Source organism: Microtus pennsylvanicus, chromosome 3, assembly GCF_037038515.1.
Source record: "Microtus pennsylvanicus isolate mMicPen1 chromosome 3, mMicPen1.hap1, whole genome shotgun sequence".
Taxonomy (NCBI): domain Eukaryota; kingdom Metazoa; phylum Chordata; class Mammalia; order Rodentia; family Cricetidae; genus Microtus; species Microtus pennsylvanicus.
In genome coordinates this window covers 62,861,857-62,983,626 of record NC_134581.1, presented here as the reverse complement: position 1 = coordinate 62,983,626, position 121,770 = coordinate 62,861,857, and the positions used below count along the sequence as shown (strand labels likewise).

The 121,770-nt window shown below is 44.8% G+C and overlaps 2 protein-coding genes across 4 annotated transcripts in view; one reads left to right on the top strand and one right to left on the bottom strand.

Moving 5' to 3' along the window:
* Positions 1-20,524: 20,524 nt before the first annotated feature.
* On the bottom strand, positions 20,525-69,267 carry Arid3b (AT-rich interaction domain 3B). Its single transcript, XM_075965798.1, has 9 exons — positions 69,160-69,267; positions 66,022-66,622; positions 42,235-42,306; positions 41,972-42,044; positions 28,823-29,006; positions 27,062-27,378; positions 26,681-26,935; positions 25,424-25,522; positions 20,525-22,838 (listed from the first exon to the last, which is right to left on the bottom strand). Exons 2-9 carry the CDS (start codon positions 66,550-66,552, stop codon positions 22,672-22,674), a joined length of 1,698 nt encoding a protein of 565 aa, XP_075821913.1. The 5' UTR covers positions 66,553-66,622; positions 69,160-69,267; the 3' UTR covers positions 20,525-22,671.
* Positions 69,268-120,118: 50,851 nt separating this feature from the next.
* Positions 120,119-121,770, top strand: part of Ubl7 (ubiquitin like 7) — a 15,938-nt gene continuing 14,286 nt past the window's right edge. Inside the window, exons 1-2 of one of the 3 annotated variants that reach the window (XM_075965747.1) lie at positions 120,119-120,191; positions 121,634-121,770. The exon at positions 121,634-121,770 is cut by the window's right edge and continues 76 nt beyond it. In XM_075965747.1, the coding sequence (XP_075821862.1) occupies positions 120,152-120,191; positions 121,634-121,770 (177 nt within the window). In that variant the 5' untranslated portion in view covers positions 120,119-120,151. Of the gene's footprint in view, positions 120,244-121,015; positions 121,036-121,633 lie in introns of those variants that run through there. The other 2 variants (XM_075965748.1, XM_075965749.1) reach the window with 2 other exon arrangements.

Here is a 121,770-nt window from a genome sequence, read left to right as displayed (position 1 = left end):
AATTAGTCCTGAAGTAAAGTTGGGTTGACTCGCTCCTCCCTGTGTAAATAAACCCACAGGTCATCTCTCCAGGCCACCCCCAAAGGAGGCTGGCTGCTCATCTGCTGGGCAGGCACCACACTTTGCCCAGCCCGTGCCCTTTGCCCATCAAGCCTTTTCCGTGTCCCTGGTCTGCAGCATTACTCTAGGGCACCAAGGAGATGTCCCTGTTCTGCTTTTACTCAACCCCCACAGCTCCTCTTGTTTCTTGATACCTTTTTCCGCTCCCTAGGCTCTTGGGCCCCTGTTCTCTCTCCTCTGACTGCCCTTGCATTCTCCTCTGCCACATCCAGTTTCGTCCTGCCTTTGATGAAAGGATGCACTTTTGAGCCTCATCCCCGAGGTCACCTCCCTCAAAAGCATCCTGAGGGAGGTCAGATTCCCCTTCTCTGTGCTGTGATGTCACCCTCCCTTGGTCCCTCACACCCAGCAGTCTGGCTTGGAAAACCATGAGCCTCTTAAAACCAGTTCAGCAAACCCTACTTCTCAAAGAGGATGATTGGCAGCCTTGCAGGAAGACTAGTCCCCCTCGGGGCCAATTTGAATGGAGTTGTGGGTGCTGTGCCAGGGCATGGGGTCAGAAATCATGGTCTGTCTTAGAGTGGCCTTGGGTGGTACTGGTGTAGGAAGCCAACCAAGAAGGGCTGTGGGAATGGGCCTGGAGTGGAGGGAGTCAACCTGCTGAGTGGGGGAGGGCCCTGCTGGAGGGTGCTACCAACCTGAGAGGGACAAAGTTCTAGGAGTATAAGGTGTGTTGAAGCCAGAGCCATGAAAGGTGAGGTAGGAGAGGGGCATGGACACCATCTGCTCAAATGGAAATATCTCGGCCCTTCCTAAAGCTGGAGTGGCAGACCTGGAGCCAGGGAATGGGAGGGCCACAGAGTCCTCCTCCATCCTATGAGTGGATGAAATCTCAGGAGCACTTGGTCCATCCCTTGTAGGTGAAGAAGCCAGTGGTGAGAAACGTTGGTACCACTGAGCTAGTCCACGAGTCCCCTCACCAAAGTGGTGGGTATGGAAGGCAGGAGCTGAAGTCAGAGAGCCACCAGAGCAGGGGTGAAGGTTTCTGGCTCCTTACATCATAAACTAATAGCTTGGGAATGTCCACCTGAGCTCTACAGTTTCCAGAGTCTACACTTGGAGGAAGACCACTGGGCAGCGGCAGAGTTGGGGGAAGTGGGCTACTGAGTCAGACAGAACTGAGAGCAAATTCCAGGCTTCCCAGGACTGCCAGCATGATCTGCGACATCCATCATCCTGTTTTCAGCTTCAGTTCCCCTCCAAACTGGCTCTTATAAGGATCAAACAGGTCTTGTTGGTTGAGGAAGGTTACCCAAAGTCAGCACCCATAGCTCAGAGAAGCCTAGACTTGAGAAACTAGATGGATTGAGGCTGATGTATATGTGAAATGTCAATCAAATCATTGAGGGACCCTGGGCCAGGGGTAAGGGATGGGATGGACCCCAGTTCTGCATGGTGTCTGTGAAGCGATACCCAGCCTTGCCAGATGCCCCTGGGACTTCTGTCACTGTGTCCTCTATTCTGTGTCCACTGACTGAGTCCCACTAAAGGACTCGGGTAAGCACCAGCCTCCTGGGATCCAAGGCACAGCATGGTTCCTCTCTTCCTGGCAGGTGCTCGAAGTCCCAGAGTGGGACAGGAGGCAGTCAAAGGAGCTTCAGGTCGGGCCACCAGAGAATGGGCGGCTGTAAACCGAGCTGGCCAATCACCTCTGAGCAGTCCAGAGGCCCATTGGACCAAGTCCAAATTCAGCAGAAGTGTGAGCACAAGCCAGGAAGCCAGGCCTGCTGTGAGCCAATGTTCAAACAGAAAATGGGTCTCCCATCTTCTTCTCCAGGTCCTCCTCACCCACCTGCAGCCCTAAGGAATCTTTTAAGCTGACAGGGTTCCCGTACCAGGATGAAAGCTCCGGAGTGCTCAGAGCTTCTGCCCATACCTGGGTTCATGTTCTAAGAGTCAGAGAGTCTGGGGAAGAAAGGGGAATGGGAGAGCCAGCAGCGAAGCCCTGTTGACAGCACTCTCTCATGGCTGTCCTGGAACTGTGCTTATATTTGGGAAGCAGGTGCTGGATGAGGCCAGGTACTCTCACTGACTGGGGACAGAAGGGCCTGGATTCCTGTGCACACAGCACACACAAGAGCTTCCTTATATAACCTCATAAACTGGCCATCACTATCACAGATGGGGAGGTGACTTTGTAGGCTGAGGCCCCCTGGTCAGGTCACACTACCCCTGCTCTAAGCAAGGGTACAAGTAGAGCCACTTGGATTGCCAAGATGCCCGAGTATTTAATGACTCAATGTCTCAGTCTATTGATGACCCTCATGAGTCCACTGCTCTCCACCCGGGTTGGGTGACCCTCAGGACCCAGGTGACAACCCATTTCTTTAGCCTCCCTGCTCTCTAGCATTCCACAGCAGAGTCCCTAGTCCTCATACTGCTATCCTGAGCTCTGGAGCCATCTTCAGCTCCAATGGAGAGGTGGTGTGTGTGTGTGTGTGTGTGTGTGTGTGTGTGTGTGTGTGTGTGATTAGCTGGGGGTGCAGAGTGCATGCCTGGAGCTCTGCACTAAGAGATAACTGCTGAGCAGCCCCCCTTGCTCCCCCACCCTGAGCTATGAAGCACACTCCCTCATTTATAAGTCATCAGCTGGGCCCCTGGCTAGGAATCTGCTTTATCAGAGGCTGCAGCCTCTATCCTGCCTTGTGGGTTGAAAGGATGAGCCAGCACTCCCCAGCTGCTCCGCGGATCTGCTGCTGTCAGCATTCTTCCCAGAGGGTGGAATGCTTTCTGACCCACCAGGAGCAGGAGAGGCACCTGCTGCAGGGACCCCGGGGACAACAGGAGTGGAAGAGACAAGGCCAGAGAGCGAGTGAGGCTGGGGACTGCGAGGGATGGGAGTAGCAGAGGATAGGCAGACATCCCCTTTGTCTTCCTACTGCAGACAGGGACAGGGAAGACACGGCAGCATCTGGACCAGATGTGCTGGCAGCACCTTACCTAGAGTCTAGCCTAGAGACTACTGGGGTAGGGATGACACCAGAGCCCCTCCCAAGCGGAAGTATGGCAAAGCTCTGCCCCCAGCTCTGTTACAGTTTCAACTCTGCCCTGTACTATATTCTCTGGTCTTCCTTCTTGAAGCAGGAACCAAGGAAGGAGTGCAGTAAGCAGGCTGTTACCCAACAGAGGGACCCTCTTTTCAACCTTTCACCATTCAGTCCAATTGCCCTTGGTCAAATAGAGAAATTGAGACCAGACTATAGGCAGAGCTTACATAGGTGCACAGTTCAAGTTGTGGGGAACTCCCAGCCATGACATACTCCCTTATATGAGGAGGCCTCAGGAGCCTGCCCTGCAGATGCTGAGGCCTGACTGAAGATCCAGGAGCAGAGCTGTGATGATGACAAGGCCCAGATACCTGGGGGGTCCAGGCAGAGTCTCCCTGGGGGGAGCTGAGACCTCTGCCTTGGCTCTGGAGTGGCCTTTGTACAGAAGCACCATCTGGTGCTTGCCCAGGTGGGTTAAAACCCCTGGCAGGACAGCACTTGGGAGGCAGAGGCAGGCGGATCTCTGTGAGTTCGAGACCAGCCTGGTCTACAAGAGCTAGTTCCAGTAGTTCCAGGACAGGCTCCAAAACCAGAGAAACCCTGTCTCGAAAAACCGAAAAAAAAAAAACAAAAAAAAAACCCTGGCAGGAGAAATGAGAGTACAGAGCAGGGCCCCAGCTCACATATGCCTGGGGAACAGAGAGAGAGGAGGGCCTGGCTTTATTCCTGGGGGCTTCTGAGGCTGGGTAAGGGCTACTAAGAACCGGTGGAAAAGAGAGTGACTAGGAGAGACTGACAAGGACAGGCCTTCACCCAGTGTGACTTGAGGAGGTTCATCTACATGGCAGTTCCCACAACTAGCCCACTCTGCTAGCAGGTAACCCAGTGCAGGTCTAGAGTGGATGTTGGTTCACGGAAATGTCCCTACAGCTGGAATGTGGGAATGTCCCACACCACCTGGAAAGTTTGGTGTGGTGGTTTGAGTAAGAATGGCTCCCAAAGGCTAGTCTATTTGAATGCTTAGTCATGAGTCACCAGGGAGTGAGTGATATGATTTGAAAGAATTAGAAGGATTAGGAGGTGTAAACTTTGTTGGAGTAGGTGTGGCCTTGTTAGAGGAAGTGTATCGCTGGGGGTGGGCTTTGTGGTTGCAAAAGCTCAAATCAGTCCTAAACTACGCCTTCATTCATTCATTCATTCTTTCTCTCTCTCTCTCTCTCTCTCTCTCTCTCTCTCTCTCTCTCTCTCAAAAGCTCAAATCAGTCCTAAACTATGCCTTCATTTTCTCTCTCTCCCTCTCAAAAGTTCAAATCAGGCCTAAACTATGCCTTCATTCTCCTCCTCCTCTTCCTCTTTCTCCTCCTCCTCCTTCTTCTCTCTCTCTCTCTCTTTCTCTCTCTCTCTCTCTCTCTCTCTCTCTCTCTCTCTCTCTCTCTCTCTCTCTCCAGATTAGGATGTAGCTCAGCTATTTCTACAGCACCATGCCTGCCTGCCATCATGTTCTCTGCCACCATGATAATGGACTAAGCCTCTAAAACTGTAACCAGACCCCAATTAATTCTGTCTTTCATAAGAATTGCCTTGGTCATGATGTCTCTTTCAGCAATAGAACAGTGACTACAAAAGTGTTCCCAAGAAAGAGTGGCTCAGGGGTTCAGGGAGGAGGGGACTGCATGGGTAACCCCTTCAGGGCTAGCATGGGCCTCACAATCCAGCAGAGGCTGAGTCTCTTACTCTGGATTCTTTTTCAGTAAACAAGAGACTCAGAAGAGCTGGGCCAGAGCCACACGAGGCCTCTTGGAGCATCTGCAGCAGCTGCAGAGAGCTGCAGTGTTAGAGGACCATGCTCTGGCACTGAAGGCAGAGTGTACCCAGCTGCTGGGAGAAGTCAGTGCTGCTGGCCGCTCTAGTGGTGATCTGTGACCAGGAGGCCTGCTAAATGGCTGCTTGGGCACACTCCTAGAATGTGCGAGTTAGACTGGGCGGGGCTCCCTGTTTTCACAGAGTGAGATGGCTCCATTGGCAAGAGCTTGGCCAGCCTCTGTCACTGGTTGGTAAGAATGGTCAGAACCCTGAGTCACATGGCCGGAGTCCAACTCCTGTCTTGTGCATCTGTATTCCTGTTGGTCAGGTTCTGGAGCTTTGTTGTTGTTTTCATTTTCTGAGACAAGGTTTCTGTGGAGCTTTGGAGCCTGTCCTGGAACTCACTCTGTAGACCAGACTGACCTCAAAGTCACAGAGATCCGCCTGCCTCTGCCTCCAAGTTCTGGGATTAAAGGTGGGCGCCACCACTGCCCAGCTTAGTACACTTATTTTTGAGAGAATAAAGGGATGGGGTAGAGTGACCTAAGGCCCACACTGAGTCCAGAGTACCTCATTTCTATTGGCACACCCCAGTTGTGTCTCTCAGGAGGGAGCTAGAGAAGCAGGAATCATCTCCTAGGCTGCATCATGAGGAGGGGGCTGACCATTGGAGGGTATGCTGGCAACAGGTGGCCGTTGCTCTGATTACACACACACACCCACACAGAGAGAGAGAGAGAGAGAGAGAGAGAGAGAGAGAGAGAGAGAGAGAGAGAGAGAGAGAGATCTACTTCAGAGAGTCCAGAGGAGAGCGGGCTCTTTCCCAGGTAGGAACCTCCTCTACCTCTTTTCTTCTCTCCATTCTCTTCCCAACTGCAAGCCAACCGAGCTCTTTCCCCTAGCTTTATCCTGTGTCCTCTTCCCTCTCTCTGCCTCTCCTCCATGGAGCTCCCAGACATTCAGCATGCATTTGGTGAGCATCTACTACGTACCTGGGTCTCTCCTATGTGTAGAACCCATGTTAGAGTTAGAGCAGCCAGCTCCTTGTCCCCAAAAGCATATGGTTTGAAGGCATATAGGTCAAGAAAGAAGTGATTACAATTCCGTGTGCCAGTGAGGAGAGATCAACCAGGAGAAGGGCAATAGATAGCAAGGGCCTCTCCAGAGAAGAGGATTCTGAACTTCTGGCCCCTCCCTGAGAGTTGAGTGGGCATTTTCCAGGAGGAAAGCTGAAATGCAGGGCGCTTCAGGAAGAGCAGGCAGCGCATACAGAGGCCCAGAGAAGAGGAGATGGGGTGGGAGATTGATTGTAAATGTTCCCCGACCCGGGCTGGGTTGTGAAACAGTCCCTGGAGATGCATGAACAAACATCTGCTTGCTCAAGAGAGAGAACTGAGGACAGAGTAAGGACACTACCTGTACTGGCCGGTTTTGTGTGTCAGCTTGACACGGCTAGAGAGGCAGACATCAGAGAGGAAGGAGCCTCACTGAGAAAAATGCTTCCCATGAGATCCAGCTGTAAGGCATTTTCTCAATTAGTGATCAGTGAGCCCAGCCCATGATGGGTGGTGCCATCCCTGGGCTGGTGAACCTAGGTTCTATAAGAAAGCAGACCGAGCAAGCCATGGGAAGCAAGCCAGTAAGCAGCATCCTCCACGGTCTCTGCACCAGCTCCTGCCTCCAGGATCCTGCCCAGTTTGAGTTCCTGTCCTGACTTCCTAAGGGATGTAGAGTGATGTGGGAGTATAAGCCAAATAAGCCCTTTCCTCTTCAACTTGCTTTTGGGTCGTGGTGTTTCGTCAAAGCAATAGAAGCCTTAACTAAGACACCACCCAAGTCCAATTTAGGGAAAGCGGCAAGTTTACTGGGGTTCCTTTCAGGTATGTGAGTGAGGGGAGAGTCTCAAGAGCAGAAATAGCTCAAAGGCAGCTGTCACCGGAAACCCACCGCAGTGCTGGTGATGGCTGCTGACCGCTGGAAATCTGGATCTCGTTGCACAGCTCACAGGTTGCTCAACCGACAGTTTAGGAAATGTCTCTTCCAAGGGGTGCTGCCAGTCTGCGAGTGTCCTCCTGGAGTCCTTGCTGCAGAGATGAGCTTGGGGAGGGAGCCCTAGCACACTTGTTGCAGGGACTTCCTGAAGCTTTTTGAGTTGCTTGCTTCCTGAGTCTTAATAACCCCCTTTAGAACTTGCTGAGTCTTGAGATGGAATGTTTTATCTCCTGGGAACAGCTACACAGCAGCTGGGGAGATGGCTCAGGAGGGTGTAGCACAAATAATAAAGCCCAGAGACAGATATTAGGTTTGAACCCAAGATCAGAAAAGCAAAACAGCCAAGCCATGATGTGGGATTCCCCTGTGTATGCTAGGAATGGATGCTTTGTTACCATTGGTTGATAAAGAAGCTGCTTCGGCCTGTGGCAGGGCAGAATATAGCCAGGCTGGAAGAATAGAGAGAGCAGGTAGAGTCAAAAAGACGACTGAAGGAGAAGGACACTCAGAACCTTACTGGTAAGCCACAGCCTCGTGGCAATACACAAATGAATAGAAATGGGTTAATTAAAATGTAAGAGTTAGTTAATAAGAAGCCTAAGCTAGTAGGCCAAGCAGTGTTGTGATTAATGTAGTTTCTGTGGGATTATCCAGGTCTGGATGGCCACGAATGAACAAGCAGTCTCCATTTACAAAGCCCCTAGAGAGCTCTTACCTCTATGAAATCTTCATACTGAAAGAGTAAGCTCCTGTCTCATCCCACCTTACATTCCCCTCTAGTGCTGATATTAAAGGCGTGCACCAACACCACCCATGGCTAACTAATGTGGCTGCTGGGATTAAAGTTGTGTGCCACCACTGCCTGGCCTGTATGGCTGACTAGTGTGGCAGTTTTTGCATTCTGATCTTCGGGCAAGCTTTATTTATTAAAATACAAATGAAATATCACTACAGGAGTGAAGAGCACTTGGACAAGCCTGGCCACTTGAGTTCCATCCCTGGAGCCCACGTAAAGGTGGGAAGAGAAAACTGACTTCATAAAGTTGTCCTCTGGCTCCCACATGCACACACAAATAGAAAATAATACCTGTCCCAGACGGCAAGCAGAGGTGGCGAGGTGGTTACCGTGGGGTGTAGGACGGGAACAAGATCAAGGACTCAGGTGCCGTAGGCCCTGATGTCTCCTCCCCACCTCCAACTCCAGTTCCAACCCAATTGCTCTTTCCCCTGGCAGCCTTTTCCTTTCCATCTCTTGGGGGCAAATGCAGGCTTGCGCAGACTCACACTGAGGTGTGCATGCACAGTCCCATGGACACACCACACGTGAACTTTCTTCCAGCAGTGTGCACATGGAGCAGGACACAGACACCAACAAAGGGAGGCCAGGTGACACAGTGCTGTAAGAGGGGGATGGGGTCTAAGAGCCACAGGCCTCTGCCTAGGCTGACCTGCTGATGTAACTGGAAGGGATGGGAGAGGCGGCTGGCTAAGGACCACCTGTGAACTGTCCCAGCTCTGAGCCTGTCAAAAGGGCAGGGCATAGAATGTGGACAGCAGCTCATAGAACCCTGTGACATATGGCTTACAGACCACAGACCAAGCTTACCACAGTATTCTTCTGCCAGGCAAAGGCTTGGCCAGGTGGAATAGCAGTTGGCCAGGGGCTGGCTGCAGCCCATGCTATTCTATCTGATTGGCAAAGGTCTAGCCCTTAGGGCTCCAAATCTTCTAACAAGTTTTGCCTTCCAATTTCATTGTCCTTAATCCCAGGAGTCAGTGCTCCTTACTGTGGTTAAGACAGAGATAAGGCTCATGGATGCTGGTCTGAAATCCTGGCTCCATAGTGCCTGTGTGACCTTGGGCAAGTCACTTGTACTTCTCTGGTCCTCAGCTGTAAAACTGGACAACTTTCTTCCTCCTCGTCATGTGATCACATGTGTAGCTAATTATTACATGCTTCCCGGGGTCGCAAGAGTGGCCACACAAGAAGAGGAAGTTCCCTTTGAAATCAAGTCATCTGGAGTCCAGAAAGCTGCCACGCGGGGGTCCAATCCTTGCACCCCCACAGCCTAGCACCCCAGCCTCAGACTGAAATAGCTCTGCAGGCTGGAATTTCAGTGGGAGACCCTGCTGCCAACGGTCGATGCTGTGGCTCCTAGCTGTGGGCTCTGCTGGATCCTGCGGCCTTTGCCATTCTTGTCACCGAGCTCCCTGCCCTCGCATCCATGTGCTCCCAGGCCGTACCTGCATCCGAACTTCCCTTCTGCCTTCTGTAAAGATCACAGTCACATGGGATTAGGAGCTAGTTCAGGAGGCTCCTTTTAACCTGGTTAGCATCTCCAAATATGGTCATATTTTGAGGTGCAGGAAACTGCAAGAATTCTTTTTTAGGGGACACAGCTCAGCCCACAACACCCCCACCTCGCTTCCCGCTACTTTCTCGTTGGGTGGGTGGGTGGGTGGGACTTAGGATCTCGGGAACCAGCTATTCTGTTCCGCTTGTCTCCTTACATGACCCCAGGAAGTTCGCAGCTGCAAAAGGCCCAGTGTTCCGAGGAGGATGGTGGTGGGCTCTGCTCAGGGTGTCTAACTCCTCCAGGCTGAGCAACGAGGGCAGGCAATGCGAGGCTGCAGAGTGGGGCTGTCTTCAGTGGGGCACTGCCCAACCTCAAGGGGGATATGGTGGACCCGAGATGGGGTGCAGTTTGCCCCTCATAGGCTTCCCCTGCCCAGCAGCAGGATCTAGGGAAAGAAAACAATCAAATGGCTGCAGACATTTAAAGGACCTAGGAGCATCAGGTAGATGATCCCACGTGACATCAGGACCCTCAACGAACCATTCCTGAGGATCCCAGAGCTCTTGAAAAACAGGGGGGAGTATGAGCACTGCCAGTCACTAGAACCCTTTTCCTAACAGGGCCTCAGCTGTTCTTTCTGTATAATGGGTCCCAAGCTCCCCAGTCAGGCTCCTGTAGTTTTTGGGCATTTAGACTCAAGAGTATAGAGCTTCAGGGACTGCAGCAGCTATTCTATTCCAAAAGTCCAAACATGGGCAGCAGTATGGTAAGTGTGTATGTGAGGGCAGGGCCAGGGGCTGGCTACTGCAGGGACCAGAACCTAGTGTCAGCTGCTAAGATTGAGAACTGGTCCTCTGGTCAGTGCAACCTGAGCCCACACCCAATGACAGGGACATGAGAACCTGAACAATTCGGCCAACTAGAAGGGAAGACAGTGTCCACAGCAGCAATCCAGGTGCTCCAGCCACCTTAGCACCTACCCTTCCCAGTAGACTCTGCAAAGGCCCCAGATCAGTCCCTGGAGGCCAGCACAAGGTGGGCCCCAGTTTGGCTTCTCTTTGGGGATCGCATAGGTGTTTTTCTCATGCAGGCACTAGGTGTACCCCACTCTCTCAGCCTGTGGTAACCACTGTGGACTCCTCCTTGGGTCCATCAAACAGCAGGGATTCCATGGACTTCTGGTCCCAGCTCTACTACCGGCCGGGCCCCATGTTGTCTCCAAGGCTCAGATACCCACTGGGAACAGTGTTCAGAGGACTTTAAAGAGCTGGGGCATTCAGAGACCCAGCGGTCTCCTTGACTCAATAGAGTGGGCCACTGGCTGTGCTTAGACCGAGTGATGGTCAGAATAGAGTGCAGACAAGGGGACAGGCCACACCCCAGTAGCTGCTCTGTGTCCCAAGACCCAGAGACTACAGGAGCTAAGGTCTGTAGAGAAGCAAGAGTCTGCATGCTAGGTTCGATGGGCAGAGCTCACGGCAGGGAGGCTCCAGTGAGGCCATGGGCAGAGGTCAGGGGAGAGAGCAGGCTCCAGCAGAGGCCACGGGCAGAGGTCAGGGGAGAGGGCAGGCTCTAGCAGAGGCTATGAGCAGAAGTCGGGGTGGGGGGCAGGCTCCAGCAGAGGTCATAGATGGAGGTCAGGGGAGAGAAGGTTCCAGCAGAGGCCATGGGCAGAGGTTATGGGGGGCAGGTCCCAACAGAAGTCATGGACAGAGGACAGGGGGCAGACCCCAGCAGAGGTCATGGGCAGAGGTCAGGGGAGAGCAGGTTCCAGTAGAGGTCATGGGCAGAGGTCAGGGGAGAGCAGGTTCCAGTAGAGGTCATGGGCAGAGGTCAGGGAGGTGGGTTAGGGTGGGCTGGGGTAGGTTGCCACAATTACCTTCACAGAAAAAGTTGGCCCAAGGTAGTCTGAACATACTTTCCCAAACACCAGGCTGGGGAAGGGCCTAGGGGCTGGACCGCCCATGTACAGGACACAGCTTTAGTCTCTCTCTGTACTGTGGATGGAGTCCTTAAGGCCACATTGGGCCCTAGTTTCTAGGAACTGGAGGAGCTGAGCCTGACAACAGAAGTAGAGGTAGGGTCCAGGCTGCAGGCAGCGCACAGAGCAGGCTGGCAAGATGTACAAAGTGAATGGGGATAGTGGAATCCCACTGGCCACACTCTTTCCAGACCCAGAGGCAGGCTGCTCTGCCCTTGTATCTCTTTGGGAGCCCTGGGAGGGTCAGGCAATTTACAGCTTGGCAAGGATGATCCCACATGAAGCAGGGGGACCAGAGGCTGAAACGGTGCGGGTGCTGGAGGGAGCCTGCGGGGGCGCCTGTGGGGCGGAGAGCCTGAGAGACAGGGAGCCTGCGGGGCGGAGGGGGGGGGGGGCGCCTACAGGCGCCTGTTGGGGAGAGCCTGCCGGGGGAGACTGAAGGACCTGGGCATTCAGAACAGTACTATCCTGGACTGACGTCAGGGATCCCTGGCAGCATTAAGCATGCATTGGTGTTATCCGGGGACTTCAGTAAAAGGGAAGCTGTGAGTGAAGCATGGAGCGTTGGGAGGAATGTTCCAGGTTTTCAATTGTGTGCAGTGTGGTGGGAAGAACGAGCCATTTCACTCTCTTCCCTTGTACTTGCCATCAACCCTGAGTCCAGTGCCAGTGAGGCCTCTTTTCTGGGTGCATCCATAGACACAGGAGGACCCCATAAGAGTGGGGCCCTGTGACGGTGGGACCCCTGTGAAGATGGGTCTTCATGAGGGTGGGTCCCCAGTGAGGGTGGGTCCTTGTGAGGGTGGACCCCTGTGAAAGTGGACCCCTGTCGCTGGGCGGTGGTGGCCTATGCCTTCTACCCCAGCATTTGGGAGGCAGAGGCAGCTGAATCTCTATGAGTTTGAGGCCAGCCTGGTCTACAGAGTGAGTTCCAGGACAGGCTCCAAAACTACACAAAGAAACCCTGTCTTGAAAAACCAAAAAGAAAGAGAAAGGGAGGGAGGAAGGGAGGGAGGGACAGAGGGAGGGAAGAAGGAAGGAAGGGAGGAAGAAAGGAAGAGAGGGAGGAAGGAAGGGAGGAATGAAGGAAGGCCACATCTACTCCCAAAAAACCACACCTCCTAATAGTGCCACTCCCTTTTGGGGGCTGTTTTCTTTCGAACCACACCAGGCATTCTGGAAGCTAGGAGAACTTTGTCCTACGGGAGTGGGTGGGATGGATGCTGTTCTCAACACTAAGGGCTTCAGGGTCTCACTGGAGGCAGGACCTCTGGAGACCCACGAAAGGGGTGAGAGGAGTGACTGCCACCCTGAACAGCCTGAGGGCAGATCTGCTCTGGGCCCTGGTCTTTCACTACGAACTGGAGGGAAAGAGAGAAAAGGTTCAAGGGGGAATTCCAGTTGGGGCCATTGCTGGATCTCTGTGGGGCCATGAGCCTCCTCTTTCTGTCCCTGTGCCTATGTACTTGTGTGTCTCTTGATCTCTCTTGGTGTCAGCCTCTGCTGGAGGCCAGGAGAGCACCTGAGACCACTGAGAGCTAGGGGACAAGCCCAGGCACTGTGAAACTTGCCCCGAGCACAGGGACCGTCACAGCTGTGCTCTCACAGCTCCAGAGACCCAGGGCAGCCCAGCCCACTTCTGGGGGTAGGTGAACTGCATAGGGAGGAGCAAGGACTCCTGGAGGAACAAGCTCTATGGTGTGGTAAGTAGCCACAGTCAGAGGTCTCTGGTAAAACCTGGTCCTTGACCTGTCCGACATGGGACCTAACATACCTGCATTGATTTAACTGCTAGGTTCCTGATTCTTGGTGGATCGGGTCATGTGGTAGCTGGGAGCCTGTAAGTCAAGCTAAGTGCACTGTGAAGGACAGAACCAGAGAAGTGAGCCAAGCCCTTTGGAGGAACCCAGAAGATAGGGAGTAGATCCCAGACGTTAGACACTGAGTCATTTACACAGTTGGGGCGTGGTTTTACTTTGGTCTGATTGTGATTGTGCCCTGGTTCTTCCCTCTTGAAGTAAGAAATATTTATTTACTTTATAGGAGCCACAGTTGAGAGACTGGATTTTAGTGGTATATTTATTTTTATTTTATGTGCATTGGTGTTTTGTCTGTACATGTCTGTGTGAATGTGTCAGACCCTGGAACTGGAGTTATAGACAGCTATAAACTACTATGTGGGTGCTGGGAATTGGACCTGGATTCTCTGGAAGAACAGCCAGTGCTTTTAACCACTGACCCATCTCTCCAGCCCCAAGGCAGATTAAATTTCTAAAGAAATTTTAAGATTTGGGCAGTGGGTTCGAGACAAGGTTTCTCTTTGTAGCCCTGGCTGTCCTGGAATTTGCTGTGTGGTACAGGCTGCCTTGAAACTCACAGAGACCCACCTGCCTCTTCCTCCAGTGTGCTGGGATTAAAGGTGTGTGCTACCACTGCCCAGCAAGACTGTAGCTTTTTAAAAGAGACTTTGGATTTTTAAGAAGACTGAATTTTAAAGTGTTTGAATCTGTAAGGGCTGTGGGACTTGTAAGACTGCGAACATTTTATACCGTGATGTTCATATTAACGTGTTCTTGAGGATGAACAAGAAGGGAAAAGCCGTGCCTTAGCAGTGATGAGTGTGTGTGTCAATCTGACAAAGAACCAGTTGTCCTGGCTAGTTTATGTCAGCTTGACCCAGGTAGAGCCATGAGAGAGGAGGGGCCTCAGTTGAGAAGGTGTCTCCAGAAGATTGGGCTGTAGGCTAGCCTGTAGGGCATTTTCTTAATTGGCGATTGTTGGGGAGGGCCCAGCGCATTGTGGGTGGTGCCACCCCCACCCTCAGGCTGGTGTTTCCAGGTTTGATAAGAAAGCAGGCAGGCTGGCACACTGTGAAGAGCAGCACTGACTGGCCTCTGTATCAGTTCCTGGCTCCAGGTCCCTGCCCTGTGTGAATTCCTGCCCTGACTTCCTTTGATGATGAACTATGATATGGAAGTGTAAGACAAATAAACCCTTTCCTCCCCAACTAGCTTTCGGTCATGGTGTTTCATCACAGCAATAGTAACCTTTAGACGCTGGCCATTCTTTTCCTGGACACCTCTCCCCACCCTGCCAGTGTGATCGCCCCCTCTGGATTCCCCACTCCCATCTGTTAGCCAGGATTCATGTACAGAGTTGGCCATGACACCTACCTTGCATCACTGCTGAGCTTTCTGAGACTCTAGCCCAGGTCTTAGAATTGCTCCAGGAGCTCCTCCACACAGAGTCTCCCTGCATCTGTGGACCCTTCCTGAACTGCTGATGTGCAGGAAGAATGAAAATTGGGAATCTGTCAATTGCACTGCTTCACTGTGTGGAGAGAGCAGATAGCTTCTCAGGAAGTGGATTTGATAGCAAGAGAGATTTCAGTTTGGTGAAGGGGATCTCACACATGGAGAAAACATCAAGTTGTTCCTTTGGGGATGATCTTTTTTTTTTTTTTTTGTTTTTCGAGACAGGGTTTCTCTGTGGTTTTGGAGCCTGTCCTGGAACTAGCTCTGTAGACCAGGCTGGTCTCGAACTCACAGAGATCCGCCTGCCTCTGCCTCCCGAGTGCTGGGATTAAAGGCGTGCGCCACCATTGCCCGGCTTTGGGGATGATCTTTAACAGGAGAGGGGTACCATTCATAGACAAAATAGCTCAGGTTCTGGCTCTTCTACAGGCCAATTTGGGCCAGCTAGGTCCAGGCTTCTCCATATACTTGAGAGGCCCAGAATAAACCCCTCTCCTCTTTGCTATTCTGGCCTGTGCTGCATCCAACCCAGTCACTCACCTGCTCCTTGAGTCTCTTGCTTTCTCATAGCCTCAACTGTTTGTCTCAGTGGTGTTGAAATAGGAGCAGCGGGCTGTGTCTCGCCACCTTGCCGGCCACCCGGCTAGCTTTACACCCGAAATAATTACACGGAAACTGTATTCATTTAAACACTGCTTGGCCCATTTCTATCTAGCCTCTTCTAGGCTAATTCTCATATCCCGATCAACCCATCTCTAATAATCTGTGAGTACCGATCTTACTGGGAAAGATTCAGCATGTCTGACCTGGCGGCTTGCTTCATCGCGTGCGTCTGCCCGGGAGAGGGGAGGATGGCATCTCTGAGCTCACTTCCTCTTCCTCCCAGAATTCTGTTCTGTTTACTCCTCCTACCTATGTTTTAACCTATCAGGGCCAAGCAGTTTATTGCTTAACCAATGAAATCAACAGATTGATATATGACACTCCCACATCACAGTGGCTCCAGTGTGGGGAGACCACTAGCTTGTTGAAACTGTCCCCCTAAGCATCTTGGCCTTCTGGTCTTTTTAGATGGGTTTTGTTTTGTAGCCTGGGCTGGTCTCAAATTCCTAGGCTTAAATGATGCTCCTGCACCAGCCCTTCAACTGCTGACAGTAGAGATGTATGCCACCATGCCTGGCTCCCCTTGTCCTGCATCTATCTTAGCCACTTCAGTGTCCCCAAGCTCAGCAACTACACTCCACCCTTTCTGTTCTGACCATTCTTTACCAGTACCTTCTCTCCAGCTGTGACCTCAAACCCTGGCCAAGCCCCTCAGCCTCCACTTCCTCTTTCCTTCTAATGGTGGCCTCCACTCCTTCACAGAGAGCAATGGATCTCTTCCAGAGGTGGGATACAGTCTGGGATCTTTGACTCAGACAGCCACAGACAGCAGCAAAGGCTTTCCTTCATGATGCTAGGGTCACCAGTTAGTACCAGGATGGGTACAGCAGGGTATAACAGAGACCTGTTGACAAATACCCCTGAATCCTTTGCCTCCCTCCACTCAGATCCCTTTCCCTTTTAAGAAGGGAAGCACTTTAGCTCTTGGGCTCCTCAAGCACATATCTACTCAGGATTTTCAGGTGTACAACAAGCAGCAAGTGCCTCACAGTCTGCACAACAGAGCAATGTGCACAGCGTGCTTGGCACGGTGGCTATGGGTGATTCAGGCCCTGCTCACAGTGTGCTCTAGTTGTTCAACTTCTCTATTTCTTCATCTGTAAAATGGGTAACAAATTCTTAGTTTTACCTCATGCATAGGGAGAGATCTATTGCTAGAGAGAGATCCCATGCCCAAGGTAACTTACATTATTGGGGCTCATGGGTCCAGAGGGTTAGAGTCTATGCTCCTCATAGTGGGGAGCACGGCAGCAAGCAGGCAGGCATGGTGCTGGAGCAGTAGCTGAGGGCTTACAGCTGATGCACCAGGAGGAGTTTGAGCTAATTGGGATGGTGTGGGCTCTTCAAAACCTCAAAGCCCACCCCCAGTGTCACACCTCCTCCAACAAGGCCACATCCCCTAATCCTTCCCAAACATTTTCACCAACTAGGGATTGTATTCAAAATAATGAGCTTATGGGGGCCGTTCTCATTCACACCACCACAGAAACAAAAGAAGCCAATCCGCGGACAAGCCTGAGAAGGAACCACAGCCCACACCAGGTTCAATGTCATCGGCGCTCCTCTCCATGGCACACACCCACAAGGGAGTTTTCACAGCCCCAGGACTACTTACTGCATGTTCCATTTACTCAGCAACTGGTTTCCAAATCCGTCAGCCCGTGTCCTCCCCAGCAGGGACCTCTGTGCAACCTCAGAGCTGTGCAGTGGTGTGCCCTGTCTTAGTGAGGCTGGGCTGTATTTTGCCTTCTGAACTACTCTATCTCTGCAGTGTTGGGGACAAACTAAACCCTGGTGCTTGTGCATGCCAGGCGTAAGTTCCACCACTGAGCTACACTTCCAGTTCTATCTTCTGAAACACACTTGTTTGGGGCTCCTACTTACTTTTTCTTGAGACTCAGTCCCATGTACCCCAGGGAGCCTCCTTACGTAGTCAGTGCTGTCCTTGAACTTCTTGATAGTGATAGTTCTGCCTCCTCCAACTCCCAAGTGCTGGGGAGCCTGAGTCTCTACACCCAGCTTCCCTGCCCTCCTCCTCCTGCCCCTCCCCTTCCTCCTTTATTTTTTCTTTTTTGAGACAGGGTTTCTCTGTAGCTTTGGAGCCTGTCTTAGAACTAGTTCTTGTAGACTAGGCTAGCCTTGAACTCACAGAGATCTGCCTGCCTTTGCCTCCTGAGTGCTGGGATTAAAGGTTTGTGCCACCACCGCCCAGTTTTTTCCTGCCCTTCTTTTGTCTTTTGTCTTAGTGATGAATAAGCATTCACTAGTCCATCTCACTACTATTCCTTTGCAAGTAGCTTTCTCCAGTTTGTTCTTTTCTCATGTAGCTTGGCTGGCCTGGCTGCTATACAGACCAGGCTGGACTCTATTTCACAGACATCTGCCTGCTTTCTGAGTACTGGGATTAAAGGTATGTGTCATCATGCCTGACTTTAAGATTTGTTTTCTTTTCTTTCTTTCTTTCTTTTTTTTTTGTGTGTGTATGAGTATTTTGCCTGCATATATGCACATGTGCCACATGCGTGCCTGGTGCTCCTGGAGGCCAGAAGAGGGCACTGGATCACCTAGAACTGGAATTACAGCTACCCTGCAAGGGTTAGGAATCAAATGCAGGTCCTCTGAGAGAGCAGAAAGTGTTCCTAATAGCTGAGCCATCTCTCCTCCTGTTCGTCTTTTGATTTTAAAGTTTGAAGAACATTGTGTGTGTTTGTGTGTGTGTGTCAATGGGTGGTGTTAAGTTTGAAATTTTCTGAAGGCTTCTATTTCCTCGTTCTCTCTGGCATTCTGAAACAGAAGGAACTGCAGTGGTTTGGTGCGGTCCTCAGACACCCCCCCCCCTCCGTGAAAAGGCATCTCCACTCATCTATCTCCAGCTCTGTGGTGGTTTGATTGAGAATGCTCCCCCAGACTTATTATGTATGAAGGATTGGGAGGTGTGGTCTTATGAAATAGGTATCGCCCACACCAGGCTCAGTCTCTTCCTCTCTCTGCCTGCTGCCTGTGGATCAGGATGTAAAGCTCTCAGCTACTGCTCCAGCACCATGCCTGTCTGTTCCCCACCATCATAATAGAAACCCTCTGAAACTGTAAGCAACACCAGAATTAAATGCTTCCTCTTATTGGTTGCCTGGGTTATGGTGTCTCTTCACAGCAATGGAATGGTAATGAAGACAGTCTCCAACACCCCGGCCCAGTGTCACACCTTACCTCTCAGCCCCCCCAGCCAGAGGCTGATTCTTCATGTGTCACACATGACTGGTGGCCAGTGATTAAAGTGATGGTCTTTTTTTTTTCTCTTTAAACAGGGTTTCAGGTAGCCCAGCAAGGCCTGGGACTCCCTAGGTAGTTCTGATGGTTACTCTTAGCTCTCAACTTGACCACATCTGGAATTAACTAAAACCCAAACAGCTGGTCACACCTGTGAGGAATTTTTCTTGGTTGAATTATTTTTTTATGAAGCTATATTTGTTTTTTAAATATTTATTATGTATACAATATTCTGTCTGTGTGTATGCCTGAAGGCCAGAAGAGGGCACCAGACTTCATTACAGATGGTTGTGAGCCACCATGTGGTTGCTGGGCATTGAACTCAGGACTTTTGGAAGAGCAGGCAATGCTCTTAAGCGCTGAGCCATCTCTCCAGCCCTTGGTTGAATTATTTTATTTGAGGTGGAAAACCTAAACCAACCCAGACCACCCTACATCTGGGCCACACCTCCTGGAGGCAGCCCACATAAACGGACATGGAAGAAGAAAGATTCACTTTTTGCTTGCTTGTCCTCACTCTCACTGGCAAGATCATCTATCCTGTTCCTGAGCCATTCCTTTGCTGGCGCTGGAACCTATTTCCTCGGGATTCCAATATGGACTGAAAATAGACAGCTGTCTAGGACGTCCCTGAGACTCTAACACTGATGTCTCATGGACTGAACAACAGTGGATCCTTGGCCACTGTTGGACTACTCCAGTGGTTCTAATCTTTCTCAATGCAGTTCTATACAGTTCTATACCCTTCTATACAGTTCCTCATGTTGTGGTGACCCCAACCATGAAAGTAATTTTGTTGTTACTTCCTAACTGTAATTTTGCTGTTATGAATCATATTGTAAACATCTGTGTTTTTTGATGGTCTTAGGCAACCCCTGTGAAAGGGTCTTTTGACCCTCAAAAGGGTCTTAACCCACAGGTTGAGAACCATTTAACTACTCAGATCACAGCCCATGCCACTCTAATAACTTCCATATACATATGTACATATATTCATTCCATCAATTTTGCTCCCTTAGAGAACCCAATACAGTAGCCAAGGACTCTGATCCACTGTGTCTGTTATTGTTGCTGTTCTCATACATGGCCTTACCATACAGCCCTAACAAGCCTGGAAGTCACTATGTCTGAGCCAGACTGGCCCCTGCTTCTTAAATGCTGGGATTAAAGGTGTGCCACTATGGCCAGACTGATCCATCCTCTTTAAAAAAATATTTTAAATAAATATGCAATTTTCAGATGGTGTTTGTGTGCACATGTGCCATAGCGTGTGTACAAAGGACAACTTTGGGAGGTGTGCTTTCCTGCCAGATCAAAGTAGGTGTCAGCTGTGGGGCAGGAGCTCTTACCTGCGGAGTCGTCCAGGCGCTGGAGTTACAGGTGCATACCATTACACCAGGCCCTCACCCCTTTTTTGTGTGGAGGTCAGACAGCAAGCTGAAAGAGTCAGTTTCCCCCTCTACCACATGGGGTTCAGAGATCTAACCCAGGTCCTCAGGCTGGGCAGCAAGCCCCTTACCTGCTGAGCCACCTTGCTGGTCGTTTTATCAGGGGACAGAATCTGGCTATTTCTAATGATGGCTTGAAACCCAAGACCGTTGCGCACAGTGTGATGGTATAAAGGTGTGCTGTCACACTGGCCAGTGAAAAGCATGACTCAGCTAAGGTTCTAGTACCTTCGAGTGTCAGTGAAAGGGGATATGCAGTCACATGAGCTGCTTGTGGTCCTGGCCTTGCCTCTGCACATCTCCTCCTACTGTGCCGTAAGACTGCTCAGCTTAGCAGAAAAGACCTCCACCCAGCCTGACATCTGGTTCTAGGTCACCCTTCTAAGTTCATGCCCTGGTTAGAACACATTCTCTAAAATGCAGAGGATGATGACACACGCAAATCTCTTAGCCGGAGGCCCTTCCAGTGCTCAGACCCAGTGAGAGCTCAGCAAGGGTCTCTGCTAAACCATGGAGGTGGTCCCCTGCCTGTCAGACACAACACACTACTGCTGTCAGCTTTGGTCACTGGTAATGCCAGGAGATTCTGACGGCACAGCAGAGAAATAGAGGTCGAGCCTTTGGGAAAGTAGATCAGGAGGAGCTGGGGACCTGCTTTCCCTCTGAAGGACCTTGTCAAGTGCAAGAAACCAAGCGAAAGAAGCCCAGACCTACTCATGTGAAGAGGTAGAGCTTTATTGAAATATAAACATTCAAGAACATGTAAGACAGAAAATAACCACAACATATACGGACACTTGCTGTGAGAGGACGTCTGAGGTATTTATTCACGGCCTAGGCTACCATGTGCTATCACATTTTTTTTTCTGGTTAGAATACATACAAGACATGAAAAGGGGGATGCTGTCCTGCCACGTGACTTTCAGGACTATGCCTGCAGGGGAAGCTCCACTTGGGCCAGAGCCCTAATGCTGGGCACACATGGGCACCCAACTCTTGCATTTTCTGGCTAGGAGCCTGCTGCTGGCTTGAGGGAAGTGAGGGGCATGGAGAGGGACAGGTGGACAGCTGCCTGGGGAAAGAGAAAGGAGATCTGATGACCAGAAAGACCTGCATTGTCCCCGTTTCCCCTGAATAGGAAGGGTCTATCCTTCATGACTAAATCCTGAGACACACTGGCCAAATAGCCTTCTCACAGCACCAGAACCCAGACGTCCTCTACCCAACCCTGCATGTGCCTGGTGGGTAAGGCTTCTGAGGCCAGAAGAGGGTCAGATCCCAGTATAAGAGCTATGTGTGTGAGTTACTGAGCATGTGTGTCCTGGGGCAGGGACAGGAGCCAGAAGTCAGCAGAGTGGCGCTTGCCAGGTTGAGGTATATCTGTGCACGAACTTTTGCTTTCCCTTTCTTGTCCTAGTCAGGACTGCTGGGCCATGGGGTGGTTTCACTGCCACGACCCGAGTAGTCCCAGCAGGTGATGCCTTATGTAGAGCACACTGGGATGAGAGTGGAGCCCTGGTAAGGACCACCCTTTCTCTGCCACAGTGGCCTGTTCCAGTTACATGCTAAGAGGAGACAGAGCTCTCAGTTCTGGGGCTCAGCCTTAAGCAGGGCCCACAGCCATTTCCTATGTCCCAAGGCGAGGGCTCCAAGGGCAGAAAGAAACCCTGCCCTACTCTGTCAGCTGGGGTAAGGGCAGAGAGAACCAGTGTGGTTTCAGGATCCACCAGCAAGCATGGGTCCCTCCACCCCATCCTCCTGCTGTGGCGATCCCTGAGTCACCCCACCTGCTCCACCTCCTGGCCAGAGCATGGGCAGGTTGGAGGGAGGCTGGCTGCACCGCACCCGGCTGGGGTGATCTGCTTTCATTTCTTTGGTGCTACAACAGCAACAACAATAAAAATTAAAAAAATTAAAGTCAGCAAAACATATATAAAAAAGATTACAGAGATGCAAATACTTCCTGAAGAATCAAATATCAACAATTACAAATCTGAGGTATTTCTGTGAGCCTGACATCAGCATGTCTGGGGCTGGTAGGGCTGAAATGGCCCCAAGAGACGACAGAAGGGGCCAGAGACAAGTGGTATCTTGGGAGAACTGGCCAACATGGGCAGGCAGGGAGCTGAGGTTTAGGGATTAAATGGAGTCTTGCCAGGTAGGTCCCAGGGCCTTCCTCCTTTTCATGTGCAGAGGCCCTGAACCTGAAGCTTGCCCTCACAGTTTTTTTTTTCTTAGAACAACAAAGGGAATATTCCAGGGCCCTGAGGACTGAAGTTAAGACTTGGATTGAGAGACTCAAGCCCAAAGAATCAAGCAGTAAGCAAGGAGGACTGGGAAGGCCCACCCCATCCCATGCTCAAAAGATTAGAGCAAGGAAGACAAGCTTCTGCTCCTAAAGCCCCAAATGGGACTTAAATACTGGGGGACTGGGCAGACTAAGAGATTGGTGATCCTGGGGTGAAGGCAGAAGGCAGCAGAAGGGAAATAAATTAAGGGGAAGGGAAATGAAAAGCCTCCAGCCCCATGTCGCCTTACAGATTGTCGATACACTGCTCTGGGATGGGGAGTGGTTGGGAACCCTGGGGAAGCTGGATGCTCAGATACCCCACCCACTTCTCCAGGACAATCCCTGATTGGACAACGCTGCTCTGTCCTGCCCCTGCCCCCCTTCCCAAGTCTCTCCTTGTCCCCAGAGTACAGCAGAACCTGAATGGAGCCTGAACAGACGAACACTTCCAAATTCAACATCTGGCCAGATGGTATCTGATGTGGGCTCCATGAGATGAGGTAAATTCTGTGCATCAATCTCCCTTATTCTCTGCAGGAGAGTAGGGAATGGGTGCTGGGTGCTGCTCATCAGAGGGACCAGCTGGTGGAGGGCTCTGCACTGGGGGTGCCCCGGGATGAGGTAGGACTTGGTGAGCAGTGAGAGCTGGTGCTGGTGCTGCTGGTGCCGCTGCCAATGCTCTGGGGAGCAGAGCCTGCAATGAGGTGGACCACTGGTTTCTGGGCAAATAGCACACCTGGGGTGGGAGGAGAAGCAGTATGGGCTCAGTTCAATTAAACAAGGCATGACTGTTGACCTAACCTTGTGTGCTCCATTCTCCTACCATGCTCCAGCTGTCAGTGGAAGCCCAGACAATTGTCCTGCCATCAAAAGGTCATACGCTGCTGAAGGATAGGCATGTAACCAGTGTCTTTGCTAGAATGACATAAATGTTCTGAGCCTGATGTAGCTCTGCTGTTGGGGACATCATAAGGGTTTTAGAGAAAGGAACACAAGTACAGCCCAGAAAAGGTTTTGGTGGAAAGTATGTGTCTAGATTCCTTGAAAGAGAAAAAGCAGCAAACTGAAGAGATGGTGACCAGGGAACCTGAGACAAAGCAACATGAGAGGTTATGCCACTGGGGCTAGTGGTTTAGGCAGCAGTAGAGTAAGGGGCTAAAGAGGTGGGTGGGGCCTTGAATAGCTATAGGAACCCATTTGGAGGCCCTGAAGTTTTTTTAAAATATTTATTTATTTATTATGTATACAGCATTCCTTCCATGTATACTTGCAGGCCAGAAGAGGGCACCAGACCCTATTACAAATGGTTGCTGGGAATTGAACTCAGGACCTCTGGAAGAGCAGGCAATGCTCTTAACCTCTGAGCCATCTCTCCAGCCCCCGGCCCTGAAAGTTTTAAGCAGGAGAAGGACACCAAGACATTTGGAACTCAGAATGCTCCCTGGAAGGTCAGAGAATGAGGATGCTCAAGTCCTAGGAACCCTGCAGAGGAGTTGGCTTAGCAGTGGCAGCAAACACAGGCGTGAGAAGCAGCATGCAGAAGGGAGTTAATGGAGGATGGTAGCCTTGAGTCTCAGAACCACCTGAGGTTCCTGGACACCACATCCCCACTGAGAAAGCTTGGGGCAGACAGGGTCAAGACAGGTGAGAGGCGCATTTTGTCAGAGTGTTGGGAGCCTCAACTCCTGACTTTTTCTGAGAGCAAAGGAGAAAGTTACCCACTTCTTCGTCCTAGGAAAATGACAATAGGATATTGAGATCTAGCCATAACTCCCAGTTCCTGTTTTCTTCAGGACTCAAACTAGGCCCAGATGTCCCAAGCCATATCATGAATGGGCACAGGGTACCAGGACAACACAAGAGACTGGCAAGCCACAGTGGCATGGCTGTTTCTAGGAATTTATCCTTTCCTGGCTGCATTCTGATGCTGTGGCAGGTGGCCAGGGGCTATTCCTAGGGAAACACACTGGTTAGAATGCAAGGTTTTACTGGTCTGCACATGGATGTTCTCACCAGGCAGCCAACATACCCTATACCCTGGTAAAAACAGGCAGATGTCACCCAGCCTGAGCTTGCACCCAAGTCTGTATCTTAAACAAATGGAATAGCCAGGGATTCAGGGTTGGGTCTGTTGCCTATGTGAACTCTATGTTGACTTTGAAAGATACAGATGCAAACCCAACCACCTACAAAAATACTACAGGCAGCCGGGCGGTGGTGGCGGACACCTTTAATCCCAGCACTCGGGAGGCAGAGCAGGTGTATCTCTGTGAGTTTGAGGCCAGCCTGGTCTACATGAACTAGTTCCAGGATAGGTTTCCAAAGCAACACAGAAAAACCCTGTCTCAAAAAAAAAAAAAAAAAAAAAAAAAAAAAAAGATATAATTGAAAAACAGCAAGGCCCCCCAGGGTCAAGGCTGCTTCTGCAACACTCAGATTCACTGCTGGTATATATTTAGTTTTGACAGGGTCTCATTCTGTAGTAGTCTGGCCTTGAACTCATGATGTGACTGTCTTAGTCATCTGAGTGCTGGAGCTGCATATATACGCTACTATACCTAGCTACATGAGTATCATAGTCCTTAGTTTATTTAAGACAGGGGATGGGGTTGGAGTGATAGATCAGCAATTAAGAGCAGTGGCTGCTCTCCCTGAGGACTTGGGTTAGATTCCCAGCATCCACATAGTGTACAGACATACATGCAGATAATAAAGTACTTTTTAAAAGAAGATATGGATCTGGGCATGGTGGTGCAAGCCTTTAATCCTAGCACTCAGGATCTGAGTTTAAGGTCAGCCTCATCTATAGAATAAGTTCCAGGGATAGCCAGAGCTACACAGAGAAACCCTGTCTCACTACTCCCCTACCTCAAAACACATACAAACAAAACAAAACAAAACAAACAAACAAACAAAGACCATTAATGAGTCAGGGAAAGGAGTCTTGCTCTCTGGAAGACTATGCATGGTAAATGGTGACCTAGCTCATAATATTCTGAAAAGTGTATATAGGATTGTTGATAAATAAACCCTCATGCTAAATGACATCTTCAACAAGCCAGCCACTGACTGGAAGGGTTCCTATCACTGTTGAAGAAGACTGGCCATCTTATCAATCTATGCACCTATAGTCCAGGACCTCTGTATCTTAGGAATCTTGATTCAATGAAAAAGGACAACTCCATTCCTAACACGCACGCACACACGCACACACCCCATAGCACGTGCCCCAAGGTATCTGAGAGAGCAAGACAGGGCAAGCTGGGAAGCTGCACTGTGACTGGCAGCTAGCATGGGTCTCCCCGCAGCTCCAGGGCCTACCTGCATAGGTGGTGCCATCAATATCCACAGACATATTGATGCTTCCAATGCTGCTTGTAGTCAGGTTCAGTGCTGCAGCAGAAGTCTCTGCTCTGTCTTCTGTGGAATCAGAGACAGTAGACCTGGTCAAGCTTCCTGCTGTCCTTGGGTGCTGCTTAGTCAAGTTGGTCTGTGGTCTAACACTCACTAGTAGCTGTCTCAACTACCTCTCATCATAGGTCTGGCAGCAGAACCAGGCTCACCAGCTGCTGCCAAGTTATTCCTGGACTCTCAGAGTGAAGGAAGAGCAGGCCAACCCCAACTGGGTTCCCACTGTACATCAGCTCCGGAAATGAGCCCTGGCTTCCTCCTGCCCCTGATCCATCTGAACTGTAAGGATCTCTGGAGAAGGATCTTTTGCCTCTAGCACCTTGCCTTCCCTGCCCTCTGGGGCAGCTGGCACACAGGATGTCTGCCTGGCTCTGACCTTTGCCTTCCCTCTACAGAGTCAAGCATTCTTCCACGTGAGTTGCCTTCTTCCACTGGTCTCTAAATGGTCCCCTCTTCCAATCATAGAGGAGGGCTGCCTGGGAATCTCAATGGCTTCTTTCACAGCTGCCTCTCTTCCCAGCACACAACTGCCCATGTTTGCTGACAGAGAGCCACAGCAACAAGGGCATAGAAAGAGGGCTTGAATGGGAGAGCCGGGAGAAGAATGAGGGAAATGGAATGTGTATTTTAGGAAAAAAAGGTGGAAAATTAGAAAAATGAAGAGGGGAAAAGGGAAAATGTCAAACGTACTGCTAAACTTATATTGCCTACTTCTTTTCTTATTTCTGAGGTCACTGGTGTCTCTGCTATTTCTCAGGAAGGACAGACCTGACCGCAGCCTGCATCAGGTAAAGTGGATGGGATGGATGCAAACCCTGTAATTTAGACAGAGCAAGAGGCTAGGAAGGGTGGGGGGAGCACAGCATCTGTCTCCTCTGTGAATAACCACTTTCCTTTTTGTTAGAGTACAAGGACTTCACTGCTGGAAGCAACTTCTGACCTAGAAAACATCAGGATGGTGAGATCTTGGTGGGCACAGAACCTCCAGTGGTTCTCTTCTGGCCACTAAAGTCTTCTAGGGCAGTGAAGGCAATGGAAGGATGATTGGAGAGGATGTTTCCTAGGCCAGGAGGTCAGGACATATTACAGCCACCCAGCCTCAGGGCCTTGAGTGGAGCTGGGGTGTGGCAGGCACTATGAAAGATGGAGTTACACACTGATGCTTACCCCTGCCGTTGATCCTGATCTTCATGGGGAGCTGCCGTGCCATGCTGAAGAGGTTGCGCTGGAAGGCCTGCTGCACCAGGCGCTGCTCCTCCTCCGACAACCTTGATGTCTTCTTCTCAGGGGGCTCCCCTGATTCTAGACGCTCCCGTAGCTGCTCCAGTGTGCCTGTCCGGTTGCCAGCCTGCTGGCCTGCCAAAGTCCCAGGCACAGCCAGGCGATTTGGCACAGGCACTGTTGTCACTGGGACTCCATCACCTGAGAAGGAAACAGAGCTAGACTGAATCCACAGTGACTTACCCCTCCACCTCAATGCCCCTCCTGGACAAAGGGAAACTGGGCTTCCTTTCTCCATCCCTTCCCTCCTCCAAAGGCCCTGCTCACCTTTCCTGAGAGTAGATGCTGGGGATATCCGAGGGCTACTGGCATTGGTACCACTGCTGGAGCCAAGTCCAAGGATAGAGAATCGGATCTTGGGAGGCGATAGAAGGGCAGGGGCCCCAGCAGTGGCAGCACTAGCAGCAGCAGCAGCGGCGGCAGCAGCAGCAGCAGCAGCAGTGGTAGGAGAATAGCCAAAGAGGGAGGAGCTATAGCTGGGCCTCCGACCTTCCCGACGATTGCCATCAATGGCAGCCTGTAGTTCAGCTGGGGAGCTCAAGGCTTTCTTCTCACACTCATAGGCATATAGATACTTCATGTACCTACAGAGGGAGGAAGAATAATATATAAAACACAGTACCAGAGACTATCTAGTTTAAGCTGATGTGTCTTTGGAAGCAGCCTTGATCAGGCAAGAGCTAGAGTGTGGCCTGTACAGCAGAAATAAAAAGAAAGTCTGGGCTCACTGGACACATTCCTTCAGGCTTCTCTAGTGCTACTCAGATATACACACTGCTTGAATCTGAAGCATCAGTCATAAAAGGAACCTTAAGGCTTTAGCTAAAATCTTTCCCACTGGCCTCTATACCTTTGGAATGCCTTTAAGAAGCAAATCTTCCCACTGGATGGGACCCAGGAGGGCTGCCCTTCTTTTTATGTTTCATCTGTCCCAAGGATCCATTCTTTCCCCCATACACTAACATTCTAATTACAGCTATTTCTGCTAGAATAGTCCTGATGGATAAAGCCTTTCTTTCTTTTTACATTTACTTATTTTGTGTGCATGTGTGTGCACACATTATGGGCATGAGCGCATGCATGCCTTGGTGCTGGTATGGAGGCCAGAGAACAACTTGCAGGAGTCCTCTTCTTCTACAATGAGGATTGGGCTCTAGGTACTCAACACAGGTAGGCAGGTATGGCAGCAAGCAGCTACCTGCTGAGCTTTCTTTCTGGCCCCCAAAACTTATAATCTTCCCTCCCTCCCTCCCTCCCTCCCTCCCTCCCTCCCTCCCTCCCTCCCTCCCTCCCTCCCTCTCTCTCTCTTGAGACAGGGTTTCTCTGTGTAACAGCCCTAGCTTTCTTGGAATCTACTCTGTACACCAGACTGGCCTTAAACTCAGAGATCCATCTGCCTCTGCCCCCTGAGTGCTGGGATTAAAGCTGTGTGTCATCACTGCTGCCTGGCCCTTACCATCTTTCAATAAAGGCCAGGGCATGATACCTGACAGATATGTCAACTGTTCTTTCACAGAGAAGCTAGAACATTCCAGAAGAATATTTTCCACTTTGGCTTTCATTCTAAATGGCTACTCTTGGATTTACTGTTTCTGTCAACCCTTCTAACTAGTCAATCAGTAACAAAACAGGTCAGCGACCAAATGAGGGTGGACTGACCCGAGGCTGAATATAGGGTAAGAGGGGCTACTGGACAAAGTGTAGAATGTAGGGACAGAAGCCCAAGTCTGAATTTCAGGTCTACTGGCCCAGTATGGCATTGGCTAAATTGATTAGCACAGGGTTGTTTTTATAATCTACAAAATGGGAATGGATCTATTTGCCAGGGCTGATTATGAGGTTTAAATCACACAGAATAATAAAATATTGACATACAATAATCATGGTGAGGACATCTCTTCAGGTCTGAGGGATTCACCTCAAAGGCTCCTCACTGTTTCAGGAATCTAAGTCCTTTCTTCCCTTCCTCAACTTGGGCCTAAACAACCTAATATGTGCTCAGTTTCCTTTTCAGCTGCGGCTACTCACTGGGTCCTGAGAGTGAAGGCAGCACTGGTGATGGACGTGGGCAGGTTCAGGCCTTTGGTGATCTCCCTCCAGATTTTCTTGTTGATTATCTCCACCAAGCCCCCCTTCTCTGTGACCAGTTTATATAGCATATACAGGTCCAGGATCTGCTTGGCCATTATGGGAATCCGGTTGATAGGAGTGCCTGTGATTGTCCAACAAGACAGAGGCTGTGTTAGTCATGCTGAGCAAGAAGGCATCAAATCTGTACACACCATTAGTAGGCTGTACACAAAGCTTGTGACTCTCAGAAGTGTGCTCTGACTCTAACGCCCTAGACATGACACAATTAGACTCAATGCCAGTTCTGTCCAAAATAAGTAGGACAGGCCCAACTTGGGGGTTGGTGTGTGTGTGTGGTCTGAAGCAAGTTCCTTAGCCTTTCTGATCTAGATGAATTTAGAGGGTGTTTTGTTTGTTGTCAGAAATACAATCTCAGATGATTTCTAATAGTTTGGCAACTTACATTCCTGGAGCCTTTGGAGTCAATTTCTGCTCAGGCCCTGCCGACCATCCACCTGCTTACATTTTTGTTAGTACTAAGAACAGTTAAGAAAACATGCTCCTAGGCAGACTGCCTGCCTTCTCTCCTGAGACAGGATGAAGAAACATGTTTTCTTTTTCTCTTATGACTAGACAAGTCAAAGTAGATACTGGACATAAAGGTCTCTCAGGGAATAAAAAGCCACTCAACAATTCTTTTCCCACTCAGTAATCACTCCACCTCCTCCCTGGCCTCTGAAAGAGGGAGGGTCAGAGCAGCTTCCGCCCACTGGCCCAGAGGGGAAGTGAGAGGGAGCCGGGGACTTGATTAGGAAACCTGGCACTGGGCAGGAAGGGCTACTAATGAGCACCAGGGGACAGGAGTGAGGGAGGGGCCCAGGTCCTTTCACAGAAGGCTGGGATGCTCGTCAGGAGGCGTGATGGATGACTGTCATTTGGCAGCCTCGGGATTAATGATCTGGAGGTCAGAGGGGAGAATTCCACAGGGAAGGGTCAGCATCCGGGGCAGCGAATGAGACTTGTTGCCTTTTGATGGCAAACTCCTCTTACTGTACATGGACTGCTGCTCCTGCCCCACCCCTTCCCTGCCCCCATCTTATTGAGTTGCCTTATAGTGGCAAAGCAGCATGAACAGAGGCTGTTCTTTTCCAGTGCTGATACTTTACCCTTCAGCTGAACATCAGTCTCACCAGGAATAACATTTTTGGGAGCAGGGTCTAGCAAAGTTGACCAGGCTGGCTTCAATGTAAAACCCTCCTACCTCAGTCTCCCAAGTGCTGGCCTTCTGAGACAGGACAACATGGCCCACTCATCAGCTGTTTCAGATAATCCAAACAGGAGAATGGAATAAAGGGCTTCCTGCCCCACCCTAAAAAATATTTTATGTGGGAGCTGAAAAGGTGGCTCAGCAGTTAAGAGCATTGGCTGTTCTTCCAGAGGCCCTGGGTTGGATTCCCAACATCTACATGGAGGCTCACAACCATCTATAATTCTAGTCCCAGAGGATCTGATGCCCTCTTTTGGCCTCTGTTAGAATTGCATGCACATGATACACAGACACATACAGCAAAATACCTACACACATAAAATAATAAAATATATGGGCATGGTGGCACAGGTCTATAATCTTAGCACCTACGAGGGAAAAGGGGGTGGATCTCTGTGATCTGTGAGTTCAAGGCCAGCATGGTCTGCAAAGAGAGTTCCAGTCCATTCAGGGTTACATGGTAAGACTGTCTCAAAATAAATAAAAATTAAAAAAAATTATCTGTATTTGTCTATGTGGAGGCCAAAGAATATTTTGTGTATCATCTCAGGAATGCCTCTACCAGGTCCCCATTTCTGAAGAGAAACCAGTGTGAACACAGCTATGGGGATTACCCTGGTAGGACCAGACCTCTTTTGTGTGAATGGGGAGGCCATTGGACTTTCAAGACCTTTGTCTTGACCAGAGAGCTGTTTTCTGACCCGTTTGGGAAAGGTCATGAAGTTATGTTTAAAAATGTGTAGGTAAGGGCTGGAGAGATGGTTAAGCTGTTGAGAGCCAGGCTCACAACCAAGAATGCATAGGTAACCCAAGGAAAGTGATATATGCCTTTAACTACAAGTACTGAGAAGCCTGTGATAAGAGAATCTCAAGTTCACGGCTAGTCTCTGCTACAAAGACTACCGATCACTGTCTTTAAATATATAAATAAAAAGACAAAGGAAACCCAAACAAATTAATACAGAAAACATCATATTCCTGACCTACCCCCCAAATTCTCACAGCTCCAGGTGGAGCACTGTGCTGCTCTCAACAGCAAATCCATTCCTGCCACAAAGACAAAATGCCTGAGATGGTAGAGTTGTGCAGGTCAGGGTTGGTACTGTCTTCTCTTGGAGGCCTATCCTCCAGAAACTTCAAGGTATCTTCATGTGAACGACTTGTCACTTCAAAGTAAGAGACGTGCACACTGACCTCACCTTCACCTCCTTAACCTGGCTCCCTTGTCCCCTCTCTGCCCTTTCCTTCCAAGCACCTCTGCAGTCCTTACAAGTTAGACAGGGACTTCCACATCAGTCCCGGCTGTGCTCATCACCCACTTTCAGGTTGTTTGGAGATCCCACTGCCTCTTTCTTCGAGGTACCTCTCACAAGTATCTTTCCTTTTTGGCCTGGGCCACCAATCTGGGCCAGGTCATTGGCTCGCTCACAGCAGCCTGGATCCACACCTATGATCTGCACGCTGTAGCCAGATCACCTCTACTCTTATTAGCTATTTTACTTGCTTATTTTTAAAAATAATCTATTTATTCTTATTTTATGTACACTGGTATCTTGCCTGCATGTGAGGGTATCAGATGCCCTGGAACTGGAACTACTGATAATTGTGAGCTGCCATGTGGGTGCTGGGAACTGAACCCAGGTTCTCTGGAAGAGTAGCCAGTGCTCTTAACTGCTGAACCATCTCTCTGGCCCCTCACTTGCTCATTTAAAAGCCTACAAAGTCTCATGGCTTATCCACCTCACACCACTAGGTCATATGATCCACATTCACCAATACTCCACAAAAAATTGTCTATTTTCAGCAAATCCCAGTCACTGCTCTCACTCCAGTCACCTGAGCCTTCTCAACATCACCCTCAAGTCAAGCCCACTTTTGCCTCTACTACCCCTCCTCCTGTCTGACATGACTTATCTCAGCTCAAGTTTCCATGCTGTCCGTTCTTCAGCATCCACTGCACCAAGCGAGAACTTTCTCTTGAGATTTTAAAAAATGATTTATTTTTATGTGCGTTATTTGCTTGTGTGTATTTCTGTGTGAGGGAATCTTACTCACTGAAACTGAAGTTACAGACAGCTGTGAGCTGCCTTGTGGGTGCTGGGAATTGAACCAGAATCCTCTGGAAGGACAGTTAGTGCCATCTCTCCAGCGCTGGGAGAACTTTCTAACTCCTCCAGGTCTCATAGATTCTTTCCCTCTCCTGATTTCTGTGATACCCTTCCAAATTCAGCAACTGCTCTCATTGTTTCATCTACTCAAATGGTTTCTCAGGACTATTAAATCTGTAAAAGCAGGAACTATTTTTCCTTCATGCTCTAATATTATTGTAGCAAAATCAGCATATTAGGCAGACTAAACAATAGTGTTTCTTTCTGGGAGTAATGGAGTACATGGCTGTAATTCCAGCACTTGGGAGGTAGAAGCAGGAGGATCCAGAGTTCATTTTCTACTACGTAAGCCATCCTGGGACAACATGAGACCCACTCAATGAGATTCATCACTAGACCCATTTGGATGTCTAACAGTAAGAGGCCTGAAGAGGCTGTCCCCCTCTCAGGTCCTGCCCTGGGTCATTTGGATCGCAGTCATTACTCAAGAGCCTGGGGAATAGAAGCTCAGAATGAGCAGGGCCTTTGCTCTGGCTCCCGGTTATGAAGACTAGCAGGAGAAGATGCATGCAGAGGTAGGGCGCTGGCAAGTCCATCAGTGGGAGGAGTGGGGAGGGAAAGTGCCGAGAGAAGATGGCTGGGTATGGAATACATGGGTCATCTGTAGCTGAGCACTTAACCAGCATAGCAGGGTTTACCATCTAGAGATGCACTGTTCTTCAGAAGGTCAGTGAAGAGCTAAATACATTTCAGATCACCGTATCTGAACAACACTATTTTCTTCTGGATCATTTTAACATTAATACAACTTCCAAAGAAATGGTCATCATTCATCTAGAGACAAGCCAGGTGTGCAAGATGAAGGTGCCAGGCTATTTATCCTGTTCTCTCTTTCTCTCCCCTTTCCTCCCTCTCTTTGTTGTTGTTGGTTTGAGACAGGGTTTCTCTGTGTATCTCTGGTTGTCCTGGAACTCGCTCTGTAAACCAGGTTGGCCTCGAACTCAAAGAGATCCACCTGCTTCTGCTGGGATTAAAGGTGTGTGTAACCACCTCCTGGTTTATCTTGTTTTCTGACTGAAGTGAGTGTAGATACTAGCCATGACAGACTCTATTGTATTCATAATATCTGCAAGCAGTTTTTCAGGAAGGATTTTCATGTTCATGTGAAATAGTCACTAGGCAAGGCACTGGCCACTGGAGGTCTATGAAGGGCAATACTATTGCAGAATGATTAGGTATTGCTGGGAACTGCTTAGGGAAGAAAACAGACCTGAGAAGGTAAGAAGGCCAGAGCAGTATTTGAAGTCAAAGCTATACCTTCACTAGGAACTTCACCCAGCTCCCCTGCAGGGGAAGCAGACACCCCTGGTAAACATCTCACACCAGAGACTGCAGCTATGTGCAGAGAAAGCCACGGTTCTGCTTTCCTTCACTCCATCAGCTCCTATTCCAGGGGAGGCTGCTGGTAGAGTCCACAAGAGGACTGGTACTGTTTGTCTGGTTTGAGGCTAAGCCTCTGTTAGAGTGTTAACATGGCTCCCAGAGCAGGATGGCTCCTGAGCACTCTCAGAAACAGTGTGCTTTCCTTACATTATCCAGATAAACCAGACACAAAAACCTGCCTAGCCTTGGATTTTTCCTGGCAAACAAGAGAACCAATTGGAGTCCTCAGGCTGGTTTCTTAGCAGTTTGCTTTGCACTAAGTGGATCTGGAAGCCGGTTTTTTTTTTCCTTTGTCCAAAAGGAGATGCTACTATGAAAACAGAGGGAGGTCTGTTAAGGGACTGGGTCAAAATCAGGTGTGTGTGTGTGTACACAGGAGATAGCAGATGCAGGCCACAATTTCATCTGTAAAGTTGTCTTGGTTAAGGTTTCTATTGCTGTGATGAACACCATGACCAAAAGCAACTTGGAGAGGAAAAGGTTTATTTGGCTTACATAATCCTAAACCACAGTCCACTGAGGAAAGCCAAGGCAGGAACTCAACACTGGCAGGAACCTGGAGATGGAACCTGACCAGGGGCGGGAGAAGAGCTGCTTACTGTCTTGCTCAGTCTACTTTCTTATAGAATCCAGGACCACCAGCCCAGGAGTGTCCTCACCCACAGCGGGCTGGGCTCTCTTCCATTACTCACTGATGAGAAAATGCCCTACAGGTTTGCTTATAGCCCGATCTTATGGAGGTATTTTCTCAATTAAGGCTCTCTCCTCTCTGGAGACTCTAGTTTGTGTCAAGCTAACATTAACTTGCAGGACAGAAATGAAGAATGTCGTTTAGACGACGTTCAGTTTTAAAGGCTTAAGAATGCATGAGTCAGGCTGGGTGGTGGTGGCGCACGCCTTTAATCCCAGCACTCGGGAGGCAGAGGCAGGCGGATCTCTGTGAGTTCGAGACCAACCTGGTCTACAAGAGCTAGTTCCAGGACAGGCTCCAAAACCACAGAGAAACCCTGTCTCAAAAAACCAAAAAAAAAAAAAAAAAAAAAAGAATGCATGAGTCAAAAATTAAAATAAAAATTGGTACTTGTGAGTATTACTTAAAGTGGAGGCTTGGTTTTAGAAGCCTGCCTGAGTTAGGGACTAATGCTGCCAAATGACCTTGAAATGGTTAATCAGGACTCCTTTCTTTTGAAAGACGACTGTGAGACTTAAGATCTGGTCTAGGAAGTTCATGTCCACAAGCAATGGCTGCTTCCCCAGAGTTCTGGAGAAGGGGAAAGGGTCTCTGGCTGCTCTCTAGGCTGTTAGATCCTTCTCTATACCAACAAAGTCTGATGAGAGGGGCATGCAAAGAGCTGCAGAGCTTCTGCAAGGAGACAAACACCCATGGAAAAGAAGTCTGTGGGTGGCTGTATTAGCCCTGCAGGAGACCATCCCTACTCTAGTGGGGGAGGGGGTGTCTGGGGGGGCACTTGACAAGGAAGCCTGCAGACTGTCAGTCACTGCTATCAAAGCATGAGCTAGGATTGAGGGTAATTAATCATGCTCACTCTGACAGGAATCCAGGGCCTTATCTGTACCCCAAGAAATGCCACTGGTCTCTAGTTCCCTCCTCAATAAAGGAGACTGACAGTTGCAACAAAGAGGGCCCTTATCAGATTTCAGCCAGGGAGCCTAAGGCAGCCCCAGGGACGGATGTAAAAGGCTTTTATGAGGGCTAGGGACCCAAGCAAAGCCTTTGAGACTCCTGGGGCTTTAACCCTTGTTGGTGGGAATGCTGCTGGACACAAGTACTAATAGGCTAGAGCTGTCAGCAGGGGCTTCTAGTGTAGAAATGGCTGGGCAGAAGCGCTCTCTGGCCTGGCACCCTCTCTATCATTTAGGTTGTACAGACATACTAGAGTAGGAAAAGGCAATAGAGACAGCTGCCTCTGGTTCTAGACACAAAGATGGGAGTCTAGGAGAATGCTGAGGGGAAGCCCCTTTCTTCCATCACAGAGAATGGCCTGTTCCAAGGAAGACCAGCAACAATATGGGCAAAGAGACTCAAAGGGTGCTTTCCTGCCTAGTGGTCAGGGGTGAGGGCCCAGGACCCAGGGTGTGGCCCTGCCAGCAATCCTTGTCTGCTTTTTCCTGGCTTCGAAAAGGTCATTAATCACGCCCATAGCCTGACTGTCAAGACAGCCAACCAGCGTGTATAGAGGAGTTAAAATCCATGTAAGACCGGGAATGTGTACAGGCAGGCATGCATGCATGCAGGAAGGCAAGCTGGCATCCCCGCCATTCCTCTGTATATTAATCCTTGGCCTGCCCCTCAGGAACAAGGGAAATAACTGGTGATTTCTTCCTCTGACCAGTTTATGACGCCCATATCTCCCAATAGGAGCTTGGGTAGCAATGCCTAGCAGTCTGCAGCAGTCTGTGCCATGTTGTTCCACAAGGAAAGGCAAAAGGAAGGACGTGCCAATATCCATTATTAGAATGACCAATATACTTCAGCCCTCTGCCTCCAAATGCACACAGCAATGATCTGTAACTTACACATGGTGTAGAACGCTAATCTGAGTAGACAAAGGATTTTCCACAAGCACCCATGGAATTAACCCTCAGGTCAGAACATGAAACATTTCCACTTTCTCTCAAAACCCTTTCTTCCTAATAATATCTATTCGCCCTCCCACCAGTGCTGGCGGGGTCCATCATTCTGATGTGCATTTTCTTGAACTTTATATAAATGGATCATACATAGCAAAACGCTTGTGTCTGGCTTTTGTTCCACATTAAGTCTGTTAGAATCACCCTGGGTGTGCCAGCAGTATTCATTCTTACGGTTGTGTGGTACTACACTGTCTGACCCAGACAAGACTTATTACTCACATTTACACTTCCTTCAGAAAGGAGCAAGATTCTGGCTGCTCCACAACCTGGGAAGCTAATTGCTTTAGGTGACACTATATTCTGCTGTGGTTAATAATAAAGTCACAGTTATAACCCATACAGCAGAGTGCGAGCTCAGCATTCACAAATCCCTGAGGTCAAAGGTTAACAAAGAGTTTGAAGGAGGTAGGCTGTAGTCCTCCTATTTGTTTGTTAGTGGATCACATCTTGCCAAAGTTCAGAGGAGAAGGATAGTAGCCAGGCTAGGACATATACCGCTATCTGCTTCTTCTGCCATCACAGATCCTCACCTTGTCCTAATGGTTTAAGTGGGCCAAAACCTCAGCTCAGGCTTTCCTTAGGCCAACCTCTAAAACGCTGACTTATACTACAACAGAGGGCACAGAGTACTCTAAATAACTGAATTTTGCCATGCGCTAATTCACCAAGGCAAGATTCTGAAGGGGAAAGAAGGTGAATTTAATAAAGTGAGGAATTCAAATTAATTGTACTATTGAAAAACCAAACTCCTTTTCCCATTATTATGGATGGCTGAGGAAGTAGATGGTATTAAATGACAATTAGAGATGGGAGGAAGAAAAACAGTGCACTTAGCAACAGCAGCTAGATCACCTGGGGGAGAGAAAAGGCTCGAATTCAAAGACTAACCCTGAGAGTATCACAGACTTGCATTTCAGGCTCTCACTTGTGGGTAAACTTTGAAGACAAAGCTTCTAAACCCACTGCATCTGACAGACAACATCTTAGTCTATTAGAAAGGGTGTCCAGGGCACAGAGCACTGACAGCAAGACACCAGAGCACAGAGAAACCACCCCCACCAAAAGGCAAAGCAATATAAGTCAGGAACATTTCCTTGCCTGATGGATGATAAGCACACAACAGAAGGAAAAACACTCAAATTGCACTTTGAGGCAGACCAAGCTCTTTTCCCACAGTAAATTCTTTGTATATGCACATCAAAAACAGATCTAACAATCCACTGGGGAAAAACCAAGGCCAGTTTGTAGCTGTGACAGAACTGGCGTGAGGGCAGATCTCTGAGTGAGGTCTTGACAAAAGATGTCTTCCTTGTGACCATGCAGTTGCTTATCCTAACATGTCAGGAGTGGGAGTAGGGACGTGGAGACAGATAGGATAACTAGCTAGAGGGGATTCTGGGAGTTTCTTCTGAGTCCACTCCCTCATCCTGCCTCAGCAAACAGCAGACTGCTGAGCTGTCACACTTGTCCTTCCAAGAGACAAGACTGACCTGGGCATGAGACTTCCCCTTGCACACAACATTCTATTCTGTGTTAAGCAAATCCTCTACTAGACAGTGGCCAGTGAAGTGGTGGGTACCCTCTGCTACAGGAGGCACAAGGTTTGCCTGAGTCCCTACAAGTAAGTCATGGGGCTGCTGGTGTTAGGGACGAGTCTCTCAAGCACTGGCCTAGGACTTAGGAGACCAAATGCTAAGTCCGCTCTCCAGATTTGGGTAAGTCACAATTTAACTTCTGTTCTTTCTATCCCATAGAGCTGAAGCTCTTGGTGGCAAAGTATCACATACTAGATTGAAAATGTTCTGCAAAGTGTACAGGATAATATTAAAAATAACTGTAAAATTACTCCACCACTACCACCACTGCCACCAGAGCTCACACTTTTGTTTTTCCTCTCAGGAAAGAGTTTTTCTTTCTCACTGAAGTGAAAATGCAACTACCTATACATGCCCTTTGCTCATCACACTTACAAATTACCCCTCCCCTTGGGCAGTGGGAAACTAAATGTGCATTGTATAAGAGAATGAGAGCTCAAGCTATCCACAGTGAGTTAAATTGGCAGGCAATTTTATTTACTGTTTGGCTTTATTTTTGGCAACACACACACACACACACACACCTTGGCATATATATGCAGAAGAAAAGGACACTGGAGCTCTGAAATCTAATCATTCTGAGAACAATGTTCTGCTTGGAAAAGAGACTCTTAATGCAACAAAATGTGTGTAATTCAACTTAGCTTCAGTCCACAAAAGGGAAGAAAGAGTTGGTCTTAGAGAACCCTGGGGTCTCTTCATAGCATTACTTTACTAGAGAACTGCTGCAGAGCTTCTCCTCTTCTTTCTCCCTAAGGGAGCTTAGCAGAGCGATCTTGGAAGTAGAACACAAGCTTCCATACTGACTAAGTGAACATTTGACATCTTACAGATAAGGAAAGTGCCGCCAAAGAGAAGACTTTGCTTAAGATCCTGGAGAAGGGTGGATGTTTGCCTGGCTTTTGCACAATCCACAGCCTTTTCCGTCTCCAAGGGCCTCATTTCCTTAGGCCAGCAGGAGCTCAGCCCACTGTGATTTTAGGCTCCTCTCCTGACAGACTGACCTATTGGGAGGGGAGGGGCCACCAGGGTGCAAGTAACTGAGCTGGGTCTAGAAACTAAAGGCCAAAGGCTGAAAGGCCCATCTGTTGCAGTCAATTCACCCAAATGTGTTAACAGGCGGGAGACAGCACAAAGCAGCAGTTACAACCTGTGCCCCTTCCCACATGATGGCTGTTTTTATCACCTGCAGCTGCAGTCATTTGGGGCAGCCTGCTGTGTGCTGCCTCCCTCAGAGCCCTGTCTACTTCCTCTGAGGTGCTTGCTATAAGGAAGCTGCCCAGCCCAGCTCCTAGCCCAGGGGAGCATGACCAGGACTTTAAAATTCAGTTTATACAATAGGTCTGGTGGAATCAATTGCTGCTGAGATCCCAGCTCAGGAGACCTACACTTTGAACACCCTACATATTCCACTCTGAAGAGTGATAAGTAAGAACAGACAACACGCCTCTCACCAGTAAAGGTGTAACTTGCTTCCCAGCTCATGGGAACCCCACTCATAGTAGACTAGCAGCTAACAGTGTTCCAGGAAGGAGGTCCTGGATCAGTCTCAGAGACTGTCTCTGTGCTCCAGTGTGGTCTCATGGGAACCCCACTCAACCGAGACTAGCAGCTAACAGTGTTCCAGAAAGGAGGAACTGGGTTGGTCTCAGAGACTGTCTCTGTGCTCCAGTGCGGTGTGGACTCCTGGAGCTCTCTTCATACTCTCAAGCAGGAGGTGAGTGGGGAGCTTGAGACACACTGCCTGACAAAAGCTGACCCTAAAATGAGGAAAGATGATTTTCATGGCGTTTTTCCTCCTGTGGAGAAAACTTTCTATTTACTCTTTCCAATCATATGGCAGTAGCTCTTTCTAGAGAGCAATTTCCCCCCAAAGGCCGATTACAATATCTAGAGGCATTTCTTGTAGCCCAGAATGGCTTCCAATAAACCATGTAGCTGAGGCTGGCCTCGACTACTTCCACCCCTGCAAGTGGAGCAATTATAGGTATATGCCCCACATCTGGCTTATAGAGACATTACAATATCACGACTGAGCTTTAATATTGAAATTTACTAGGAAGAGGCCAAGGATACTGCTAATATTCTTCAGTGTACAACAAGTGTACTTCCACAAAAAATGATAATCCAGTCCCTCAAGTCAATAGCTGCTAAGGCAAAGAAAATCTGCCTAGAGTTACCAACAAGCAGAAGACTGAGTTATCTTTACTCTTTTGGTGATACCAGCAAATGGTGAAATATCTAGCAAAAGTGCTGAAGACAAGCCCAAAGAGCTATAGACCAACATCATCCACAGCTGCCATCACGCAAAAACATGCTAGATGACTAGCTGGCGGCCCCTGGACAGCAAGGCCATGAAGACTGCATCCTTCTACTAACCTAAACTACAACACTGCTACCGAAATGAAGCAGAGCTACACCAAGCTCCAGGCAGCTCAGTCACCTGCAGGGCAGGCTGAGTCAGGAGAACCAACAAGATGCTCAGACAGCAAACATCCTAAGCACCACCCGCCTGGTTCCAGAGATAGAGGTATGACAAGTGACTGTCCCCCAGGAGCCGCAAGTCTAAAGGAAACTTGAAGGAGTAAACAATTAGCAATCTTACCCATGACTAGGCTGATCTAGCTTATACTTTCTTTTTTTTTTTTTTAAACCCTTCTGGGAAGAGAGAAAGACAATGAAGTAGAAACTAAGGCAGTAGAGCTCCACTGCTGATTCAAATCTATATTGCTATGGCAGCCCCTCTGAGACAGGATCAGCTCCTGCCTTTGCACCAGCTGGGCTTGTGGAGCTTGTAAATAATTAAAAGGTAATTGGAAGGCGAGGCCAAAGTATTAAGTGGATTTCTCTCTCTTAGGGCACTGGGAGTTTCCCTGCTGCCAGTCACATCATCATTCAGGGCTATATTTTTGTTTTCTACTCACACATACCAACCAGCTCCAGATAATTGTTGGAGGGGTAAACTAATTAGGGCTACGAATACTGCTCTGATAGGCTTGGAGACAGAGGAACAAAGCCTCTAACCTTCCTACCGCCTTTTAAAGCAAATCAGTAGTGAGTGCTCACTACACTGAAGGCATAGGCTTAGAAAAAGGAGTAAAAAGGGAGAAGCAGGGGAGAGAGGTGAGGGAGAGAGGGGGAAGAGAAGTAAGGAAAAGAAGTGGGGAGAGGGAGAGAAAATGAGCTGTGTATTCAATAATATTTAGCTGCCATCAAAGCGCAACCTAGAACAAAGAAAAATAGTCATTCCCAGATCTTAATAAAGTTGCTAACATATCTCAAGGAATGTGTGATCAGATTTAGAAGGTTTCTAGTGAAGGGGATGATGGTGGCTATATCTTGAGGGTGATGAACATGGAGCTACATAAATTGTTAAGGGTCCAGAGTGGCTGAAGTCCTGGCCATGCTTCCTGAGGCCTGACCTAGCTGGTGAACCCATTGCTGTGACAGGATATAAAGCCAGGAAGTTGAGTCATTGGGCTCAAGAGTCAGTCACAACCTGGTCCAGAGTGGAGCCAGCTATAGGGGGTAGTGTGGAGGGAGGAGGACAAAGAACTGAGAAGTGGATTATAACTGGATGTCTACATACTCAGCAGTTAATTTGCAGGATTATCCCAACTATGTCAAAGAGATCCAATAGGTAATGTTGGCCCTTCCTTTTCATAGAACATTTCACACCCTCCAAAACAAGCAGAGGGGTCTCTATGCTTTTACTTACCTTTTCTCAGTCTACGTGGGACTAACTACGCCAACAGTACATGCCACATGCTTACCTAAATGAAACCTGAGGCAGCTATAAGGCTACAATAAAAACATATTTAAATTTGATATGTCTCCAGAGACTAGTTAATTGGAAGAGAGACAAAAATAAGGCAGGGCCAAATCTATCTTTTGCTAAGGTCCTCTCTGCTCCCTTCAATCTGGCTGTCAATTATTTAAATAACCCTTGGACAAGGCGGAGTGAAGGAGGACAGGCAGCAGTAGCACAGCAGCCACTCTGCAAGTACTTAGTCGGGACAATGTGAGGCAACACACTTACCCCTCTTCTGCATAAAGACAAAGAGGTCATCCAGAAATTCTTTCCTTTCAGGGTCACCGTCCAGTTCATACAGCTGCAGGCCAGACCCCAAGAGAAAACCACAATGAAACATCCCATCTCACTGTAGGTGTTACCCCAGAGCTCCTACAGACATCTGAGTAACTACAGATGTGACTCATTTGCCACTCACATCTCTGTGTTTAGGGGAAAGGCACATCCCACTGCAGAACTGCTTCTATCTTTATCAAAAAGACATTACAGACCTTGGCAAAATCTCGAGAGATCTCTCTTCCCCGGCCTCCATCAGTATCATCGCTCCAGGCCAAAGCACCATTCTGAAGGGGACAAAACACAAAATTGAGAGGGGAATGGGAATCATGAGTGAAAGAGCCAGACCATCATTCAGGCAAAGATGACCACCCTCAGCATCCCTGCCCTCCTGCTCACTAGAAAAGCCTATTCAGGACCCTCTACTATCTTTTCATGAATTTCCTGTTTTGCTTTTGAAGATGACTTCAAAATATGGCTGGTTGGTGGGTGGGTTTCAAAGAACCATTCTCCCTTCAAACTTTAGTCTTTCAACCCAGCCTACCACCAGAAAAAATGCCCAGTGACTGGAGGCCACCACAGCCTGAGACTATGCCTGAGGTGCAGACTAGGCACAAAAGGCAATTTTCATTAGGAAATTAAAAAACAAAACAAACAAAACCCAAGCTTTGGTTAGATCAAAGCAATGTTATTCAGTGGAGTGGGAGGGAAGGGGAAGGAGCCTGTGTTTATGTTCTTCATTCAGCAGGCGCCTCTTTACCTCTTCTATAGGAAACCCACCCTTCACCCGGTTGCATTAAGAACCCCAGAAACTGTCTCTGTCTGCTGCTAGTTCAGAATTTCAGTCTTTCGAAATTATGTCATCTCCATCAGAAGGAACATTCCTTGATAGAAAATCAATCTTACTATTTTCTTTGTACCTCAGCACAATACCACACAGTCTGGAAGTGATCAATTTGTTCTTTGAACTAAAAATCTCTTCCAAATACACAAACATGCATACCATAGAGATAGTGCAAGCACCTCTGTGCAGTGGCAAGTATGAAATCTCCCAGTGTAGTTTTCTGTTCACTCTGTCCTAGTGGATGCAACCAGATACCTTGAGCTATGACACACCCGCTCCTCCCCTCTCCTGGACCACAGGCACACACAGGTGCACCACCCTGCTAGCAGGGTGTGGAAGTGCTGGAGAAGCCAAGGGGGCTAGGAGAAGAGATTTCTTGGAAGAACACTTTTCAACTGCACAGGAATCTTGTTCTAAAACCATGAAATGATAGCCTGGGCGACTTCTACTCTGCACCCATATGCACACCCTACACCCCTGTGCCTGAAAGCAAGAGGCCATTATTGAGCTCTAGTTTAAGGCCATACTTTGCTTTTGTTACTAGAAGCTGGCTCTAAGATGGAGACCCACTTCCTCCTCACAGCAGCAACAGCACGGTAAGTCTGACAGAGAAGTAACACCTTGTCAGTTGAAATGAAACAGATTATGACAAATTGTTTTCCCACTTATCTAGTGAAAGATGTGTGTAAAAAGGTGCTTGGTCAGGAACTGGACAGTGCACAATCAGATCCAGAGGCAGACACTGTTACTAGTGTCCTTTCAAGTCAATAACCAAGTAGAAAAAAATAGTTTTTTCTTTTTCTTTTTTTTTTCTTTTCTGTTGTTCAACCCCACATTGTAATTATAGTCACCAGAAATCTAGTATCATCTGGTGGCAACTAGCACAATGAATAATCAAGATGAATATGCCTGTTAGGTCAGCAAAACCAGACAGTTACATTTGAACCCCTTTCAAAGGGTGCAGTAGGTTGCCCTAATGCCCAATGATTTTGTTTGAGCCAGTAATTCCTGCTGGAAAGTCAATTATCCTGGGAGCTCCTATTGGTTGAAAGACATTTAATGGGGGATCATTGTGCTTCTGTTATGTCAGCTGTTTACTGTGGCAGCTCAATTTCCAACTCTGCAGCTAAAGATCTGAGGCCAATGCTCACAGGAGGATTCTTTATCAGTCACCAAGACGAAAACACTGAGTATTTGCTAATTACAGTAACTTGCAGGCATCCCAAGGCTCAGAAGCTGTGTCACTCTCAGTTGGAGGGAGAGAACCTAATCCACAACCTTGAATTAGTGGGGCTTTCAGCAGTGGGGGAGGGGTGTGAGAACAAGCATGCCAGTGTGGCCACCTTAGGGCTATGTGTGAAAATAAACACCCAAGTGACAGCAGAGTTCTACAGACAGAAAAGAGAAGAATGCTGGGGTGAAGAGGGGGTTGGGAAAGAGGTTGGTATCCACTATATCTCCTCTACTTTCTCCAGCTCTGCCCCAACTGCAAGGGATTCTAAACATTGGCTATTGCCATAAAGTAAGAAACAGCTTATAATGTGCCTGGTCCAGAAAGGAGTTAGCACTAGAGGGTGGAGTGGAGAGAGCGGAGAAGAACAATAATTGAGAACTACATTCTAAAGTGGATACCAACGTACCCTACAGTGACAGGATTGTAGCCAGAAACATCTCTAACCCAATAACCACAGAGGAGGACACTGGCCACAGGACAGAAATGAGACACTGAACTTTTTTTTTTAAGAATGTAATGAAAAAGAAGTTGCCTGAGATTGTGTGTCTTCCTTCTTCTGTTTCAAGGCAAAGAAGGACAGTCCATTCCTTCTCTTTTCTTTTTGGCTTTTTGTGACAGGGTTTTCTGTGTAGCTCTGGCTGTCCTGGAACCTGCTCTGTAGACCAGGCTGGCCTCAAACTCAGAAATCTGCCTGCCTCTGCCTCTCAAGTGCTGAGATTAAAGGAGTGCACCACACTGCCCAGTGATAGTCCATTTCTTAGCTTAAAATACTTGGTTGGGACCTATGCAAAAATCTCTCACTATTTTGTCTTGAGGCAGTTATTAAATTTACTCTGCTTTGCAGGTTCTTCTGGGCTAAAGTGAAACTAACCCTGTAGCCAGCCTGTCTGTCACAGTCCAGTGGGATGCCAGTTTCTTCATGAAGCCTCCCGGCCTCCCTTCTAAGCTGTGTAGCCTCATATTCTGGTTACCTGAGTCCTTTTATCTCTAATCTTAAGCATTTTGAGGGTATCCCCAGCCCTCAGCACAGGGACAGCACTGATACCTGCTGAGAGACATGGTTAGTGCCCCTGGGACTCACTGCCTCCTGCCTCCCTCCTGCCTGTACTAATAGGGCTGGCTACAGCTCTTTTCTGTTTACAGCTCTAATAGAATGGTATAAATGGTTCACTTATACAATATAAGCTTCCTTCATCTATCATCAGGTGTGGACATGAGTAACTAAAAAGTTATCAGCCCCAAAATAATTGTTCTTAGACATTAAGTGTGGCTGACAGAATGCAGTAGTGGAAAAAACAGGGAAAAGGAGAGGCAAACGAGAACGGGGAAAATGCATGCCCAGAGACAGCTCAACCTTCTGGGGATGAAGAGGGGTTTCATAAATTGAAGAGTCACTGCAGATAGGTTTACCCTTCCAGGAAAAGGCTTTGAACCCACTTGCACAGGCAGCAGTCCCAGAACTGGGGTTAAAGGGGAAATAAGAGTAGATGTCAACAGTAGCCAGTGGTTACTTATTGTCATTTACAGCCTCCTCTTACTTCAGAAATCCCCTTTAACATCTTTGATCTCACCAGGAGCTCACAGGAAACTGACAGTTTGTCTCCAAATACCCACCCAAGACTAGTTTTAGCTGCCATACCCACATTCAACTGTCTTCCCCAGGGAAACCAGACTATTTTGCCTTTAAATTCCTTCAAAAAGGTAGTGAAAGAAGACTGGGGTGGGCGCGGGGGGGGGGGGGAGGACTTAAACAAGGTCTCACAGTTCCGAACTGGCAGCACCAGTGTGCTGGGTTTGCCTGGCTTGCTTGGTGACGTCAGCACAGAGAAAGTCTGTCTAGAGAAAGGCTAAATCATGGCCCGAGTGGCTCATTAATGGGAGGGTCTTTTTTTTTTTTTAATGGGAGGGTCTTTTATTCTTGATTCTCTCACTGGGTTTATTTCAGCCAAACAAAAATCACCTTCACTTGCCCTGGAAAAGTATCTGGGGACATCTTTCCCCAAAAGGGAAGACCTTTACCTTATCTTTACCTCCAAAATAGACCAGCTACTCTAGGATGGCCCTCTTTCCCCCAGGGGGACAGGGACCAGAAAGAAGGGAAGTGGAGGAAGAGAAAGGAGATTACATTTTAGAGACCAGAGGAATGTGGCACCTAGCATGTATATATAAAGGTTTCAAAATAAAACAAGTCAAAGTCTTAAGCTACCTGACTGCTACTCAAATTAAAACACTGGCCCTCCAACTTCTCAATCCTAGAAGATTAGAAAAGCAGAGGGAAAATAAACAGATTCATTCTTTGAAAATCTAAAAAGCTGCCTATGGAAGAGGAGCCAGCCTCAGTCCCAGCAGGCAAAAGTAAGGCAGCTGGGAAGAACTGCCCAGGAAGCTCTCAGGTCTACAGATGAAGGTCTTTATCTATCAGAACTACCTGGCAATGGAGAAAGACTTCTTAGGAAGTGAGCAGCAGCTTGGTTCTGGATGACTATCTGGGATCTCAGGATTTGGGATCTCACATGAAGCAGGGTTGGACCATGTGGTCTTTTTCTTCTTTTGTAGAACAAAGATCCGATGATGAATTTATTCAGTCCAGATTTCACTGAGAACACACCCCAGGTAGAGCAAGCTGCTGAGAAGAATAGCTCCCCTGCTTTCCAAAACAAAAGTGGTCGCCAGCACTGAGAGAGTTACCAAGGAGTTGGAAAAACAAGTTGAATATACACTTAGTAAAGCTACAAATACCAAACCACAAAATGCTTGGGAAGCAGAAGGTTGAGGCTCAGATCTGGAGGTTAACGTGGCCTTGAGGAATATGGACTGAGGGGAGATTTATAGCTCAAATGAGCACTGGGGTAGAGAATAAACAAGGCATGTTTTGGCAGGAGGATGTAAGTACATCAAATCTAATAGTTAACGTGGAAACAGTCTGTGAAATGCCTTGAATACCAGGGGAAAATTTAAACTCTGAACTGAGAACAGTAGGGAAGGTTTCTAAACTGAGAAAAAGTAAGATAAAATCAATATTCTGGATAGTTTTAATGAACTATTTTTTGTTGGAAAAATATAACCTATCCATATGGATGTACAGACATGTAATGGAGCTGGGGGTGTGGGTGTCCTTCACTTTTTGGTTTTTTCTGTTCTATTCATTCATATATAAACTTCTGCTCTCCTAGGATATGCTAGAGTCTTATGTAGAGAGATGGAAATTAAACAAACAGTCTATGCTGAGGATGTGCTTAGTGGTAATGCTCAATGCTCATGCTAGTTTCAGGCTTCAATTCCCAACACCGTGGGGAGACATGAAACAAACCCCATTTATGTCTAGAAGGTTTGTTTTGAATTTGAGTTCTTTTTAAATTTATGAGTTTTTAAAAAGTTTCTTTTTAAAAATGTGTAAGGGTGCCGGGCGGTGGTGGCGCACGCCTTTAATCCCAGCACTCGGGAGGCAGAGGCAGGTGGATCTCTGTGAGTTCGAGACCAGCCTGGTCTACAAGAGCTAGTTCCAGGACAGGCTCCAAAAAACCACAAAAGAAACCCTGTCTTGAAAAACCAAAAAAAAAAAAAAAAAAAAAAAAAAAAAATGTGTAAGGGTATTTTGCCTACATGTGTCTAGTATCCTGAAGGTCAGAAACCTGGTAACTGGAGTTACAGATGTTTGTCAGAAACCATGTGGGTGCCGGGAATTGAACCCTGGTCTAAGGAGGACTAGCCAAGCCGGGCGGTGGTGGCACATGCCTTTAATCCCAGCACTTGGGAGGCAGAGGCAGGCGGATCTCTGTGAGTTCGAGACCAGCCTGGTCTACAAGAGCTAGTTCCAGGACAGGCTCCAAAACCACAGAGAAACCCTGTCTCAAAAAACCAAAAAAAAAAAAAAAAAAAAAAAAAAAAGGAGGACTAGCCAGTGTTATTAACTGTCAAGCCATTGACATATTATTGACATATTATTACCATATTATTACCTTTTTTTTTCTGAAACGGAGTTTCAGGCTGGCCTTGAACTCATAGAGATCTGTCTGTCTCTGCCTCCCAAGTGCTGGGATTCAAGGCATGTGCCACCACGCCTAGCCCTTCATTAACTTTTTAAAAGTATTTATTTTATGTGTATATGTGTGCTTATATGTATACCATATGCATGGAGGAGCCCTTGGAAGTCAGAAGTAGGCAGCAGATCCCTTGGAACTGGAGTTTGCAGGTGGCTCTAAGTCAGGTCCTCTGCAAGAACAGTCAGTGCTCTAAATCACTGAGCCATCTATCTCTCTAGTCCCCACATTAACTTTTAATTCATGTGTCAAGACCTCCTGTATGCTCTCTGTCACGCAACCCAGTAGTGAAGACTAGTGCTTAGGATCACACTGAGAGGACAGAATAACCACAGAAACAACTCCTTCACACAGTTAGTCTTTCAGCTTTTGCCTGAATTCTCTTCATTTATAAAATATCTTTTTAGTGTCCCCTCCCAGTGGTGATTTATAATGCCAATATATTGTTTCTATAAATAATGATGAGTGGGTGGTTTTACCAACTCTGAGAACCTGGGTTAGGGAGGGGAGCAGCAGCAGAACCAGGGGAAATGACTTTCCTAAGAAGCAGGCAACTCAGAGAATCAGTTTGAATGGGCTGCGGGGATAAAAGAGAGGATGACTGAACTCTTAAGGGAGAGAAATATGGTCCTGTGCAAACAGAGAAGCCAGGCAGGGGATCAAGCAGGAAGCCTTTGAGCACTAATGAAAACAGACCACTGTCTAGGGGATGGGGTGACAATACCAATCCCACAGCTAGGAAGAAAGCCAGGTTACAGAAGCAGAAGCCAAAGGCTTATTACTGCCAAGTGTGGAAAAAAGGTGAAATATTAGTAAATGCCTCCAGACCCAAAAAGGCTTGGCTTTTGTTTTCACTTGGATTGGGGGTTGGGGGAAGTAACCCCACCAGACCACGCCTCTAAGACCTCAGGAGCCAGCACTGCATTCCTCAGAGCCCTACCTCCCCAGAGACAGGAGCCTGACTTTAAAAGCAATTAAGTATCTAGGCTATTTTAGGATTACTCCTTGACCACCTGGAATATCTTATTAAAGCACAGCTCAGATGTCCAAAGCAATTTTAGTTCCCATTCCTCACTTCTCCTCAAGGCAAAAACTAACCCTTTTCCATAGGGTTAAGTAAAAAGGTGAAGCTACTACCAACTCTTCACTTGGGGGGGGATCTCCATTCTGTCACCTAAGAAATTGTCATAAATAAATAAATAAATAAATGAGGAAGAAAACTTCTTTCCTTAACACCTTTGCGCAAACTGGTAACTCTTAGGAGATTCTTGAGCATTCTCTGAAAAGAAAAAAAAGGCAATGCATTTCCTGTCTACTCTATAATCTGATATGAGCCCCAAGGGCAAGGATCTAGGCAAATTCCTAGGAACTGACCCTCAACGTAGTCATTAGCAAAATCACCAGGTTTCAAAGGCCTGATTTCAAGCTCTTGGATACCAATTAATTGCTCTGAAATATAGTCCCTATCTAAGTATTTAGGTTGAACATGGCTGTTTTTTCCCGTATGATAAGCAAAACATAACTACCTATCTTTGTCCAGATCCATGGATCAGAATTATATGTGGCATGTATGTGACAGCTTTACTGATGGCCTGGCTGGTGGTGCTGCAGTGTTAAAATTCCATTTTCTAGACCTTTATAAGAAGAAAAGAAAAGCACTCCTGCTCTCTTCCTACTTTTAACTGATTGCAGGAAGCAATGAGACACAGAAGGGTAAGGGGCAGGATTACAGGGGAATCCTAAGGGGAGAAAGGAGCCCCAGGAAGTCAAACAGATACTGTTAGAAGCTACACTGTTGGACTACAAAACCCTCCTGATAAGATCAGGATTACTGCTCTTAACTAAATCACTCTAGCCCTGGAAGCACTGGAATTATAATTATCAGATGCTCACCTTCCGCTGTCAGGTAACTTTAGCAGGAACCAGAAAGAGCTTGCCCACCTCCCACTAGCAACAGAGATCATTCAAACTCAGTCGCTTGGAAAAAGAGCCAAGCAAGACTTCTGATTAAGCAGCAGGAAGGGAGCAGGGTGGAGAAAGAAGACATGATCCTACATTCTCATCTAGACACAAAATCACCCCATGCAATCAGGAAGGCTGGTAGAAATGAGGTGTTTCTATAAAATGAGGGAGAAAGATGGAAATGCAAAGTTGGTCATGAGAGGACCGATGCCAAGGCATGGTGAAATGCAAGGCAGGCCTGGTCTGGGAGGAAGGCTGGCTCCTCTCTGTGGAACCCAGCACTACAGACCTTTCCAACCTCTGAGCTATTCCTTGTGCTTCTGACAAGACTGCTGACGTGGGCAGAGCTTACTCAGAGCTGCAGAGCCTGTGAGGAAACTGGGATGTAACAGGAGAAATAGCTAAGAGATTAGGAGCCTGGCTAGAAACTTCTCTGAAGGTCTCATAGAACACAATTTAAATGTATACAAAGCAAGCATTTAAGTGGAAAAAAAAACTATCATGCATCAGCTTATAATTTTTTTTTTTAATCTCTCTTATTTATTTGTCAGAGTTCTTGTGTAGCAAAATGGGCTGGAATTTTCAACCTTCCTGTTTCAACCTCCCAAATAGTGGGAGGAAAAATATGAGCTACCAGGCCCAGGTTAATTTTTATTTCATTATTTATTTATGTGTCTGTGTCTGTGTAGATATGCGCACATTTGTGTGAGTACCCACAGAGGACAGCGGATTCAGAAGCTGAAGTTACAGGGTCTGTGAGCCACCCAACATGGTTGCATAGCCCTTACAAGAGCAGCAAGTGCTCTTAACCACTGAGCCATCTCCCTGGCCTTTCGAGTTAATTTCTGAACTCTAAGTTTGTACTCTGAATTTTCCTATAATTGTTCTTCATAAGCGCCTATTCATAAGCAGTTTTGTACTTATTTGATTCTAAAATAAGTGACTACAAAAGCATAAGTAAGGGGTGAAATGTAGGTTTGTGGTTAAAAAAGAGCTTGCCTAGCATGTACCAAGACCTAGGTTCAATCTACATTACTACAAAAGAAATAAACAAGAAGCCATGCATAAACACAGTTTCATAGCAGGGCAGTGGTGACACACAACTTTAACCCCAGCACTCAGGAGGCAGAGGCAGGCAGATCTCTGAGTTTGAGGTCAGTATGGTCTACAGAACTAGTTCCAGAACAGCCAGGGCCACACGGAGAAACCCTGTCTTGAAAAACAAACAACAACAAAACAACTGTTTTATGAACATTCATAAAGGACAGCCACAGTATTGAGAAAAAAGAAAGTTGAAGTAGAATACATGGGGTTCTTGTTTTTGTTGACATATAAACAAATAGTGATTTTTAAAAATCTGAAAAGGTATAGATTTACCAAGAAACCACCCCAAAGTCCTGCTGACTTTTACTTCACTTTTAAAACTATTTGTCACTTTTCCTTCTCAAACATTTTCAAGTACATCTGATAGACACGATGATTCAAGTCTGTAATCCCAGTACTTGGGGAGGCAGAGGCAGGAGGAGTCTAAATTTGAGGCCAGCAAAGCCTACAGTAACATCCTGTCTCAAATTTTTAAATATTGTATTTTATTTTATTGAGACAGAAAATCACTTTGTAAGCCTGGCTGACCTGGAGCTTGCTCTGTAGACCAGCCTAACCTTGAGCTCACAGAGATCCACCCACCTTGGTCTCCCTAGTGCTGGATTAAAAGTGTGTACTAAATAAAAAAGAAATAAAAAGAAAAAGAAAAGGAACATGACCGCTGCTAGGTATGGTAGAGGAAGTTTCTTGTAGACAGGTGGAAGAGCATGGCCAGAGGCAGACAGAGTCCAGAATGGACATGTCCAGACTGAGCTGTGCCGTGTGGGGGAGGAGAGAGAGGGGAACCAGGTGTAGCAGCCAGGAGGCCAAAGGTACAAAGAGAGCCGGCAACCAAAATGGCTGGATTTTATGAGGAAGAGTAGCCCAGCCCCCTGACCTGGAGAGTTCAGCCAGGGGTGTCCTGTAACAGGCAGGAATTGAGGGATAAAGGGAGAACCTAGTGGCCAGGTCTACTTTGATATGTTAAATAAGCACCTCAGCCATTTGTCCTGGGTCTGAAATCTAACATGTACCACTATTAATTAAATTTTAAAAATGACACTTTAGCATTTATTTAAAAAATAAATATTTTGCAGACTCTTTGGTAATAAGAGCCGAGCACAAAATTGTATATAAAATAAAATAATAAATCTACAGTAGGTATTTTCCTTTAAAATACAAAGAAAATACCACAAATATTTACAGTTATATCTAAATTGTATGTTTGTAGCTTAATGTATCTTTTCTTTCTTTCTTCTTTCTTTCTTTTTCTTTCTTTCTCTTTCTTCATTTTTTGAGACAGGGTTTCTCTGTAACTTTGGAGCCTGTCCTGGAATTAGCTCAGGCTGGCCTCAAACTCACAGAGATCCGCCTGCTTCTGCCTACCAAGTGCTAGGATTAAAGGCGTGCGCCACCACTGCCCGGCGTATCTTTTCTTTATAAATTTGTGTATTTTCATATTTCCTAAAATGAGCCCAAATGACTCCTACAATGTGAGAGGAAAAAAACAGAAATTATGTGGATTGATTATTGAGACAGGATCTTAAGCAGTCTAGGAATGGAGTATGGAGCTGAGGATGACACTGAACTATCAGCCCTCTAGCTTCTGAGGAATTCAAGACACCACACACCCATTTCACATGGTGCTGGGGACTGAACCCAAAGTGCTGCAACTATCATACAAGAACTGTACTGAGCTTCAGACCACAAAGTTACTGTTGGAGTGATGAAAGCGCTGAGAGACCACGCCTCTCAGAAGGGAGCAAAGGGCTGCAAGCTAGACTTGCCTGGGTTCACTGCCCAGCTCCTCCTGGTGAGGCCACATATAGACTACTTCCTTCTTTCCTCAGCTATCAATAACACAGAACAAATGGGTGTAATGGCAGGGTTTACCTTACACAGCTCAATGAAATAAGACAGTAATTGTCATAGGGCAGGTCAAAATATCCTAACTGTTAAAAAACACAGGGGAAAAAAAAGAAGCAAACAAAACCACTAGCAGTAAGGCTGATCTGATGTAGAACTCTCCTAACTTCCCCCATTTCTTAAAAAAAAAAAAAAAACCTATAGAAATGCTAGATGAAATTTAACTCTATACCTCCTACACAGAGCTAAGCATGAAATCAAGAAAGGGTTTCACAAGTAGAAATAGGAACAAATGCTAAAGCTGAGGGCTAAAGAAGGAATGTCACCCAACTAATTTTTAAATTTTATTTTTAATTATCTTTATTACTTTGTATACATTTATTGTTGGGGGGGGGGCATGTGAGCCTTGACCCGTGTCTCCTTCCACCATGTGGATCCTAGGGGGCCAAACTTAACTCATGAAGATCTGCCTGCCTCTACCTCTTACATGTTGGGATTAAAGGGTATTGCCATAGCTGGGGACCCCAATTATAGTTCTTAACAGGGGTGAGGATTGGGATTTGATCATTTCCCCTACCCCTAGAATTCAAGTTGCAGGTCTCAGGCATGTCAAGAACCAGAATTGAAGTAACTATGTAAGAGGAAGAAATCTTGAAAGTTTGGGCCTGGCAAACCTGCACATCAGGTCAGAGGCAGCATGGAACTTTGCCATCACCACAGAGCACCCAATGGAAGTCAAGCTCTTCCTAGGCATATACACTTCAAATCCACACCAGCCAAACCAAAGCAAGCATCTAAGCAGGTGGAGCTCCAGAAAAGAAAACAAAACACCCCTAAGTAGAAATAAATCCCTACAAAATGAGCTTACAAAGAAAACCAGCAAATCACACGGGGAAATGAACTCTTATGTAGGACAAGACAAAGGAAAGGCATGCAACCGAATTTAAAAGCATGTATCAAAGGAATGGCCAAATATAGATACTTGGAAGAAAGCTAAGCAATATCTTTCCCTTTTCTATGCTTAAAGTTTCCATAACAAAAAAAGTTTTAACAAGATTCTCATAGTTTAAAAAATTAAAGGAATTAGCTCGGCGGTGGTGCACAGCTTTATGTGGTATGTGCCACCACCAGCCAGAGAGAGACCTATCTTTAAAAAAAAAAGAACAAATATATATAGATAAACATATCTTCAAGCGCTTGCTTTGAGAGCTTGGGGACCCAAGTTTGATCCCCAGAACCCACACACAAATGCCAGGTGTGATAGCACATGCTTGTGTTCCCAAAAGTAGAGAGGTGGAGTCAGAAGGATCCTGGGGTTTACTGGCCAGTATTCCTGTGGATGACACACACACCAGAGCATACACCTGAACACACATACTTGCCCAAGGGAAAAAAAAATATTGGTAGTGGAAGGAGAGGAAGCGACTGCAAATCAGGCTTATGGGACAGAACAGGGTTCAAATAGAATAGACGAAAGAGAGTGCAAATCTAGAATACTATTGTCAATCACAAAATAGCTGAGTAGAATCTTAAAAACCAAGATTTACAAAGATGCAACCAGACTCACAACACACTGCACTCTCCGACAAGAAAAACAGGGTAAAGAAGACAAAATAACGGTCAGTGTAGGGACTCAGGATCTAAAGAGCTAGGAACAAAGTACAAAAGGGCAAAGTCAAGAGAGATATGAAGAAATGTTTCCACTTACGATGGCTAATTTTATTACAAACTTAAAAACTCAGTAAAGAAATAAAAAGGAAAGTAGAGCTAGAGAGTAGAATACAAGTAGTGCTAAGAAAAAAATACATAAACTTGGTAAGTATAAAGAATTGACTGTTAAGGGGAAAATATTGGAGAAAAGCAAGCAAACAAAACAAACAAAAAACCTGGAACTAAGCTGGGCAGTGGTGGCGCAGGCTTTTAATGCCAGCACTCGGGAGGCAGAGGCAGAGGCAGAGGCAGGCGGATCTCTGTGAGTTCGAGACCAGCCTGATCTACAGAGCTAGTTCCAGGACAGGCTCCAAAGCTACAGAGAAACCCTGTCTCAAAAAACAAAACAAACAAAAAACCTGGAACTAAAGTACAAACCACAAGAGGTTCCAAGACAGAACTGGAGTGTCAGAGGTTAATATCAGAATTGCTTAGGTACTGTGGTTTGCTAAAAAGATAAAGGATGCAAATCGCAATCTAAAAGTAATAATAAAAATGTGGGGGGAGGGGTAAGTGCACAGGGGAGGAGGGGCTCAGTGGGTTTAGGCATTGCCATCCAACCTGACAACCTGGTTGATTCCTAGGAACCACATGGTAGAAACGGAGAACTAAATCCTACAAAGTTGACTTCTGAACTCCACTTGTACACTAAAGTATGTATCTGTACACACACACTCTAAATAGATATAATTCTAAAAATGCCTATCATCTCAGCTACTCAGAAGGCTAAGGCAGGAGCCCTACTCAACATAGGAGTTGGGGACCAACCTAGGCAAAAGTGAGACCCACATCTCAAAAAGATAAAAAGTAACCAATAAAATAAAGTATAGTTTCTAAAACCATATATAAGAGATAAAGAATAAATAGACTACAACTGAATAAGTGAACACAGGAATGGAGAAAATCAAAAGGGGACATTCTTAAATCAAAACAAAACCAGAGGGTGAAAACAGATCCACATGTGAGACCTGGGATGTATAGTTCTGTGGTACACCACTAGCCTGGACTGCACAGGCTCCGAATTTTAAAAGAAACAAGAAACATATGTACATGTATCAATCCCAATAACCAAATACTGCCGGACAGTGGTGGTGCACACCTTTAATCCCAGCACTCAGGAGGCAGAGGCAGGCGGATCTCTGTGAGTTTGAGGTCAGCCTGGTCTGCAAGAGCTAGTTCCAGGACAGGCTCCAAAGCCACAGAGAAACCTGTCTTGAAAAAACAAAACAAACAAACAAACAAAAAACCCAAATACTAACAAAAAAGGTCTAATTTTGTATTAGAATATTTTAATTAAGCTCTTCAGAACCTGATCATACAAAAAACTTAGACTATAAGGAAGACCTAAGTAAATGCAAATTAACAAACTCAATCCAATAGAAAAAGATAACAACACTATCTATCAAATAGAGAACACACATTGTTTTCAAGGACATTTATAGAAACTAATCATACGTAAGGCTAAAACAGATTATCTTAAATTTCAGAGACTGAAAAGCATGCTAGTTTTCAAGGACCAAATTTTGCAGAATAAGGCAAAACTGAGATAGATTCAAGAAAAATCTTTATAGCCTAAGATGTATTTGTAAATAACAAGAATTCTAGAAAATGTGTTTAAGTTACAACAGCTTAAAAAAAACAAATTTGTGTAAATAAAACTGACAAATTTAAGTAAGATCAGAAGATCATATCAGCCTCAAGAAAAAGGGCCACAGACAATGAAGGCTATGCAACACATGACTTCTAGGGCAGCAAAGTTGTTCTGTATCATGGTGGACACAGGTCATTATAATTTGTTAAGCTCATAGAAAATACAGTAAGCATGAATCCCAAAGACTGGCAAGATGGCTCAGAGAGTAAAGGTGATCACCACTAAGTCTGATGATCAATTTTGATCCCTGGGACTTACACAGTGAAAGGACTCTAGCAAGCTAACCCTCTGACCTCCAGAGATTTACCATGGGAGGTGTACATCTGGACCCCCACCCATGCACACAAAATCTATTTTGTAAGAGTTTCTTAAAAAAGGAACTCACTTTAATGTAAACTATAGAAGCAGGCATAATAATGTGTCAATGTAACTTCCTTGATTGTAACAAATGTACCCTCTGGTGCAAGATTTGATAGTGATAAAGGATGGGGAGGAACACTAATCACTATACCTTCTACTTCATTTTGCTATAAAAATTACCCTGAATAGATTATCTATTTAAAAAAAAATGTGGTTGGCAGGATACCTTAGTGGTAAGGGCACTTGCCTTGGAGCTTAATGACTTGAGTTTGATATTCAGAACCCACGAGGTAGATGGAGAGAACCAATTCCCACTGGCTGTCCCCTGATTTCTACATGAGCCCCTTTCCCCAACACAGAACATGATGTAATAATAATTTTTAGAAAGGTTAAAAAAAAATGAGGCAGACACTTAACATTGCCACCACCCCCTACCACTTATAAGCACAAAATGGAACCAATCACATAAATGTGAAATAAATGAGAACAAGTAAAGCAGAGTAAATTAAAAGAAGATATATTATGGGATTCCCCTCTGTACACTGTGAATAGCACTGGTTAATAAAGAAGCTGCTTTGGGCCTATTGCAGCACAGAACAGGGCAAGGAGGGAATTCAAAGCAGACAGAGAAGGAGAAAGTAGGCGGAGTCAACCAGGAGCCATGTAACATCTGGCAGATAAAGATGTGAGCCGCCAATCAGAACCTTGCTGGTAAATCATGAGCCTCATGGTAAAATATAAAATAATAGAAATGGGTTAATTTAAGATATAAAAGCTAGCCAATAAGAAGCATGAGCTAATAGGTGAAGCACTGTTTAAATTAATATAGTTTCTGTGTAGTTATTTTAAGTCTGGGCAGCCAGGAAATGAACAAGCAGCTTCCGTCAACAAAGGCAGAAGCAGCAAAATATCGAGTGCCTACTACCCCATGACTATACTGTCTGTTGGAATACAAAATAAGTGTGGTCCTGTCCTCGTGGAGTTGGCTATCTAGTCTGGTGGTTCATCTAATCTGTGGGTTGAACAACTCTTTCACAGAGGTCGGCATATCAAATATCCTGCATTTCAGATACTTACATTACAGTTCATAACAGTAGAAAATTACAGTTACAAAGTAGCAACAAAAATAATTTTATGGTCCGGGGTCACCACAAACAAGGAACTGTATTAAAGAGTCACAGCATTAGGAAGGTTGAGAACCACTGATCTAGCCTAAGAATTAGACACCAACGAGCTAATAATACAAACATAAAATATGTAAAGCATAATGATCAATAACGGCATACATAGAGAACCAGATCCTGCATAAGACTTTAAGTAAATGACAGTTACAATGAACTGAAGGAGAGAAAGAGCCTGGCAAGAGAGACCAAGCAGGATGATCACCATATGCAAAGGCCACAGTGCATGGTGACAAGACAGACTACTGACGTCAAGGTAAAGATAATGAGGCAGGTTTTAGACACGCAGATTTTGAAGTTTATAATTAGAACACCCAACATATGTAGAGGACATTAAAACAGTGACAAAATCTGATTTGGTTTCTAGAAGATCATTATAGACTATGTCGAATGGATTATAAAGTGGGGTGAGCAAAGACTTGGAGGAGACAGGTAGGTGATAGCAGACAAGTGGTAGGATTCTAGATATTCAGATGAGAAGACTGGTAAGTTTGGGGGATGACAAGGGCAGGCATGAAATAACCCAACTCCAAAGTTTCTGGTATGAAGGACTAAGTGTCTAACAAGTCCATTTTCTGAGAAGGAAAAACAAAGAGAAAATGATTGTAGGGAAAGTATCAACACTAAGAGTTCAGTTTTACCAGTACTTGGGAAATGGGTGCAGGAGGATCAGGAGTTCAAGGGCAGCCTCAGCTATATAGCAAGCTGGAGAACAACCTGGGCTACTTGAGACTTAAGACCTTGTCTCTCTCTCTTTTTTTTTTTTTTTAAATATTTTTAGACTGGATGGTGGTTGTGCACACCTTTAATTCCAGCACTCAGGAGGCAGAGGCAGCCTGGTCTACAGAATGAGTTCTAGGATAGTCTTAAAAGTTTTTAATTGCTTTAAATGTATTACACTTGAGATGTGAGTAGGGCAGCTATTCTATTCAGTTATTTATTTTGGTGTTTTGACACAGGGTTTCTCTGTGTAGCTGTGGTTATGTGGGAATTCACTTTGTAGACAATGCTGGCCTCAAATTCAAAGATCCCCTGCCTCTGCCTCCCAAGTGCTGGGGTTAAAGATGTGCATCACTAGTTCCCATTGTGAGTAGGATATGATTGGAAATGTTAACCAGTCAGCTGGGGTTAGATACACTAGTATCAGCCTAGGAACAGAGATCCAAGTAACATATGTCTCATTCATATATTTACGAATATACAAGAGTCTCCCAAGGATGACGTAGAGAAGGCTTAGAATAATACCTGGAGAATTAGGTGAAAAGAAAGCATTATAGGGAAAATAAAGGAAAATAAGCACAAAGAAGAAAAATTTCAAGGAGGAAATGGTCAATGATCCAACCCTCTTTTTAAATAACAAATGAGGTCAAGGAAGTTAGACCAGGCAACATGGCAGCCATTAGAAACTTTAGCAAAGAGAAACGAAAGTTCAGGGATCTGGCTGGAGTGTGCTGGCAAGTGTGACAAAACGAAATGTAAGGTGTACAAGTCTTACGAGAAACTGTGCCTGGGGAGATGTGCAGTACAGGCCTTCTTTAAAAAGCAACCTCAAAGTTTTTTAAACAATCACATAATGTATGAATTTGAAGACTACAGTTTGGTTGCTTGTTGGTTTTAAAGTTTGAGAGATGATGTTTAATTGCAGAGAATTCTTCAGAAGAGAAGCGTCTGAAGAGTCAGGAAACAGAAGTCTTCACTGACGGAGCAAGTCCCTGAAAGTCTAGAAGAGTGGGACTTGGACTCATGCAGAGGGATTAGTCTTTGGGGAATATGGAGCAAGCTAAGCCAGCTACCACTTCAGTAACACTCACATATCCCTAATCCCTATGCTAACAGGAAAAGCACAGCAAAGTACATGGTTTATGTTTCCACAAGCCTGAAAGGTTCCAGAGGACTCTTGAATACTTATGTTTGGCCACAGTTCTAGAAAACCTAAAGAAACTCTCCTTGAGTAGTATCCAGGATTTACTGAGCTTCTTACCTACCAAGGCAGTAAGAACTAAAAATAAGAGCCTTTGGACATTATATGCATTTTACAAAGACCATTCATATTTCTATTTTTCTTCTACCTTTGTAGCATCTACAAAACAAGCCCAATGATGGTGGGAGAGAGCTACTGTACCTCTGGAAGAGATCTATGCCTGGGTCCAGCGCAGACAGTTACAGAGCTCGTTCAAAGCACTGTAATAAACAAGTGACAGAGCTAGAATCTAGATCCACACCTCCTGTCTTTCAAAGACTGACCTAAGAATCAAATCTGCTAGTAACAGGTGTGTCAAGTATCTGCCTTAATCTTTGTGGGTTAACAAAGACTGTCTGGAAGGGCAACCAAGCTCTCTCATAAACTGCCATAAATATCATGGATAGTACACAGGGCTGGGCTAGAGGAGGCAAATAAGAGACCTCAAGGTGTGGATCCTAAAACTCTCACAGGTACAGTGTGCTCACTGTAATGACTACCCAAGGACACAAACTCAAAATGGACACTAAAAATAGGATTAAATCAGGTGTAGTGATGCACAACTTTAATTCTAGCACTCAAGAGGCAGAGGCAGGTAGATCTCTGTATTTTGAGGCCAGCCTGGTCTATATAGCAAGTTATAGCAAGTTCTAGGCTAGCCAAAGCTACACAGTGAGATCCTATCTCAATTAATTAATTGAAAAACCAACAAAGAGAGAGAGAATACACAGAAAGACCTTGTTTCAAAAATCAAAACAAAGCAAAGAAAAATAAATAAATAAGCAAGCAACAGCAAAAATAACCAGAAATGAAGAAAATTCAAGGCTGTCAAACTCCTCAGCTGCTAAGAGTAAAGCACAAACACCAATCTTTAAAAGCATAGCCTGTTCTGCCTAAGGAAACCAAGGACAGCAGGGTTTCTCAACCTTACCACTTTCAATAAGACAATTCTTTGTCAGGAGTGTGTAAATGTTGTCCTAAATTCTGTGTGATGTTTGGCAGCCTTCATGGCTCTTCTCACTAGAAGCTAGGAGCACACATCTGCTTCCAGATACAGGCACAACAGCACTGCTAAGCGTCAAGCAGTAGAGAAGAATCAGCTCCAACTGATAGCCACTGATCTAGACAGACCGTAATTCCAGATACTGGAGGGCATAAAGACACATTACGGAGAAAATGGGGAGAGCCTACCACCTTTTCTTTCTAGTCAACAGCTTAAACAAGTTTTGCAAAACCTCTCAAATGTTTTGCATGGAGTACTTACCAAGTATGTGCCCAGAACAGTAGGCCTACTAATGGGCCCACACACTAGAGGGATAGATAGATCCCGGAGAGCAGTTTGCCAGAGCATTAGAAGAAAAAGACAGATGCCACACTGCAAGCTAATTACCCAGCAGGAATTAATCTACCATAGTAAGACAGGACTATTGATTTTTTTTGAGACGAAGTCTCATGTAGCCTGTCCTCAAGCTCAACCACATAGCCAAGGATTATTTACAACTTCTGATTTTCCTTCCTTTACCTCCCAGATGCTAGATTGTAGAAGTGTGTCACTATGTCATTTATGGAGTGCTGGGGATCAAGCTCAGGTTTATGTGTGCTGGGTGAGCACACTATCAACTGAATCACACTGGAGCCCCATTTCCATTTCTGTATGCCATTAATAGGCACTTCATTAACTGCACACAAATTCAATAATTTAGTTAAACAAACTAACTCTAAACCAAGTCATGCTCCTTTCTGTCTACCAGCGCACATCAAACTAAATGATCCTTCCCATCTGCCTTGGAGCTATCTTGGCATCTATCCTGCAGAGGTGCTGTCACAGGCTGAAGATGCAGCAAACAGCTCCCCAGATGTGCAGAACTGGCAATACCCTATTCTCGTTAACATGTGATCAGCAAGCTTTAAGAAGGGTTAGGATTTCTTCAGTTGAAAGTTTTCTGAAATAAGACCCTTCCATCCTAGAAGGCAACTCTGAACAAAGCCTTGTACAACACAAGGGACTGAGGAGGGGGCAATCTTTATTGGGCAATGAACCCCAGTAAATTTCAGTGCTTTGTACTGAGCTGGCAATGCAAAACCACACAGAGTAACCAAAGTGTCTGGCAAAGTAAGCAGAAAACCAGACATATAAACTCTAGCCCCCACATGCCCATCAAACTATCCCTCATCTTCCTATTCTGTGGAAGGAACCACTAGTTCCACTAATGGGCTCAAAACAAAGCCTGTATTGCCAAGAACACCCACTCTTCAGGCAGGAGAAGACCACCCCTAAGAGCCACCCCCCCCCCAAAGTTGGCTGTGTGATCTCCTTTGAGAAAAGGAACACTCAGTTCTTTGTTGTCTTGTTTTACAATTATTTACTCTGCCCATAGAAATCTAACGGGTTTTAGAATGCTGGGCTCCATAGTATTATCCATCTTCCCATCACCCTGGTGTCAGAGAATGAGCCAGGCCTTAGAAGCAAATATTTTGCAAGGCTTTCTTTGAGAAGAGAATCTATGAGGTAATTCTGACTCTATGTGCTGTAAGAACAGGATTTCAGAAACAAAGGATAACTGTGCCACCCTTAAGGTTTTCAATTTGCAAATGACTGCCTAGCCCCTCACCAACGCCTGTAGAACTTTCTGAAAATTCTACACTATACTGTACAGAGGGGGGAGGGGAAAATCACCTCTTCTACTTTGCTATTTATATAAGTGTTTGAAAAACAACATTTGTTTTAGAATATCTGCATCCCAGAGGAGCTTCAGTAGGGTTTTGGCTGACTTAGGACAGAGTTAGGTCGCTGCATCCCGCCACCAACCCTACCTTGAGGCTGCAGCAGCACTGCTAGACATCTGGCTCCTTGAGGAGAGACATGCCTGCAGCTGACAGCCCTGGCACAAAGACTCTGCCAAATTGATTACTTAGAATAAAGGACACTATAACTCATTAACAATTAAGATCTTGGGTCAACTGTAAAAGGTCTTTGAATTGTTGCTGGAACAAGTGCTACTTAACTTCTTCTCTCCAAAAGTTAATTACTTAGAGAACAAAAGGCTGAAGAACAAAACCAGCCAGGCAGCCTCATGGTCTGATGGTCTTTACAGGCTCTCTTGGAGCTATGGTTTTAGTCTTCTGTCCAAAGCATAACTCAACATAAACACACACGCCCTCAAGCACAATACTTACTTCTTTAAAAACATGTTTAAGGACTAGTGAGATGGCTCAGCAAGCAAAGGCACCTGCCACCAAGCCTGTCAACCTGAGTTCCATCCCCAGGATCCACATGGTAGACCAAAAGAACTGACTCCTATTCTCTGACCTCTACATGAGACATGCCTACACATATACCTACTTATACTACAACACATGTGTGCATGCGCAAACACACACGCACACACACACATGCAGTAAAACTTTAAAGTTAATTAATTAAAGCAAAGTTTAAAACAAGGGAAGACGGTGGCGAGGAAGCCGGCCTGGGTTTGATCCCTGAGCCCCACATGGTGTAAAGAGAGAACTGACTCCCACAAGTTGTCCTCTGACCTCCGTATGCCAGTACGGTATGTATATGCCCATGTACACACACAAAATCAATAAAATGCAGTAAAAATTTAATACTCACACAAAACAATAGAAACAAAGCAAAGGAGGAGCCCAAAGACCAAACTGAAAAACTAAATTTACAAGAGAAACAAGAAGTAGTCATCAAAGGTTTTAAGACATTGTTATTGTCTCCCAGACAAGAAGATTCTTTTCTACATTCAGAAGGAAGGTAAATTTAGAATGAAGCATTAGGCCTTAGCTACTCTGGCATTTATGAAACCATTTTTGGCAGGTGTTCTGCCAAACAGTCTATATTTAGTATGCATGCCTCAGAAACTTAAATGAACTCAAAGAGTTTGAGCTGGGAACAGCCAGCCTCCATTGAGCTGTGCAGCCACGGGCCGCTGCCATACAGAATGCTGGGCTGGGCACTCTGCCACAACGTACACGTGTGCACGCACACGCCAGTTCTGAAGAGTCTCTATTTTCAAAGCTCTAATGGCTTGACCTCAACACCTGCTGCACTTCCTGAAGACAGACAGGCTCTGGAGCTCCACTTGTTCCTCACACACGGCTGCACTTTCTAGGAATGACCGCACACACACAGAGGCTGGCCAGCTGCCAAGGCGGGGGCAGCAGCCGCCTCGGGTCTGAACTTTCCCAGCGCTGTCAGAGCGGTTCCTGCTATGAGCTGACTCAGCGGCCACCATGGAACGGTGCCAACTACACAGCAGTGCAGGGCTGCTGGCAATTCACAGATGTTTTACTAAACCAAAGAAATCAGCCAGAAGGCAGATCTGGGCTGGTGGCCAGGTGCCGCTGTCGTGGAAGCTGGGATCCTGATTCTAGTCTTAGCGCTGCAGGTACCCCCATGGGTGATCTGTGTCTCCCAGTGCCTTCTCTGCTTCAGAGGGATGCCCATTAGGACATGGAAGAGGAAGGCACGACAATTGTACAAGACAACTTGTGCAGCACATCCGCCAAATGCTTGGCACCAGACAGGCATTCACATGGCTCACTTGCTCTCCCTTTACAATGTCCTTGAGAAATAAACTCATAACTCTCCTATTTCAGTCTCACAAATTTAGAGCTTATGAATATAAACCATACTTAGCTTCATTATTTTCAATCTGCAATTGATAAAACACAGGCTCAGAACAATTTAAAATGCTATCGAAATATCAGTGAACAGACAAGAAGAGATGGGATTAGAGCCCGCTGTTGATGCTATTGTATAAAACTCAGGTAAACTGCACAGGGCTCCTTGAGACAAAGATGCCTATTTATTTTTCAGTTTCCAAAGGACCTTGTCAACTATGACTTTGCAATTGCCCTTTTGTAAGCCATACATATTCACAAATGCCTTCTAAGTAGCATCACTGGATTACAGAGACAGTATATATGTAAACTCAGAATATCTAGGTACTAGTAGCCTTATCATGAATGTCCTGTCTATAGCACCAACAAGCCACCCTGGAAGAATTTACCATTACTCTCATATTTTGACCGCTGGAAAACATCAGCGTAGGTCACAAGGAAATTATAAAGACAAAGGCTTAGTTGAAAAGAGATCCATCCTTAGGGTCTATCCTCCAAAATTATTCAATTACTAGGACTCCAAGGTCTGCCTTATAAAAAGCTTCCTACTCGCATGCTGCTCCCTAGCAGTGCCCTCCAAAGAAACAAGTAAAACCCCTACAGTTGACTCTAATATTCAACCATGTTTGGAACTAATTTCAACTTTCTTTGAGTAGAAAGGGAATTCTGAGGTCTCCCTTCCCTCTTTTCAACCAGACGATGTAAAAAAAATAACAGAATCATGTCTATAATGCTCTCTGTTGAGAAATATTCAGAAGTGCTTTTTAGCAGCTATATTCAACTTCAAAACAACCGAAAAACATGATCTTGGGTTTACTTAGAGCTAAAAAACTAACAGGGAAAATTATTCTACATTCCTACTAGGAAAACTAATCAGAACCATAAATTTCATTATTTAAAAATTTTTAGACAAGGTCTCACCATGTAGTCCTGGCTGGCCTGGAACTTAGTATTCAGACTTGGCTTGAACTCACTGAGATCTGCTTGCCTCTACCTACCAAGTACGGAGATTACAGGTATACACTAACACACCCAACCTTTTCTACTGCTTCTTCTACTGCCACCTCCTAAGTGCTGGAATTACAAGTGTGAACCAGCCACTTTGTTTTTTAGATAGTCGTAATGAAACACAGCTGTTACCTCATTCTTCCTTTAAAAAAAATAGAGGAAAGATTCTTTAACAGAAACTTGGAACAAACCAGACACATTAACAGTAACTTGTACAGTCTAATGCTTTAATAAAAAGAACCATCACTTAATATTTTTGTGGTCCTAGAGACTGAATCTAGCTCCTGACACTATCATGGAACTACACCCTCAGATCAAGCAAACAAATGCAGAGAAAAACTTCAGACTATTTCTATCTAGGTCAGTGACATGGGGTGAAAAGGCGTATTCCCAGCTCCTGCCCACCCAGCACCCTTTGTGACTGACCTCTAGGTAGAACAATAGCCTTCCTCCTATAGCAGAAACACTGACCTGCTTAAGCTGCTCATCCAGATTCCAGCTCGACTGCCCAGCTGTGGGGATGGAAGGTGGGGCCTTGGAAGTATCTTTGGTATGGTCTTCTTTAGCTTGTTGTCCCTGTAGTGGGAGTCCAGGTGCTGGAAGCAGGCTGGACATGGGTGCTGCTCTGGGGTCTTGGCGAGTTGCTTTTTGGACATGGAAATATTTGGAAGCAGCCTGGGCCTCTTTCTCAGCCACCTCTGCAACATTATCATCTCCATCTTCGTCTTCCAGACCTCCTTCCTCTTCCTCAGGTTCGGAGTTGATGCTGCTCTGCTCAAATACTTGGGTCACTGGTGTGGCTGGTGTAACTCTGGCTAAGGGGCCCAGAACAGGGCTACCAGAAGGTCTCCCAGGTGTGACAGAAAGGAGAGTAGGCTGGGTGGTTAGTTTGGGGGCATACAGCAACTGTGCTTCTCTTGTCTGCAGGTTCTGCTTCTCTCTGGCATCCATCTGTAGAGGAGCCTGGTGTGGCTGCTTTTGTTGCTGCTGCAGAGGCTCCATTACTGTCTCAGACTTCACCCACAGACTGGCATGGCTCTCAACCTGGCCCAGACCAGCAGGCACACTGGGTCTATATTTTAAGTGAGTAACCAAAACCACAAGGGAGAAAGAAGGGGGAAAAAACTATGTAAAACAGGTATAAAAGATTGTCTCTTCTCCAGTAAAGTTCTGAATACTAAATGCTCCTAAACCCGACTTTCAAGATGAGTAAGTTCTAGGGGTTTGTTTGGAGCGTGGGGAGGGAAAGTTATAAAAAAGAGAACAGGATCTAAGAGGGGAAATAGGGGGCAAATCTTGGTAGGGGTAGATTTAAACATTTTGTTTTAAAAAAAGGAAATCCAGAAAACATTTAGGTCTGCTAACAACTGAGTTCATATCTCTCTTACTCTCTACTTTATCAAACAGTTATCTACTGGACTTGCACTGTACAGGTGTTGAATTATAGAATTTGTAGTAACTATGAAAATTGAAATTACAAAGGCAAAGAATAGTCTGCCTGCAAAAGAAAGAATATGGCTTATATTTCCCAGACTCTCTGGAGAAGGAGACTCCTATTCAAGCTAGACACAGAGCTATAAGAGATAGACAGAATGACTTTTCTGACAGAAAAAGCAAGATCAAGCAAACTGCTCTTGGTTTAAAACTTCACAAATTTCCCAGATCAAATTGCCAGCCAGTTTGTTGAGTGGACTGAACCAGGCTAAGTGGACATTATAGCCTCCAAAAGAATCCGGTTTCAACAACATGAAAGAAAGAAACATGCAAGGAGGCAAGAGTCTCAAATTGCAAGCTTCCCTCAAAAACAAACGGGGGGGGGGGGGGGGGGGGGCGGGGAATTCCTCTGGAGATTTTAAAGTTAATTAATTTGAAACAGGTACCAATATTGCCTAAACAAGTCAATGCTACATTTTTTATAAACCACAAGTAAATCTCCTCACATCCTCTTTCTGTCTGATTCATTTCTACTATATTTATTTGATGAATACAGCAAGAAAAGGCTTCCAGTCCCAAAGTATTCTGGGGGCAGGTTTATCTGCATTCTTACCAATCCGTCTCCAAACACAAACCCCTTTCACACCCTGCCACCTCTAACCCTTCTCAGGCTCCCACCTTCAACAAGCCTCACTTAAATTATATTTTCTCACAAGTCTTCCGAAGTGAATGGATTACCATGCCAAAGTAAATTTTAGGGTGAAGAGGACTGGCACCGGGGTGTGCAATTTTGTTGCCACATGAAAGGGGAAGCTGCTCTGTGCAGGTTGGGACTTGATATCTGCATTGTCCCAGTGTTTTAGGACTGAGCTGGAAGATGGAGTGAAAGCATCTTGAAATGAAGAAGAAAATGAAATCTTCAGCATCTTCAAATATTCACGGGGGAAGTAATCCCCAGCAAGAAAAATGGCTTTGATCTGTAAATTTCTACATGCTTATTGGGGTACAATTTTTAAAGCTGGGGGGGGGGAGACCAAAAAACAATCAGAGTCATGCTGGACGATCCTCAATTTGTTTCTTAGAAGCACTCGGTTGTAGTTTTCACAGGCGGTTAAAAGATTCAAATTCCAATTTGCCTCTTACTGCCCGTACTTCCTCTTTAGCAGTTTAGAAAGTGTAAGTTATGCCTGCAGCAATACTTTCATTCTGCTTTAGCTCTTATTCCGTAAGAAAGCCTGAAGGATTTACACCCAGTTGGCAAAAGTATTCATCTAAAAAGCCACTTTGGGGATAAAAATACAGAAACAAAACACACACACACACACACACACACACACACACACACACAAAAGAGTAACAAGTAATTCACTGGTGATTTAAAAATATTCATATAATCATTAACGTCAACCAACACAATGGAAGTATTTCAACCAACTCCTGCCAGTCAGTGCACAAACGTTTCTTGTCTGGTTGGCACCATCTTCTCGGTAGGGCTGCCCTCAGCCGAAGGGGAGATGTCCCGTAGCCTCTTTCTTTAGTAAGAAATGACTCGGTTCTACAACTCAATGGGCTCATTCTCCAGAACAGAGCCCATCTCATCCCAACCCCTAAGCAGCCAATAATTTAAACAATACTACCAACATTTAGAGAATTTACGCCTCAGAAATCTAAACCACTTCATCCCTTCAGCCCTCGCTCTATCCTCTAAACTTCCCGGACCTCCAAACGGGGCGCAACGGACTGCTTTGCCGCTTGAGCCCGGCCTTGCTGACCATTTCCCTTACCTTCGTTTCCAGCAGCTCCGTCCCCGACCGACCCCCTCGAGCCTCTCCGTCCATTCTTTACCCCCTCCCAATGGAGCCCTATCACTTTTACTCCAACCAAACCCTCTCTGCCAATCTCCAGGCTCTTCTCCAAGCATCCCAACTCCACCTAAGCGCGCCCTGAGGTTCCCCGGGGGTCTCTTACCTTCCCCATCTCTTTATCTCAGATCACCCCTCTGGGCACCGGGAGGATAGGGCTCCTCCCGGCGCTCGCACTCTTCTTCAGCGGTCCCCCCGCTTCGCTGGCCCGCGTCTCCCCTACACACCTGCCTCGCCTCCCATTTCGGTCCCCTCCACCTGCCACAGCCCCGCTCCCGCCGCGGCTGAAAGAACCCAGACCCGCGTAGCTCACCTATGCGCAGCGTTCCGGGCTCGGGCTCGCGGTTGGGAAGGAGGCAGCCGCTCAGGCCCCGGCGCAGCAGCTGAGCCTCCGACTTCTCCGCAGCTGGGGGCCACAGCCGGGGCGGGGCCCACACCGGAAGCGGTGCCGCGGGGGCCGGGCCATCGGCCTCGGGCGGGGGAGGGGCAGTCAGGGGCGGGGCCTCGCGGACCGGGGCGGGGCCTGAGGCCGGAAGCAGCTAAAAAGGGAAGGAGGTGGTGGGAGGTGGGGTACGAGGCGGAAGTGACTCCTAGGGTCCGCCCTCCGGTTAGACCCGTGGGCGGAAGCTATTTAAGGCGGGCGGAAGCGTCAGCCAATGGGAGAGCGCAGACACAGAGGCGGTCCGGTGAGAGTGCTTTCGCGGGGAGTTGAAAAAAAGCAGGGTAACTACATCTACTCTGCTTTCTGGCTGCGGAGGTTGGACGTTCCTTGCAATAAGTTAAAGAGAGAGGTTAAGAGTGCTATGTTTCAGCCAGTCTTCATTAAGCATTCCCGTTTTTTATCAGGTTATCTCTGAATTATTCTAGACTGAGATTTTTCCCGTCCCCAGGGGCTGCTGCAACCCCTGGAGCGCCACCTCCATCCTCAATTCCGCCCTAATCACCAACAACAACACACACAAAAAGCCTTGCTTCTGCGACGCTTGGTTATAGTGAATCTATCAGTTTATACGTGCACCTCCGTGGTTTAACTTTCTCCCCTCTGATCATCTTCCTTGATCCAGAGTCTAAGGTCCAATTAACATTGAGCCTTACACCCGATTTCCAATCCCAGTCAAAACCTGGGGTTTCTTTCCTTCCTTTCCTATTGGTTTTGGTTTTTAGTTAGTTAGTTTGTTTGTTTGTTTGTTTGTTTGAGACAAGGCCTCTCACTGAATCTGTAGCTCACCTATTTAGCAAGAGTGGTTGACCGGCAAGCTCCAGAAATCCTCCTGTCGCTACCTCTCCAAGCGGTAGAATTACAGGTGTGCAGCACACTAGGCTTTTTACTTAGGTGTTGAGTATCCAAATTTAGGCCCTTCTTCTTTGGTGCCAAACACTTTACTGACGAATCCATCTCCTGAGTCCTCGATGGAGTTTTTTTTTATTATTATTATTTTTAAAAACTGTGGGTTTTTTAGTGTGTATCAGGATACTGAACCATTTCCTCCCACATTGCTCAAACGTGGTACCATCGCTCTTGGACTTTTATCAGAAACTCCAATCTGCTGAAAACATCTCCTTTATCTCTTACACTTTAACCTCCTCTACTTCCTTCCTTATCCTAGATTCAGTGGCATTTCATTACAACCCCAATCTTTCAATCCCCCAACCTTTCTTTTCCTCAACTAAGACCTCTAACCAGAAGAGACTTTATACTTTTCATACCTGTATCTTGCCATAGAAAATGATCTGATTGAAAAGATTGGAGCCACTAAATTATCCGTTTAAAATGAATTCTAAAGGTGGCTTCAAAGTTCATTATATTCTTCTACTCAGCTTGATCCTCACCATCTCTGTGAATCTCTAACTCTGTATTCACATACAACTTCCCCTGATTACCTTAGCATATAAGTAACAGAAAATAGAGAATGCCCTAAAATCTAGAAATCTACTTGTGTGTGTTCCCAGCCTGTTTTTCCCTTTTATAAATTATGCAATCAAAAATACCAAATTCCTTGTGCATGCCCAGCCAGGTCCTCAGTTCAGTGTTTATTGAGCAGTAAACAAAACTCATTTCCTGCTTTCAGTGGTCTTTACTGGTTCTGCAGAAAGGAAGCCAAATACATAGTGCCCGGTAAGTGCTTTGCAGAACAAAGCAGGGTAAAGATTAAACAATTGTGTCAGGCAACTTCTATTTTTAGATGCTGGAGAAGAACTCATTGATAAGGTGCTCTTAAACCGAAATGGGACTGATTTCATAGAGGTGACTCACATCTAGTGGATATCTACAGAAAGAATGTTCAAACATAGGAGACAATATTTGAATGCTTTGAGGTAAGAACGTGTTTGACAGATTGACAGGAAGAGTAGCACGAACAGTAACAAGGAAACAATGCTCATAGAAAACTGACTTTTATGGTCGAGTGAGGGGCAAGTGATAGAGATTACATAAGAAATTAGCCAAGTGCTCAACTATGCAGACTACAATAGACATAAAATTATTTTTGCCAGTCACTACTAACACCATGGAAAGTTTTGAGCCAAAAAAATAATTTGATCAGATTTAAACCTCTTAACTGAACGGTTCTAGTTGTGGCACAGAAGCTTGTGGATCATGAGGCTAGACAGATAAAGAGGGAAGCAATAATCCTGGAGGAAGATAAGAAGATGATGGTGTCCTGAAGTAGATGACATCATTACGGCAGGGGACAAGATGATGGGGTCCTGAAGTAGATGATGCCATTAAGGCAGGGGAGAAGATGATGGTGTCCTGAAGTAGATGACGTCATTATGGCGGGGGAGAAGTGGTCAGATTTTAGGTCTATTTTGAAAGTGAAGTTGCCAGGATAGTCTGGTATTCTGGGTGTGTAGGTTAGAGGAGAGTCAGGAAAGATACTAGGTTTTGAGCCCAACTCACTAACTGGTAGGACAGTTGTATTATGCACCAAGGGGATGTTAGCAGATCCATGATCAGCAAGGAAGAGGAGTGCAAAATTGCTAGCTATAGCAATTTGGCAATAGATATAACATAATAAAGACATTTTGTTGAGTGACACAAGTCAGTCACAAAATTACACTCTTGAAACTGGAAAAATATGAAGGGTGATTATAAAGGGGTAGTAAAAAGGAAAACCTTTCAGTTGTTGTGCTTTGTATTAGTCAGGGTTCTCTAGAGATATAGAATGAATCTCTATCTATATATCTACACACACACACATAAAGGGAATTTTTGGAATGACTTACAGGCTGCAGTCCAGCTAATCCATCAATGGTTAGCTGTGAATGGAAAGCTCAAGAATCTAGTGGTTGCTCGGTCCCACAAGGCTGGATGTCCCAGCTGGTCTTCTGTGTATGCTGGAGTCCAGAAGTAGCTCCAATGCCAGCAAAGGAATGGATGCACTAGCAAGGCAAGGGCAAGCAAGCAAAGAACAAGAGCTTCCTTCTTCCGTGTCCTTATATAGGCTTCCAGCAGAAGGTGTAGCTAGACTGAAGGTATGTCTTTCCACCTCAAGATCTGGATTAAAGGCAAGTGTCTTCTCACCTTAAGATCCTAATCAGAGGTGTATGTCATCCCACCCCAAGATCCAATCACAGATACGCCCTCCATTTCTGGATTGTAGTTCATCCCAAATATAGTTAAGTTGATAACTAAGAATAGTCATCACGTTTTTAATTTTTATTTGTGGGGGTGGGGACATACACATGGAGCCCAGAAGAGAACCTTGGGTGTCCTGTTTTACCCTTCTGTATCTTATTGCCTTAAGACAGGGTCTTTCACTGAATCTAGAACTAAGCTGGTAGCCAGCAAGCCCCAGAGATCCTCCTGTCTCTGCCACACCGTAGCACTGAAGTTTTATGGATTTGAACTCAGGTCCTCCTTAGTTCTCAGAAATCTCCCATTAGCCTCTTGCAATGTTGAATCTTCAGTATTCAAGCAAATTCAAGTCTCACCCACTTTCTTAGCGTATTTTTTGTTTTGTTTTGTCTTGGGGAGTGAACCTAAGGGCCCACACTTGTTAGGTAAACACTTTGCTACTAAGCTATATTTCCAGCCCCTTATTCTATTTTGGTTGTTGTTATAGAATACCTGAGACTGAGTGCTCATTAACAAACAGCAAACAAAATACTCATGGGGCTGAGTGATAGATAAGTCTTCAAGGTACTTGGTACACAAGCATGAGAACCTAAGTTCCATTCCCAGAACCCATGTAAAAAAGCTGGGCACTGTGGTATGTGCCTGTAATCCCAGAGATAGGTAGATCCTCATGGCTGTAGGGCCAGTCATTTTAGCTTCATCCTAATCCAAGGTCAGTGAGAGACCCTCGCTCCAAAAACAAAGAGGGACAACTCCTGGGGGAAAAAAGACGCTTGAGGGGCTGGTGCGATGGCTCAGTGGTTAAGAGCACTGCCTGCTCTTTCAGAGGTCCTGAGTTCAATTCCCAGCAACCACATGGTAGCTCCCAACACATTTGTAGGGAGATCTGGATCTGGTGCCCTCTTCTGACCTGCTGGCACCAGAACACTGTATACATAATAAATAAATCTTTAAAAAAGATAAAAAAAAGACACCTGAGGTTGTCCTTTGCCCGCCATACATATGCATGTGTACACACATGTGAGGAAGTCTAAGATTGACAGCCCCTATCTTGGTACCTTCATGATTCATCATTCTATGGCAGAAAGAGGAAGTGCAAGAGAAGTAAGAAAGGGACAAACTTGCTTTTGGAAGAAGCCTATCTAGATCATCCATTAATAACACTACTCTGCTCATGAAGGCAGAGCCATCATGACCTAATATCCTCACCTCCTAACAGTATTGTGTTAAGACTCAAGTTTCCAACTCATGAATGCACAGGGATGTGTTCAAAGCAGCATGCCCATTTTTTTTTCTTTAAAAAAAAAAGCCTTTCCCTTAATTCAACATTCTGTGACTAAAGTGTTATATTTCACTATTCTTCCTGTCAAAATTTAGAAGTATTACTGTTCTTTTTACAGCCCAAGAAGTTATCTTTTTCCTTCTAAAACATTTTATGGCTTCACATTGCTCTTGAGATCAAGGCCTAGATTTCTTCACATAGCCTGCAGGACCCTAGGGAGATCTAGCTTCTTGCCAATCTCTAGTTTTAGCTCCTCTCCTGATGTGGGAGTGTCATATATCAATCTGTTGATTTCATTAGCTAAGCAATAAAGAAACTGCTAGGCCCATTGGATAGGCCCACCCTTAGGTAGGTGGAGTAAACAGAACAGAATGCCGGGAGGAAGAGGAAGTGAGGTCAGACTCGACAGCTCTCCTCTCCAGAGCAGACGCCTTCAGAGAGACGCCATGCTACCCGCTCCAGGGAAGACGCACGCTATGAAGCTCCGACCCAGGATGGACTTAGGCTAGAATCTTCCCGGTAAGCGCACCTAGGGGCGCTACACAGATGATTAGAAATGGGCTAAATTAATATGTGAGAATTAGCCTAGAAGAGGCTAGATAGGAATGGGCCAAAGCAGTGTTTAAAAGAATACAGTGTCTGTGTAATTATTTTGGGGCATAAGCTAGCCGAGCCGGCCCAGCCGCCGCTCATATTACTACACTCTCCAGGTTACAGTTGTGGGTCTAGGAAAACAACCCCGATGATATCAGTAGCTGAGACAGATTACTCTTTGCCCCATCCTAGGAATGGGTGCTAGGAAATGTGAAGTGAAGAGAATAGGGACCTCCCCTCTCTTGTTACTAGACATTCTCTGACTAAATAACTCCCAGTTGACCTGATGGCCAACAGATACAAGGACACCACTCCAACAGATATATTAACGAGTTGCTCCATATTCAAGCACGAGCCTTTAGAACAAACAGCTTTCAGACCACTAGACATATGAGCCATTCTATTCTAGACCATCCAGGCCTTATTGAGCAACAAACAAAAGGTAAAGGAAGTATTTCTTTGCATCCGTCAGGGTGGATTTGGTTGATACACTTCCTGAAACTGCTGAGAACTGGAGGACCAGAGCTACAGCCATCATCTCATCCTCATATGTTTGGCCTAGTTAATAAGTTCCCCCCACTAAATTTTCTTTTTTCCCTCCTGCTTACCATTTCAGAGACGGTGGAACGTGGAGAATGGAGCCTAAAAATGCAATAACTTTATTCAGAGTATCAGACAATTTATACCTTGATGTGGGATGTCCTTCTGTATATGTGTTGCTTTTATTGGTTGATGAATAAAGCTGTTTCAGCCAATGGCTGAGCAGAGTAAAGCCAGGCGGGAAATCTGAACAGAAATATAGAGAGAGATTAGGCAGAGCCAAGGAGACAACATGTGGCTTCCGAAGGAGAAGGACAGTAAAACCTTACCGGTAGGCCACAGCCTTGTGGTGATACATAGATAAATAGAAATAGGTTAATTTAAGATATAAGAACTAGCTAGAAATACGCCTAAACTATTGGCCAAATAGTGTTGTAATTAATATAGTTCCTGGGCGACTGTGGAAACAAATGAACAATCTCCATTTACAAAATGACACCCAGTGTTTGGCAACATACATTCACCTAAAGCCTAAGAAAGGAAGAAAAAAAGGGGGACTTCTAGACCCACAAAAATAGGAGTCTATTGGAGCTTCTTGGTAGTTACATTTTTTTTCAGATAGGCTCTATTTGCTGGCAGCGAGCAGAGGCATGACTTCTTTAAGAGCTGGCTTCCTGGTTTGTGCTGATGGCACAAACGGCTCTGGCACTTTCAGGATGTCCTGTTATGGAACACTTAAATAGGGTCTGTGAGCAGCGTGTTACAAATTGCTTAATGGTGACAAAGACCTGCTGCGTCCCTGGAGCCGGGGCAGTGAACATATCCCCATCATGTTGAATGGGGCGGAGCTAACAGGCAGAGCCTGAAAGTTGGTCTTAGCCATGCCCACTTAGCCCTAAAAAAAAAAAAAGGCGCTCCTGGTCAGAAAATGATTATAGATACTCAATAAAGACAGTTTCAAACAAAAATAAGCCTCTGAATGGGTCATAGTGTGTTTAAAATATGTACATAGGCTTGGGAGAGACAGGGAAAAGAGTATAGACAAGAGTACAGATGGTCATAGATTAAAGGAGTAAAGATATCAAATATTAAAATTATTAATTAAATAAAATTAATTTAAATAACTAAATAATAACTTAAATAATTAAATAAATATTTAAAAGTAATAGAAAACAGTCACATATAAATGGAAAATATGCAGAGAGTCTGGATTATGTGTATTATTGTGTTTTCTTTGAATTTCTTGACTATAGAGAAACATTTGAATCTGGGGACTTTGGTCTATTGATACAAATTTAAAGTCGATTTTATTACACTGTGTACATGTGTTTCTGCTCTTGTTTAAGCTATTATGTTTATACAGCTCATTTAAAATGTAATGTATAGTTAAAATTACAGATTAATGGATAATCATTTATAATAGTCAAATTCATAGTCATGATAGATAGGTTTTCTAAATATACAGAGATGTAGTTCAGTTAGATAATCTTCAACACTTCAAAGTCTTACAGAATATGTCATTTTAAATGTTTAAATGTTTTAAGAACTTAGGCTTTTCTTGACAGTGAGATATGTCTGCTTCTGGCAGCATCAACTAAAAATTCAGAGAGGTTGATGGGCATTGAAGAAACTCATTGTGGAATTTGCCTTCAATATGACAAAGCTAGCCATGTGGGCAAGAAACTGCTCTTCCCTGGACTGTTTGGCAGTATACTGTATAAACTGGATATGCAGGACCCACAGAAAAATGACTGCTGAACTTGCCTAAAGAAGGTGAGATAGTCCTTCAGGATTCCTGCCCCACCAAAGAAACTGTCAGACATGCTGCAGGATACAGAAGAAAATGACTGACAAGCTGCCAATATAGGAGTAACAGTCTTTCAAATTCCCTTTTTCATGGAAAAGTCTGCCAGATACTGTAGGCCGAAGATGGATACCCCAACATTACAGAAGAACTTTTGGTGACTGTCCAGGCAGCAAGATGTCTCTTTTAATTCTAGAGTTTTAGAAGTTGTTTACAATGCACTTTCTGTTTACTTAGGTAATATTATATCCTTGTGAATTTCCTTCACATGACTTCGTTCTTGGACTGTGTCCCCAAATCCTCTCATCAAATTTCTTATACATTTGTCTATTTGCTGCAAAAAAACTTGCATAAGGGATATATATGAAGGATAGATAATCTCACGTATCATGTGTCTCATGTGTCACTTGAAAAATTCTCATTGGATTTGTTACAGTTGTCCCCTTCATCTATGGCTTCCATATTTGTGTTTTTAGTTGTTAATGATACGTCTGGACCCAAAATTATAAAGGGGAAATTTTAGAAATAAACAGTACAAGACTTTTACATAGCTCTTTTGATTGGCATGATGAAATCTTGCAGGATCTTTTTATCAAGAGTATTTATACTGCATATGCTACTTAGTATCCATCCCAGTTGTTAGATCTATTGTTGTAGTGCCCTAGTATTTGTGTTTAAATAATCATTGTTTCATTTAGTAATGGCTCCAAAGCACGAGAATAGTGATGATAGTGGTCTGGATATGCCAATGAGCCTAAAGTACTTCCTTTAACAGAAAGACAAATTACAATATGAGTGGATGTCAATTTGGGGACCCAGAAGACACATACAATGCATTGGCTTTGCAATTAATAGTTATTGCATCTTCAGCAATAATCCCTTGATCCTCAAGGGATATTTCTGGGATTAATTGCTCTGACGAGACTGGAAAAGACTGTTGTGAAGTTGCTATACCTTTCATCATCATGGAAAGTTAAAATACAAGTGAAGGATGAAAGTTTCTTCTGGTCATGAGATCAAGTATGCCCTCAGGAACCTCTGCTGGCGTGTGTTAAGCTCTGCTGAGTAACTAGTGTTAAAGCGACCTGTGTAGAGAAAGAATGTGACAGAAGGGGTTCCTGAAGGGTGGTGTATCAAGTTAACACACTCAGCAGGGTCTCCATGTGTGTGGGGTGGAATCTCAATATCATCTGCAGTTTGATTGGGCTTCTAAAATGTCATTCTACAGGGAGGGGACATCCCATCAGACTACACCTTGGAGTCTCCTCTTTCAAAGAACTGTTTGGATTTTAAACTAGACATTTGGTATTTGGTGTCTGGCGACCTACCTGTGTGATAAAGTAGCCTGCACTAGCCACTCAGGCTGGGGGAAATATTAGTGCCTACTTGCTGGGATCCAAAGCTAACCTTTGAAAACTTTTTCTAGGTGATAACTCCTGTCAGGTGAAAGGACTTATGCCTGTAATTGCAGGACTAGAGGGAGGCTAAGCCAAAGGGATTGCTGTTAGTTTGAGGCAAGTATGCACTACAAAGTAAGTTCCAGGCCAGTTTCACTGGGCTACAGCCTGAGACCCTGTTTCAAAAGTGTTTGTGTGCGTGTGTGTGTGTGTTAGTGATAGTGCTGGTGTCAGTGATGATGCACCCTGGGCGTGAACAGACCATAATTCCTTTGCCTTTTTTTAAAAAAGCACATTCTTTCCTGCCAAGATCCTTTCCAAGCTTTGATCTGAGGTTTGCCAGCATTCTGAAGATGTAATTTGACCTGATTTCCTTTCTCGTCTGGGAATAGAAGAAGTCAGACCTGTATGACAAGCACAAGGCAAATCCTAAAATTAATCAATCTTCTTTTAAAACACCATTGCAGGGCTAGAGAGATGACTCAGCCAGTAGAAGCTTTTGCTGTCATGCCTGATGAACTGAGTTTGAGCTCTGGGACCCATATTGTAGAAGGAGAGAACCAACTCCCGAAAGTTGTCCTCTGAACTCTACAAGTGAGAAGTGGAGCATAACTTCACTCCCAAGCAAGAAAATAAAATGTAATAAAAAATTTACAGCAACAATGTATTGTTTCACTCTCCTTAATATTTAGTTTAAAGCTGTCTTTGCAAAGTTCATCTAGGTTTCCACGGTGGCCAGAGTGCAGTGGACACACAGACTATTAGAGCAAAATGGAGCCAGGATGCAATCCAAGCCATCTGTCCTAGAACAAAAGAAATGGCCATAGGATTGTTCCCCAAACACATAGAGGCCCAGTAAGACAGATGCCCTTGAAGTGTTGATGAGACTAAGCGGAAAATGTGCTCAAACTGAGGTCAGCCTGACAGTGAGGCTGGCTGGCTAGGAGTAACAGAGCGTCAACCAATTGGTGTAAATGTGTCCACAGACACCTATATGGGTTTGGTCTTTCCATTAATCATAACATTTTATTTTCAGGGCTAGAGAAATGGCTCAGAGGTTAAGAGGGGACTTGCTCTTCCAGAGGACTGGAAATTCAGTTCCCAGTGTCGTCATGGTGCCTCACAACTATCTGTAACTCTAGCTCCAGGGACCCAAGGCCAGAGCTGTGGGCACCTGCACACATGTGCACATACCTACATGCATGGACACACACCCTACAAATAATTAATAAAAATATGGCTTCAATACAAAGAGAACTTTATTTTTAAGGACCAGTAGTGAATGGGGAATGGATCTCTCTCTCTCTCTAGCTCTCTCTCTGTATATGTGTTTGAGTGTGTGTGTTTGTATATGTGTGTGTGTGTGTGAGTGTGTGTGTGTGTGTGCTAGGCAAGTGCTCTATCACTAAGCCACATCTGCAGCCCTCTTTTTATTTTTTATTTTGAGACAGGGTCCATTAAGTTTCCCAGGTTGTCCATGAACTCTAGCCTAGGCAGGTTCCTTGAAATTGTGATCCTTCTGCCTCGGTCTCCTACATAACTGTGATAATAGACCTGAACCACACTTTTTTTTTTTTTTTGCTGTTATGTTTTGCTAGAATTCCTTTTTCTAAAAATAAAAAAGCCCCCCCCGCCCCAAACAACAACATTAAAAAAACAAAATAAACAAAGAACAACCTGCTAACTTCAACAAAGGATACTAGGCAGGTATTTATTTTGGTTTTTGTTGTTGTTATTTTGTTTTTCAAGACAGGGTTTCTCTGTGTAGCCCTGGCTTTCCTAGAACTCACTCTGTAGACCAGAATGCCTTGAACTCTGAGATCCACCTGCCTCTGCCTCCCGAGTACTGGTAGTAAAGGCATGTGCCACCACTGCCTGGCTTTATAATGTGGTTTAAATTTTATCTTATTTTTTATGTGTATGGATGTTTTGCCTGTATGTTTGTGTCTCAGGTCCCCTGGAGCTGGAGTGACTGACTGTGAGCTGCCATGCGGGTGCTAGGAATTGAACCTGGGTTTCCTAAAGAACACTCAGAGTTCTTAAACAGCTGAGTCCAGCTCTCCGGCCCAAAATATGGTTTTTGAGACAGAATCTCACTAGGTAGCAGAGGATAATCTCAAAATCACAAGTCTCCTGAGGTAGATGGTTTAGAATCCTGATACCAGAGAATCCAAGGACACTATGGAGTCAGTTCAGTGGAAGTGCCCTTTCCCAAGTACAGGATGGGAGTGTTTGCTTTAGTCTGGTATGCTTGGGGGACTAATTTATTATCTCTATTGCTGTACACAGCAATATGTACCTGTTGCAAAATTAATGCTATTTTACTCCTAGAGTTTTGCTAACATAAGTAAGCTACATATAACACAAAGAGCTATTGAATTTGTTTTGTTTTGGTTTTCTCTGTGTAATAGCTCTGGCTGTTCTGGAACTCCCTTTGTGGAACAGGAGAGCTACTAAAATCTTGTTAAGTTGAAATTTATTCAATACCACAGAAATTAAGAAGTTGTCTGTCTCCCAGGCCTCTGATCACTGTTCTATAGAAAGAGGTTATGTTGAATCTAAGATTCGCTCAAATCAACAACACACATTTTTAAACCCAATTCCAGGGAAAAATGGGTAAGCTCGTTTGGGAATCTGATTCCGAAACCCTATCTTTAAAAACTGAACTGGGATTTCAGTTTCTCTACCTGAAGTAAAAGTTCCATTAAATATCTTTTAAATTTAGTTTTACACACCTTAATCATATTCACCCAGAAGTTTGGATTTTGTAAACTCAGGACTCTACTGAGATCTGGTTAGAAAGATAATGGAGCAGCTATAAAGATAACTGCTCTAAAACCACTCTGATTAACTCTTTCTTCTATCTCTCCCCTCCACACACACCATGGAAAGGGGCGAGTTGTTTAGATTCACACTGCAAGCATCTACTCACCAGCCATTTCCTAATATGGGCAGTTCAGCCAGCCAGTTTCGCTTCTGAATCCACGCACCAGAAGAATGGCATTTACATCTGTGTGTCTACCACTTCCTCCCGTCACCCACTGCAAAGTGAGGGAGCTCTGTGTGGATTGTTTTCACACAAACAAGGCATCAGCAGCAACTGACTGTCCTGTTCCCACATTGCGGGATCTCCCCTGGAGCATTCTAGTTCTATGGCTTAGTCACAAAAGTCAAATAAATATTTCCAAAGGACTCTTTGTTAATGATAGATGGCAAACCAGGCATGATGGTACACAATGGCTATTTAAGCACTTGGAATGTGGAAACAGGAGGTTCATGAGTTCAGGAGCAACCTCACTAAGTATGTACAAGACCAACCGGGGTACAGGAGACTCTGTTGAAAGAAAAAAGGCCAAAATGGGGTTGGCAAAATGGCTAAGCAGGTAGAAACACTTTTCACCAAGCCTGAAGACCTGAATTCTGAGACTGATCCCTGGAACTCACATGGTGGACAGAGAGAACCAACTTCTGCAAGTTATCCTCTGACCTCCACACATGCAAGTTCACACACGCACGCACGCATGCACGCACACACACACACACACTCACAGTGTATATATTAGAACTGAAGAGATGCCTCATTGGTTAATAGCGCTTTCTATGGAATTATGAGTTTGTATTGTATTCCAGTACCCATGCAACAAACTAGGCATCCCGCAAACATCTATAATGAAAGTCAGGACACTACACTTGCATTGACCTGGGGAAATATCAGTGACTCAATCTGAAAAGAAACCAGTGGGCTATTGCCACCAATTCTGAGGACATGAGTTTGATCCCTGGGGCCGCATGGTAGTAAGAAAATTGGTACCTTAAGTTGTCCTCTGAGATCCACACTTGTGTCAAAGCATGCACACGTATACAAACACACACGCACACACACAAAAGCAATAATAATTTTTAATAAAAAAGAAACTAGATAGATAGAAGTATGTAAAATCATTTTGAAAAGTAAAAATATTTCATGCTGATTCAATCTTTAGAAAAACAATTTTCCATCTTAACAATAAACGTTATTAACAGTTATGACATATGTCCTATTCTTAAGCTAAAGGTAAAAATATTGCTTTCCTTGGTAACTGAGAAAATTACATATTTAGGAAAAACCTCCAGTAAACACTTGTTAACTGGAAATTATCACTCGTTGAGCACCTCATTATCGTTTAGCTCTCACAACAATCTGCACTTCTCAAGAAAGCTAAGGCTTGAGAGAAGTCAGTGAGTCGCTGGACGTTCCAAGCCAAGTTCCATGTTCTAGATGGGAGGCTGGGATGTGCCCAGGGGCGTTTCACTGTGATTCATGCTGTGGGCGGGAGGACACTGTTCTTTTTATCTTTTCCAAAAATGCTTACATTTTATGTGTTTTGCCTACATGGATGTGAACCACAGGCATGAGCAGCCACATGGGGCAGGGAGTGGAGATCTGGTCCTCTGGAAGAGCAGCTAGTGCTTTTAACCTCTGAACCATCTTTCCAGCCCCTGGCAAACTTTATTTATTTTTTTTAAAAAAATAGTTATTTATGTATTTTATGTATATGAGTGCCCTGTCTTCATACACACCAGAAAAAGGAATTTGATCCCATTGTAGAGGGTTGTGAGCTACCATGTGGTTGCTGGGAACTGAGCTCAGGATCTCTGGCAGAGCAGTCAGGTCCTCTTAACCACTGGGTCATCTCTCCAGCCCTGGGGACACCATTCTATAGTCTTCCTACAGTGTAAATATTTGCCTTGTAATCACTTAGGGATCTTCTCCAGTATGCCCTTTGCAATAGTAGACCATGGGCAATAATAGGGGCACGTATTAAATTTAAAATCTGTTGAAAAACTAAAAGAAATTATAAGCTAGTGGATAATGCTGGGCATGAATTTGACCAGGTTTTGTATTTGCAGATTCCAGCGGAAAGAACTTGAACACAGGACAATAGCAAGAGATTAGTAACAATAAAAATGTCTATCCTTAGGAAGCTGGTAAATAATGTGTGATACTTAAGCTACACAGAAAACAAAAACAGGGACCTGGGGTATAGCTCAGTGGATGTATGCTTAGTATGACTGAGGCCCTAGGTTCATTCTCCAGCTCCAAAAGCAGATAACTAAATAATGTAGCCCAGTTGATAGACTGTTACCTAGGATGCACAATGCCCTGGGTTTGATTATCTATATAACACTTTACAAAAATGCCAGGTGTATGTCACCATTCCTGAGAGACACACATAGGATTCCAGTACTTGAGAGGCAGAGGCAGGTGGACCATTGTGAGTTTGAGGCCTCTCTAGTTTACATAGCAAGTTCTGGGCCAGCCAGTGCCCCATACTAAAAAAAGAAGCAAAACACTACCTCAAAAAACAAAACAAAACCTCTGGTGTGGTGACACATACCTGTAACCTAAATAATGGGGAGTGGGGACAGGAGGATCAGAAGTTACTGGTCATCATTGGCTACGTAGTGAGTTCAAGGCCATCCTAGGCTACCTTGAGATTCTCTCTCACAAAACAACTAAAAGAAACAAAAAGAAAATCCTATAAGGTTCACTACAGGGTGTTTAGTATTAATAATTATTACTAATAATTACTTGTAAACATATATGTCTGTATGTATATTATATGTGCATATATATATATATATATATATATATATATATATATATATAACTTTGTTGAGGAAGTATGACTCAGAGTGTATCAGTTAATGGTTTTTAAACCACACCAAATATCTTCAAAACATGACTCAATAAGATAATTTCTTTTTAAAAATATTTTCATTGCATTGTGAGGGTGCATGTGTGTCTGTCCACATATGTGTGCAGGAACCCTCAGGAAAGGCCATAAGATGGCATAAGATCTCTTGGAGCTAGAGTTACAGGAAATTGTGAGCAGCCTGATGTGGGTGCTGGAATCTGAACTTTGACTCTCATGATTGAGCCACAAGCACTCTTGAGTGCTGAGCAATCTCTCCAGCCCCAAGATACTTAATGTTTTGTTCAGGAGGTCTTTTTGGTTAGGTATCCAGGTTCTCATCCATTGTTTGCTTTTGGTACCTGCATTAGGCAGGGTTCTCTAGAGAAACAGAACCAATAGGATGCATATGCTGTAATAGGGAGTTTATTAGATTGGTTTACATAATAGAGACTGGCAGTCCAACAATGATCATCTGTCTGTGTGCTGGAGACTCTGGGAACCTCAGTCTATGAAGCTGGATGCTGCAAGAGTCTCCCTGATGGCCTGCAAGCTTCCTGGAGGGTCACTGCTATGCAGTCCATGTTGGGAGGATAAGAAGGTCGAGTTGGATGCCAGCAGAGGATATCAGCAGTAGTATTGGCGGCAGCAGCAGAAAGAGGGGTGGTCACACTTGCTTAACAAGCAAAGAAGGCAGGCAGGGGACCTCTGTCTATCTAGGTCACCCATTGGAAGATACTGTCCTCTCTGAGTGAGGTCTCCACTTTTCAGTGAATCCTTTCTGAAAATACCCTCACAGACATGCCCAGAAGTGTGTCTCTTAGTTGATTCCAGATCTCATCAAGTTGACAAACATGATTAACTATCAAGGGGGACATGGAGGTGGGGGAGGGCTAAAGGACATTTGCAGAGACACATGAAAGCTGAAAAGAGACTTGGGGAGATGGGGTGGCCGGGAAGATAAGGGAGAGTCAGGGGTAGCAGCGGGAGGGTAAGAGAGATAAAAATGCACTAATGTCCAACACCCTGTATGCTAATTTTAAAAATTCGCAGTCTGCAGTCTGCGAAGGACCAGCTCAGCAGGGGCACTGGGACCAACGGGACAGGTCTAAGGAATAGGTAGGTAAAGAGTCGGAGAATGACAAACAGGCACAAGACTCAAAGGAATTGCATCTGAATGCGTCTTTACTAGGCATGAGGTTCATCCTTTATACAGAAAAAAAATCCACTTAACAGCATTTAGTATTTTTTCATTTAATACAGATTATTTTTAAAATCATTATATCAGATACATGAAAATAGAATTTCATCAGCCAGATGTCCCCAGTGTGAGTGTGCGGTTGATTATGCTAGACATGGCTTGACGTTAGTTTTGATATAAATCTTTATCTAGGCTATGAGTTCATGGCATTTTGAGCTAAGGGCAAGCGGTTGTGGTTAATAGTCACACAGTCTACAGTATTTTTATATTTCTGCAGTCTGTGCAGAAGAACTTCTTCTTTCCTTCTCCTTTTCCATATTTCTAACTCCTTTTCAAACCTTCCCCCAAACCAATCTCAAGACATTACAGGCATTTACCTCTCTCTTATATCCTTATCCCATCTTTTCTGAATCTGTCTTAATTGCTTAATTAAGTTTGCCTTTTGTTCTTTATTTACTAAGCACCATATTAAACCTGGAAACCTTTTTGCCTTGAATGTTATCCCATCTTCCTCCATTAGCATTGTATACTCCTGTATATGGCAATATCTCATCACTAGACTCTGGAAACTTAAGCATACTATCTTCCCTTCCAGAAGAAACCAGACTGTATTCTTTAGAACATACGCAGGTATTGCCAAAAGTGCAAGGGCTCCAATGCAGGAAGCACAACACGCACACACTGTCTCTGCAGGCACTCTTCCTTGAAGCTTGTGCCACAGCCTACGTGAGAGATCACGCAGACTCCGCAGGAGGTGGTGTGACAGCAGTCCCAGTCCCTCTCCACTCGTCTCAAGATCTACCATACCTTTGCCAGAAAGTGCACACATTACTTCTTTATAATGGAGAAGACTCAGCTACATGGAGATCGCAGCTGGAAAGGTAGGTATGTGCTTTGATAGAAAACATGGAGTCTCTGCTGCAGTTGGCCTGTCCACCAAATAGCCTCGCCTTTCTATAGGGAGTTGCGGAGAGTTCCATTCAATTATGGCACTCATCAAAATATGGAAAGCAGAGCCAGGAAAGCAGCTTAGGGGTTAATGTGCTAGCCTGGCATGTGTGAGGCCCCGAGTTCAATCCCAAGTACCATCCAAAGTTCTTTCTCCCTAATTGATCTGAATGAATTTCCTTATGAACTAAGGGCCAGGTTGTAGCCATTTTCTCATCACCCCAATAAACCCACCTACCCAACATGCAGTGATGGAGCAAGGCCAGGAAAATGACAATAAAAACTCCTATCTAGAAAAGGGGTGAACAAGAAACTGACAGCCACAGCCATGGCACCTGAAGTGTTTGTGAAATACTACTAGACATACATTACCTTTCTGGTTGTGGAGGAAGTTCTAGATTAGATTTTGTTCTTTGAGGACAATTCTCTTGTCATTGTTCTTATCTCTGATTCTGCCCTCTGGCAGGCTCTTCCTATCCACTGACTTTCCTGCTCTTCTCAAGGAGCACAAGGCTGTGACAACATGCTTCCTGATAGTGGACTTGGTATAGCCAAGTGCTGTTTTCTGGCTTTACTTGTACATTCAGATGTGGGTATAGTTTGTTAATGGTTTATACGGCAAGTGACCCTGGCAGTTCCCATTGCTGGTGTGGGGGACTGCAGCAGGTAAGGGACAGACAGATAGGCCATGCAGAGAGAGCTTGGGTATGGAGAGTTTATTTAGTGGGTATTGAGAGGGTGTGAGAGGGTCAGGGAGTATGGGGGAGAGAGAAAGAGAAAGAGAGAAATAGAGGGACAGAGAGAGAGAAGGAAGAGGAGAGAGAAAAGAAGGGCTAGAGAGATAGCTGCCCTTCAGAAGGGAGAAGGGAAGAGGGAAAGAGAGACAGAGATAAAGACAGAGAGAGAGGGAGCTTGTCTCTTAAAGGGATGGGGTGCTCTGGTGACAGGGTAGGCCAGCAAAATCATAATATAGTTATTTCTAATTCCCTCAGAAACCTTTTTGGACCAAAATTGTTCCTTGTGTTAGAAATGATGCAAAAGTTGTGGTTGTTTTTGAGATACAAATAGCAGCGTTTATTTTTCTCTATTCCATGCCTCTCTATTTATTTATTTATTTATTTTTAGTCAATCTTTACTCATTTTACATAACAATCCCAGTTCCTACTCTCTCCCCTCCTCCTGCTTCCCCCCACACTCTTCCATCCCACCCCCATTCACTCCTCAGAGAGCATAGAGCTTTCCATGGGAAGTCAACAAAGTCTGGCACATCACTCTGAGGCTGGATCAAGGCCCTCCCCTCTATATCTAGGCTAAGCAAGGTATTCCTCCAAAAAGAATGGGCTTCAAAAAGTCAGTTCAAGCACTAGGGATAATCCTGGTCCCACTGCCAGTGGTCCCCACAGACTGCCCCAGCCACACAACTGTCACCCACAGTAAGAGGGCTTAGTTTGTTCCTATGCAGGATTCCCCCTCTGTCAGTCTGGAGTCAGTGAGTTCCCACTAGCTCATATGAGCTGTGGGTATCCCCATCATGGTCTTGACCCCTTTGTTCATATTATCGCTCCTCCCTCTCCTCCACTGTACTCTGGGAGTTTGGCCCAGTGCTTTGATCTGTAGTGGCATTTCATTTGTATTTTAGTAAATAAAACTTGCCTGAAGATCAGAAAAGTAAAACAGCCACACTGGCCAACCTTATAGACCATACAGTGGTAATACACACTTTTAATCCTAGAAGCCACACTAGTTGCCATAGAAACGAGGCTGTGCATACCTTTTTCCCAGTGATGCATGCCTTTAATCCCAGCCCTAGAAAGGATTATAAAATGAGAGGAGAAAGCTCACAGACACAGTCTCATTCTGAGATTCCTGGAGGCAGGATTGCCATTTTGGACTGAGGAAGAGGTAAGCCAGTGGTTGACTGCTTTGCTTTTTGGATCTTCAGGATGAATCCCAATTTCTCTCTCTGATCTTTTGTTAATCATGCATCATGGATCTCTGCATTTGCTTCTGTCAGTTGCTGGATGAAGGTTCTATAATGAAAATTAAGGTATTTATCAATCTGACTACAGAGGTACCCTCTCCATTATTGCTTAGGGTCTTAGCTGGGGTCATCCTTGTGGATTCCTGGGAATTTCCCTAGAGCCAGGTTTCTCGTTTACCCCATAATGGCTCCCTCAGTCAAGATGTCTTTTTCTTTGATCTCCCTGTCTGTCGTTCCTACATCTCAACCATACTTTTTCTTCATTATCTCCCCCTCTTCTCCTTCTCCCTACCTCCTCCCCTCTGTCCTCCCTTTTCCCCACCTCGCTCCCAATTTTCTCAGGAGATTTTGTCTATTTCCTCTTCCCAGGGGGTCCTATATAAGTCTCTCTTAGGAAGACTTGTTACCTAGCTTCTCTGGTGTCGTAGACTATAGACTGGTTATCCTTTGTTTTATGTCTAATATCCACTTATGAGTGAGTACATACCATGTTTGTCTTTCTGGATCTGGGTTGCCTTACTCAGGATGGTTCTTTCTAGTTCCATCCATTTGCCTGAAAATTTCAAGGTGTCATCATTTTTCACCACTGAGTAGTACTCCATTGTGTAAATGTATCACATTTTCTTAATCCGTTCTTTGGTTGAGGGGCATCTAGGTTGTTTCCAGGTTCTGGTCATTACAAATAATGCTGCTATGAACATAGTTGAGCAAATGTTCTTGTGTTATGAGAGTGTTCATCCTTTGGGTATATGCCCAAGAATAGTATTGCTGAGTCTTGAGGTAGATTGATTCCCAGTTTTCTGAGAAACTGTCATACTGATTTCCAAAGTGGCTGTACAAGTTTACACTCCCACCAGCAATGGATGAGTGTTCCCCTTACTCAGCATCCTCTCCAGCATAAGCTATCATCGGTGTTTTTGATCTTAGCCATTCTGACAGGTGTAAGATGGAGTCTCAGAGTCATTTTGATTTGCATTTCCCTTGATAACTAAGGATGTTGAGCAATTCCTTAAGTGTCTTTCGGACATTTGGGATTCTTCTGTTAAGAATTCTCTGTTTAAATCTGTACCCAATTTTTAAATTGGAATATTTGGTATTTTGATGTCTCGTTTTTATATATATATAATTTTGGAGATCAGTCCTCTGTCTGATGTGGGGTTGGTGGGTAAAGATCTTTTCCTATTCAGTAGGCTGCCTTTTTGTCTTCTTGACTGTGTCCTTTGCCTTGCAGAAGCTTCTCAGCTTCAGGAGGTCTCATTTATTGATCATTGCTCTCAGTGTCTGTGCTCCTGGTGTTCTATTTAGGAAGTGGTCTCCTGTGCCCATCCATGGCTCTCTCTTATACTCATAACAATTACTGAGAGGCGGTATGGAACATCAGGCTTAGCTATTCCTTCAACTGTACTTCAGTTGTTCTTTGCAATACTGCTGACTTCCTGGGATTAGTTGTTGTGGTTTAACACACCTTTGCCTCTCAAAACCTTTTCAGTTTGATGTTGGGTTCTGTAGCTGCCCCATCCCTGCAAAGACCCATCTTTGGACTCCATTAATTCTGGTTTATTTCACTTGGGAATGAGGAAGTTCTCGCCTGAATTTCTGTCTCAGGTCGCTTGTTAAACACAGCACAGAACAGCAATTGATACAACTCATGCTCTGACTCATGAGCCACGACTTCAGAACACCACGGGGAAAACAATGTCGTGTTGCCACTGTTAGACACCAAACTAGTGAGTTTCTATTAAATTCTTAAAGTTTATTTGTATGCATGAGAGGTATGTGTGTGTGGGGGGGTGCATGTACTAGCATGAGCTCATGGTGCTTGTGTAGGCATTTATTCCATGGTGGGCACGTGAAGGTCAGAGCGCATTTCTGAGGGGTTGGTTCTTTCCTTCCACCTTTACATGGGGTCTGGAGATTGAATTCAGATAAACGGACTTTCAAGGCAAGTGCTTTTGCACATTAAGCCACCCATACACCAAGAGAGTAAGTTTCTGGATGTCTTAGAAACAACAGTCAGTCACTAAGAGGCCCACAATGAAAATTAAAAAAAAAAATGCTTTCCTAATTGTACTTATAAGGTGCTTTGCCTGGAGCCTCTCAAACTGTGGCTTTTTTTAAAAACTGAATGATGAGTCATGCAAACTGAATCCCGAGGCTCAAGAATTCCACCACACACACATAAGTCAGGTAAGATGCTGGCAGACAGCCTCCAGGCAGCACTGGCCGGAGGACCTTTGCCCCACTTAGACGGGAATTGTGGACAGGCAAGAATGAACTAGTTCTTCAGGTACTGGAAAGCCCTGGTCCTTGTGTGCCCAGGGTGGGGGTGGTAGATGGAGGGAACTAGACAGTCTTACAAGCCTGGGAGCTAGGTGCCTACTGTTCCAGGTTTTTGGAGTTAGATTGGTAGTGCCAGGCACTCACTTTGGAGCCTCCAGAAGCTATTGTGATCCTTAGCTTCCAGGAGCAGTGGGGGCAGGGCGGTGACAGTCTGCACCCAGCAGGTGCAAGTGACAACTGGCCTGATGGCTCCCGAGCAGGTCTCAGATGCTGGGACTTTTGCCCTACAACAGTGGTTCTCAATCTTCCTAATGCTATGACTTCATGTTGTGGTGATCGCAACCATAAAACTTTTTCATTGCTACTTCATAACTGTAATTTTGCTACTGTTACGAATTATAAATATCTGTGTTTTCCAATGGTCTTAGGTGACCCATGTGAAAGGGTGATTCGACCCCCAAAGGGGTTGCAACCCACAGGTTGAGAAACACTGACCTATGCTGACATGGACTTCAACTTTGGGTGGCTAGCATTGTGGGTCCTGGAACCAGAGTGTCAGAACTCAGCCCTGGACAGTGACTAGCGTTGCATTTCTCGGTACCGGGGTGCCTCTTTGTCCTCAATGTGCAGCAACTCCCTAGACTTCCTCCAGTGACCAGGACCTGTAATCTCTCTTCTTAGGTTCGCCTATATCTGTCTATCTTTCTTCAGGCTTGACCCGCCAGGTTTTCTTGCTTTCTTTCTACTTCCACCATCTCTGATCCCTGTTGCTTCAGTGCTCTCGGTTGGTCTTGCTGCTCTCACCACCAACACCCCGCTGCTTCTGCTGCCCTTCTTGGACTACGCTCTCCTAACGTTGAGCAAAAGTTGGCAAGAGGAGGCTTTTCTAGTGTTGTGACACCAGAGGGCAGCACAGGAGAGTGTTTTCCAACTGAAAGACGGAGCCGCACAGCCGGCCTAGAAAGCCGCCGGCGGAGTGTGGCAAGGGTGTTTGCAGCCTTCGCAGCCCCACGTACAAAGGAAGGGTGACGTTTGAATCAATTCTGAAGCAGTGGAGGACTGTGTTTGCGCCAGCCTCGGAACAGAGCAAGTGCTTCTCTTCCGGCCTGGGTTAAATGGCTGCAGGACCACTTAGAATTCACCAAGCCTTGTCTGGCTTCGAGTTCTGCTTTCTGAGACCGTCTGGAGTGGTTCTGCGCAGAGTTCTTCAGTTGATAGTATAACGATCCTCTGCAGCTGGTACAATAACCTCAGAAAACTGTAAAGTGTCCAGACTCACCAGGCTGCCATTATGGCAGTCTGGCTGGTTGCCAATAAAGGGGCGGCGGGGCTGACAGCTCCTCATTCAAGGTTGCCAGGCGTAAAGGAAGGGCCTGTCAAATGCCTGCTCTTGACAGTTTTAGCCATTCACAGAAAGCATTCAAAGGGCGTTTACAGTAAAGACTTAACAAAAGCTCAACACAGAACTAACAATTCTAATAGCTCACAGTAGTTGATGGTATTTAACAATGCTCAACAGTGCTTAACTCCTGCCCCTGTGCTCTAATCGGTTTCAGCAGCGCTAGCAAACTTTACACGGGGCTTACAATGGCGTTCCATGAGAACTGGGTGTAGCCGGCGGAAAACTTCTCCAAGCAGAAGGTGTGGCCTATTCACGCTCATTTGTGACCAATGTAACCCCAGAAACCTTTTAAGGGCAATGAAGAAGAGAGCTTATTTTAAGAGACCCTCTGAACGCCTCCAAGAGGACCTCATGCAATCGTTTGCCCGTGTGAGTCCTGGATATTGTGATGACTGTTCTTGGTTGCCATCTTGACTACATCCGGAATTAACTAAAAACCCAAGCAGCTGGGCACACCTGGGAGGGATTTTTCTTGACTGAATCCTTTTTTTTTTTTTTAAAATATTTATCTATTTATTTATTATGTATACAATATTCTGTCTGTGTGCATGTCTGCAGGCCAGAAGAGGGCACCAGACCTCTTTACAACCTCATGGTTGTGAGCCACCATGTGGTTGCCGGGAATTGAACTCAGGACCTTTGGAAGAGTAGGCAATGCTCTTAACCACTGAGCCATCTCTCCAGCCCCTTGACTGAATCCTTTGAGGTTGGAAGACCTGCCCTAAATCTAGGCCACACCTCATGGCATCCTTGTGCTGTTGGCCTGTTTGCCCTCATCCTCGCTGGCAATACAGCCTGCTTCTGGATTCCGTTGTATACTGAAGGCCAGGGGAGACACAGAGCTTTGTGGATCGAACAACTGCTGGATTATTGGACTTTCTGTTAGGAGACAACCACGGTTGGCATAGCTGGACCACACCCTGTAAGCCATTCTAATAAATCGCCCACACATGCATGCGCAGGCACACACACACACACAATCAGGGTTCCCCTAGAGAACCCTGACGAATACAGGTATGCTTTGGTAATAGTATGATAGTGTGTTTCTTTTCCCAATGAACTGAAGCAGTGGTCCAACAGTCACAGCCCTCACAGTGGCTAAGGAGCTTCTAGACTTCATATCCCTGCAGTGCTTATTCCAATTTAGATGTCTGATGATGGAGGGACACTTTTTACTAGGACAATAACTTTTGAAACGTGTACAGTATCGCCTTTAACGTAGACGGCTTAGTTTTTATCCCTCTCAGTCATCAGAAAAAAATGAAAATCAAAACCAAAAATGATATTAAAAATTCAATGAGCTAAATTATGAGACACACGTGAGGTCCCACACATCATTTAATATTTGGCATTGCTCTGAGAAATGTACATTTAGTTTTTTCATCGTCATTTGGACATTACAGAGTATACTTCTATCTGCCCTGATTAGTTTTTATGTCAGTTTGACACAAGCTCCAGTCATCTCGGAAGAAGGAGCCTCTACTGAAAAATGCCTGTAGGTATGTCTTTGAGGCCATTTTCTTGATTAACGATTGATATAGAAAGGCCCAGCCCGCTGTGGGTGGAGCTATTCCTAGGCAGATGGTCTGGGGTTGTATTAAGAAGGTAGGCCCAGCAAGCCGTGGAAAGCAAGGCAGTAAGCAGTGTCCCTCCGCCCTATCAGTCTTACCTCCTGTCTTTGTGTTCCTGCCCTGGCTTTCCCTGATGATGGACTGTAAACTGAAATAAACTCTTTCCTCCTGTAAGATGATAAAACACTCGGCCAGTGTTTTACTACCGCCACAGAAATCAAAGTAGTCACCATGGAGAAACCTAGATCACCACATCCACCCTTCCTTGTTCTGGTAGTCTTGCTACAATGCTTGTGCTACCACATTTGGCTCACATTGCTTTCTCACATGACCAAGAAATTTAGTGACCATGAACTATTTGGGGTGGTCGCATATGTCAGGTGGCATCTCGTTTTACAGTAAACTTTTTGTTTTTTGTTTTTTTGAGACGGGTTTTTCTGTGTAGCTTTGGCTGTTCTGTAACTCACTCTGTAGACCAGGCTGGCTTTGAACTCAGAGACCCACTTGCCTCTGCCTCCAGGGTGTTGGGATTAAAGCCGTGTGCACCACTGCCTGGCTTATAGTAAACTTTTCAAAACAAGCATAGGGGGCTGAAGAGATGGCTGAGCAGTTAAAGGCACTTGTTCTTGCAAAAGACCTGAATGTTCTGTTCCCAGTACCAACATGGAGATTCCCAAACCATTCTTTCCTCCAGTTCCAGGGGATATCATGCCCTCTTCTGGCCTCTGCAGGCACCAACCATGAATATACCTACATACATGTAGGCAAAATACTCATATGCTTAAAATAAGAATAAATCTTTAAAAAATAAATAAAAATAAATATAAGCATAGTATGATAAGAGTTATAAAATATAGTAAATAATAAGTCAACAACACAATCATTTGCTATTATGAAATATATTTACCATATGTCTTAGTTAGGGTTACTATTGCTGTGAGAGACACTATGACCATTGCAACTCTTATAAAAGAAACACTTAGCCAGGCAGTGGTGGTGTACGCCTTTAATCCCAGCACTTGGGAGGTAGAGTTCGAGGCCAGCCTAGTCTACAAGAGCTAGTTCCAGGACAGGCACCAAAGCTACAGAGAAACCTTATCTCAAAAAAAAACCAAAAAAAAAAAAACACCCCAAAAAAAGAAAGAAAGAGAAAAAGAAAAAGAAAAAAAGAAACACTCAGTCTGTGCTTATAGTTCAGAGGTTCGGTCCATCATGGCAGGGAGCATGGCAGCATGCAAGCAGAGGTGGTGCTGGAATTGAGACCGCTACATTTTGTAGGTAACAGGAAGTCAACTGACTCCCTGGGTGGTATCTTGGGTATATGAAACCTCAAAGCCTGCCCCCATAATGACACACTTTCTCCAGAAGGTGTGGCCCAGATTAAAGGTGTAGATTAAAGACATGTGTCATCCGGCCTCCTTCAACAAGGCCACTACTCATAATAATGTCACTCCCTATGAGCTCATGGGAGCCAAATACATTTAAACTATCACACCATACATAATTTTCTGTAATTTTTGGTACAATAGACTGTGTGGCAGCCGTGTTTGCAACAGCGTCATCACGAACACATGAGTAATATGATATTTTCATGACTACAAGGTCACCACACAACAGGAATATTTACGATATATGTGTGCATGTGTGTGTGTGTGTGTGTGTGTGTGTGTGTATGTGTGTGAGTGTGTTGCTAGGGACTGAATCCAGGGTCTTGTGTGTGTGCATGGAGGTAAATGTTCTACCACTGAATTGCATCCCAGCCCTTGGTTTTGAGATAAAATGACGTCTTTTTTTTGTAGCTCAGACTGGCCTTCAGTTTATGGCCCTCCTGCCTCTAGCCCTTGAGTGCTGGGATTATAGGTGTGTGCCGCCATGCCAGATGCCTCAGTACCATTATGTAATTTTATGAGATCACTATGGCCTATTTTCCCAGGAGTATTGTTTGCAGTGTATGGTTTTGTTATTCTTGGCTCTTATGATTTTATTCTTCCCAGTCAGAAACTCAAACTAATCATGAATATTTCCCATATGACTTATATAGACTCTATCCTTTATGTTGCCTATAGAGACTACATATTTCTGCAGTTCTCCCTTGTGACAAGATTCAATTTGCTTTTCCAGAGATGAAATAGTTTGGTGTGTTTAATAGGGACAAATCTACGACACAGTGGCTTAGCAGCAACTCAGGAGTACAATTCCGGGCCACATGGTAGTGTCAGACAGGCACATGACTTGACAGAGCAGCTCTTTCTGCTTGGATTCAGGTTCTTCTATCTGCCACTACTTTATTTCTTTTCACCAAAGTGGCAAAAGAGAAAAGAAAAACAAAGACTTTCATAGGGTGTTTATAGGCTAGGCATCCAGCATGTTAAATCTAACCGACCTTCTCGTGGAGAAAGTTAGTAAGAAGGCCAGATCACCTGTGAAGGATGGTGGGGAATAAGCCTTGTGTTTAAACATGGCGAGTTCATTACAGTGAGCTAGAAGTCTCAACGGTGGAGTAGAATCAGAAAACATCTTTATCTTAGTTATTCTGCCCCTCTGGAGAGTCCTCCTGGTGTTTCTAGGGAGAGGTCTCATCTCTGAAGCATCATTTTCATAGCTAAATGCATTGATTGTGTTGTTGTTGCTTTCATTGTTTCTTGAGACTCTAGGGTTCTTCCTCCTGAAGTTTACTCATGTCTCTAGGCAGCTCTCTTGAACAGGACTCAAGGCAACTTTTCTCTAGAAACTTGGCATGTTTTAATTTTTAAATTTATGTGTATATATATATTTATATTTATTTATATGTACTTACTTGTCTATGATGTACATGCAGTACCTTCAGAAGCCAGAAGAGGGCATGGGATCCCTGGCACTGGAGGTACAGGTGGTTGTGAGTCACCTCATGTGGGTGCTAGGAACCAAACCCAAGGGTTCTGCAAGAGTAGTAAGCTCTCTTAACTTCTGAGCTATTTCTGCAGCTTTCTTTGTGTGTTTATTGATGTTTTTAAACAGAGCCCTGGCATGTAGCTTACCTGGTACTCGCAGTGAAGCCCAAGCTGACATTGCTTAGACTTCAAAATTCTGAGATAATAGGCATGCAGTAGCACAATATAGCCAAGGATGGCCTTGAACTTATGATCTTCCTGCCTCTACCTTCTGAGTGCTAAGTTACAGGCATGCACCATCATACCCAGCTTTATATAGTGCTGAGGATTAAGCCTTGGGCTTTGTGCATGCTGGGTAAGCACTCTACCAACTGAGTACATCCCCAGCCACCCTGGCATGTTTTCACTACTTTTGGTTAGAGAAAATATGTTCATTGACCTATTGTTGTGAGTCCTACTGCATCCCAAGCTATGATCGCCTTTATCCATAGATTATCTGCATCAGAATTTTATTTTTCTCTCCACGTATTCTAGGCATTACTCAGACATGAGCTCACTGTGTTTATCAAATTGAAAGAAACATATATTATGTTCTATTAGGTTATCCCAATAAAATTCTTTATATTAGCATGAGGTAAGTGACACACACCCTATAAGGGTGAGGTTAGGGGTGAGGCGATGACTCAGCATACTGATAGAGTTCTCCAAAAACTTTGACCTGCCTATGATTTCTTCATCTTTTGTAGGCTGTGGGTGAGGTGAACTAAGAGTGAAAACTGGCTTCCTGTGATCTCCTTTGCAAAACTTGTGTTGGTAGACCTTATTGTTTTGGGATTTCAGGCAATGGGAGTTTATTTAAATATCCTATGCCTAACATATCTCCGGAAATACACATGGAACAGAAAATATTGGTTACCTTTGGAGAAGAATTTGTTGGCTCAGGACAGCATTGGGAGGGAGGTTGTTTTTTCCCTCCACATATACTCTTTAGACATCTTTAAATTTTATAGCATATGTGTGTAAGATCTATTCAAAAACATTAAGGAAATGTACCTCCTAACTACCTTGCAATGTATCCATGCTGTCCTTTGTAAATCTTTTGTAAAAAAAGAGCAAGCTCTATTTTGATGTAGAAAAATTCCAAAAATGCTTTGTTACATAACAAAAGGGAGCTCCAGAATATTCTACAGTGAGCCTATTTATAAACAATAAAACCGTCCTTCGATATATTGGAATATGTGAAGCCCATTTCTGGAAAGATTATTTATTTATTTATTTATTTATTTATTTATTATGTACACGATATTCTGTCTGCGTGTATGCCTGCAGACCAGAAGAGGGCACCAGACCTCATTACAGATGGTTGTGAGCCACCATGTGGTTGCTGGGAATTGAACTCAGGACCTTTGGAAGAGCAGGCAATGCTCTTAACCGCTGAGCCATCTCTCCAGCCCCTCTGGAAAGATTTTATTAAGATGGGCTAAATTATGTTCTACTAACATAACACAAAACCTAGAATCACACAAAGATGTGCACTTCCTGCGAAGGCACATGTTCGTGCAAGATGCACAGCTCGTCAGGGCAGCTGTCCTCCGTGTGGTGACTTAGGATGCAGGCTGCTTCCATCTTGTGGGACCACCATGTAAACAGATGCCCTCCACAATTGCTGTGATCTGGGGGAATCAGGAACTGGTACTAACTGCTTAGGCGCAAGAGTGTGTGAGTCACTGTTGCTCCCATCCTTAAGCTGGAGCTTTTCCGGTGAAGGCAGCCTCACTGTGGAAGGAGAGAACCAACTCCCACTGTGTGCTGTGGCACATGTACCCCACCAATAAATAGATAAAAGGTAATACAAGTTTGTTTTTTTTTTGGTTTTTCGAGACAGGGTTTCTCTGTGGTTTTGGAGCCTGTCCTGGAACTAGCTCTTGTAGACCAGGCTGGTCTCGAACTCAGAGATCCACCTGCCTCTGCCTCCCGAGTGCTGGGATTAAAGGCGTGCGCCACCACCGCCCAGCTGGTAATACAAATGTTTAAAGAGTATAGACCGAGACAAAGATGTCCTTTAGGCCGTGTGCAGTTATTGGCACTCCGTGGCATCAAAGGGTTACGTTCTTTCAGACAAACCTCTGTACTCTGCTGTCCTGAGTATACTAGAATTGTCCTGAGGAGGTACCCGTGTGATAAATCTTTCTGTTCTCTTTGGCAGGAGCAACAATGACTTTCTTAGAAACCCCTTACATCTCCTTAGCCAGAATTGGTTACCACTTGCATAGCAGGAAGAACATGAACTCTGATTGGATCTTGTGATGGTCCTCTTGAAGTGCAGTGATCCTCCCCAAGTGCTAAGCTATGTAGAAGAAGGGTATGTCTAAAGAAAATCGGGGCAGGTGGGAGGCAGGCAGTGTCATGGGAACTAACACACTGCTGTGCTGTGTGAGAACCACTGAGGAGGGAGCCGGAAGATCCGAGGCGGCAGAGCTTGCAGGGGGCTGGCTGACTGGGTGGTTTATGCTAGGCAGGTTGGACTTCCTCAGGCAGACCCCCAGGGACTGAGGGTGCTACCCAAGGAATTTTAAGTGGCTCACAGAATATTTTTATTTTAATACATATGTGATTAGTCTGATATAGTAAGAAGAAAACAAAAACCCTGTAAAGAAAGAGATTGATAAGCCAGTGAAACTGTTCCTATGATAAAAGCATTCATTTCCCCGGCTGGAGTTCAACCCCTGAATTCCAGTGGAAGGAGAGAACCAGTTCCCACGAGGTGTCTTCTAATTTCACAGGTGTGCCACAGCATGCATGTGCCTGCACCTGCACACACACACACACACACACACACACACACACACACACACACTAACAACAAATACAATTAAAAATTAAAAGATTGATCACTTGAATTTATTAAGATAAATTCAATTTGTGACTCTGGAGCAAATCTATTCCATTTATAGTTGAGAGCCACTCTTTGAAAAATACTTACACAGACTATAATATTACAAATGAATAAGAAAAAAAAAACAACTAAATTAAGAGCAAAAGACAAGAACACTTTGTAGAAGTAGATACCCAACCGCCTGATAAATGTGAGACGTTTTGAACCTTATTAGTCATCAGGAAAATATAAATTAAAACCACATCGAGGGGGGAAAAAAAGCTAGGTGGTGATGGTGCTCACCTTTAATCCCAGTACTCCAGAGGCAGAGGCAGGTGGCTCTCTGTAAATTCAAGGTCATCTGGTCTACAGAGCAAGTTCCAAGCAAGCCAGGACTACACAGAGAGACCTTATCTTGAAGGAAATCACATCAAGAAACCACTTTGTACCAATGAGAATGACTAAATAGAATAACAGACGCAGAAAGTGCCGCTAGGGTACAAAGCAGCTGAAAGCTCCCTGATGTGTTGACGCTGGTCCTGGCAACTTGAAGAATCATCGTAGTCTTTCCCTGGTAGAACTGAGGAGACAATTTGAAGCACAGGTAACAGGTAGAACTTTGTCTTGGGCTGAGTCTATAGTGTATTCATTGGGTCCTTGGTCTCATTGAGTCATTCCTGGTCTCTAAGTGTGAACAGGGATTGGGTCAGCAGTGAACCAATATTTGACATATAAAAAAAAATGCTACGAGTGAGGACAACAGAAATTAGTTTTAACGCTGGACATACAAAGAACACCATGATGGCGATTTCTATCTATATCTGTTAGATTTACCACTCTTTTAAATATTTTTAATTATTTGGGTTTTTTTGTGTATGGGTGTTTTGCCTAAATGTATGTCTGTGAACTGAATGCATGTCTGATGCCTGTGGAGGCCGGAAAAGGGAACTGAATCCCCAGGACCTGGAGCTACAAATGGCTGTTCATCACCAAGTGGGCACTAGGCATCAAACCTGGGTCCTCTGGAAGACCAACCAGCTAGTGCTCTTAACGGCTGAAGCATCTCCCCAGCCAAGATTTAATATTCTCAGCTTTGCTGAAACCAGACAAATTGTGCAGGACGACTGTAGTCTGCTCTAAATTAAACCAGGCTCTGCATTGTCCTGACTGCAGCTGCGGTGTCAGATGCGGCATCTTTTCTAGAGGAAAGATTATTTTGGTCCCAAGTATATGTTATTTCTAGTTTGGTAAATGTGTTAATTTGTACCCCAACTTAGGAAAGAAGGGACAGAATAATATTTACATTTACACCAAATGCACTAAAATCTGTCCTTAGAGTTTTCTCCCAGGATCATGTGTCCTGTCCTATGTCATAATATGGTCTAAAGTAAGTCACATCCTGGATGAATTTTGGGGTATCACACTGATCAATTGCTTTCATGACATCATGCCAATGATCCACATGAGAAAGATGCATGCAGCATGGTGGAGCCTTGGTAAGATGCATCTACTTTAGAAAGATTTTTGTGAAGAGTCAGGAGTAGTGACAGACAGGTTGTGATAGTTGATTTTGATTGTCAGCTTAATGGGATCTAGGATCACCTAGGAGACACAGCTCCAGGCTTGCCTGTTGAAGGTGTCTCCAGAGAGGCTAACTAACTGATAAGGGATGACCTGGCCTCAGGGTGGGTGGCATCATTCAACTGAGGGCCCAGATACAAAGAAGTCCAAGGGAAAAAAGTTGTGACGGGACTGGGAAGATGGCTTTAATAGGTAAAGCATTTGCCAGGAAAGCCTGAGAACCTGTGTTCAGCTCCTCAGAATCCATGAGGAGCCACATATGGGAGCACCTCTATAATCCCAGTGCTTCTACAGTAAGATGGGAGGTGGGACGAGGAAAAGACTCATAAGCTCACTAGAGAGCTAGACTGGCTGACACAGTGACAGACAAGAGACTTTGTCTCAAACAAGGCGAACTGACAATCAAGATTGTCCTCTGACCTTCACATGAGCGGTATTGTGTGAACAAGCCCATGCCCAACATGTGAACACATATACAACACACGCACACACTCAGAGTTTTAAAACACAACATCGGCTCATCACCTTCATTTTACTCTGTGTATTTGTTGTTGCTGCCCCTGCTGCCATGGGGCTCAGCAATCCCATGTGGACTGACTCTCCAGGAATCCTCCAGACCTGCAGAGACAGACTGGGTGCTGAGGCATCCAACTTTGGGGACCAAGCAGAAATGCAAGTTCTCTGCCTCTCCAGCAAGGAGATCATTACTGCCGGACTACCCAGACTTACTGTGTAGTTAGTACTTTGATTGGTTCTGTTCCTATAGAGATTCCTGCCCAGTAAAGAGGTCAGGACCAACAGCATTTATCACGGCTGATATAGCTACTGTATTGGCTAAATGTTAACATTCCACCAACAAAGACAAACTCAAAACTGAGACTATCATTCCAGTCCTTGAGGAGACCACCTGAACTTCAACTTACCACACTGGACCTTCTGTTCTGGAATCAGAAGTTCATTCTCAGGAAAAGACTTATATTTCAGGTTTAGATTTGCCTTTTCCATCCCCAGGTGGAAGCCAACACCAGTAGCCAAGGGCATAGGAGGTGCTTGGCATGGCATCCTACATAATTGTACCCAACTAGGGACCATGTGTTACAGGATTCTTTCCCGGGGAAATGTAGACAAATGTTTATTCACCCCTACCAATGACAGACCAAAGAATCAATGCCATTAAAATTCAGCTTAATGAACCAATGCGTTTAATTGGGAGGATTTATAGAGGCATGGGGGAGGGCTTACTTACAGGAGCATAGACAGCTCAGGAGGGCTCGGATCACTAAGCAGCACTCCCCACTAGTTCAGCAAATTCTTTTGTTATTGTTGTTTTTGTTTGTTTGTTTGTTTGGCTTGGCTTTTTAGAGACAGTCTCACTGTGTAGCTCTAGCTCTCCTGGAACTTGTTCTGTAGACCAGGCTGGCCTCAAGCTCACAGAGATCTATCTGCCTCCTGGGTACTGGTATTAAAGATGTGTTCCATTATGCCCTGCTCAGTCCAGCAACTTTTAACTATTTATATCCTTGGGGGTGGGGGGTTGGCTTATGTGAGGCTGTTTTAATCCTCTTCTTCCACGTGGAAATGCTAGTAGGTCAATCCTTTTAGAGTCTCATTCTGGACTACAGCTGCTCTGATTTATTTTCTTTCTTTTTTTCCCCTCTTCTTTTCTCTTTCTTTCTTCCCCTAAAATTAAGAAATACTTATTTGTTTTGTTTGTTTGTTTATCATCTCACTATGTAGCCCTGGCTCTCCTAGAACTCACTGTGTGGGCCAAGCTGGCCTTGAACTCACAGAGTTCCACCTGCTTCTGTCTCCTGAGTGCTAGAATTAAAGGCATGTGCTGCCACATTGGGCATCTGCATTGGTACCAAGATAGCATCAATCACGTTATACCTGGAAGACAGAGTTCTATTAACATAAGATAGTTACAGGTCACTCACTACCTTTTAGTCATGGTCACCTTCCAAAAGAAAATGCTTGATAGTTTTGGGACAGAGGGGTGAAGGCACAGCTGAAGCAAAGACAATACTCTGCGAAATGGAGGTCCTAACTTCCAGAACACAGAATGTGTATTGATCTTCTATATAGCTTACGTGGTACTCGGGCACACCCATGTGTCTCTAGGTCTTCATTTATGGACCTTTCTGCCACAGTGTTTACAATTATACTCAGATGGGTAATATGGATTATTGGTATGGGTGAAAATAGATTACTCATTTTTCCTAGAAGTCTATCAAATCACTCCTCATGAAAACTGATTATTTTATGTTGAAATATGTACACAGATACCCATGGCTGTAGGTATAACTATACGTGGACAAGTTTACTTTAAATTTATTTTTTCCTCCACTAGATTGGTGGTGAAAATAAGATTTTTTTCCATCTTTCTTTTTATGATGAAATAATTTCATGGATATGAAAAATTGCAATCTAGTGCAAAATAGTTTTGCTCTGAGATTTTTTAAGAATACCATCAACATGCCCTGTCATTCCTGAGGATAAATTAATGTATTTCCTACAAACAGCATTCTCACACATCAATATAATAACCTATCAAAACTAGGTCATTTGGACGGAGGTGGGTGGTCCTTGGACTTCCCACAGGGCAGGGAACCCTGATAGCTCTATGGGCTGACGAGGGAGGGGGAATTGATTGGGGGAGGGGGAGGGAAATGGGAAGCGGTGGTGGGGGAAGAGACAGAAATCTTTAATAAATAAATAAATTAAAAAAAAACTAGGTCATTGACAATGACACTTCAATCCAGCTCACAGACCCCATTCAAGTTTGATAATTGTCACGAGAACATCCTTGAAAGAGTCCCCAGCCCAGGATCATTTGTTGCATTTGGTTTCATCCCTCTTTGCTCTTCTTTGGTCTGGAACATTTTCTCACTCTTTTCTTGACCTTCATGACCACGTTTGAAGATAGTGGACCAGCTATTTCATACCTCGTCCCTTGATCTGCCTTTGTCTGATGTAGTGTTCTGTCCAGATCAAGTTATGCATCCTTGACAGGAATATCACAGGAGCAATCCCCTTCGTCTTACTGCACCCTTTCCAGTGCCAGTGTACAGTGCCAGTGTCTGCATTACCGATGGTGCCACCTTTGTGTACTCGGCTCTTTGAAGATGGCATTGTCTAGGTGGGTGCTAAGTGAGCTCCATGCTTGAGAATATCACTGTTCCTGGTCTCTTTAGGACCTATCTAGGAGATACATATCCTGTAATCACACACACACACACACACACACACACACACACACACACACATTTTATCTCCTTATGTCTTAGTCAGGGTTACTGTTGCTGTGATGAAACACCATGACCAAAAGCAACTTGAGGAGGAAAGGGTTTATTTGACTTACACTTCCGCATCACTGTTCATCGTGGAAGGAAGTCAGGACAGGAACTCAAGCAGGGCAGGATCCTAGAGTCACTTGGGAAGCAGAGTTCAAGGCTAGCCTGGTCTACAGAATGAGTTCCAGGACACCAGGGCTACCACAGAGAAACCCTGCCACAAAACAAAACAAAATATAAACAAAAACACAACAACAAACACCTCCCCGTGCCCGACAGCCCAATCTTAGGAAGGAATTTTCTCAACTGACATTCCTCACCTGATGTTTCTTAGATGACTCGAGTTTGTGCCAAGTTGACAAACTATCCAGCACACTCTATCTCACACAAAACAACGACTTTATCCCTAACAGCTCCCTTTCAATCTAAAGTCATGGGGTTCATTCTAGTTCTGCCATTACTGCATTTGTCCCTTCATTTCTAATAAAAAAAAATTAGCTGTCATTAGTGTTAACATACGTACTGTTTGATCAGCGTCTGCTTCTAGTCCTCCAAAACCCTCTGGCCTCTTCCTCTAGGGCTCTGGCATTTTCAGTTGGGTAGCTGTTGCTGTCACCCCCACCTCCCTGTGGAAACCCTCCTTGTGCTTCGGATCCAATACCTCAGTTTTGACTACACCAGTCTCTCGCTTTCCATTCTGCCTGGGTTCGACATTCTGAGCCCAGTTGTGAAATGGACATTTGAAAGTCTGAGGATTAAGACTGTGAACTGGAAGTTACAACCATGATGAAATTGATCTTCGGTCATTCTGATAGGCTTGGGGGGGAAATTAATTATGTTCTCATCTTATGGTGGCATTCTAAAAGTACAAGCTCTTTCGCATTTAATCTAGGTGAAATTGATGTTTGTACATGTTTACAAAATAGGAGCATATTTTCCTGGTAAATTAAAATGGTATACATTTTTATATAGTCACTCTTTTCTCAGTGAATTAAATTTTTCATGGTCCTTTCTTTTTTTTTTTGAGGCAGAATCTTATATAGACTAAATTGGTCTCAAATTATCTATGTAGCTGAAGCTGACAAAGCATCACTAAGCATGGGTGGGGAGGACTGGACTGGGGCAAGCACTGCCAACTGAGCCACATCACCAGTCCCCATTCTGTTCCACTGACTGATTTGTCTACTCCTATATCAATATAACATGGATGTCATTATGGTAGATTTATAATGTCTTTTTATATCTAGTTACAATATACTTATTATATTTATAGTAATATATATTATATTTATCAGTTTCTTAGAGGTGAAATTCCAAAAAAATTCAAGATAATTCATTCTAATTATAAAGAAATTTGAACTAGAAATTGTGGCTCACATCTGTAATCCCAGAATTTGGGAGGCCAAGGAAGGAGGATTGCCATAAATTCAACATCAACTTGGGCAGTTCAAGACAGTCAAGGTGAGCTATATAATGAGATCCTGTACACACACACACACACACACACACACACACACACACTCACTCACTATAATGCTATATGTCTTAATCCTAGCCTTTGGGAGGTGAAAACAGGAGGAAAAAGAGTTCAAGGCCATCTTTGCCTACATATTGAGTTTGAGACTATTCTGGGCTCCACGAGACCATGTTTCAAAATAACAACAAAAAATTCTGTTGGGATTAGAATTATTATTTCAATTAAGACTAGCGAGATGGATTAAGTTCTGCTCTTGCACCCACACCGAATTCCTCACGGCTGCCTGTGGCTTCAGCTCCAGCAGATGACTTTGGACGCCTGCTGTACATCAGAGATCTGGACGCTGAGTGCTACAACTGTGAACAAAACACAGAAAGCTCCTTCTTTTTTTGATGTTTACATTCTAGTTTAGGGGAGATAAGTAATGAATAACTATGCAAAACAGGAGCTGGAGACAAGCCTCAGTGGGGAAAGACATTTGTTGTTCAAATCTGACATGAGCTCAATCCCTAGTAAAGGAGAGAGACAACTGACTCCACAGACTTGTCCTCCGACCACATATACACCATGACATGTGCATGCCTGCACATACATACCACACACACAAACACACACTAAAGTAAAAAGTACACGTTATATATGTTGAAGCTTATCCTCTTGGAAAGACAGGAAATAAGCACATACACATGCAAATACCTATGTACACAACACACATACACACACACGCGCAGGTTCCATATCTGTAGACTCAAGCAATCATAGATCACAAATATTCACAAAAATTTATCTGTCCTGAATTTTGTTTTCATTACTTCGTAAGTGATGCAGTATAAGAAGTAGTCACATGACCTTTATGTTGTGTCAGGTGTTTTAAGTAACGAATGAGAAGGATTATATAGAATATCAATTATAAACATTATATTGATGTATTTGAGACTATTCTGAGTAAGAGTCTGGAAGCCAACCCTTTGGATACCGAAGGATGGCTGTCTATACCAAGTAGATAAATACAGAGAGTGTCAGATGTAAAATACCAGGGCATAGAATGGATCTAGTTGAGGAGATAGAGTGTGCTGGAAATGGTTGCTGTTTAACATGGTGATAAGGTGATGCGGCTTTATCTGAACACAGCGGTGAAGGGGATAATGAAGCAATCCATGCACCACAGGCAGGAGAGAGCAAACGCAGAGGCTGGCGCATGCTTGGTAAGCTGTGTTGAGCAGACAAGAAAGGGTTGGGGAGGTGGCTCAGCTGAAAAGAGTGCCTGTGGCACAAACTTGTGGACCTGAATTCAAATCCTTAGCACACAGACATAACTAACTAACTAAAGCTGGGTGTGGCCAGGTAGGCACAAACCACAGTACTTGTGTGTTGGGGGATTGGGGTGGGCAGAGACAGGAGGATCACTGGAGTTTGCTGGCCAGCAACTTATTTTTAGGCTCAATGAGAGAGCCTGTCTCAAGCAAACAGGATAGGGAGTAATATAGCCGGAGACCCGGTGTCCTCCTCTGTGCTTGCATATAACACGTACACACACCATAGCCACCCACACCATGTGCACATAACAAGTAGTAATAACTGTCCCTCATGGGTCCCCTTTATCCTGGTGTTGACCACCAGTCCATCAGAACAAGGGGGCAGAAGCAACAACAGAGAATTTTGGACAGCCTGTGAATATAGCAGAAATAGCCTTCTGGGAGCTAGCTCCAATGAGACAGCTAAACTTTATTCTAGGGTATAAGAAATATATAGTATTGGGGTGGTAGCTGGGGCAGACCCTAATTTGTATTAGGTGGCATGCTCCTATCATATAGCTGGACTGGTGGTAGCATGGCCCTATGAAAATAGAGCATATTATTTAATTACAATGTGTGCAGTGGGGGAAGAATGTTTGCAGGGAATTGTGTCAAGGGTTATCCTTGAGATAAGTCAGGCTTCCAGGCCTAAAGACATCCTCTAGGGGGCTGGAGAGATGGCTCAGTGGTTAAGAGTACTGACTGCTCTTCCAGAGGATCCGGGTTCAATTCCCAGCACCCACATGGCAGCTCAAAACTGTCTGAAGATCCAGTTGCAGGGGATCTGACACCTTCACACCAATGCATATAAAATGAAGTTAAATAAACCATTAAAAAAAAAAGACATCCTCTAGATAAGGATAGGTAAGATGGAAAGCACCTGCTGAGCCCAGGGAAAGCCACTAAGCTATGGCAGACTGTAACCTCTGACCAGCGGCGCCTCCCAATCCCCCACCACTCCCTTAAAGGGAAAGTAAAGGGTTAAAAGGATTAGAGGTGGGAATAGAGAGGTAGCTGGAGGGAGAGTGGGAGGGAGAGTGGGAGGGAGAGTGGGAGGGAGAGTGGTAGGCACATGGAAAGGGCCTTGCTGTCAACCCACTGTGAGAACTTTGGCTTCTAAGAGCAGTTATTCCAGCCTCAGTTTTGAACATAAGAGTAACACTGTCTGATGAGGTTTAAGGAACAGCACTGGCAGAGGAGTGAGAGCCCATAGGCAGAGGTTCCCTATTGGCCTTGCTCTATGTTGTCAAAGCCCACTGGAGGGCACTGTGAGTCCTGTTTGGGCTGAGCAGTGATTCCCACCTACACGGGAAAGAGCCTTTCCCAGTTGCTCTTAGATTCTGTGGGACCATGGCGTGCCAGCCTCACAGAACCAAGCGGTAATCATCCAGTGTCACCACTTTCCTTTGCTCTGGAGACCTTGCTGTCCTGCCACCGCCTTTCCTATGGGCTTAGACGCATCTGTCGTGGTGTATTCTGTAGTCTGAGAAGGCAGGTTTCTGGAACAGCGCAGGGACCCCTTACCTGACATCATTTCCGGCTTTTCAACTCACAGTGCTGAAAGGACAGAATACAAAAAGCATTCCACACAGTTTTCAGTGGCACCTCAGTTACACACGTGCCTGCATGGTGGTACGGGCCGTTAATTCCAGCACTGGGGAGGCAGAGAGGCAGCGAGGCCTGGCCTGTGAGTTTGAGCCAGCCTGGTCTACATTTTGAATTCCAGGCTTGCCAGAGCTATGAACTAAGACTTTGTCTCAAAAACCAATCAAACAACCAGACAACAAGAACAAAGAGAAAAAGAGAAGAAAAGAAGGAAAGAAAAGCCCGGTTCTTAGGAAGAGGGACGGCTTGCACAGCACTGGCCTCTTAGGCACGGTTCCCTGGGTTCTGTCCCTAGCACTGGGTGCAGACAAAAAGATAAGAAAAACCAAACCGTTCACTATGGAAAACAAGGTTCTGTGTGGGTTTCTTGTTAGCTCAGTGACTTCATATTTGACCAAGTTGCTCTCATCCTTTCACGGAAGCCCACAGCACAGCCCCGTTCTTCAGCCACACCACAAAGCTCTTTGGGAATACTTTCGCCTGCTCTTCTTTTTGCTTAGAATGCTCTTCCTCAAGATATCAGCTGGAGAAATGGCTTAGGGGTTAAGAGTACTGACTACTCTTCCAGAAGTCCTGAGTTCAATTCCCAGCAACCACATGTTGACTCACAGCCATCTGTAATGAGATCTGGAGCTCTCTCTGGCCTGCAGCAGACATGGAGGCAGAATGTTGTATTTATACATAAGAAATAAATAAATCTTTTTTTTTTAAAAGAAGAGATATCAGCATAAATAAGACTTTCACTTCCTTTAGGCCTTGCTTCTAAATTAATTTTTTCTTTTTTGTCCTTCCTTCCTCTCCTTCTTTTTGCTCTTGAATCAGGACCTCGTGTAGCCCAGGCTGGCCTCAAATTCACTATATAGCTCAGGTTGTTTTCATATTCTCTTAATATTCCAGGCTGGTCTTGAACTCCTGCTTTTCCTGCTTCCATCTACTAAATGCTGAGATTAAAAGTATGCACTACCACTCCCAGTTCCAAAATTCATCTTTTTAGTGTGGCTTTTTTTTTTTTTTGAGACAGGATTTCTCTGTAGTTTGGAGCCTGTCCTGGAACTAGTTCTATATAGACCAGGCTGGCCTCAAACTCACAAAGATTCACCTGCCTCTGCCTCCCAAGTGCTGGGATTAAAGGCATGTGCTACCACCTCCTGGCTCAGTGTGGCCTTTCATGTCTACCATGCTACCCTTCCTTCCTTTTTGACACAGGGTCTCTCTATGTAACTTTAGCTGTTCAGAAACTTTCAATGTAGACCAAGCTGGTCTTGAACTCACAGAGACTCACCTACCTCTGCTTGCTGATTGCTGAGATTGAAGGTGTGCACCACTACACCTAACTAACACACATTTTATTTTCCTACTTGTATGGCTTGTGATGGCCATTCTTGGTTGTCAAGTGACTACATCTGGAAGCAATGAAAACCTAAGTGGCTGGGTACATCTGTGAGGGACTTTTTTCTTAATTAAATCATTTGAAGTAGGAAAAACTCGTTTTAATCCAGATATTTTGAGGTGGGAAGATCCACCTTTCATCTGGGCCATACTTGCTGAATGTAAAAAGGAATTTTGTTCTCTTGGACTGCTTGTTCTTGCCCTCGTTGGCAAGTGCATTCCTTCACTGGCATTAGATACTACTTCTTTGGAATTCTGGCATATACTGAAGATAAGCTGAGACATCCACCCTTGTGAACTGAACAGCTACTGGATTCTTGGATCTTCCATTGGTAGAGACAGCCATTGTTGAACCAGCTGGACCACAGTCTGTAGTCATTCTAATATATGTGTGTGTGTGTGTGTGTGTGTGTGTGTGTGTGTGTATAAATAAAATCACTCTATAAGTTCTATTCCCTGGAAACCCCTGACTAATGGTAGAATGTGAAATGTCGTACACAGACTTGTGTTTTGATCTCTGTTTGTGGTGCTGCTATTTCCGAAGCTGCTGAGCCTGTAGGAGGCATGCTGAGAATAGCGAGCGTAGGTCCCAAGCAGTGGCCTTTAAAAGGTATACCATACCCACACTGGTTCCAGTCTAACTTCTGCTTTCCGGTTTGCCTTTAGTCACACACTTGGCTGCCGTGAAGTTCACCGCTGCTGTCCCTGCGGAGACAGATGGCAACCTTCTAAAACCGGGAGCACAAAGAACACTTTCAATGCTGGACATGGTTGGAGCACATCTTTGATCCCAGCACTAGGGAGGTAGAGGCAACTCCATCTTTGTGAGCTTAAGGCCTGCCTGGTTTACATAGTGAGTCCCAGGCTAGCTAGGGCTACATAGTGAGGCCTTGTCTCTCTTGAAGTAAACCTTCCCTCTCTTCACTTTCTTCTGTCAGGTATTTGGTCACAGCAAAGAGAAGTAACTGAGAGCACTCGCCATTCTTTCTTTGTCCCTTAATACTTTATACTAACCAATACATCACATTTAAAACTTTCATGTCATTTATCTACCCCACTAAAGCACAAATCGTTAGAAGAGTTGTTTCCAATTCCTTCTTTTCTTTGTTGGTATATCTTGAAAGGATAGTCCTGTGGTTGTAAGATGATCGGCACCTATGCATCTCAATGTCTTTATATTGTTTGGGAGGAAAGTGGAGGCACGGATTAACACACATGCACACTACACTCTAAGGGTTGCTGTTAAGAGGACAGAAATAGACTCTGACTCCAGCATCCATAGAAACGAACAGGCCAAAAAGAGAACCCAATTAAACCAGTGGAGAGCTGAACATAAGGAAAAACAGCAACACAAAGATATGATAAAAATGAAAACACACAGCTTCCTGGATCCTGTAGAATAATGTCAGCTTTCTAAATCCCTCCACAATCCTTCAAAAACTAGACACACCAGCAATGGAATCAATTAAATAACCCCCGCCTTCACCTACAACATCAATCAAGAGACATAGAAAACCTCAAACTTCAATTTACATGTAAATGGGAGATGAACATCTGAACCCTGAAGAGCTAACTCTAAAGCTACAGCCCAATAAAGTCAGAAGGGTAAGAGTGCGGAGTGCAGCTGGGGCCTAGAAGTGCTCAGATGGTACAGCATCAGCTCCACTGTCCCACAAGGAGTGGATGCTAGCCTGGGAATTCACACCACTGTCTGCTGGGGGACATTGGGGAACATCTGTGAATACTTACGACATATTAAAACCTCAATTACTTTAAAAATAGCTACCAGGCTGGGCGGTGGTGGCACACACCTTTAATCCCAGCACTAGAGGGAATATAAAATGGGAGGAGAGAAGTTTAGGCTGTTTAGTTTACAGTCACCCAGCCTTGGTAGAAGTAGGAATTCTCTAGGGGCTTGGCTGCTTTGCTTTTCTGGTTTTTGGGCAAGATTTATTTATCAAAATACAAATAATATGTCACTACAACACACAAACACACACAGATACACAGACATACACAGATATACACACAGAGACATATACACACACCTCACACACTAACACAGACACACACACACATAGAGACATACATACACAACATACAAGCACCACACACACACACACACACACACACAAACGCACATGGAAGTAGGAAGAAGACTTGGGAAAAAGAATGGGCTGGTTAAAGGAGGAGGGTGATAAGAGAGGATAATGAAGGTACCATGATCAAATACGATACATATGTATGGAATTGTGGAAGAAGTAAATAAAAATTAATATACTACTTTTCTTAAGTCTAGAGAACATATCAGAAAAACACTAAATAATTTCCTAGGAAAACACTGTTTGCTAACATTGACCACAGCAAACATAGAAGGCTAAAATAACTATCCCTCAAAAAGTCCCAAGGTCGCCAGGTGGTGGTGGCCTTTGCCCTTAATCCCAGCACTCGGGAGGCAGAGGTAGGCAGATCTCTGTGAGTTTGAGGCCAGCCTGGTCTACAAGAGCTAGTTCCAGGTTCTAAAGCTACAGAGAAACCCTGTCTTGAAAAACCAAGAACCAAACAAAAAACAACAACAAAAGTCCCAAGGTCACATAGATGATTCCAGAGAGTAAAGAAAAACCCCTAGCCAGGCAGTGGTGGCCTGTGCCTACAATCCCAGCACACCCTGGTCCAAGGTCATATCCTGTGACTGATCCTCTGTATTGTTATGCACTCCTATTTAGGCCTCTTCTGTGCTGGTGCTCTGAATGTAATTCTCTGAAACCTACTGATTATATTGCGTTCCTAGGCTGTTTTTCAGTAAGGAGGGAGGGTTTTAATCAGAAACTGGAAGGCTTAGGAGCTCGGGTTTATGGCGTGAATTAATCCATCACCATCTTTTTTTGTTGTTGTTGTTTACGTGAATTTCTGACTCATGGCATCTGCAAAAGCTCTTTTACAAGTTTGTGTGTCTGCGGCATGTAGAAGCCCTGGTATTCTCATGGCATCTAATAACCTGTGAATCCGTGAGCAAACACGTTGCTGTGTACACAACCCGTCACCTAATTCTTGGGTATTAGTTTGAGGCCTCAGTATCTTCTACCAGAACAGCGCAGTATACCGCATTTCCTGCTATTGACTAGCCTGGGTCTGAGCGGACACGTGCTTCTTTAGATTCAGCATCTCTTGCTCAGCCTCATGATCTGCTTAGCTGCCCTTCTGATGTTAGATGAGCAGACTTAAATGTTACATGAACAGATGTTTCATCTACAAAAAGGGACATCCACGTGTTTGTATGTTTGTAAGAGATCTTACTTATGCTGATTTATCATAATGAATATATAAATGAAAACCAAAACAAGATACTGATAGGAATAAGAGCAGCTCCGCCGGCGCAAGAAATCCAATTAGGTCAAATCAAACCAAATCAAAATGCCCATCGTTTTATTAAGGATGAAGCTCTCGGGTGGCTGAGTGCATGACGGGGAGACAGGACAGTGAGAGCCCATGCAGACCCGAAAACCACATGTTCCTCCTCTAGGAGGCCCCTTAAATACCATGTGGGACTGGTCCTGACCCCCCCCCCCCCCAAGGAGGGGTCAGGACCTTGCATGCTGGGATTTGGAGTTCAGAACAAAGCAACTACCAGGCCAGGGGCTGGGGCTATTTCATACCTCTTGGAATCTCTAAAAATTTAAAAGTTCAGCTAGGCATGGGGGACACATGTCTATAATCATAGCATTTTAGGAATCAGAGGCAGAATTGCTACTTTGATGCCAGCTGGGGGTCCATAGTGAATTTCAAACTAGTTTTAGGCTACATAGCAAGACCCTGGAAAAAACAAAACAAAACCCAAATTGCTTAATAAAACCTAAAAACAAGTGTTTGGTGAGCTCTAGAGAAAATCAGAACCTCATGCAATTCTGGTGGGAATGCAAATTGGCCTAATAACTTGGAAAGTCTGTTTGGCAGTATGTGTTAAGGTTGACCAATTCAATATCCCAATGGTTAATTTCCTAAGTATTTGTCTCAGTTTGGTTTCTACTGCTGTGATAAAGACCATGACCAAAAGCTAGTTGGGAAGGAAGTTTTATTTGGCTGACACATTCCTATCACAATCCATCATGATGGAGTCAGGGCAGGAATTCAAAGCAGAATTGAAACAGAGGCTGGGGAAGAACACTACTTACAGGTTTGTTCCCCATGGCTTCCTCAGGTACCTTTCTTACACAAATCAGGACCACCTGCGCAGTGGTGCTACTGCCAACAGTAGGCTGGGCCCTCCCACATCAGATGTTAAATGAAGGCAACGCCCCAAGACTTGCCTACAGACCAATTTAATTGGGGCAATTCCTCAATTGAGGTTCCCTCTTCCCAAACGACTTTAGCTTGTGTCAGTTTGACAAAACAAAAGAAAAAACATCATAGTATTATACATAATACTATAGTGTACAATAGTAATGCGTAAGTATGCTCACCAAAACACATATATGAGAGTTTTCATTATTCAGAATAGCTTTAAGTGGTTAATAATCCAAAAGTTTGCCAACATGAGAATACATTGTATTATACTCATACACAAAAGTATACTGAACTGTATACTATCAAGCATGAAAATGAGAAAAGGGTTACCATTCTCAACAAACTGGACACATCTCATTGACTTTGTGCTGAATGAGGACAGTGCGGCAGAGAGCTTGCTAGCATATGTAAGACCCTACATTTGATCTCTAGCATGATTTTTAAAAATGTTGGATGAAAACTGGACACAAAAGTCTGTGTATATGGTATTATTCCAGCTAGAACACATCTAGGACTATAATTTATAGGAAATAAATTACAGCATTAAAAGTCATGGACAATGAACAGGAGTGAATAACGATGGGGCATCCTGAGAAGAGCTTCTCAGGTATTAAGGTTCTCATTTTGTATCTGGGCAGTGATTATGTGAATGTGTTCACTTTGTGAAAACTACTGAAATTGTATAACTATAATCTGTGCACTCTTCTTGGCTAGGCCTCCTCATGTAGCTACATGAGATATGGAATCACCTAACCTCAGCTGTCCTTTTAGCTGGGGCAAATCAGGAGATTTAGCTTTGCAAGATGTGTCTATCATGTTCTCAGAGTGACGGCTGAGATACAAATGGGCACCTTCCAATGTGCAAGTCCCTTTCAAAATTCTGCTTCTGCATATCTGCCAGCAAAGCTTTGCCAAAGCGAGTCACATAAGAGAAGCGGGGATTAAGGTGTGGGGCAGAATACTTCACTCACAGGGAGAGGGTCATGCTATGTCATATGGTAAAGGGAATGAATATAAGGAGGGCGATAATTTGGGCATCAACATAATCCATCACAATGAAGAAGGAAAAGGGAATATTAAGACAATACAATAAATCACCTAATAATTAGCAGAGAGCATGTGAGAGTCACAGAATAGGGAATGTTCCACATTTTGTAGTTCTGGGATGGAGCCCATTGCTTTATCTCATTCATAAGCTTATGTGTGGATATGTCCTTTTTAGGGCCATGAAATTTCCAGTAGCTACTTGATTTTTGATTTCTAATTTTTCTTTTATTCTCTTTTCTTTTTCTCTTTTTCTTTCTTTTCCTTTCTTTTTCTTTCTTTTTTTTTTTTTATAGTTTCCGGCACAGTGCCTTTGCATAGAACAGACAGGCACCTAAACTCTTTTGGTAAGAAAATTCCAGCCAAAAGGCATTCATTACATCTTTGCCCATTTTATTTTCAGCTACAGAAGAAAGAGACCCACATACACAGCGACACATTTCTCTGCATTTTATAAGCATTTCTGAAATCTCGTTGTTTAGTTTTAGGCTAGACCCCAACCAAAACAAGAATCAGTGGAGTTCTAGCCCAATGGCTGATAAGTGGCATCTGTCAAGCTTTCAAGTGTTTCTTTATGTCCTGTAAAAACATGGTAAAATATGCATAACATAAAACAAATCATTTAAATTGTGTGTCTGTGTGTGTGTGTGTGTGTGTAGGGGGAAGAAGGCCAGGGATGTTGTTTAGTGGTAAAGCACTTGCCTAACATATATAAAGAAAGGATAAGGCAAACTAAAATTTTTACAATTGGGACTTTGGGTAAAGTGTAGGAACAAGTTATTTTGTAAAATTTTTGAAATATTTTATTTTTATGTATATGAGTGCTTGCTTGCATGCATGTTTACCCTATGGGACTTCTACCTGCAGAAGTCAGAAAAGGCAGTAAGAGCCTCTGGAACTGGAGTTTGGATGGTTATAAACCAACATGTGGGTGCTAGGAACTGAACTCTAGTTCTCTGCATGAATAGTAAGCGCTCTGAACCACTGGGCCATATCTGAAGCCCCCACTTTGTATAATTTTTGCAACTTTACTATCAACTTGAAATAACTTGAAAATGGTAAAAACATCACTTTTTCAAAAGACAATTTCAGCATGTGTGAAAATATTCAAGTTAAGTGAAATATGTAGATTACCAAACAAATGTGCAGTATAAATTTTGTTGACTGCATATATTTAGTTGGATATATTGCTCATGCACAGTTAGTTCAAAAATAAAGTTTATATATATTTTAGGAGCATAAAAAAGTAACAATTGTCATCTGTTGGTAAGAAATAGTCATGCCCGATTTAGAACAAAAAAAAGTTGAAGAATTTGTGTTACCAGATATCAAGACCTACTTTAAATGTACAGGGATTGGGGGTTGGAGAGCTGGCTCAGCAGTTAAGGGCACTGGCTCTTCCTGGGCCTCATGTTCAACTCCCAGCGCCCACATAGCAGCTAACAATCAGCTGTAACTCAAGTTCTAAAGGGTCAGTGCTCTCTTCTGGCCTCCTCTAGCACTGCTTGTATGTGGCATACAGACATACATACATAAATCTATACAGATTTATTTTTATCCCTACAGATGAAATTAAAATAAATCTTTTGGTTTGTTTGTGTTTTGGTTTTTTGAGACAGGGTTTCTCTGTAGCTTTGGAGCCTGTCCTGGAGCTAGCTCTTGTAGACCAGGCTGGCCTTGAATTTACAGAGATTTGCCTGTCTCTGCCTCTTGAGGGCTGGAATTAAAGGTGTGTGCCACCACTGCCTGGCAAAAAATAAATCTTAAAAAATATAAAGGTACAGAAATTTGGGCTGGAGAGATGGCTCAGCAGTTAAGAGATCTGGCTGGTCCTCCAGAAGACCCAGGTTTAATTCCCAGCATCCCTATGGCAGCTTACAACCTTTGTAACTCCAATCCCAAGAAATCTGACATCCTTTTCTGCCTTCCAAGGGTACCAGGCATTCACGTGGTGTACAAACATGCATGCAGACAAAACACCAATGCACGTAACAAAATTTTTAAAATCCCCAGATATTATACAAAGTGCATTTATTAAAAGTCACATGGCTGTAATTACAGGATAATCAGGAAATTCTCAGATGTCAGAGATAAAAGAGGAAATGAAAATACCAGCGGAGGTGAGAGGTAATGTGTATTTCCCTATAAAGATCTGTGGTTCTGGACATCGCGCTTGGAAGTTTTCGGTTTGGGGGCTCAGGGCCTCTCAGAGATTGAAACCGATCATCTCAGTATGAAGTGAAAACTCTTAAAATATTTGCTAAAAGAAAGGCCAGATTAGTTAAAAAAAAAAAGCAATTAGGCACTACAAGAAGACAAGGGACATTCTCTCTGCTTGGCTTTGAGGATGGGGTCTGGAAAGGGCCCCTGTGTGAGTTGTCTTTCTTTACCATGTGAACCCTCAAGCTTGTACTTTGCATATAACTGAGTTCAAACTTTTTTTTGTTTTGTTTTGTTTTGTTTTAAGACAGGGTTTCTCTGTAGCTTTGGAGCCTGTCCTGGAACTAGCTCTTATAGACCAGGTTGGCCTAGAACTTAAAGAGATCTGCCTGCCTCTGCCTCCTGAGTGCTGGGATTAAAGGCATGTGCCACCACCGCCCGCTTGAGTTCAAACTTTTAAGACTATGCAGGGATATCCATAGTCTGTCCCTGACAAACCAAGTATAATCCACTGGCATAGAGCTAGCAACATCCATATATTCTAAGAAGTGTCACACACAAAAATATTCATTGAAATGATAGACCATAAAAAAGAGCAGAAAATGCATCCCTCAAAAAAAAAAGTCAGAAGGAAAACAATAGTCAACACTAAAAAATATCAAATAGGACGTCAATCTGAATAAAAACAAATGGACAATGATACTGAAGGAGATGCCAAGCCTTTAAGAATAATAATACATAAGCCATTGCTCTTAATCATTGATTCATTTGTCCAGCTCCAACATTTGTGCTTGTAGCAGGAACTGTTATAGATGAGTTACAATTATTTTTTTTTTGTGAGACTCAGAAATCGTCATGTTTTATAAGCTTATTACACATTATTTCAAAAATAAAAATGTTGAGATGGGGAGATGGTTTAGTGGATAAAAGCATTTGCTTTCCACAAAAGCGTGACTATCTGAATTTGGATCTCCAGAACACACAGAAAGCCAGAGGTAGCAGTGTAGGCATCTGTAATTCCAGAACACCCCTACCAGGAGACAGGAGGAAGAGACTCTCCAGAAGCTCCTGGGCTCTCGAGCTGGTTTAGAAAGCATTGAAGAGACCCTGTTTCAGACAGGATGGGAAGGCATGGACCATCACCTGGATTTTCACCAGACCTCTACACTTCTGCCATGGCACACACCCATTCACACCTACACCCATGAACATAATGCATTCCCCCCTAATAATACTAATAAAAATTTATATGTCCATCCCTACAAATTGTTCTTCAGTAGAATTACTGACTAGGCCCAATAATTTCTTGAATGTTTAATGAATTCAGCATTTTCTTAGAGCTGACAAGGGTATCAATATTTCCAAATATGAACTGGCTGAAGGACCTGGTCTTGAACTCTTTCCTTCTTGCCAAATATCTATTTTTGTCTTGTGCCTAGGTTTCTTTTCTCTTCTTTTCTCTTCTCTTCTCTTCTCTTCTCTTCTCTTCTCTCTCTCTCTCTGCTTTGCAGCACAGTGCTTACTTGATAACTGGGTTTCCACAGAACCTGTTTGGTTGACCCTAGCTTATTCCTTCATTAATTTGCCTACTTACAACATTATCATTTGCAATTGACATCTCCTCTTGGGAGCAAAAGGCTACATACAATAAGGCAGCCATATTTGATGAATAGCTTTGGCCTGGATTATTCATTTAACACCTATTTATTGCTAACCTACTATGTTTCAGGTCCTGGTCAACTATGGAAGAAAAAATAAACAGGACAGTCTCCATTTTTTTCATGAAGATTATGATGACATCAAACAAAAGAATTTCACGAGCATTCAGCTCCATTTTGAGAACACAAAAGGAGATAGAATTCCTGACATGTCTGGCAAACAGTTAAAGCTAAGTACTAAACCAAATTTAATGAAATGAAGTATAAAGTTTAAGTGTCAGTACCTTAGTAGATAGGAAATTGCCTAGAAGGCTGCTCAGTTAAGAATTCCTGAAAGAGGAGCTGCAGCTCAGGATGGATATAATAGGGAAGAGGGACTTTGGGAACTGTGAAACCTTCCCCCAGCACACATATAAGAATGGGAGGGGGTAATTATGTGTAGTTTTGATTTTCTCTGTCAAGCTGTTCTGCTCAGTTACTGCCCTAGTTCCGTCCTAGAGTGAACTATGCAAGAATACAGCTTTTACGCTTGCGTACACAGAATCAGTGTTCAGCTACTATGAACAACTTCATTTATAAAAATTACTATTTATTTATTTATTTATTTATTTATTATTTATTTATTTAGTGTGTGTGTGTGTGTGTGCATATATGCCAGTGGGAATGTGTGGTCAGAGGACAGTCTTGTGGAGTCAGTTCTATCCTTCCATCCTACCACCATGTTTGGAGGAGGCCCTGGGGTTTGGAGGCCAGTGCCTTTTCCTACTGAGCCATCTCATTGTCTCACTGGTCCCTCAACTTCAGTTTCATAGGTGTTTTTTTTCTTTTCTTTCTTTTCTTTTTTGGCTATTGTGTTCCTTAGTTTTGGAATTAATTTCCTGAGTCCAAACAGTACTTTCTGATTTTAGCTAATTCTAACTTCTGTGCAAACACAATTCAATTTGATCGAGTAGAAGTTTCTCAGTCATCGTAAACAGTTTCTCTATGAAAGTTCAATGGAAATTCCCCTCCCCAAACTGATTCTATGAATGACTGTGATATAAACCCCATTGTTGCATGTTCACGGTGTGCCAGAATCCCTACTTAATCACTCCTCGTAAGAACTCAACTTTTGGAGTCCTAGTGCGCTACCACAAGGTAGGTTCTCTGGGTGAAAGGAGCAAAAAACACAGGAGGCTGACTACGCAGGACAGCATCTTCATTGGAAGGGCCGCAGGGAGCCTGTCCACTTAGGAACGGTTCCCCCTCGGGGTGGGGAGTGGTTCGTCCCGGAATAACCAACAGGCTTCAAAAATATCCCAGCAAAGTGCGAGAACCACAGGGCTGCTGACTGCTTTCGAAACCCCACACTGTTTCCCTACCTCAGCTGGTAGGATTTTGTCTAACAGGAAATTAGATCCCCTGCGCGCCTAGAATTTCAGTCTGCTCGAAGTCCCGCCTCCCGGAACCAGAAGCACTGCGACTAGCTACTGGACGGCCATTTAAAAGAGACGGGACCTCAGAGAAAACTATAACCCCCAGAATGCAGCGCGGAGCTTCCGGTTTCCGGCAAGAGGGCCAGAGTGAGTGTTTACACCGGCGGCTCTCTGCGGCCGGGTTCCTTCCGCGGGACGGGTGAGGGCGCTGGGCCCCCTTGGGCGCGCGGGGCTCTCGTGGGTCTGGAGTAGCTAACTGGCCCCACGGGAGAGGTGGGGTTGCCAACAGTGTCCCTACTCACGACTAGGTATCTGTGACCTTGGGCCAAGTGACGTGAGCTGAATCTTGATTACTGATCTGTAAAATATGGCTGACAATGCCTGCCCCAGGGGACAGCTGTGAGGACCGAGATCGCTATAAAAAAAAAAAAAAACAAAAAAAAACAAAAAACCCTCGACTCCTTCCTCGCTTTAAGTCGAAAGTAGACAGTATCTTGAGGTCTGCTGGGTAGAATAACAGCTTTTTCCTAGCCTTGTCTATACCTCAAGAGGCGGCTTTGGAACTAGTGTCTATAACAAGGACTTGTCTTGCGTTGCAAGGCTTTTGCACTCTTTGAGTTTTTCGATTTAATTCGTGGATATTCATATATGTGAGGCTTGGGGACAGTGAATTTAAAAAGCTCTAGTCTTGGCTTCCAAGGTATTCAAGATGGGGGTGGGGGGCACAGGCCTAGGGGAGGGGTGAGAAATTGAGAAGTAAGTCTTACAAGTAAAAAAGCAGCAAAGAGAAGATACTTTTTTAGGCTGGCTGACTAGCCGCGTATCCTCAAATCTATTGATTTGTGTTGCTCTTTTGCCTTGAGGGAACAGGGAATGTGTGACCAAGAGAAGAAAAAAAAAGAGGGCATGGAAACGATATATTTGTGTGGGTCTTGGTAGGAGTTTGCTAAGAGGCCAAAAAGGGAAGAGAACTTACTTGCAAAGACAGGAGGTGAGCAGAGGTATATGTGGGGACAATTTTGTTATGAAGGAGACTTACTGTTGTTATACTGGGGCAGGGCTGGGGCTGTTGAAGAAAGCAAGGAGGAGTCAGAATGAATGGGTCCTTACTGCAGGCTGTGGCCTTCACACCTGTTCACAAAGGTGCTTTGGGGTTAAGGAAGCCTTTCAAAGCAGTTAAGTCATTGCCAGACCTGTGTTTTAAATAAGAGGTGGCTGGTGCCATGGATCTTTGATGGGGAAGCAAGAAAGGCAAGGACTTGGTAAAGCTGTTGTAGTAGCAAAATCAAAAATTGAAGAAAAAAAAACAGAAATCGAGTGTGTAAAAAGGGATGCTGGGTGATGATGCTTGAACCTCACAACATTCTCGTCAGAATGGCCTTTTGTGTCCATTTGAAAGGTGGAGAAACTGAGACACTCTGTAGGAGGAATAAGAGGACACGAGGTGCTAGTTCTAACTTCCTAATGCTACGCCTTGTGCTCTGTAGCACTATTGCACAGAAATTATCTTTCACTTAGCCTGGTTGCAGGTAGGAGGTGAGTAGGGTGGCTGTTTGGCCATTAGCTTTTAATGCCTTATTCTTTTCTAGGGAGAAAGAGAGCACGCGAAAGAGAGAGGATGTCTCTCTCAGACTTTCATCTGGCAGTGAAGCTGGCTGACCAGCCGCTCGCCCCCAAATCAATTCTTCAGTTGCCAGAGACAGAACTGGGAGAATATTCGCTAGGG

Bases quoted from the DNA above. Each gene is read 5' to 3' on its own strand.
- Arid3b (XM_075965798.1), bottom strand. From the start codon at position 66,552: ATGGAGCCTCTGCAGCAGCAACAAAAGCAGCCACACCAGGCTCCTCTA. The intron at 29,007-41,971 runs GTAAGTGTGTTG...GGACAATCACAG, and splicing joins TGTCTTTATGCAGAAGAGGG to GCACTCCTATCAACCGGATT. The intron at 25,523-26,680 runs GTAAGCATCAGT...CTGATTCCACAG, and splicing joins GATCAGGATCAACGGCAGGG to AAGACAGAGCAGAGACTTCT.